This window comes from Adiantum capillus-veneris, chromosome 1, assembly GCF_014529385.1.
Source record: "Adiantum capillus-veneris isolate H3 chromosome 1, ASM1452938v2, whole genome shotgun sequence".
NCBI classification, from domain to species: domain Eukaryota; kingdom Viridiplantae; phylum Streptophyta; class Polypodiopsida; order Polypodiales; family Pteridaceae; genus Adiantum; species Adiantum capillus-veneris.
In genome coordinates this window covers 32411227-32555405 of record NC_140931.1, presented here as the reverse complement: position 1 = coordinate 32555405, position 144179 = coordinate 32411227, and the positions used below count along the sequence as shown (strand labels likewise).

The window sequence follows — 144179 nt, the reverse complement described above, 5'->3', positions numbered from 1 at the left end:
CATAATCTTAACAATGGAAGAAGTATTTCCTTATGTAATGCAGCACATGGATGTTTCTTCTAGGATTTCCAAATGGCTCACAAGGCTACAAGAGTTTGACTACACAATGCAAGTGGAGAACTCCACAAGGGCCAGTCTAGGAGGTATTCTCACTCATCGCCACTATGAAAAGAAGCTAAAGATAAAGCCAAATGATCAAGATATTACACCTGTGTTGGAAGCCCCTAAGGTAAAGGAGGCTCACTCTCTTTTCTTTGATGGAGCCTACAAGAGGAAAGTGGACAAAGCTGCAGCAGGCATTGTCATCTTCAATGAGCAAGGGGATAAGGTTTTCTCCATTGGGAATCTCTTGGATTCTCACTCTAACAATGAGGCAGAATATGCAGCCTTAACTCTTGGGTTAGAGTGGTGTGTGACACAGGGCATTCAACGGTTAAATGTATTTGGTGATGCCATGCTTTTAATAAAACAAATACAAGGAACTTGGGCTTGTAAAAATCATAGCTTGCTAGGCCATTTGCGCAAAGTCAAGGAACTTTTAGGAAAGTTTCAAGTTGTACAATTACATCATGTCCCTCAAGCAGAAAATCAAGAAGCAGATGCTCTAGCTAGAGAGAAGCTGCAAGATGTTTCAGTGGTGGGTGCTATCAAGTTGAAGCTGCCTCTCTTCCAAGGTAGCGATGCTATGCCTGACATCATGAGTTTCTTGGACACAGGAGAGTGTCCTAAGGATCTTACTAAGGACCAAAAGCAGTGGCTTGTGCGCAAGGCAACAAAATACCGCCTTATCAATGATGGCCTCTACTGCAAGGGTAAGGATCAAATTCTTAGGCGTGTACCTCTCTCTAGAGAGATCACTGAAATCATTTCAGGTTGCCATGATGGTGTTTGCGGAGGACACTTTGCACTTGACATCACTAGTAGAAAGATCCTACAAGCCTGGTTTGTATGGCCTAGTCTACATAGGGATGTGCATCATTGGTGTAAAACATGCAAGGAATGTCAAAAGGCAGGGGATAGAAGACTCACATATGAGCCACAGACTCCTATAATCTCAAATGGACCATTTGAGAAATGGGGGATTGATGCTATTGGGCCTTTGCCAAGGAGCCAATCAGGTAAATTTTATATCATCATGGGTGTGGACTACATGACCAAGTGGGCTGAAGCAGTTGCCACCACCCGGATTACAGCTAAGGAAGTGTCTAAGTTCATATTTGAAAACATTTGTTGCCGTTTTGGCACTCCTCTTGAAATAATTTCTGACATGGGACCAAGTTTTAGAGGAGACCTTATAGGAGAGCTAATGGAGAAGTTAGGTATCTCACGACGACACTCAACTCCCTACTACCCACAATGCAATGGTTTGGTGGAAAAGGTAAATGGTATGATCTGCAAGATCATCACTAAACATGTAAACAATCACAAAAGTGATTGGGACAAGCATCTTATGGCTGCACTTTGGGCTTATCGCACTTCATTCCGCACATCCCTTGGGTTCACACCATATCACTTGGTGTTTGGTAAAGAATCCATTTTACCCATTGAAGTACAATTGGCTAGTCTCAGGGTGCTAGCTAGGCAGGTGGAACGTCCTAATGCTCATCTCCACAACCACATTCTTGATCTAGAAAGGATTCAACTAGACAGAGAAGATGCTATCAACTATTATGCAGCACAGTCAGAGCAACGTCGACTTACCTTCAACAAGGGACTTAGGGAAAAAGGTCTCAAGAAAGGTATGTTGGTCCTACGGTATGATAACAGATTTGACACTAGGAAGGATAAAAAGTTTTCACCCAGATGGGAGGGGCCATTTGTCATTAGAAAGCGCTACGCCAATGGCAGTTACCGATTGATGGATGCAGATGGTAGGCTCCACAAAACACGTGTCAATGGATGGAGGTTGAAGCAATACTTTTTGAGATTTGATCAAACACCTATGATGGAAATCCCCGAGGAGGGAGACTCCTCCACCTCAATTGAAGAAGAATCAAGTACAACGCTAGAGGCATGAATATCTCTAGCCTTCGGGGGAGGGCTAATGAGGCAAGCTTTTCCATGCATGGGAAACCCCCCCCCCCCCCCCCCCATATATCTTTGCCCTTTTACCAAAATATTTCCTATTATATAAGTTACTTTTGATTTTTCTTCCTTTTTCACAAACGTTTTAGCCTTTATTAAATAAATAAGACTTATGCTAATCAATCACGATGTAGCATAAATAAGTAAGCTTTCTTTGTTGATATCTCTTTTGACCTTAAATATTAAATATATATATTCTAAATTACATTATATAGTTAGTATTTTCTAATATATTTTTCATGTATATATATTATTCCACCCTACCAAATATTTTATTCACTATTTTTCATTTTCAAACCTCAACCCTACTTTCAAATTTCAATAATACCTCCTTCTAGATGATTGCCAATCTTTTCAAAACTCTAGGTCATGTTTTCATACACTTGAAGGCAAGAGAGAAGTCCACTCAAAGGGGACCACCAAAAGACCTTTGCAGCCACAAATAATACATTATTTGGCTGAATTTTTTAAGTAGAGAAGAACCCCGAATCTGAAGGAGCGTTCAACATGAAAGATGTAGCTCGTGATCTCAACTTTTAGCTCAATTTTTTTCAGAATTTTTGGAGTTATGAACACGGAGATATGATTTTTGTAGTGGACCCCAGTTTTCTTGTGTAATGGTGACACAGGCCATCCCCAATTTTCTTCCCTCTAGAATGGCTATGGTTCTACAAGTCTTCAAGCATGATTACAAGAGACAAGGCTCTTTTAATGAGGTCTTGGCAAGTCTAGAGTGATTCTATCACCATTTTTGGAGGATCCATCCTCATCAACAACTATCCACCTTTGACAATCTCTCTTGTAAATTTCTTACCTCTCTCTTCTCTCCCTAATAAGCTTATGTCTAGCCAAAGCTAGACTATTGTAAATATCTCCTATCCTCTACATCCTACCCACTTTCTCTCATCTTCTCTCTCTATTGACTCTGGTATTTTAAATAATGAGGACACAAGATGGGAGCCACAGTCACATGCACCCCATTTTCCTAGTCACCAAAGTGGGACACTCACCTCAAATAGAAATATTGCTAAATCCTCCCCTCCTTCCCTATATAAGGAGGCCATGAGAGCAGACACAAAAACACACACACACACACACACCTATCCATACACACTCTTGTGCTACATGCTTGTAGCATGAACCCTAATCACATAATCACAACACCATCATCATCACCATCACCATGCACAAAAGATGAGCACCACACCTCCACACCACTTGTAATTAAGGGTTGAAGGCACAATTTCAAGAAGAAGAAGGGTGGACACACTCATGATATTCCTCGCCATCAACTCCCATCTCTCCATTATGCCTCCTACGATCTTGTCCCCTTCTCATTTTCCTGCCATACGCTACCTATTGTATTCATCTTTTGCAAGCAATCAACACACTCCATCTTGGTGCCATACTTTGTGTCGCTTTGGATACATCTCATTGTGAGTATGGTATATGCTTGTTCCTTGCCTTTTTTTTTCTACTTATGTAAAGGTGTGCGGATTCGCCACCATACACACACACACTCTCTCTCCCTCTCATATTCCTATCATCTTGCTACTTCCATCTTGAGGTGTGCGGATTCGTCACCTCTTGTATGATAAGTGAGCATACTCGCAAGTTTCCCCTACCTCATTATCTTCCTTACTAACATGCATGAGTAGCAAGCCCATTCTCACTCATTCACCACTCCTCTCACCTTATTCTCCGACCACCCCATTCCACATTTGGGCGTGGATCTTGAAATTGTTTTCCATGGCATGTTGCGTCCTAGCCGCATATCTTGCTAGGTGGTGCCCCTATTGTGTATCCCCCATGATGAGGCCATTGTGCATAGTCTTGGTGTAGAGGCCACCGGGTCTATTTTTAACTTCCGCCTCTCACTAGAAACAGCCAAAGCATAACAATCTGATGCATAAGATGCATGGTGAAACCTTGAACGAGTACGACTAGACAAAGGTGCATCCAATTTATTGTCACATAAAGTATGCACCAGCCATTTTGGCATAGTTCTAGCCTACTCATTATTAGCCCTTTCCACATCAAGTACATCATGTATGTTGTCATGAAGCTCCACTTCCATGATGGAAAAAAGAGCAGAAGGATGCAGATTATGCCTAATTGAAGTCTACATGATTATTGATCAGTGAGCAAGGCTTGATAACAAGCTAGCTCAATGCTAAACGTATGCCAGATGCGGCTTTAAAGGGCCAGAAACTATGTTGTTGATGCTAAAAGTGAATATGTTTGAATTGATCACAAATATATGATTATGGAATAAAATTGTAGTGCTCAAAGTGCTCTACAAGTATGTCTTTACACCTCGCCAATTAGAGCTACGGTGTATAAGTTATGGTAGTTTGAAGGTTGAGCAGATTGCAGATCCGTACCAGATTGAATAGCTGCAAATGAAGGGTCAAGACTGAAGTGAGTGCATGGACCTGAAGTGCTCATCTTGTGGAACATGTCAGTCTATTTAGATTGACAATCGGAGTTTTGGTTGCCAAGATATTGCCCGTTTAAGTTTCACCAAGGGTCAATTCCGTACCAGTTTGGTCGCCTTGGTGAGTGTGCCATTTGGGGGGTTTTGGGCTTCGACCAGGTTCTCAAATATGGTGGACTTAATAGATCATTAAGTGCTCAAGGAGCATCTTGCCTAGAATGTCATCTCTTGCAATGCATTTATAGATGGGTGTGCTCGACATTATCGAGGCCAAGATGTATGCCAAATGTGTTGTGATAGGCAATTCTTTGGTTGATGTGCCGTGCTTAACAATGCTTTGGCAGATACATATGCCAAATGTGGTGCCTTTACAAAATCATGTTAAGTTCTTGATGACTTTTGTGTCTCAAATGTGGTGCTAGGCAATGCTCTAATCGAGTATGCGTGCCATTCAAGTGCTACAGAGAGAGCTCTGGAAGGCAGTGCCTTGGACAATAATGTATACCAAATGTGGTGTATTATGGAAGGGGTAAGGCCACCCAAAGCAAAGGGGTGGCCATCCACTTAATATAAGATGATTTAGTTGTGAATGGGGGGGGGGGGGGGGGGGGGGGGGGAAGAGGAGGGGGGGTCGAGCAACAAGCAGTAGCGCAGGGAAGAAGGAGATGCGCTCGTGGCAGCCACTCCATTGCTCGAATGCCGGCGAGCATGAAGCAAAATTTCTCATCTCAGTGTGGTCCCCCTATTTGGTCCCAAGCTCGCAAAATTTGGTGCAGGTCGGTGTCAAAATGCCACATCATCAAGGGTTTGTTTCCCACGGCCCTAGCAACGACGGTGCCATCATTTCTTAGGGATGGGGCTATTTTAAGAAGGTTTTTTTTAGGGAATAAAACGGGAGGAAGAAGACGGCATGGGAGGGAGGAGAACTCTCTTGATCTCTCTCAACTAAGCTTGGTGAGGAGCAAGGGAAAGTAAACCCACGGGGTTAAGGAAGGCCCATGAGGAAGCTTGAGGCTTGGTGGGTTCTTCAAGGACATGAACGTGATGAAGGGAAAAGAACGTGAAGGAGAAGCGGGAAGCAGGGCTTGGTGGTAAGGGAAGAAGGGGGTTGAGCAAGAAGGTATCTCCCTCGCTCTCTCTCTTTCCCTGTTGACTGTCCTCTCTCTTCCTCTCGACTAAGCAAGAGGAGATGAAGCCCGTGACAATAGAGAAGAAGCTAAGCAAGAGGATTTTTCTCGCTCTCAACCTCGGCCTCAAAGGGTAGAGAAGTACAAAGGGCAATTAGAGAAAGAAAATCAAAGGAGAAGCTTGAAGCTTATTGTTGGCAATTGAGGCAGAAGAAATTAGAGACAGAGATGGAGAGAGTTCGGATTCTTCTCGACAAGGGGACACAAAGACAGAGGGAGCTTAGAGAGATTTTTGCATAGCTTTTGTCAACAATTGAAGAGGAGAAGAATGACAATCAAACGAGTTTTTTGAGAGCTCTTGATGACTATCGGAGGAGAGAGTTTTGCAGAGCCCCTTAAGGGCAATTAAAGAAAAGAGAGTAGCTACACACATAGGAGAGAGTTTTCTTGAGTGCAATTGATGCGGGAAAAACAACATGGAGGAAATCTCCATCACCATCATCATCTTAAGTTTTGATAATCATGTTGATAAGTCACGGAGCCGTTAATGGCCCGCTTAATCTTATAAAAGGAGCTTAATCTTGTAAAGTAGGAGCTTAAACTCCTACTTTTCAATGAATCCGAGTGACGGTGTCGTTAACGACCCACCTTGGTTAGCAATTAAGTTGTACTCAAAGCTTTACTCAATTTATTGATGATTACAGTGATTGTCAGAGCTATTAGTGTCTATTGTTCTCTCTCTCACACACACCTCTCACATCTAGAGGCCCCGTGTCTTCCCAGCTCGCATTTCAAACACATATCCCTCGACATCAATGATAGGCTGATCTATGGCATTGGCTGAAACACTCATAGGCTGTACATTTACCTGATTTAAATTTACATTGGGAGGAAATTGTGTATATGGAGCAGCCACAAGGTTATGCAAATATGAGGCTACATGACCTTGTATGCACGTTAAAGAAATCATTGTATGGGATGAAGCAAGCACCTAGAGCTTGGTATGAGAGGATTGTGGCATTCCTCATTTCATTGGGCGCTGAGATGCCTCATGTAGACCATTCATTTTATGTGCAGAAGAATGAGGCAGGAATTGTGGTAATATGCATCTATGTGGATGATTTGATTGTTGGAGGTGATAATGTGGCTGAAGTAGAGGACATGCAGGCTCTACATATGCAGGAGTTTGACATGAAAGACTTGGGAGACTTGCGGTATTTCTTGGACATTGAAATTATTTGCACAGAAGAAGGTGTATGGCTATCACAAAGGTAATATGCTTTGGATATGTTGAAAAAGTATGGTATGGCTGATTGTAAGCCAATTGCAATGCCCTTAGGTTAGAATTTGAACTTGGAAAATGATGTAGATCAAGTGCTTGATAATGCTACCATGTACAGGAAGATTGTGGGTAGCTTGATCTACCTGACTATCTCACGTCTAGACTTGAGCTACACAGTTGGATTGGTAAGTTAGTTTATGCAGCCTCAGGAAACCGCACTTGGATGCAGTGAGGCGCACATTGTGCTATATGAGGGCTACTTTGGATTATGCACTCTTTTATAGGGCTGATGTGGAGTTGCAGCTCTATGGCTACACATATGCGGATTGGGCTGGTAGTACATACAATCGCAGGTCTACTAGCGGATTCATGTTCTCACTTGGAAGTGCTGCTATCACATGCAACAGCAAGAAGCACCCTACAATTTCTCTCTTGAGTACAGGGGTGCTACAGTGGCAGCATGTAAGGTAGCATGGTTGGGATTGCTACTTCATGAATTTGGAGTACAGGAATAGAGGCCGGTTGTCATTTATTGTGACAGCCTCAGTAGCATACAGCTGGCACAAAACCCAGTATTCCATGCCAGGACGAAGCACATTTGGGTTCACTACCACTTCATCAAAGAGAGGGTCTTAGCAAGTGACATCAACCTTGAGTACGTGGTGACGGATGAGCAGGTTGCAGATATCTTCATGAAGTTCCTTAGAGAGGAGAAGCTACAGCGGTTTTGAGCGATGCTTGGCATACGAGAGATGGCGTTGAGCTTAAGGGGGAGTGTTGAGATGTCAAGCTCAACATGTACGACTCCTGGATGACTACCACCGACAGTCATCATCATTGGTGCGCCTTGGTGGATATGCATATCTTCGCCAGTGATAATACAGTTGTACTACACCGAGCTAGTCTACCTATCAGAGTGATGGCACACTTATCTACTCACCTCACTCACTAGTGGTTTATACTAGACTGCTGTACTAGTTCCCCTTTTATGTTGTATTTTCCCTTATGTTTTGTAGACCACTCATCTTGAGTTAGTGAAGAAGAAGAGGTACAATTTTTTGCCTCCATCTTTGTGTGTGTGTGTGTGTGTGCGTGTGCGTGTGCGTGTGCGTGTGCGTGTGCGTGTGCGTGTGCGTGTGCGTGTGCGTGTGTGTGTGCACGTGCGCTTGCAAGAGCTCAAGCTCTCTCCTTCTCTATCTCTTGACAGCTACTATCCTACCAGTAGAAAAATTAGAACCATCAACATGCACATGAAAAAATTTATTCTAGTCATGAGTTTCCAAGATTGGGATTGAAGATGGAGCATGCTTTAGCTTTTGAAAAGTCTCCTTGCATTCTTCAGTTTAGAAAAATTGTGTGATCAAGCCATACATGGGTTTGGCAATCACATCATACATGTAGATAAATCTCTAATAATATCCACAATGTTCCATGAAATCTTGAACTTCCTTGCGTTGGTAGGTCTAGGCATTTTTTGATAATGTCCACTTTCTCCATATCCATAAAAATCCACTAAATCTGACCTTTTTCTTGTATTTTACGAGTTGAGTGTCAACTTTTAGACTCTGACATAGCTTAACTCATCAACCACTTAGAACAACCCAGTCTATTGCTAAAAAGTCCTCCATAAGTACGAATATTCCCAAGTCACCTCTACACACCTGAAGATCTCCTTAACTATGCGATTTCTAAAAAATGATGTTTTTCTCCGAGTAAACCTAGAGGAATTGATGGACAATGATAGCCAAGCACTTAGGTTTTCCCTAGTTTAGGTCACTTTGTCCTCAGCAATGTCGCCAAATGTCTGGTGGGCTACCAAGCCTCACATAATCTTATTGCAGATATAGCGAGAGCCACATACATAATTGTCAATTCATGGGACATAGTTGACATGACTAGTGCATGGAGGCTACAAAAGGTTTTTAATCTCTTGGAAAACATGCTAAATCCCAGTTTACTCAAATGAAACACTCTATTGTATGTCAGATAACGAAAGGTAGTCTTTACATCGGCAAGCAAATCATCATAGTTACCAAGCTCCAAACTGCACCAAACTTATAGGATAAGTAGAGAGAGTCTAAATGCACATGCTTAGGGTCTCAAATTCACTTTTCAATAATTTGTGAAAAAATAATCATTTTCTAAAGAGGATTTGACTCAGTTAGTTTTGGTCCAAAATGCACCTAAAAGCTTAGCCTTGATGTCCCAATACTCCTCCTATGGTTAAAATGCAATTTTTATGCTTAAATCTTGAGTTATGATCTGATAAGCAAGAGGATTCGAGACAACAAATTGATAGAACCATCATGAGAGACTTATGTTGGGTTGAAAGCATGGTTTGGTGGTACAAAAATGTTGTCCTTGACACCACTTTGGTTTGGTGTTTAGAGGGTGTAAAAAAAAGAAATGGAAAAGTAATTGGGTTAAAAAGTTTAAGATAAATGGGGACTTCCGACGTTTCAAAAAATTCCAATGAAAAAATGTGGGGGGCTACGCACACAGGTCTAGTTCTCTTGCGCTTCCTCGCTTGCAGTGTGGTTCCTCACCGTCTTTCATACCCATTTGCAAATTTTAGTGGCCAATCCTCGCAAGGCAAGGCACATGCTGGAACAGCAAAGGATCTCTCTCTCTCTCTCTCTCTCTCTCTCTCTCTCTCTCTCTCTCTCTCTCTCTCTCTCTCTCTCTCTCTCTCTCTCTCTCTCTCTCTCTCTCTTTGTGTGTGTGTGTGTGTGTGTGTGTGTGTGTGTGTGTGTGTGTGTGTGTGTGTGTGTGTGTCAAATTCAAATCTTTATCAAAACCAGATTTGTACAAAAGCCAAAATGTTTACATATATTCTATGGCAACATAACCAGCATCACCACCAGGCTTTCAACATCATACTCACCATAGGTATCAAATCAGTATCAAAACCATATTGGTACAAACGTCAAAATGTTTACATACATTCTATGGCAGCATAACCAGCATTGCCACCAGGCTTTCAACACCATACTCACCATACGTAGCATGTTTATTCAAAAACACTAATTTTTCATAAGTTTTCATGATAGGCAACTATTGCATAGAGTAAATTCTCAAGTAAAGTGAGTAGGACTGAAGCCCCCAAAAAAAACCCGTTTATTTTCAAGTCAAAAAGACTAGCACAAATTCAAATGCTTCCTATATCATGTCCAAGCTTCAGACAACTTTCCTTGAAAAAGGCCTTTCTCACAAAATAGTGCCAAAGTTCAACCAATATTACGAATCCGTCTCATCAGTCTGTTTATAGCCAGTGTCGAATTTTTTGTAAGTTAGAACAGTCTCCTCCATATCACCATAATACAACACATTTAGGTAGTAATAAAACCACTTTAGTATCCATATGTATGTCAGATTTAATGCCATTTTTTAGTACAACAGCAAAAAACTAAATTAAGTATGTATGTAATCAGTACCAGCCAAGAAGAAAAAACCCTTTATTGATGTGTGAATATCATTACCTAGGTAATCAGACCATATTCTTTTGCTAAAGACAATTCTGAATGAGCAGTTCTTTCAATATTCTTAATGTCAAGAAAAGACTTGTTATAACCACCCAGCAGAGCAAGGGTTTATTTAAACATTGAGATAAAGAATATATAAGTTGTGAGCAAATGTAATCCCAAGATTTTCTCCAAAGTGCCAGGGGAGACCAAGTCTAAGTGAAGGGAAGAGCCCCTCACCTTATATAGTGGAAGAGGCAGGGAAGATCTCCAAAAGTACTCAGTTGTGGAGGTGCCGCAGCGCCCTGGCATTGATCTTTCTCAATATGAGTGTAGGAGGTTTAACAGCTAAGAATCGTTCCAAGAGAGGAAGGCAAAGAATCCGTACCAAGAAACCCATCATCAAGCCAAGTCATCAGAACGAGATCGTGACACACTATGAGTGTCGCAACAGAGTGATAAATCTTAGGTAAATTGATCAAATCCGAAGCCTCCACTCTTGCCCAGGTATGAGGCCAATAAATGGGGTCTAAGTAAACTTGGTAAGAGCTATATTAAGGCGTGATACCCATAAGGTAGCCAAAAAAGGAGGTGTATAGTAAAGCACAAGGTAATCTCCCATAAGGCAACAGCTCGAGTGCATATAGTTGGATGTCACAGTGATTCAGAGCATATTCAAAAACACCCTCAAGATGAGGTGCTAGAGCAACTACAGCCCGATGCAGTGGCAAACCAAGAGTTATTTATAGGAGCCATACTAAAATGCATTGCCAAAAGGTATGTGTGTGTGTAGTTGGATGCAACAGTTATTGTTAGATGAAGTAACTATGTGTGTGTGTGTGTGTGTGTGTGTGTGTGTGTGTGTGTGTGTGTGTGTGTGTGTGTGTGTGTGTGTGTGTGTGTGTGTGTGTGTGTGTGTGTGTGTGTGTGTGTGTGTGTGTGTGTGTGTGTGTGTGTGTGTGTGTGTGTGTGTTGAATGTTTCTTGCTTTCATATTCATTGGCTCGCTCCCCCTCCCTCTCAGAAGCACCTTGCTTGCTTTCATATGGATTCTCTCTCTCTCTCTCTCTCTCTCTCTCTCTCTCTCTCTCTCTCTCTCTCTCTCTCTGTGTGTGTGTGTGTGTGTGTGTGTGTGTGTGTGTGTGTGTGTGTGTGTGTGTGTGTGTGTGTCCTTGCCAATGGACAATACCATTGATGATTGTAGCTTTTGTGACAGCCATCTCCTCTCGCTCAATGTGTTGGAAGGTGAAGTCAACACTGGTTATACACAAACATTCCATCGCTGCTTTCATTGAGCCATGTGAACCCAATCAAACATTCATCCACAATCCTTGGGCTTTTAAGAAACACAAACAAAGAAAGAAAGAAAGGGATTCTTCTCTAGCTATGAGGTTACCAAAAGATAGGTCAACGAACAACATATGCTCAATTGTGACATGGTGTTGTTGCAAGAAAACAATAGGGCTTCTAATGAATGAAGAAAAGGAAATATTTAAGTAACTCTTGAATCATGAGACGCTCTCCAAGTTGGGAAATTTAGGTTGCAACAACATCAAAACCACAATTCTCTTGGGTGTATGCAACACATTAAGCCATTTCAAGGTCCCTCGCTTTAGGAAGCAAGCTTTTTGTGAAGAGGACCCCTTTGACAATGATTTTGAACAATGCCCCGGGTGTATCTGTCAACCAAAGCAAAATTGCCAATGTGTTGATGGGTATCCATCGAAGGAACATATATGATGCAAGCTCTCGGCGGCTGGAGAAGAAAGATGAGGATGAAGTGCTCCCATTGAGTGCTTGTGAGAGACAATTTCCTCAAAGCAACATTATCACCAATAAATCAAGATACTTGTATTTTGGACATTGAAGAGTAGAGTTCCCCCTAACAAGAAAGATAAATGCAAGAAGATAATATGAAAGAAAAGTGATATATGAAACATTTGGTGCATCTTCTCGGTGACTTTTAAGCAATCACAAGTCTTTGCAATTGCAATTTCTTTGGTACATCCTATGGGAACTATACAAATTTGGTGTTTTTATGCTTGGAGTAAACATTACAAAATTGCAACTATGATTCTATATTGTACCAAGCTAGTCCTATGTAGTATCAAACCTGGTGTATTTTAGTATGGTATAATGCAATAGCAAATATGGTATTTTGTTGCATAGCAATGATACTAAATCCATTCTTTACGGTACCAAAGCCTTTCCCCACTATCAATTCCTTTTTTTATACTCTTAAACATTCAATGTGCCATACTAAAGCCTCCCTATATAGTACCAAGCCCTTTTGCAATAGTTTCAAAGGCTTTGTATGTAGTACCAAATTTGATGATTTGTTGCATAGAAATGATAAAGCATCTAAACTATACAAAAACTAAACCATTGTGGAGTAGCAAAGCCTCACTGCACACTACCAAACACTTTTTATAGAATACCAAAACCTCTTTGTGTAGTGCCAAAGCCTTTCTGTAGAGTACCAAAGCCTTACATTATAGTACCAATCCCCTTTTGTAGAGTACTAAAACTCACGATAGAGTGCCAAAGCCTTTTTGTGAAGTACCAAAGCCTTTCTTTAGATTACTTAGTATTATGGTATAGTATGAAAGCCATTTACGTAGAGTACCACTCACATAACAATACCAAAGCTTGCATGTGCGATACCAAATCCTTATTGTACTGCACCAAAGCCTTTTTGTACAGTATAAAATGCTGACATAATAGTACCAAATCCTTTCTGTTTCATACCAAATCCTTTCTATAGAGTTCCAAAGTCTCATTGTCTAGTACCAAAGCATTTTTGGAGAGAACCAGAGCCAATATAAAGTACCAAGGCCTCTTTATAGTACTAAAGCCTTTTTCTAGAGTACCAAAGCCTCTATATAGAACCAAAGACATATTGTAACTACCAAAGTCTCTGTGTAGTACCAACTGCTTACTCTGTAGTACCAAAGCCTTTGTATTGTACCAAATCCTTATTATATGGTACCAAAGCCTCTCTAGAGTACCAAGGCCTCACCATATAGTACTAAATTTATTTATTTATTCCACTAATTTTAGTACTTAATCCTCTACATGAGTGACATCCAAACATCTTGTAGTAGAAATTGACATTTTTGTTGTTTTGATGCCATAGGTTCAACTATATTAAAGATTCAAGAGGAATCATCCTACATTGAAAGGTGTCTCGTAGATTCTTTGAAGCATTAAAGCCATACTTTGTCTAGAAGCTCAAAGAGAGGTACACATATTGTTGTGTATACCATATCCAAATGTTGTATTTCAAAGAGGCTTTTAACTAGATGCATCAAACCAAGTTTGCACACCATGGAAAAGGTCATATTTGCACTTGCTCTATTTGTTGTAGAAGTGAGGATGCAAGACAATGTTCAATGGCACACTACTAGTTTGTGGAAATCCATACTGAGCACCCAAGGCCTCCTAAGAGTGAGTGCCATGCCAAGTAGTGCCATTTCAAAATTAATCCCGATATGGGATACACAAGTTGGCATTCTATCCCAGTGAGATTGCAATGGATAGCAAGGACGTGATTGTGAAAGTTTTCTCAGAACTGAAAAGGTTGATATATGGGGAAGTGAAAAGAGGAGAAAGGACCTACTTCTGAAAAGAATGCAAAGTGTTTCCTTTCTTGACTTGTTTTCATCTCACCTCACAACTTTCATCAAGCGTAACTTCATCTTCCCCTGGCAAGCCCAATAATATAAGGAGTGCTTGCTTAATTTTCCTAGTAATTTTTTTGTTTAGTCATTGACTTTGTAAAAAGTTACTCTTTCAAAATTTAGAGCAAGATCCAGTCCATGTGTTGCTGGCTGACCCAAGTCACAATACTAGTGCACATTACTTATAAAAGAAATGCAACAAGTGATGTTGAGAAGACACTAAATTTTTTACATATCACATGACAAGCAGCATGATACATTATTTGTGCAGCATTGTTTTATGCTTCATGACAAGTGGTTAAAATCTAGCCACCATGTTGGTCATACTCATCACATAACAACAAATGAGTTGGGAAAACAATTGGGTCTGCAACAAGGATTTATTTCTCCAAGTACTCCAAAACAATAGTACAAACAACCTTTTTGGATCACAAACACAAGTACAAGTTGCAAACTATAGTATGAACAGTGAACATAGGTACAAAGATTGTAAAAGATCATTGATTTCATTAAAAAAAATGTAATGGCAGTCATTGGGGCTACATCTTGCATGTGTTTCCATGGTTTCATTTGTGCAATTTTCTTTGCACTTGAAAAAGATCTGAAATAGTAGCAGCATCATTAGTGTAGTCATCAAAAGAACTCTTGGCCCCTTTCCCATTACTAGCCTCGGTCCTAGTAGCCCCCTTTGCAGTGGTGGTACCATCTCCTTCATTGGCTTCCTTTGCCCCTTCCCAATTATTGGCCTCAGTCCCAGCCCCCTTTGCATTGCACCACCTCCTTCCATGGCTTCCTCTGCCCCTTCCCCATTATTGGTCTTAACCCTAGTCCCCGTTGCATTGGCTGCACCACATCCTTCCTTGGCTTCCTCTACCCCTTCCCATTATTAGCCTCAACCCACCCCTCTTTGTTGTGAGAGATTGGGGCGACTTGATAGATGGGCGCCTTCCTTTATTCTCAAGTTCTATTGACGACACCCTACTCCATTTCCATGAAGCAGAGATGAGCGATAGAAGAGAGGATGTCTTCTATCCATCGTGATCGTGGTTACAAGGGTCATACACCACATCTCAGGTAGATAATCAAGGGATTTCAATGGGAGCTAATTCCTATATCACAAAGATAAAATCTTATTGACATACTTAGGATCTATAAACAACGCCTTTTTCCCCACGTTTAAGAGTCATGGCCGTCATTTATAAATCATATATGTGATATGAGACATATGCTCAACCAACTAATAATCTTGTGAAAAGTACCGGACTAATTGGGTCTACCCGTCTATAGACATAGATCAATTTGGATACTAGTCTCCCACTTTCCACACCAAACTCACCCGTTCCTCTTGTTTTTTAATTACTACCACACTGTTTTACATATACAAACAGGTTTCCTTTATTAGTTCCGGTCATAGGTTCGTTCATAAAGCCCTTCAAACAATACCAAACCAATTCAAACAAGCCCTAATTAAAACAGTTCTATATTTTAACAAAAAAGAATAATGCAATTTCTCTTAGTTGCCACTACCCGAGGACTTTCTCTATCTAACCAATAAAGCCTTTGCAAAGGGTTTATTTATTCCCTAACTGTGAATTGTGCAACCGTCCCATCTCGCTAACCGCCAGGCATCTCGTTAATCGTGAGGAATAAAAAGAGAGCCAATAACCTCAACTTAATCTCCACTAACCTCGGGATCATCTCACTAACCGCGAGGCATCTTGCTAACCGCAAGGAACAAAAGAAATTCTTTCAAAATTTCCTCTCTTTAAAAGATTCTTCAAACATGATCAACCGACTCTTTATATCAAACAACTAACTTCTAATATCAAACAGTAACAATTTTATCAAGCAATAATAACTTATCAAACAATGATATTATCAAACAACTCTTTCACTACTCTACGAGAACATATGCTTGTTTCTTGTGATACAATCATGTTTTCTTAGATTTTTTAAGGGAATTCCTAAAATTGCTTTACTAGGTCGGCATGCATAACGATACAGAATTATAAATTTGTCTTATCGGATTAGTGACATGTTTGATTACCTCCCATATTGAAGGTTGGGCGGCTTCAACTTCTTTCGGAGCCAATACATCGGCTTGAGCTACGATCGGAATAGATGATACCTTCCTTTGCACCTTTCTTGGAGGTGGAACGATAGGAGCATCCTTGGAGCTTTGAGTCACTCCTTTGGGACCATCGTATCACGAAAGAGAAGAGGAAAAAACTTCGCCATGAAAGTAGATTCATGGCTTCCTTGCTTGCCGAAAAGCTTGTGTGAGAGAGAGAGAGAGAGAGAGAGAGAGAGAGAGAGAGAACTCAACAATCCGAGGGACAACACGATGGTGGTAGAGTCGATGGAGATGGGTTGAGGGAGAGAAGGTAACTCCGACGTTAAAACAAGAGAGCTTCCGCTTTTGAGAACTTCTATGTGTGTGTCTTACAAGTGAAAGAAGAGGTGTATTTATATAGGCTCTCAAGGCCAAAATCACAAGCTAAGAATAACGAAAAGCAAAGAGATAAGTTTGCTGTGTTCGCGACTTTTTTTAATATTATTATTGTTATTTTTTGTGGGCACAAATCTCGATGCACGATTTTGAGTCTCTAATTTTAGGAGAAGCTTGGCTTCCAAGAAAAGAAGCTATAAACTTGACTTACTTCTCTTGCTTCGCTAAAAATACTCCTTCTTTCCTAAAAGTACTCCTTCTTTTCTAAAAATACTCTTCCTTTTCTAAAATTACACCCTCTTTTCTTCAGGATCAACTCTTATCTTTAGATATAGTTTTGAAGCTTAAGTTTCTCATATCAACCTATTGTTTTCAAGTGAATAAGGGCCATAATTAATAGTGTCAGAGTTCAATTTTTTATCGAATTGTTTTGATAAAACTCTCTATGACTCAACAAAATGCGAACCTTGAACACTTTTGCAAAGTAAATGAAATATTTTTTTATTGAAAAATGTTGGGTAACACTTTTGCAAAGTAAATGAAATATTTTTTAATTGAAAAATATTGGGTACATTACATTTGCATTGGTTGCACCACATCCTTCTTTTGCTTCCACTACCCCTTCCCCATTATTGTCCTCAGCCTCTTCCCCTTTTTTTGCATCCTCTATCCCTTCTGCCCTTTTGAACTCTACCCGTTCAGCAATGTCAACTTCGGCATTCTCTATCCCTTCCCCATTTGTAGCCTTCACACCAAATGCATCAACTATGTTCCCCACTTCGCTACCAAATATGTTAGGGGCCTCACCAAAGGGATGGGGGTTGTTGCAACCCTTACCCACACAAGTCCTTCCCCTTATCTTTAAATCACCAAAAAAGTCATCCAAGACATCTTTTACCTTCCTAGCACTTTCTTCACGGTCAAACACACATCTTGTATCAGACTTTGAAGGGCCGGTCCCATCCTTTTTCTTGTCTGACCCTTTACCATCAGTGCTTGCATCAACATCATCCTCCTCATCTATAACTCAGCAAGCAACAAAACACATCGTACAAATAGAGTGAAAATCAACATAGAGAAATTTCCAACATGTAAAGCGCTAACATACTTACTCTTCACATCATATATTCCCTTGACCCAAGATTTTGCCACCTCTGGAATCAACATGTGACAATCGGACTTGGCACAAAACTTTTGGTTCTATAATAAAACACTAAAGCAAAGGGGGTGATATTGGTGTTGGCATTCAAGCATAAATGTCCCAAAATCATGAGTAAATTCTAGAATCTTGTCCTACACAACACAAAACCCAAACACATGGATCGTCTTGTTTCAATCTACAATTTGGGGCCTCAAGAATAACACAAAACTCTTGCTATTCTTCACCTCCTTGATCATCTGCTCCACAAAATCGGTATGGCCCTGAGCTTCCTTCCATGTTTCTTCTAGCATCTTATACTCACATTGTAAAAAAATAGACAAAGAATCATACATACAAACAAGTTATCATCTCAAAAAAGCACTACAAAAAGTAAAGTACCAAAAAAAGAGTACCAAAAAGCAAAGTGAAAAAAACATCAACAACAGCAAAAACACAGTACCAAAAGAAGGGTTTCAAAAGGAGAGTAACAACAATATCAATAGTTCCAAAGCAAGATCTACTAAGAACAACTAAACCACCAAAATACCTATCACTAGGATCTACCAACTACAAAAATCCACTAACTACCCAAAATTACCAACAAGCACCAAAATTCTTAAGCCGCCAAAGACTACTTACAACCAAGAACCACCAAACATCCAAAATGTACCAAAAGGTGCCACTTACTACCAAAAGTAGATTAGACACCACCAAAACCTACCAAAGCAAATCAAATGACAAATCTCCACCAAAGACTACCAATCACCAAGAACTACCTACCAATAGAATCAATGAACCACCAAAATTACCAACCTCCCAACATGTCCAACCACAAGAAACTCTTAGACTACAAGCCATAGGACCTATCAACCACCAATTTCACCAATCCATCAAAATCTCCTACCTACCAAGAAATAGGAGCCATAGAAAAAACACCATCATAAAACCACCAAAACCTATATGGAACCAATATCATAGCTATTCCAAAAGATGATAGAAGAGTATATCAAACAAACCACCAAAACTACAAAAGTAGCCTAGCTAACAAACATTAAAACTGCCAAAAACAGATAATACCAAAACCAACAAAACTCCAAAAGATATACCAAAATATGCTAAAATAGTAAATCCCAAAAGCTACCAAAACTTTCAAAAACAACATAACAACAAAATTAAAAGTATCAAAACCACCAAGAGCTCAAACATTGCACCAAAGCTACCAAAAACAATAAACTTACAAACCACAAAATTAGAACAAAAGCACAACCACCAAAAATAGATAATTTTAAAACCTCTAAAACCAAAAAAAAACCTAGAAAGTATACCAAAACATGTTAAAGCGGTAAAGCCAAAAAACCACCAAAACTACTAAAAAAAGAAAAACCAACAAAACAAAAAATTCAAAACTATCAAAACCACCAAAAGCTCAAACATTGTACAAAAGCTACCAAAAATAGTAAACTTACAAACCACAAAACTATCAAAAAAGCGCAACCACCAAAAATAAAAAAACAATAGAACTACCAAAACATGATACATGTTATAGCTCAACCTCCTTTTCAAGCTTATCCATGTCTTCAGCAACTCTAAGCCGATGTAATATAAATCAACTTCTCCACCTCCATGATCTCATCATCATTGCGGGGAGTTTTTTGCTTCAATTGGGCTAGTTTCTACTCGAACACTTCAATGTTATCTTTCACTCGCTTTGCTACATCATCCAAACCCTTGTATCTTAGTAGTATCCCCTATTCTTGAGCTTGAAAGAAGCTTTCAGTTCTTTCATCCTATCTAAAATACTCGAAAACATTTGAGGCATTCTCTTAGCAATACTCTCTAGATCCTCAACATAATCCGCTATTTGAACTCTTTACGGCAGAGGGTTTGCCTCTACACAGATGTTGCTGCCACTATGCGTCCAACAGGGTTGCTTAATAGACGATGGAATGCTTCCATTGGATACACCATTGGACCACTGCTAGGTTTCAATCTTGCACTCTATTTTTGGTCTCTACATGGAATTTCTCAAAGGCATAGCCACACACAAACTTTGTGGTGATTTTCCCGCAAGATGGTAGGGATTGGTACACCTTGGTGAAACAACAGCCTCCAATCTTTGACCAATTGTGGTTGCACATGGTTCAAATATATCTTGGTCTCCTTCTTGTGCAATTGTTTAATGTTAGCCAGCAGTCATTACGGAGGTCTTTGTCACTAATGTTCATTGGAACGATCCCTTCCATACTAAGGCCATACTCCTTGCGAGGCTCCTCCTAACTTGAGGGTATTCCTCCATTTTGTTCTTTCCTATAATGCAAAATGGGCAAAAGCAATTAGACATCTTACTTTATGCCTTTTTATGGCAAAAAGATATTTGGACTATCTCAAACTTAATGTGGACATTACACAACTTCTTAGTGTTAGAATTCATCATTGGACAACACCAAATTTGATGTTGCACACATCTATGTTCACAATTTAGGCTTTATATGCTACTACCTATTCATGTTTCATAGAAAATTGGGCATGAACCCATGCATAGCAGCTATTGATGCATTTAAAGTTTGCAAGTCTTTCAAGATAGAGCACAAATATTGCTTGCATGTAATGTAAAATAAAGATACAAGACATACTTTGCATGTCTGCAATGCAAATGAAATAAAACATTCCATGCAAGCACAAAGGACAAGGCATAAGCACTCCATGCTTCAATGAAGGCACAAACCTTGGCTTTTTCTTGTGTTTATCCTCAGCAAAAGACCTTTTTGAATGATCAGCAACATTGGGGCTCTTGCTTGTTCTCATCTTTGGGGAGCTTCTTTCTTCATCCGAATTACTCTCTCTTTTATTGATGCTAAAAGGAAATTTTGTCTCCATGCAAGGGGTTTTGAAGGTGTTCCCTTCGTCTTCTCATCATTTTAGAGCTAGTCTTGGTGGCAGCTTTTCTGGCAAGATTCCTCATATCAACTGACGTTACACAACAAATGCACAAGAAGAAGAGAGAGCAGCAACACAACAAATGCAACTATGGAGCAAGGAAATGGTAATCTCTCTTCTCTCATATGGTGTTGCATACAAGACCGTTTTGTAATCCACCTTGTAAGCCCATGATGCAAAGTGCAACTACATTTCTTAGTCTATTCTTCTAGTTGACTATCTTTGTAAGGACCAAGTTTAGTATCTTATTGGTATTAATATTGTCTTGGCAATTGGCTTGTGGGTGTAGAGCACTACTAGTGGTAAGAACTATACCAATAGACTGAGCCGTCTTTGTAATCTCATGTGTGAGGCTACATCATCAAATATGACCTTTCTATATTCCACCTCTTTAACAGGTTGTCTATGCATCTTGAACTCGTTGAAAATAACGTGTGATCTTCGAACAACTTTTCTAGATTTTGGGTACCCAAGATGATATCCCATCTCTCCATTTACACCTTAACCAATGAAGAGGCACTTGTGTGCTTTGGGGTCTAGCTTCTTGTGTAGATGTTTAGGAATAAGTGAGAACATCTCACACCCAAATACACATAATCTATCATAGTTTGGCCTCTTGCCAGTCCACATCTCCTAGGAATCTTAAAATTAAATGGCGTACTAGGCAACTTATTAATGATGTGTACCGCTATCATAATAGCCTCTCCCCAAAATTATGGTGGTAAATTCACCATAGACAACATGATAGTGACTCTCTCTTGAATCGTGTGATTCATATGCTCATCAATGCCATTCTGAGCAGGTGTGTACGACATAGTAAAATGTCGCCAAATGCCTCTTTTGCTACAAAAATTCTTGAATTCTGTAGAGACATACTCTCCACCGTTATCAGTGCATAAAGCCTTAAGCTTTTTACCAGATTGGTTCTCAACCATGGCTAAGAACTTGTGAAAGGCAACAAAAACTTCGTCTTTCCTCTTTAAGAGGTAGACCCACAACTCTCTAGTAGAGCAATCAACATTAGGAAATATATTGCCCCCCTAGGGATTTGTGTGACATAGGTCCACATAAATCGCTATGAATCAAGTCTAGAGGATTTTCTAACTCTTAGTTCAATGGAGAAGAAGTTAGCCTAGTGTGTTTCCCATAAATGCAATGCTCACATATATAAAATGGTTCAGCGTAGTTCAAGACAGATAAGTAGCCCAAACGTTGAGTTTTCTTTCCTTTCTGACTCATGTGTCCAAGCCGGCTATGCCACAACTCATTAGAAGGAAGCTCGACGACATAGATAGAGTTCTCCTTTACAGAAGAGACATATAAAGAATACAATGAGCAAAACTAGTGGCCCTTCAAAATGACCAAGTTTGTCTTAGGTATTGTCAAGGAACCATTGCCAAACACAATAGTGTAGCCCAAGTCATCAAGCTAATCGAGTGACACTAAACTTTTTGTCAATTTTGGAACATGTTTGACTCCATGAAGCATAAAATCAGTGCCATTACTCATGCATAACTTTACATCTCCAACATTGTATATGTCAAGCTGATAGGAATCTCCAAGGTTGTGTGAACCATGCATAGCATCATAAGTGGAGAATCATTGAGTTCCTCAATCTTTACACTGCTCTTTAAAGGCATGAAAAATGTGAGGGTTGCCCATTACTCTAAGGAAAGCCTTATCTTTGTATTAGCACATTCAAGTAATACTACTTCTTATGTTGTGTGCTCTTGAGCTTCTATTTCGTGCATTTTTTAAGCCATATTTTCAACAAATCTCTCGAGCAAGCAGAAATATCAAAAGAAGAATTGTTGAATGTTTCAATAAGTCTACATCTAAAAGATTCCAAACCAAAAATATTAACTACATGCAAAGTTGTATGTAGATTTTAAGCATTCACTTAAAGGAACAACAAGGAGTCGTCAACAATCATTGTGATGAGACAATCTGTTAAGCCACCATTTAGGAGGTCTTTGTAGACCCTACGTGAGATTACATTTACTATGGATTTTTAAAGAAGGATGAAGCATGGAGTAGAAGTCGCCAGTTTTACATGTCTACCAGTTGGCATTGGAGGTTGTGAGAGCCCACTCTCTATATTGCTATGACCGATTTTCTCTACAAGGGACTTGAAGGTGAGATACTTTTACGCAAATTTGTCCACAAGTGCCTCAAAAGGAGTTGCCCAACCTGTATGTTTGACGAATCTAAAAAAAGGGTATATTGTGGTTGTTAGAGTCCAAGCATTGTTTGATTAGGCTTATCCCTTTCTTGCGTAGAGATAATGCTTTTCTCCCCAAGAACAAGGCAGGTGGTTTCTTGAACACAAAGCTCCAACACACATTCTCCATAGCCAAAAATTTACCAGTGTAATGCATTAATGGGAAAAACCTATGATAAGGCTTACCATAGGATGATAAGCATATATAACAACCAAGGGAACATACATCTAGCATGGAAAAAGCATCCCATGGGCCATAAGTGTGTTCTAGCACATCACTACCAAATCATGGTAACACACTTTATAATACAAGATATGTGAACCTCTAGCACTAGTTCCGTAATTAGACACTCAACTGTCCTATTTTTCCAACAACTTGTCATAATCATTTGGTGAAGCTAGAAACAAGATTTATAGATCATGTTCATGCCTTAGGTCAATTATGAGGTGAAGAACATAGCCAAATTTTTTATTCTGCTTAATCCCATCTTAATATTATGGTAGTAAGTTTTAAGATGGAAAAATCATAAAAATTTAGTGTAATTTTAACAAACTTTCCATAATTTGAATATAAATTCTCATCAAAATAAGATTTTGCATAGATTACAAGGTTTACACATAGGAAAGACTTATTATAACAAGAAATTGAGCTTCATAACTTAGTTTCTAAACTACATTTTTGTTATTAAAAAAAAACCCAAATTTTGAAAACGCTAGCAAAGAGGAAATTTTGGTCTTTCAAAGCCAATTTATAGGGCAAAACTTACGGTCTATAAGAATCTATAGGACAACACATATCAACTAATCATTTTTCAAGGTTCCAAACTTAGAGGCATCTTATAATTTTAAGCTCACTTAATAAAATTTATAGTGCATAATTTCTTGCAAAACAAACATTGCTATGAAAACCAATAAAAGTGTACATATAGATTCCCCAATTCTATCCATATAAGGTATATAATACAAATAAATGAGATGAATGAACAAATACAAAAATGGAATTTGTTTTAAAGCTATTATTTGATAAATAAAAAATAAGAATTTCCATCTGCGCAATTTTTGTGATATCATATAAATCACTAAATGTGGCTTGCACAACCATCAAATAGTATCACCTTAAGTAATGTAGTGGTAGATCTAGTATATATGCAGCATAAGACAATGCAAATTTAGAGGAACTGAATGTTTTATGTGGTCATTGATTGGATTTACAAATATTGCTTAAGTTTTCTATATTTAATTCTAGTCACAAATTATTATTTTTTCATATGAGAGTTACAAAAATTTCAAGCACGTATATAATAGTTATCATGGATTATTGCATGCACCCTGCTCATTTTTTTCTTAGACTAGGGTACAAGTTTTAGTGAAACGTCAACAGGTGTTTTGCATAGGTGCTAATTACTATTGAGGTTATGTATAGGTGCTAATTACTAGTAATTGCATAGGTGCTAATTACTATTGAGGTTATGTACAAAAATGAGGGACAAAATTTTTTATGAGTACTTTAGCCAACATCGTATTAGTTTGCAAAATCATTTCTTGATATGTTTTCTAGATTTCAAGTACCACTTTATTTAAATTCGTGAAAAAAGGACACTAAATTGTCCTTTTTGGTACCAAACTAGTGCTAGGACATGAGTTCAACTTGAATATCCAATGCTTGGAATACATGACCATTCACATGATTTTGGACATGAATTCAACTTGAACATCCAATGCTTGGAATACATGACCATTCACATGCTTTTGGAGCGAAGCTTTTGCTAGTCAAATTTTGCTTATAATGTCACTTCTAGCAGCACCCTTGTCAAAGATACCATAGGTATTTCTATAGATCTCATAGCTATCTTCATTCATAATTACACCTTTTTATATGCAGCTATTTAGTACCCCCTGCCTCATGCTATACAAATCCACATGTAGAGACTTGTTTAAATATCCTTCCATATTCAAAGACACAAGCCATTCTCAGCTCCAATCATACCCTCTATCTAAGCATCTTCATATGTAGTGTCTACATCCGTTTGTGCAATCATTCATTGATTTTAATGCCTTTAACTTCGCATTTTCTATCGACAAAGCATTCAAGTTATCAAACTTATTATGTGAATTTAGCATAAAAATACTACGGTCCATCCAAATTTGGGAGATTAATTAAGAGAAAAGGTATAAAGACTACGTTGCTTGCTAAATTGCAAATTATTTAGCTTGCTAAAACCATTCAAGAGTGTTATCTTTCAGACCCTCTGGGTGAAGAGCCCATTGGATTTGATGATCTTACGGCAATTTTAAAACCAAATTGCATGTTCATGACCTCACTAAAACCATTCAAGGGTGCTATCTTTCAGATCCTCTCGGTGAAGAACACATTGGAGTTGATGAGATTAAGGCAATTTTACAACTAGAAATCATTCTCAAGCACACGGATATGCAATTATAAAATGTCAAGGCGATCCATAAGAATTTGCTCAAGTTAAAAGGTTATTATTTCAAAGATATCAAATGGATCATAGAGTCACAATTAGAAGATTCTAATGCTATAAATGAGTACCTAAAGTTTGTGGGAGCCTTTAGATGTTGGGTACCACATTAGATACGGATGCATTAAAATGCTCAAAGATAATTGTTTATGTCTTCATTATATTTCAAATTTTGGCATGCATACAACGTTATATCTTGATCTTGAGGGATCCATTTTTTGAAGGTTCCACCCCTCAAAACATAAACTAAGTTTTATTTCTATATGTATAGCGTAAAGGAGTCGACACCTTAGTTAGTTGGCATAAAACTCCAACGATAAGCAAAATAATGCAAATTATTGAAGGCAAAATAACACAACGTCATTGAATAATTTTGAGAGAGCGCATTCTCTCTTTTAAGCTGTTCCAAGAGGTCATTGCCAAAAACACCACCACCACCACACACACACACTCAACATGCCAATGGCATCAACTAAGACATGGAAATGTAGAAACTCCTAAAGAGGGGAAAAAATGCCCCGACGGTCCTAAGTGTGTTCACACACATCACTACCACATGTATATGGTAACAAATCCCCCCTGGAGTGATGGGGTGAACGAGAGCTGGTACATGAGTAAAGGGAAGTGCCATGCCCTGAGGGCATGATCAGTCCACAAAGGGGAGTAAGCCGAAAGCTTTGCGGAAAGCTTCGAACTTCTCACGAGACAATGCCTTTGTGAAAAGATCAGCAATTTGTCATGTGTTGGCACATAAGCCAAGTTGATCTCTCCTGCTGAGAGCCTCTCCCTGACATAGTGGTAATGCAGCTCAATGTGCTTTGTGCGAGAATGAAAATTGGGTTCCTTGCAACTGCCAATGCAATCTGACTGTCAGTGTAGATAGTGTTGGCAGTGTCCTCTCCAACTCCCAAAATCAGCCATAAGGCGTCTGAGCCATACACACTCAACCGTAGCTGTGAAGACTGCACTGTACTCAGCTTCACAACTAGAAGTGGACATAGTAGGTTGCTTCTTGCTCAGCCATGATATACATGAACTACCAAAAGCATGAAACAAAAATCACTTGTGGACACTCGCGTGTCAAAACAACCAGCCGAATCTAAGTCCGGAAAAGCATGTAAGTATGGCGACAATGATCCCCTCTGGGGATAAAACAAGCCAAGATGTAAAGTGCTACTCAAGTAGTGAAAAATTCTCTTGACAACCTGCCAATGCTTAGACCCTGGGCTATGCATAAATCTGCTGACCTGTGAGATTGCAAACTAAATATCTGGTCTCGTGTTGCATACATAAATGAGGCAACCAACAACAGTTTGATAAAGAGTGACATCAGTTGGATGACCAGCATCATGTAGACTCAACTTCAAACTTGTTTCCATGGGAGTGGCAATAGGTTTGCAATCCTCAAGTCCAAACTTACATAGCAGTCTCTCTATGTAACTTTTTTGACTCAAGGCAATACCACCATCAAACTGCTTAAACTGTATACCCAAGTAATGATGCAACAACCCCAAATCTTTCATCTTCAAAGTAGCATTCGAATCAGCCTTAAATTCAGCAATATGTCTCTCATTTGGTCCAGTGATCAGCAAATCATTCACGTAGAGAACCACAATGAGAAGTACATCACCTCACTCTTTACATACAATGTGGTTTCTATTGGACTATTACAAAAGCCTCGTTTGACCAAATTAGTGTCAGCTTTCTCATACCAAGCACGAGGAGATTGCTTCAACCCATACATATGTCACCATTCAAGAAGCACTAACAATGTCTAATTGACGTGCATCCCAGCCAAAATGAGCTACCAATGCACATAGAAAATGAGCAGTAGTCATACGACACGTGGGAGCAAAAGTTTCTTCATAATCTATGCCTTTTTGCTGCGCATAGCCTTTTGCAACAAGTCGAGCCTTATGGCGATCAACCTCACCATCCGGCTTGAGTTTCAACTTGTAAACCCACACTATGGGAGAATGCTATTGTTACCGCACAGCATTACCGCATAAGAGGAGAGAGAGCTTCAAGAAAGAGAGAGATTGTATGCTGCAGCCTCGCTGGCGCGTTTTCCATTTTTTCCGCGAGCATTACCGCAATTATTACCGCACATATAGCCGCCCATATTACTGGAATAGAAAAATTCTCCACACGGCCCATTCCTCTCCCACTTTTCCCTTTTTATAAATCCTATTCTATTTTGTTACTTTTCAGAAATTGGTACCCACTTTTTGCATGGAGTGTAAGAAATCCCATTCTCATTGGGATTTTTAGTACCTCTCTTCTCTTTGCTTGCCTCATCTATTGGTATGATTCTCCTACTCTACTCATTTGTACTCCATGAGATTCTATAAACAAAAATATTTTGTTTCCACCTCAAAATCTTATGTCAACTATGCATTCATATCGAAATGGCAAGCGAACGATGAGCAAAATTGTATTGTCTTGCGTTCATAAACAAATAGCCCTTTTGTACAGCATAAGTAGAGAAAGAAGACAAAATCCAAAAGATATTTATTAATTTTCATCCTCCAAGAGATCTCTACAAGTGCTTACATCCATGTCCAACCCCATGGTAGATAAATCAACAAATAAATCTATTGATTCATCCTCTACATCCTCTCCTATTGAATCATCATCATCCTCGTCCTCCTCCTCACTATGGTTGGTTATTGGGAATGGATGGTTCTCCTCGACCTCAACTGCATCATCGTCATTGGCGTCTTCTTGAGATGGTATGGTGGGATCTGCCAAAGTCTCTATGTTCGTATCTGCAAAGATAGATCTGCTCCGTGGTGTGACCGGAATAACATACCAAAGTCGTCTTCGATACATACAAGGCACATAAAACACCTGTAGGTCATAGAGCAAACAACAACATGAATGCAGTTTTATATGTATCATATAATGTTTTAGTGAGTTGCACATGGACTTTACCTACTCACAACTACTAGGTTGCACCAAGTTGTCGGTCTTCCCACGATGAAATTGCCCAGAGTCTACCATATAGATCCCATTCTCATGTCTCTTAACCTCACCCGCAAACCATCGGCAGTCAAAGAGATATTTGTGAAATGTTCTGAAATCCACTTTGATTATCCTCTCTATTGTTCCACATTCCCTCACCTCTTGTGTTGTTGTGTCAAATTTACCCATAACTCCACTATCGTGAGTGGTTCGACGCTCATCTATCTTGCGGGTTCGAAAATGACGTCCTTCGGACCACATAGAGTTGAATGTGAAGACCTACAAAAACCAATCAAGATAGATGAGAGAGAGAGATGACACACACACACACACACACACACACACACACACACACACACACAGACACTCGCACACACAGACACTCGCACACACATACTAAACACATTGAGTATATTACCCTTGGTAGACATCCTCGCGCGTACTCCTATTCTTTAGGGCTTATTTGTTCTCCTTGTGCCTTGGCCTTGGTCATAGCATTGTGTATCCACCCAAATGGAATTAGATCAGGGTATTTGGCAAGCTCTTTAGGAAAGGGAGGTGCTCGCCTACCGCCATGCGACCTCTTCCATGCTTCCCTCTCCCTTTCTCTCGTTGTACGCACCTCCACATACATATCTACCCATTTGCCCATGATGGGAGCATTGAGTAGACAATGGTTGTTGACTATGGCTTGAAATTCTCTATCCAAAATCAAGAGAGAACCTTTCCCACTTGGAATGTTTGCGTGTTTTTTTGGATCCTCTTCCTCCGTCTTTAAATGAGGCAATGATGGGTCTATTGTGAAAAGATATTGAGAGACATACACAAAAGCCTCTTGTACAATCCAACCCTCTGCCATGCTTGCCTGAACACATGAAACCATTAGTGATTAAAGTAACCAATAAAAAGCGTTGTGAATACAATCCAATCCTAATAAGGTTTAAAGCTTAAGATCGATGAATACCTCTGGTTGTGATCGTAGCCTTACAAAGTCTTTCAAGGTCTTTAGGAACCTCTCAAGAAACAACATCCACCTGGAGTGAACCACACCACAAATGGCTATCTCCTCAACAAGATGGAGCAATAGGTGAACTTGGCTAACAAGGATAGAACGTGGGAATGCATCCTCAATAGCACAAGTTGCTTCAATCGCTAGAAGTCGAGCTGTTGGAATGGCTGAAACTTTGATTTTTTTGGAACTCAAAAACCTGTAACCAAAAAACCCTTCATAATCTTCATAGTAAAGTTAGTCTTCAAAGTAAAGTTTAGGAGGGAGGATCAAATGTGCTATACCTGACAACTTCTCCCACCTTGAATATTGCAGTCTTTACCTTCGTGTCCGCAAATCCACTCATGCTAATTGGAAGCACAAACTATTGCACAAACAAAAAGACTTATTAGTATCCAGAACCCTAAACCACATACACACACACTCACATACACACACACACATTACCTGAAGAATCTTGTGCCAATCATGGGATTTGAGCCCATACAGTTGTGTGGATCCTCCTTTCTTAGTTTTAGTGAAGGCACCCTTGAGCGAACGCATATAACCTGTTGGAGTACGGATGGATGCAATGACTTGTTTCATCTGCTCTTGATCCACCCTTTATAGAATCCAAGGTGCCTTTGGAAGAACCATCTTCCCCCGAGGCCCCATGCGAGGTGTGGCCGAAGGAGGGAGCCTCCTTATGGCCCTCATGTCCTCTCTAGCCCCCAATGAATCTTTCTTGCCTACTATGTGATCCCATATAGCTTGCCCAACATTTTTGAACACATGCATTGGATCCAATAGGTGTTGGATTTTCAATGAAGCCCAATAGTGTAGTGATAAAAAAATAGAGTACCTAGACATACCCCTAGGTGGATCATTGGGAGGAGGCAATGTGTTGTGATGCTCGTTCCAATGTCTTGCCCAATCGGCCATGGTCCAATGGAGTGGCTCCATCCCATTGCACGGTGGAGCATAAGATTGATGTGTGGGCGGAAAGAAGCGATGGTTATTGGGGTAGATCACCTTACCAAGTAGAGCGGGTCTCTCTGTCACAAGTGAGGGTCCACAAGTTGGGCATGCCCTATGTCCAGATGTCGATAGTCCTACAAAAACAAAAGACATAACCGCGTATAAGTGACCAATGCAAAGACATTAAAGAGCGTCACAAAGTATAAGCTTACCAGAAATCTCTCCAAGCCCGGGGTAATCATGCATGGTCCACATGAGAATGCACTTGATCATTGTGCGCCGATCACGAAGTGGTCTTGATACATCAAAAACATGTATTCCGTTCCATAGCTCTTGAAGCTCTTCAATCAAAGGTGCTAAATATACATCCATGTTCTTCACCTTGTGTTTTCCTGGGACTAGAAGAGAGAGCAAAATGTTCCCCTTCTCGGTTGACTCCCATGGTGGAATGTTGTAGTTCACAACAACCACTGGCCAAGTACTCCATGAGGTAGACCGATGCCCAAATGGGTTTACCCCATCACTAGCCAGACCAAGGCTCAAGTGACGAGGCTCTTTTCTAAACTCCAGCCATGTCTGCTCAATGTGTTTCCATGCCGGCGAGTCAGCCGCCAGCACTCTCATAACCCCATCGGTGGAGCGATTTGTCATATGCCATGTAAGAAGCTCGCTTGTTCCTTTGGTGCTAAACATGTGCTTGATGCGGGGAATGAGGGGGAAATGACGAAGAACCTTGCGAGGGATTGTGGTTCCTTGCATTCCCTCTTTGTACCTTGATTCTCCACACTCGGGGCAAGCATCGAGCCCTGCATGTTCATTGCGGAATAGCGCGCAATCATTGACACATGCATGTATGCGATCATAGTCCATCCCAAGCCCTGTCTCACCACCTGTAGTGCCTTCCTTCGATTTTCTTGGAAGATGATTGCCTTTAGGCATCATCTTTCCTAATAGCCTATGACATAATTAAAGAACACTCGTTATTACATATAACCACGAAAAAAACTCACAACCAATACTTATTACACTTAAACGTACCTCGATAGTGCATCGACCCCTGCATTGCTCCATCCAAACATTGCTTGAATATTCAAGATCTCAAGAGATGCTCGTAATATGGAGTAGGAGCATCCCTCGTAAAGAGCGGTGTGTGCTGCCTCTAGCAATGAATCTTTGGTTTTTTGGGCGGCTTCTTCATATGCACACTCAGGCTCACACTCATTCGCCGCCTCACATGCAAGAAGATCCTCAACCATATTGTGCAAATGATCTTCCTCCACCTCCATGTGGGGCGGGGTGGTGGGGAGATCCCCATATGTGGTGGATGTAGGATGCGCATGCGCTCGTGTGGACCCACCCACATCGGACGGCGGGTGTGACCCCCCTCCCATGACTGCTTCCTGGCGCAATCGCTCTTCCGTCCTCCTCCCACCTCCGCCTCTGCCCCCGATCACACTCCAATGGGGAGCAACATCAATGGATGCCAAAACCCTCGGATTGCTAGTTTCCATTCGAGTGCTTTTTCTCGGATCGTCCCACAGTCCATAATCATCCACGTGAGCCAAGCATATACGCCGAAGCCGTACAATCGTATGCTTACATCGCGTACATGGACATGGTAATCATTCGCTCAACCATCGAGTTCGTTCCGCACCAACCGGCGGACCCACGTCATCCCAATCGACCTGCACACACGACCACACACTAAATAAGAAAAAATTAAATAAGAAAAAGAAGAATCAAGAATGTTGGTACTGACATGACTGACACTCATTAAAGATAGAGGGGAGATGGGTACAAGAGGTTATGCAGTCGGCGTAACACATGCAGTCTCATCAGAGATTTTCGCAGTAATACACACGGTAATACACGCGAGAACAGGCGCGGTAAAATCCTAACAAATCTTTTTATATAAAGGGGGCACCTGCGTGCCCCCGCGAAATTGAATGCCAAAAATTCAAAAACGAGCTCCTCTTCTGCGCGGGCCTGTTTCCCTCTCCATCTCCAAGCTCTCTCTCCTTCTCCCTCTCCATCTTCAACCTCTATTACTCTCTTCATCTCCATCCCCACCATATCCAAGCAATCGAGGTCACGATTGTAAGTACTCGAACTCTCTCTCTTTCTTCTCGTTCTTCTACACACACACACACACACAATGCATACACATTGAACACACACACACATGCACTAACATGCACACACACATTGTACACACACGCACACGCACAATTTTGTGCACAATCACACACTAATGCCTGCATTAGTGCGTGCATGCGTTACAAGCACACACTAATGCTTGCATTAAGGTGTGCTTGTGCATGAATAAGTGTGTAAACACACTAATGTATGCACAAGCACACACTAATGCAAGCATTATACACACACTATTGGTGTGTGCAAGCATTATACACACCCTAATGCAAGCATTGGTGTGTGCAAGCATTAATGTGTTTTCACACACTATTTTGTGCACAATCACACACTAATGCTTGCATTAGGGTGTGCATGCATTATACACACACTAATGCAAGCAAGTGTGTGATTGTGCACAAAATAGTGTGTTTTCACACACTATTTTGTGCACAATCACACACTAATGTCCGCATTAGTGTGTGTATGCGTTACAAGCACACACTAATGCAAGCATTAGTGTGTGCTTGTGCATGCATTAGTGTGTTACAAGCACACACTAATGCAAGCATTAGTGTGTGCATGCATTATACACACACACTAATGCTTGCATTAATGTGTGATTGTGCACAAATTAGTTTGTTTTCACACACTAATTTGTGCACAATCACACACTAATGCAAGCATTAGTGTAGTTAGTTTTTACACATTAATTTGTGCCCGTGTGCATGCATTATACACACACTTATGCTTGCATTAGTGTGTGCATGCATTATACACACACGCATTAGTTAGTTTCTACACACTAATTTGTGTCCAAGCACACACTAATGCAAGCATTAGTGTGTGATTGTGCACAAATTAGTGTGTTTTCACACACTATTTTGTGCACAATGTATGCATTAGTGTGTTTCCACACACTAATTTGTGCCCAAGCACACACTAATGCAAGCGTTAGTGTGTACATACCTCTCTAGCACACACTAATGCTTGCATTAGTGTGTGCTTGTGCACTAATTAGTGTGTCTACACACTAATTTGTGCACAAGCACACACTATTGTGAGCATTGGTGTGTGAAAAAATTGCACACCACTAATGTTTGCATTAGTGTGTGCTTGTGCACAAATTAGTGTGTGAAAACACACACTAATGCATTGGTGTGTTTTCATACACTAATTTGTGCACAAGCACACACTAATGCAAGCATTAGTGTGTGCATGCATTACAAGCACACACTAATGCTAGCATTAGTGTGTGCTTGGGCATGCATTAGTATACCAAAACATACCTCCATTAGCATTAGCATACCAAAACATATCTCCATGTGGGTGTGCGATGAAGTTGATTGAGACCCCAATGGTCACCGACAAGCCCAACGGTAGATTAAGGTCTAACACACACACACTAGATTAATTTCTTTGCCACACACTAACGCACACACACGATAGATTAATTAGAAGCACACACACACACACACTCTAAATGGATACCAAAAAAAAAAAGCACACAAACCATTTCTTAAATAGGAGATAAAAGAATCCTATGCAGGGAGGAATCCTATGCAATAAAGAATCTCACTTTGACTAGAATCCAATGTTAATTAGGGTCCCTTTTTTGTGAAATTGTAGGATATGGCATCCTCTTCCACGCCCGGCTATCGATCCATAGAGGACTTTCTCGCCGAGGGCCTCTCTTACGAGGACGCTTGTGATGCTTACTACTCGCATTCTTCCTCCCACCAGTCACAATCCACCTTTGGCTTTCGATGGTTCCGAGATGCAGTACACGACCCCAACCTCGAGAGGGCATACCGCGCCCAGGCAGAGTGGCTATCCTCGCAGCAGAGTCTTCGTGGGAGGTACACACCAGCACAGTTGGCTGCCTATGGGCTCTCACCGCTTGCGACGCCGGGCGCCGACACTCCGATCGTGCAGAGTGTGCCTCCCAGTGAGCCTCCCTCCACCTTACCCTTGACTTTCCCATCACCCGCAGCTCCCTCCACCTTGCATTTGCAGCGATCCACGCCCGCACCGTCGAGTTATCCATCGCCTACACCACCCAGCGGTTCGGGTTCGGGCCTGCGCTCTTCCCGTAGTGGTGGCTCACGCTCTCGTCGAGGTAGTGGCTCGTGCTGCTTTGGTGGTGGAGGGGGTAGTGCTACAGATTCACCTCCTCCTACACCCCGACCTCCTCGCTCACTCCTTGGAGCTCCACATGAGGATGAGGACCGCGATGCGCGCGCCCCGGACGCTCGTGGCTACTACTATTATATACATCGAGGGGGGGAGGTGGATCTAGGTTCCTCTTTGGGGAGGACATTTCGAGGGCACCTTAACCAGCTGATCCACTCGACATACCAAGATTGCTTTAAATCTTTCAAAGATCAGGACCCAGCCGACTTAACGTACATTCACACGACATTGCTCATGCGGTTCCCTAATCCGGAAGTGGAAGAGTTCTCTAGGCAGTGGCTCGAGGAGTACGTCAAGAATTTCTTGAAAAATAAGAAGTCCAGTGTGCGGAGGGCGGCAAAGCAAACATTTGAATCTGAGGGTCACAACTATCGCCCTGGAAATGTTCACGACGAGGATTGGGAGAAAGCCCAGGGCGAGCTGGAGGACGAGAGAGCGACCGGTGCTAGGACACACACTCGACAGGTGGAGGCGAGGGCGCAGTAAACGCCCACGCATTACGGCTCGGGCGGAAAAGCAGCATGGAAAGATAAATTTGAGAGTGCGTGTATTTTCATTTGAATTGATTTAATTTGTGGTAATAAGGTTAGGTTTGTGATATTTTTTAATTGATATACAAATATTACTATGACCCGCCCAAGTCGAGAGATCCAGAGATACAGAGAGAGCCACTCCGAATATCAGACATGGTGCTGGCTGTATGAAAACAACAAAATCAATCGTGAAGAATTTGAAAATGCATGTCGTACACTACAGCCTGTAAGTGTGAACTTTTTCAAAAAAATGAGTGCATGCAGAATTATGTATCCATTTGTATTAATTAAAGGTTTTGTTGTTTTTTTCTTTTCCAGAGTCAAGGAGTCCCTCGAGAGGTCCCAGGATTCGAGTAGCTCAATCCTCCAAGTGTTTTTGGGCCCGTCTTGTGTTGGCCACAGTTGTATAGCCCCCATGTATCGCCTATTTGGGCAATTTTGTAATATCCAATATAATTAAACACTTGATTTTGGACCAAAGTCTTCTTTTGGCCACAGTTGTATAGCCGCCATGCATCGCTTATTTGGGCAATTTTGTAATGAACAATTTCTCCAATATAGTTAAACATTTGATTTTGGTCCAAAGTTTTTGTGCAATGAAATTGTTGTTTTTTTATTTATTAAATGTATAGGAAAAAAAAAGGCAAATGACCATTTGGATGGGTCCTACCAAGGACCATCCAAATGGTCATTTGCTATTTTTTAAAAATACTCGCGTGCGCGGTAATGGTAGCGGTAATACTGGTGGTAAGTCACACGGAAATAAGCGCGGAAATATAGCCGGGCCGATTACTGCGTGCATTGCTGAAGGACCATTACCGCGAGTATTGACTCGAGCATTACCGCCCCCGAGATTTTTTGACTTCAACTTTTCCTTTGTTTTTGTGTGTCTATCTAAGCGGTAATGTGCTCCAAATGTCATAGTGCCACTTTGTACCAGTGGCCTTTTTGCCAGGAGGCAAATCACATAAAGTCCATGTGTCATTTTATATAAGTGCATCATATTCTGATTGCATGGCAGCCATCTAATTTTTTGAATTATGTGCTTCATCGAAAGATAAAGGTTCCTCAACATCATGTTGGCTAGACATAGCCAAAGCATAACAATCTGATGCATAAGATGCATGACGAGAACCTTAATGAGTACGACTAGACAAAGGTGCATCCAATTTACTGTCACGCAAAGTATGCACCAACCATTTTGGCATACCTCTAGCCTGCTCATTTTCAGCTCTTTCCTCATCAAGTACATCATGTACATCTGCATCAATAATAGGCTGATCTGTAACATTTTCAAAAAAACCCATAGGTTGTACATTTGCCTCATTGGAATTCACATTCATATTTCCATTACTGAAAAGAGGCAACAAAGTGTCATAACTGTCCTGTGAGCTTACATTATTGTCTCTAGTACATGACAGCAAGGGCTGAACAGAATCTTCCACGAACGTAACATCCCTGAAACCAGAATACACTTTGTTTATGAATGACACAACCTATAACCTTTGCTTTCAGCACTATAACCAACAAAAATACATTTGACAGCCTTATCATCCAATTTTTTTGCGTTGTGTTTGTGGCACCAAAGCATATGCCAAACAGCCAAAAACACGCATGTGCTCAATTGAAGGCTTTCTATCATGCCATGCTTCATATGGACTAATAGACTACTAAGATCTCGTAGGACACATGTTTAGTACATAAGCGGCACACATGATGGCCTCAAGCCAAAATGAATGCGGCAAAGCTTGACTTTTGACCATACATCGTGCCATTTCCGTAAGTGACCTGTTTTTCCTCTCAGCAACACCATTTTGCTGAGGTGTAGAAGGCATTGTACATTGGTGTTTTATCCCATGACTAGCCAGAAATACATTAAATTCATGAGACATATACTCCCCCCCTCGATCGGAACGGAGGGTGCCCATAGTACATTTCGAGAAATTTTCATCCACAACTAGAAATTGTTTGAAGCATAGAAAAACTTCAGAATTCTCTTTAAGCGGAAATACCCATGCATTCTTGGAATAATCATCAATGAAAGTCACGTAGTAAAGGTAATTTCCCAAGGATGGAGTTTGCATGGGCCCACAAACATCACTATGCACAAGCTACAACCTGCATGTGGCCCTAACTAAACCATCCTTTGGAAACTTAGAACGCTGCATCTTACCCAAAATACAGCCTTCACAGACATGTTTGACACGTGCTTCAAGAGGCGGCAAAGAAGCAACCATATCAGATTTTTGCAAACACAACAAACTAGCAAAATTCAAATGTCCAAAACGTGCATGCCACAGTTTTGCATCTGAAACAACCCTTGAATCTGCAACTGCATTTGCAAAATTTTGTCCACACTTGTCATACAAAGTGAGCTTATACAGCCCACGACACAAAAGGCCAAATGCAACAATTTCATCACCAAAACTGAGATCATGAATTGTACATCTGTCATCCACAAATTTGATTATAATTCCAAGTCTAGCAAGAGTAGATATAGACACAAGATCTTCTTGATCCCAGGTACATAAAGTGCATCAACAAGTGTAAAAGAACTGCCATTTGCAGCAGTAACCACAATCTTTACAACTCCCTAAACCGGATAAGAGGCATTGTTGGCACAAGTGGCTGAATTCCCATGAGGGACAGACTCGAGAGAGGTGAACAATTCATGATGTGAGGTAATGTGCTTTGTAGCACCACTGTTGAAATACCACACATGTGAATCTACAACAACTGACATGCATGCATCATGGACAACAGGATTGTAAGTGCACTCTACACTAAAAGCCCATTCTGCATCAACATCAACATCACAATCTCCTTTCACAGAAGACTCAACAATGGCTGCATTTGTAGTGGAACCACCCTCTTTCTTCTTAGCCTCTTTGGCCTTCAAATTAGGACACTACTTGATCAAGTGATCATTAGCTTTACAATAATGGCAAAGCATCTTCTTTTTGCCCTTATCACCAGAATTTCCAGACGAATTGCTGCCAGCAGAAGCATCAAGAACAAGTGATTTTCCACTCGTAGAAGAACCATAAGAAGTGGTTGCATTGTTGTTATTACCCTTTCTTGCAAAACAACAAAAGCATGTTCAACTACACGCTGTCTAGTCCTGTTTTTTTTGGAAAGTGACTCTTGCAACAGCAATGTGCATAATGCATCAAACTTGACAACTTCAGGATTTCCTTGGGTTATAAGTCTCCAAATACTAGCAAAAGTCTTATAAGAATCTGGTAAGGCGTCAAGTACAGTCTACATAAGGGAACTGTCTGAAATGACTTCACCTCCACATGCTTTGTCTTTGAGTGATAAACTGGATTGCGAGCCAATTGTATAGCACTTTGACTATCACAATACAACATAGGCATCTCTTCTTTGATTCCCAAATCTGTTACTAGTCGATTAAGCCAAATTGATTCTTTGCATGCCTCTGATGCTGCAACATATTCAGCCTCTGTAGTAGACTGAGTAACACAATCTTGTAATCTAGAACGCCATGATACTGCTCCACCAGCCAATGTAAAGACATACCCTGTTGTAGACCTTCGGTTTTCTAAGTCACCTACATAATCTGAGTCGATAAAACCCTTTACACTTAGCTCCAGACTCCCATAGCATATACGCATACTCTTTGTAGCTTTCGGGTATCTCAATATTCCTTTCACTGCCTCCGAATGTTTCTTGCCTGGGTTTGACATGTATCGACTTACTACTCCCACTGCAAATGCAATGTCTGGGCGAGTAGCAATCATTACATACATCAAACTACCCACTGCAGGCGCATATGGAATCTTATCCATTTCAGCCTGTTCTTCCTCAGACACAGGGCAATCTTGTTTGCTAAGTTTCACATATGGTGGCAATGGAACACTCAATGCCTTTCCCTTCTCCATATTGAAACGTTGCAAAACCTTGTCAATATACTCTGTTTGAGATAACCAAATCAACTTCTTTGATCTGTCTCTCTCAATGCGCATACCAAGTATATGACTTGCCTCACCCATGTCTTTCATGTCAAACGATTTTGCCATCTTTGACTTCAAAGCTGAAATTTCTTCCAAGCGCTTGCCAGACCACCCATACCAAAATGGGCCACACTCAACGCCGGCATGAAACACTTTAGCAATAGGCAATCAATATGTCATCCACATACAAAATAAGGATCAGCCAACTGCCATCCTTAGCCTTCTTTGTATATAGACAGTGATCGAACTCACTACGTTTGTAGCCTTGAGAAAGCATAAACTTGTGGAACTTATGGTACCATGCCCTCGGTGATTGTTTTAAGCCATAAAGACTCTTTAACAACTGGCATACCAAATCTTCCTTGTCTTTCTCAACAAACCCTTCTGGCTGCTGCATGTAAATTTCCACATCTAGATCACCATGCAAGAACGCTATCTTGACATCCATTTGGTGCAACACCAAATCTAATATGGCAACCAATGCAAGAAAGCATCTCAATGTAGTCATCTTGACCACCGGCGAGAAGACTTCATCAAAGTCAATGCCTTGTTCTTGCTTCAAGCCCTTGGCAACAAGCCTTGCTTTGTACTTTGGCTGACTATCATGAGCGGTGATCTTATACCTGTAAACCCATTTACAAGGTAGAGCCTTTTTGCCATGTGGTAATTTAACTAGCTTCCATGTCTGGTTTTTATGCAGAGCTGTCATCTCTGACTGCATGGCCAATTGCCAATTCCTGGAGTCCTTCATTTGCACTGCTTCCTTGTAACATGAAGGCTCATTGCAATCAGTCAACATGACATAGTTCATAGATGGAACAAACCTATCAAGAGGTCGCGTGATACGTCTAGATCTACGCAAAATAGGTGGCTCAGGCTCAGCCACAACATGTGGTTCCAATCTATCCTGTCATTGCTCCTCTTGAGCCCTAACATTTTGTCTTGCACGTGCAGGTCCATCTTCTTGGAAGAAAACTCTTCTAATCTCCCAACCCTCTCTGGTTTAGAATGATATTGGATTCATTAAAGTGAACATCATTGCTACGGACAACCTTTTTGGATTCGGGATCCCAAAGTCTGTACCCCATCTCACCAGAATTACCATAGCCTAGAAAGATGCACTTTCTACTCTTTGGCTCAAGTTTGTCCTAAATTCCTTTGGAACGTCAGTATATGCCTCACAGCCAAAGACTCTGAGATGCTTGTATAAGGGCATTTTGCCTGACCATACCATCTCTGGCACTGCATCCTTCTGAAAAACCTTGCTAGGAGATCTATTTATAAGATGAACAACTGTTGATACAGCTTCAGCCCAAAACCCATTTGGCAGTTGTGCATTGGACAACATACTTCTGACCTTCTCTTGTATGGTCCTATTCATCCTCTCAGCAACACCATTTTGAGGAGGATTGTAAGGAGCAGTAAGTTCACGTTTTATACCTTTTGACTCACAAAAGTCCTGAAAGGCCTTTGAAACATACTCTCCACCATTGTCAGTGCGTAAGCATTTAAGCTTCTTGCCACTCTGATTCTCCACAAGTGTCACAAACGTTTTGAAAACACTAAATGCTTCATCCTTGTGCTTGAGAAAGTAAACCCATACTTTCCTCGAGTAATCATCTATAAATGTCATAAAGTAAGAAGCTCCCCCTAGAGATAGGTTAGGCATAGGTCCACACAAATCACTATGAACAAGTGCCAACTGTGTATCTCTTCTACTGCTTCTATGCTTATGTGGCTGCTGTGTTTGCTTACCATACAGACAATGTTCACAGAATTCAAAATCATTAAATGAAAAGCCAGGCAAATAACCAGAACGAGACAAGATTTCCATTCCCTTCTTGGACATATGTCCTAACTGGCTATGCCACAAAGAAACGTTCGGCTGCTCGGTTACATTGATTACATTTTTAGAGACATTTGATACATAAATCATGTAAAGTCCTCCAGACTTTACTCCATGTGCTACTGTCATCGAACCCTTGGATATCTTCCACATGTTCTGTCCAAAAGTGGTGACGTAGCCAGCATCATCAAGTAAACCTGTGCTGATCAAGCTCTTTGTAATTGCGGGAACATGTCTCACATTCTTCAGCGTGAAAGAAGAGCCATTCTGAAACTTCAATTGAACATCTCCAACACCTAAGATCTCACATGTCTGCGCATTGCCTAGCCGAACATGATCTTTAGTGGTCACATAAGAGGTAAACCACTCCTTGTTTGGAGACACATGAAGTGATGCCCCTGAGTCTATAATCCAGTCACTCAGTGCATTTCCATCAGATGCTGTAAGAAGAGCTGAGTCCATTGTATTCTTCAAGAAGTAGATGTCTCCTGACACTAGACTGTCATCCTCTGCAACAGTGTTTGTCACATTTATTTCTTGAATCTTCACTGAGGACTTGTTCTTCTCACCATGGTCTTCAGCTTTCTCTTTGCCTTTTTCTGCTTTCCATTCTCTACAGTCTCTTTTCATGTGACCCTTCTTGCCACAATGGTAGCATTCTATGTCACTCTTGCCTTTAGCACTGCGGGACTTGCTACGAGACTTATTCCTCTTTCCACCTTTGTACTTTTCTTTGGTCCTTCCCCTGACAACTAAGGCTGCTCCTTTGCCTTTGTCCATTGTCTTTCTATTGGTTTCTTCAGTAAGCAGACTTCCATCTACACCTGCTATGTTCAAACCATCTGGAGGTGCAGAATTACTCAAAGCTGTGCGAAAAGTGTCCCAACTTTCCGGCAATGTGATCAACAGGAACATAGCTCTAAGAGGTTCATCAAACTTGACACCTTGAGCTGACAACTGACTGTAGATGGTGTTGAATTCATTTAGATGATTGGACATAGGTGTCCCTTCTTTCATCTTCAAGTCAACAAGCTTCTTAAGCCAGTATACCTGTGAAGCTGCACTCTGCTTCTCATAAAGATCACTCAGCTTTATCCATGCTTGATAAGCCGACATCTCGTCTGCTACATTGAAGTAAACGCTTTCTGCCAAAGTCAGCATAATGGTAGAAAGTGCCAATTCATCCATTTCGTTCCATTCATCTTCGTCCATATCTTCTGGTTTTATCCCCTTGAGCTTTATAGGTTTTATCTGCTTCTTTTGTACCAACACGTGCCAAATGTGCTTCTTCCACAATGGGAAATTGGTTCCATCTAGCTTCTTGATATTGTAAAGAGCAGTGTCCTGTGATCCAACCATAGCTACGCTTCACAGTGGTTTTCTTTCCTCGGAAAAATTCGGCAGAGTTTCCCCTGTAAACTGACCTCTGAACCAATATCAACCTGTCAAATGAACCAAGAAAGCTTCAGATTCTGCATAAATTTCGGCAGTCTCCTTTGTAAAATGGCTCTGGTGTACTCAAAAACAGACCAAAAAACAGCTCAAAAAACACTGTTTCTCCTACACTGTAAGCTGCGGGTAAACCTGTCCTGCACCTGTACTGTCTCTCACTGTCCTGTAAGCATAGACTGCGACAATGCCTCAACGGCAGTAAAGCAAAGATGCAATCCCAACTGTCTAACTCACAGTCAATACATCCTAGCTGCCTATCTAAGGGTGCTCGAGGGATCGCTCCAAGACCTGTATCACCGAAAGGATCTCAACATTCGAGAATCCCCCAGCTCAATAAAACCTCACTCGACCCTCAACAAAGGCTGGAGTAAATCTGACAATACATAGACTTCCCACAAAGTCATACATCCACAAATTTTCCATTGGATGCTGTAACCGCTACGGCGGTTGTTTGCTGCGTGACTCACAGCCATCAAACCCTCAACAGACATACATCATCTTTGACAATACATCCCATGTGGAAGTACCTGCAATGTCAGGATGAAATTTGGAATATCAAGCAGCAAACACAAGCTACCTGATGAACTAGTGGATGTCGCCTACAGTCTGTGTGTAGATGCGCCCGTGTCGTATGTGACACGCCTCCAAGAACTGTGAGCCGTCCTTCGATGTGTAGACAGCCACAAATCAACACTCTGGGAGTGCCGATATCCTTAGCACCTGCAGTGGTAGGCCGAAACCCCAAATTTGCAGAGTTGAATATGCACCCGCCAAGACCACGTAGGTGAAAATGGCCTGCACAGAACTTTGTCGAAGCCGAACGGTGGCCGTGTCTTCGCCTGTCGAATTTCACTCCAATATGAGCAGGTGACTCTGGCTACCTGCAAATGTTGCCCCGAGCCTCGATATGAGCTCTGATACCAGTTGAAGGAGTACGAGCGGAATTGCGACGCGAGAGAGAGTGCGAGAAGAAAAGCATGACGATATGGTGAACTCGCTCTACTGTAATGTGTAGAGCATTGTGAGTTCTTATTAGGTTTTTACAAAAGAATATGTGTACATACCTGGCGGCCCGCCCACTTACCTGGGCGACCACATTGGGCTTTATACCCCAACACCTTGTAGCTAACTAGGAGAGGGAATTCATTGTTTAGTAGAGGAAGCTTCTTGTGACATAGACGAAGGTTTCTCCGTGCTAAATATCAAGGGTTGCAACGGAATAGTCATCTAGGAGATGAATATTTTTGGATGCCTCTTGCTTTTGAGCATGTCAAAATTGCACCATCTTGAATTTGTGTAGAATCTTTGTTATAAAAAAGAACAATTGGAATCCTTTAATTGCTGTAGTAATTATTGATGCTCACCCCTCCCCATCAAAATGTTGCACATCAATGGGCACGGAACAAGGATTACATGATATACACAATTTAGAACGTGATAGCTATAGCAAACAAGATACCTTACGTCTTCCAAAGTGACACTATCCGGCTTCTTCATGCATCGCCATAGTTTAGTTGCCTTTTTCAAATTGGTTGTTAGGACTAGGGTGGATAGCATGACGAGGCATTCATGCTGAAGGAGAATTCTTGAATTTGAGTCACCTTGTGTGTACAAAGAGCCTTTTTATATGGGCATAAGAGAAAGGCTTGAGCTGACATCACTCAATGATGTATACTTGACGGTTGACCCTTTACATGCTCCCACATGGCCTATGCCACCTAGGCTTTGACTAGACTAGAGGGTGTATCCATGATGGAGCAATCTAAGCTCTCACCCCAACAACCCTCCCCTTGCAAGGCTATGATTGCCTCCCCTTGAACTTGATTTCTCATTTACTCCTCCCCTTGATATCATATCATTTATACAGAGTTTTTAGTTTACTCCAAACCATGAGTTTTAAGTTTTGCTTACAACCAAAGGTTTTAGGTTTTCCCATAACCTGGTGCTTCTAACGAGCTACCATCATAGACAAAAGTTTTTGGTTTACTCCCCAACCTTGGGTTTAGGTTTACCCAATAACCTCATAATTTATAGGTTGGTCTTACCTTTTATAGAGGAAATGTCTAAAGCCCATCTAAAGCCTTTATGATTATGATAGAAAGTAATGAATTTTTCATGTCATTGTTGATGTCGCTTTTTTTCTTCTACATGATGTTGGGGATAAAGGCCATTAGGCCAATACCATCATAGTCTAACTGCTCACAAACCCTAATCTCATTCTTTGTTATTGACTATATATAACAATAAGGAGCTCACATATTGTGTGAGAAGAACCTCCACCAAAACCTCTCTCTCTCTCTTTGGAAACCCTAATCTCTCAGCCCTTGCATCCCTTCCCCATTGCACACTCATCAACACATGATGTGCCTTGGTTGATGACGCATCTTCTTGATCTTCATTTCCTCTTCATGTCTTTGCCTCTTCATCCTCGTGGTCCTTGTAGTCTTCACGGTCTTCATCCTTTTTGGTTCCTTATTCATCTTCATGCTTGGCATTGGAGATAAAGCAGCCGCGAGAAGGCTCTCTAGAGGACTCGAGTAGAAAATCAACCAGAATTTGGCACTTTGTTGAAGTCTGCCAAAATATGCTGGTTGCTTTTGGGAATAGCCCCCAAGACCAGACTTGAAAATTAGTATACTTGAGTGCTCAACTTGAGGTCTTCCCACTCCTCCTTACTAAAACCTGGTAAAGAGATTTGAGCCACCGAACCTATAGATACCAAGGATAGCTAGTAGGCTATACCACTTGCCCACATGCCTTTTGTATGCCCTAAAGCTTTCACCATAGAGTATTGAGCTCACTCTTCCAGAGATCCGAGAGAGCTTTGAAAGCTCAAAAATCATAAAAATGAGATGCTTTGGGACTTGAATAAAAGCTCTAACTTAAGGCTCTTCACACGCACAAACAATGAAAGAGAGAATGAAAGTTAATTGATAATGAAAACTAGGGTAAAGAGGTTGAGATTATGGCTTTTATTAAAGAGGGTGATTAAGAGTAGCTTAAGACCTAGGATCTAAGAGAGTAGGAGATACTAATCTTGCAATAGCTTTGATTCCATTTGTTGGGATGAGGGTGGATAACATAATGAGGCATTCATGATGAAAGAGAATTCTTGAATTAAAGTCACCTTGTGGGTACAAAAAGCCTTCTTATATAGGCATGAGTGAGTCACCTTGTGGGTACAAAAAGCCTTCTTATATAGGCATGAGTGAGGGGCTCGAGCTGACATCATCAATGGTGTATACTTGAGGGTTGACCCTCCATGTGGGGCGTCACATGATCTTCACATGGCCCATGCCACCTAGGTGTTGACTAGACTAGAGGGTGTATCCATGGTGGAGCAATCTAGGCTCTCACCCCAACATCCATTACACTTCCAAATTTGGGAACCACCCATCGAGCTAAAGGATAATACTTGCTTGTAGATCATAGTTCCATCAATGTGTGAGGCAAGGTATACTTCTATATCATGGATGTAGTTCTCAAGGTAGATAAAAGCCCTATGAAATAAGTTTATAGGGGTCAAATTAACTCTATGATTGAGATCCCGACACTATATCGTGCATAGAGTAACCACCCTTCTGCTATCTATTGGGCATCGACACCCTTTGCATACCCCTTGAAACAGCTTTGTGTGAATCCTTCATGGAATACCGTGTCACGCATGTGAAGGTATGCATCTTTTGATTTTGTATAAGGATCTACACATTGCAATTTCTCCTTCTCCAAGGCAAAGAGTCCCCTGCTACGCTTTACTTCAACAAACTGCTCCGGTTTGGGCATCGAACATACATTGCATCATCGTTACCAATACGATCGTGACTAAGACTTTAGCTTCTTGGAAGGTCGTGCCTTCTCTTTGCCTTTCTTACCCAATGTCAAATCCCCTTCACAACCTCGCTCATCTAATATGCAAAGCTTGTGTCTTTTCTTCCTCCCTTGAGTGTCACTAACGCAAACTCAACAATTGTATAAATGTAAAGTCTCAACATACGTTTATTTTTTTCCCACCGTTCATCCCTGGCTAATTATTGAGAACGAGAGGAATCGGTTTGGTATGGGTTGCATATTATTTCCAACAAACCTTATCTCTCAATGATTGAGTATACCACCCATCTACAACAAAAAAACTATTATGGCTAAAAGTATCCATAAACACGTTGTGGGATGGTGTGTCTCTCAAGCATCACATAGACTAATTGTCGCGAAATGTGGACCCGAAGAAGAATGTCCCTCAAATCAAAAATTAAGCTTAGTCAAGAACGAACATGTTTTAGGGCGGTATACCTGACATACTGGTGGGTTCATTATTATATTTGTTGGAATCTTGTCGAGATTCCATCGGTTGCAGCATTAGCCCTTGCTAGTTGTCCAACCAAAAACTTAGCATGCTGGATTCGAACTCTCAATGCTTCACACGAACGTCTTGAAGTTAACTGAGCTAACCAAGCAAGGAGGCTGCATATGCGACGCAACTTAGCGCAGCGCATTAATAAAAAAATATAACCACCCTCCCTCCGAAAAAAAACCTGCCTGGCCACACTATTGTCAATGATTGTCTGTCGTTGACCCCAAGCTCCTGCTCGTGCTAGCGCGCTATAGTAGACGACTCCACACCCTTCCTTCTGTCAGTCCCCTCTTTTGTCTTTGCAACAGGCATCTCTTGAGATTTGCATCGTACTTTCTTTTTCAAAATGTGTCTGATATACTAAACTAATTGTCGCGAAAAGTGGATCTGAAGCAGAATGTCCCTCAAATCAAAATTTAAGCCTAGTCAAGAACGAACATGTTTTAGGGCGGTAATGACATTAAAATTCAATTTGGACAAATGTTTTCAAGCATCAAACGTAACTTGATCACACATCCAAATTCTTTATCTTGATTATCTAATATCGATTTAGTGATTTTGTGGTTAGATTGGAAGTTAGAGGCTTAGAATGTGATTCACTTTCGAGGTCAGAGAGCCTCGAAGTAAACTTTTTTCTAAAAGTTTGGAAAAAACGTACATATGGAAATTTTGAGGTAAATTGACTATTTTTCAAGGTGTGGGTTTTAGAGCATAGGTTTATTCGAGGCACCTCTTCCCGCCAGAATTTGGCATTCACACACACTCACATGTTGAGTACCCCTGTAGCTTGCAGGTTCTTGTGCAGAGCCTCAGCGATGGTGGGTAGTGCCGGGTTGTCTTGTGCAGAGAAGAGGGGGGCTCTCATAGTGCTGGAAGGACTTGATCGCAGTGGCAAGAGCTCCCAGTGTGCAAGCCTGGTAAGCTTTTTGAACAAGCAGGGCATTTCTGCAGAAGCTTGGCGCTTCCCAGATCGCTCAACTGCGATCGGGTCCATGATCTCTTCCTATCTCTCTTCCTCGGCAGACCTTGACGATTGCACCGTTCATCTGCTCTTCTCCGCTAACAGATGGGAAAAAAGGTAGCTTCCCTTGTCCCTTGTAAATCTTCTGTTTCATGTGAAACTTTTGGAATTTTGGATGTTTATAACTTAAGTTGCTTGTGAGAATATTGGAACTTTAGCCTTTCTCTTAGCACTCTGCCAATCTCTCTCTTCCATTTGTAGCATGTACGGAATGGTGAATTTTCTTTCTTTCACTCGGTGAAAAGTATGTGTCAATTGTAAAACTTGATGAAAATTGTGCTTTTAGAAGCATAATTTCTTTTTTACAATCATGTGAGAGTGTGTCACAAATTGATGACGTGGCCGGACGAACTGACGACGTGGCAAAACTGTACGGAAATCTCGCAAATTGTGTTGACATGCTGACGTGGCAGTAGTATGGAAATCCCGCGTTTTGAGCTGGCTGTGCCACGTGGGAGGCTTTTGGGCCAGTAGCTATTGAGTCTTAAGCTTTCTGATGTACTGCTTTTGGAGAGGCTATAGGCGTTTAAATACGAATCCAGGGCCACTCCCCTACTCAGTCTTTTGACGAGCAAACTGAGTAGAGAGGACCCGCGGACTTTGTACTTTGCTCAAGCATTAATATAAAAATAAATACCAAAAGGGGCGCCATGTTTTGGGGCCAATACCTCTGGACATGGAACTACGCCAGGCCGTGTCAGCTTTAATTTTTGAACAAAAGTTATTAAGTGCTTAAAATGATTCTTTCTTGTGTCGTGCTAGATTTCCGACTTTGGGTGTCCAAGTCTATAACAGTGGTATCAGAGCTTCAGGCGTGTGCTTTTCTCAAAGCATACCGGTCCTACCAAAGAGCAGACCAAGCACTTTGGCGCTTCCAAAGTTTATTGGAAATTCTATTGAAGAATCTTCGTGTCCCGACCTCAGACTTATTAGCCATTCCCACCCTTCTTCATCGCGCATCGGGCGCGCTCCCGTCTTCATCGCTTTGTCTTACAAGGCATAAGCCATAAGAAATTCAAGATCACTTGCACGAGAAAAAGGAGTTCGTTTTTGCCCAGAAATGCTTTGTGACGCTTTTCTGTGTTGCAGAGAGACTTTTAAAAATCTCTTCGACGGTTGAGAATATGGATATGCGATAGAAGGCAAAGCTGGACAAGCTCTATGCATTGACGCAAATGTAGTTTTTATCCAACAATTTTGGAAAATTAGGGTGTCTGCAGAAAATTTCAGCATGTGTGGAATTAATGTGTCACAAACTGCAGACGTGTCAAAGCCTAAAGAATGGAGCCAACTTACAGATGCCGGCCGAGGGGCCTAAACCCTAAGAAGAGCAAGTAACAGAAGAAGGTCCTACCAACTTATGGGAGCCCCGTCCGATTGGGCCCAAGTGACATAAAGATTAAAATAAAGAGGACCCGCAGTTGAAGACGTGGCAGTTTCCGAAAATTGCGTTGACATGATGACGTGGTAGGTTGTATGGATTTCCGCGTTTTACGTTGGTTGATGACATGGCAACTGTACGGATTTCCGTAAATTACGTTGGCAGCTTTTGGCATTGCTTTTTGGACCAGAAGCTTTTGAGTTTAAAGGCTTTTCATGTAAACTGCTTTTCAGGCCAAGGGCGTTTAAATACAAGGTTATGGCTCATTCTCTAGCATGCTTCCTGGAGAAGGTGCAGAGTTTGGAGTACCAGCTCGTACCGTGTTGATGCAATATAAAGAAATACCAAAAGGGGCGTCAAGGTTTGGGGCCAATACTCTCTGGGGTGGAATTCCGCCACTCCGTGGCGCGTGTCGTCTCTCTCTTTCAGTTCTAGTTGCTATTGAAGTACTAAAAGTCTGTTTAGTCTGTTCTTTTCTATTGGCACGTGGTGCCCGTCTTGTGACAGTGGTATCAGAGCTTCAGGCGTGTGCTTTTCTGAAAGCATACCGATCTTTCGAAAGAGCAGATAGAGCAGAGATCGCACTTCCAAAGCTTATTGGAAATTTTAGCTTCGTGCTCCGACGCCGGACTTATTAGCCGCTCCCACCCTTACTTCATCGCGCATCTAGCGCACTCCCGTCTTCACTGCTCATGTTTTACAGGGCTTAAGCCATTAAGATCACTTACAAGAGAAGGATCCAAGATTTGTTTTGAGCCTCTGTTTTTTCTCAGAGGTAGTGTGTCACGTGACACATCCAACCCTATGTGTCCGTGGACAAGATACAACATGATCAGGGTTAAGTTCAGTCTAGTCAGTCTAGATTAGCAAGTGATCTGGCACTTCTGTGAGTCTATTCGTAGACTGTGCATGCCCAATCACTTAGTGTAGATGCATATCCTCTGGTTGCACACAGCATGATCATAAGCGTTCCCATCAGAATCCATCAAAATCCTTCAAGGGAATTTTTCAGTGCATTTAGCCTATTTTACCTATTTTTGACATTTTTCACTTATTATTTTTAAGTGACTTTTGTTGGAAAGTAGGTAGGGCAAATTGAGTAAGTTTGTACATAAGCAAACTTAGACTAGCACTAATTGGCAGAAGAGGCAGCAGGAGCACCAACGCTCAACAAGCAACTTCTCAAGCAAGAACCCCTTGGTGGCGATTTTCCCTCCAAGCAAAAAGATCCCCAGACCTAGCGTTTTTCCTCAAGCTCCATCTCCACAGATTTGCTCTTGGCTAGCGTTTCCTCAGCAAGAAGTTATCGCCAGCAGACCCCAGTATCTAGCGTTTTTTCTAGATCTACAGCCCTAGCATTTTTGGAGAGCTAGCGTTTGCAGATTTTCAGCCGGTCATTTTCAGCAAGCTTCCATAGCCATTTCAGCCCCACAGTAGATGCAGATTTTCAGCCATAAAGACCAGCAAAACAGCGTTTTTCATAGCGTTCTCGGCAACAACAGATTTCAACCATTAGCGTTTTTGGACAGCAGATAAAGACAATCAGATTTCAGCCCTTAGATCTGTCTCGCCATCCCCGTCATCGTCATCGATCTAGCTTAGACTTGCATCAGTCACATGCATTCAGTTTGTACCAGTTTGTGCAATCATAAGTAGACCACTCTCACCGACTAGAATGGGGCCTTCGGAGGAGGGTTTTAGGTCTCTGGTGTCGTATTCTCTTCTCTCTCTATCTCTCAGTCTCATACACTTGCACGCACAGTGTCCATTCACTTTGTTTATGATCATTGCACTCTCTCCTTAAGAACGGAAGGCTCTCCCTTCCATAAGAACAAAAGGAACCTTGAGCACAGTTCGGAGCACTCATCTTGAGCAAAGTTCAAACATTCATTCCGTTGCACCTAACATTGGTATCAGAGCTTTGGCAGTGTTTTGTATCACTCAAGGAAAGAACCATAAGAATCACAAAAAAAATAAAAAAATGCTTGTTGAGGTCGCACGAATCCAAGTTCGCTTGGGCGTGTCGATTCCTAATCGTGTTTTTGAAGAGTGACAGGAATCCCACGAAAGAAGGGCTTGTCCAGCCTCCCCTTGTGCCTCTTTTCACTCATTGAGAGCAGACCGTGCACTTAGTAGCCAGCCAATCGACGTGAGGTGGGAAAAAGCAACCTTGGTGTGAGCGCAAGGCCGCCAAGGGATGCGCCCGCGGAAAAGAGCAGAACTCGGGTGAAGAGAAGATCCTTCTCGAACACAGATTGCAAGCGAAAGAAGAATCTTAAGAACCTCAAGACCCTCAAGAATCCCAAGAACCAAGACCTACAAGAACCCAAGACCACAAGAATCCACAAGAACCCACGACTTCAGAATGGTCATCACTCGAAGCGGAATGGATACTTCGCTTGGAGGTGATCAGCATGAGAGAGGCGAAGAAGAATTTTCCCCACCAGGAGGTTTTTCCGACCCTCCCCCTTCCCCATCTACGCCAAGGATTGCACTAACTCCTATGGAGGAGTTGGAGCAGATGTTTATGAAAAGGAAGTCAGAACGCGAAGCAAGAAATGCAGAAAGAATGGCAGAAATGGAACGCAGACACGCAGAAAGAAACGTAGAAAGAGAAGCAGAAAGAAAGGTAGCCAAAGCAAGACAAGAATAGAGCGACCAACATAGGAAAGAGTTCTGGCAACTCGTCTCTCAAGTTCAGACACAGATACAAGAAATTTGGGGAAAGGAGACTCTCTCAGTCTCTTCTTCTCCCAAGCATGACACACAGGATTTGCATGATTATGAGAAGCATGATGAATTGAATGATAATGATGAGCCTGATGATTTGAATGCCAATGATTTGCATGAGGATTTGGTTGACAATGACAAGCATGATGATTTCCATGATGATCACGATGTGATTTCTCACAAGCATGAGGATTTTCATGAAGATGATGTGATTGTTCACAAGGATGATGTGTTAGTTGATGCTTTTCCTAGCGAAGCTAACCTCATTGCAGATTCAATCAAACAGGAAGAACCGATCTTGGCTCTCGAGCCTAGGTCCAAAGAACTTTCACAGGAAGTACTATGTGTTTGCATGATTGATACGCACGCATTGTTCGAGTGTTTCATTCGTGATCGTTTCTTGTATTTTAGTCAGTGTCTTTATGTGATCCCTTTTCCTAGGCATGACATATTGTACGTTGAGCACGTTTCACTCATGAATGAGCACGAATGTATGTGGAATGTTCATGAAAAGCTGAAAAGTATGTATGTAAGGAAGTCACATTTCATGTCACTTCCTTGGCATGACACATTCGTAGAAAGAGCACATGAAAGTATGAGCACCAAGCATGGGCATTTCCGTTGTGAATTGCCACAGTTGATTGCTTTAGATTATAAGAGAAAGGTTCGATCTCATTGTTTGCGTGTGTGGTGAACGGTTTGGCACTCCGTCTATTGGTTCATCTACATTGCATGCATAGTCTTTGAGGAAGACAAGATTTTTTCCACTCACTTTACATGGAATAGGTATGTTCATGGTTTTGTGTTGGAAATGGTTTCATGAATTTTCAGCCATGGAGATTCTTGAAGAAGAAAGAAACTGAAGGAGTACGAGCGGAAGTGCGACGCGAGCGAGAGTGCGAGAAGAAGAGCACGACGATATGGTGAACTCGCTCTACTGTAATGTGTAGAGCATAGTGAGTTCTTATTAGGTTTTTACAAAAGAATATGTGTACATACTTGGCGGCCCGCCCACTTACCTGGGCGACCACATTGGGCTTTATACCCCAACAACCTCCCACTTAAAGTCCAATGTGGTACTTTAAGTGTGAGAGAAGCTACTATACAAGCTAATATACAAGAGATGTAGAGAAGTGATGTACTACCCTACACCTAACTGCTTGCGAAAATGCGCAAAGCTCTCTGAGGGAAGTCCTTTTGTAAGTAGATCAGGTGGATTTTCTGTGGTGTGAACTTTGACAAGCTGAAGTTGCTTATCCTCGAGCATTTCCCTGATGAAATGATACTTCACATCCACATGCTTTGTCTTTGAGTGATAAACTGGATTGCGAGCCAATTGTATAGCACTTTGACTATCACAATATAACACAGACATCTCTTCTTTGATTCCCAAATCTGTTACTAGTCGATTGAGCCAAATTGATTCTTTTCATGCCTTTGATGCTGCAACATATTCAGCCTCTGTAGTAGACTGAGTAACACAATCTTGTAATCTAGAACGCCATGATACTGCTCCACCAGCCAATGTAAAGACATACCTTGACGTAGACCTTCGGTTGTCTAAATCACCTGCATAATCTGAGTCTGTAAAACCCTTTACACTTAGCTCCTGACTCCCATAGCATATACGCATACTCTTTGTAGCTTTCAGGTACCTCAATATTCCTTTCACTGCCTCCCAATGTTTCTTGCGGGTTTGACATGTATCGACTTACTACTCCCACTGCAAATGCAATGTCTGGGCGAGTAGCAATCATTGCATACATCAAACTACCCACTGCAGACGCATATGGAATCTTATCCATTTCAGCCTGTTCTTCCTCAGACACGGGACAATCTTGTTTGCTAAGTTTCACATATGGTGGCAATGGAACACTCAATGCCTTTCCCTTCTCCATATTGAAACGTTGCAAAACCTTGTCAATATACTCTGTTTGAGATAACCAAATCAACTTCTTTGATCTGTCTCTCTCAATGCGCATACCAAGTATATGACTTGCCTCACCCATGTCTTTCATGTCAAACGATTTTGCCATCTTTGACTTCAAAGCTGAAATTTCTTCCAAGTGCTTGCCAGCAATATACATGTCATCCACATACAAAATAAGGATCAGCCAACTACCATCCTTAGCCTTCTTTGTATATAGACAGTGATCGAACTCACTACGTTTGTAGCCTTGAGAAAGCATAAACTTGTGGAATTTATGGTACCATGCCCTCGGTGATTGTTTTAAGCCATAAAGACTCTTTAACAACTGGCATACCCAATCTTCCTTGCCTTTCTCAACAAACCCTTCTGGCTGCTGCATGTAAATTTCCACATCTAAATCACCATGCAAGAACGCTGTCTTGACATCCATTTGGTGCAACACCAAATCTAATATGGCAACCAATGCAAGAAAGCATCTCAATGTAGTCATCTTGACCACCGGAGAGAAGACTTCATCAAAGTCAATGCCTTGTTCTTGCTTAAAGCCCTTGGCAACAAGCCTTGCTTTGTACTTTGGCTGACTATCATGAGCGGTGATCTTATACCTGTAAACCCATTTACAAGGTAGAGCCTTTTTGCCCTGTGGTAATTTAACTAGCTTCCATGTCTTGTTTTTATGCAGAGCTGTCATCTCTGACTGCATGGCCAATTGCCAATTCCCGGAGTCCTTCATTTGCACTGCTTCCTTGTAACATGAAGGCTCATTGCAATCAGTCAACATGACATAGTTCATAGATGGAACAAACCTATCAAGAGGTCGCGTGACACGTCCAGATCTACGCACAATAGGTGGCTCAAGCTCAGCCACAACCTGTGGTTCCACTCTATCCTATCCTTTCTCCTCTTGAGCCCTGACATTTTGTCTTGCACGTGCAGGTCCATCTTCTTGGAAGACAACTCTTCTAATCTCCTCAACCCTCTCTGGTTTAGAATGATATTTGGATTCATTAAAGTGAACATCATTGCTGCGGACAACCTTTCTGGATTCGGGATCCCAAAGTCTATACCCATCTCACCAGAATTACCATAGCCTAGAAAGATGCACTTTCTACTCTTTGGCTCAAGTTTGTTCCTAAATTCCTTTGGAACGTGAGTATATGCCTCACAGCCAAAGACTCTGAGATGCTTGTATGAGGGCATTTTGCCTGACCATACTATCTCTGGCATTGAATCCTTTTGCAAAACCTTGCTAGGAGATCTATTTACAAGATGAACAGCTGTTGATACAGCTTCAGCCCAAAACCCATTTGGCAGCTGTGCATTAGACAACATACTTTTGACCTTCTCTTGTATGGTCCTATTCATCCTCTTAGCAACACCATTTTGAGGAGGATTGTAACGAGCAGTAAGTTCACGTTTTATACCTTTTGACTCACAAAAGTCCTGAAAGGCCTTTGAAACATACTCTCCACCATTGTCAGTGCGTAAGCATTTAAGCTTCTTGCCACTCTGATTCTCCACAAGTGTCACAAACGTTTTGAAAACACTAAACGCTTCATCCTTGTGCTTGAGAAAGTAAACCCATACTTTCCTCGAGTAATCATCTATAAATGTCATAAAGTAAGAAGCTCCCCCTAGAGATAGGTTAGGCATAGGTCCACACAAATCACTATGAACAAGTGCCAACTGTGTATCTCTTCTACTGCTTCTATGCTTATGTGGCTGCTGTGTTTGCTTACCATACAGACAATGTTCACAGAATTCAAAATCATTAAATGAAAAGCCAGGCAAATAACCAGAACGAGACAAGATTTCCATTCCCTTCTTGGACATATGTCCTAACTGGCTATGCCACAAAGAAACGTTCGGCTGCTCGGTTACATTGATTACATTTTTAGAGACATTTGATACATAAATCATGTAAAGTCCTCCAGACTTTACTCCATGTGCTACTGTCATCGAACCCTTGGATATCTTCCACATGTTCTGTCCAAAAGTGGTGACGTAGCCAGCATCATCAAGTAAACCTGTGCTGATCAAGCTCTTTGTAATTGCGGGAACATGTCTCACATTCTTCAGCGTGAAAGAAGAGCCATTCTGAAACTTCAATTGAACATCTCCAACACCTAAGATCTCACATGTCTGCCCATTGCCTAGCCGAACATGATCTTTAGTGGTCACATAAGAGGTAAACCACTCCTTGTTTGGAGACACATGAAGTGATGCCCATGAGTCTATAATCCAGTCACTCAGTGCATTTCCATCAGATGCTGTAAGAAGAGCTGAGTCCATTGTATTCTTCAAGAAGTAGATGTCTCCTGACACTAGACTGTCATCCTCTGCAACAGTGTTTGTCACATTTATTTCTTGAATCTTCACTGAGGACTTGTTCTTCTCACCATGGTCTTCAGCTTTCTCTTTGCCTTTTTCTGCTTTCCATTCTCTGCAGTCTCTTTTCATGTGACCCTTCTTGCCACAATGGTAGCATTCTATGTCACTCTTGCCTTTAGCACTGCGGGACTTGCTACGAGACTTATTCCTCTTTCCACATTTGTACTTTTCTTTGGTCCTTCCCCTGACAACTAAGGCTGTTCCTTTGCCTTTGTCCATTGTCTTTCTATTGGTTTCTTCAGTAAGCAGACTTCTTTCTACACCTGCTATGTTCAAACCATCTGGAGGTGCAGAATTACTCAAAGCTGTGCGAAAAGTGTCCCAACTTTCCGGCAATGTGATCAACAGGAACATAGCTCTAACAGGTTCATCAAACTTGACACCTTGAGCTGACAATTGACTGTAGATGGTGTTGAATTCATTTGGACATAGGGGTCCCTTCTTTCATCTCCAAGTCAACAAGCTTCTTAAGCCAGTATACCTGTGAAGCTGCACTCTGCTTCTCATAAAGATCACTCAGCTTTATCCATGCTTGATAAGCCGACATCTCGTCTGCTACATTGAAGTAAACGCTTTCTGCCAAAGTCAGCATAATGGTAGAAAGTGCCAATTCATCCATTTCGTTCCATTCATCTTCGTCCATATCTTCTGGTTTTATCCCCTTGAGCTTTATAGGTTTTATCTGCTTCTTTTGTACCAACACGTGCCAAATGTGCTTCTTCCACATTGTGAAATTGGTTCCATCTAGCTTCTTGATATTGTAAAGAGTAGTGTCCTGTGATCCAACCATAGCTACGCTTCATAGTGGTTTTCTTTCCTCGGAAAAATTCGGCAGAGTTTCCCCTGTAAACTGACCTCTGAACCAATATCAACCTGTCAAATGAACCAAGAAAGCTTCAGATTCTGCATAAATTTCGGCAATCTCCTTTGTAAAATGGCTCTGGTGTACTCAAAAACAGACCAAAAAACAGCTCAAAAAACAATGTTTCTCCTATACTGTAAGCTGCGGGTAAACCTGTCCTGCACCTGTACTGTCTCTCACTGTCCTGTAAGCATAGACTGCGACAATGCCTCAACGGCAGTAAAGCAAAGATGCAATCCCAACTGTCTAACTCACAGTCAATACATCCTAGCTGCCTATCTAAGGGTGCTCGAGGGATCGCTCCAAGACCTGTATCACCGAAAGGATCTCAACATTCGAGAATCCCCCAGCTCAATAAAACCTCACTCGACCCTCAACAAAGGCTGCAGTAAATGTGACAATACATAGACTTCCCACAAAGTCATACATCCATAAATTTTCCACTGTATGCTGTAACCGCTACGGCGGTTGTTTGCTGCGTGACTCACAGCCATCAAACCCTCAACAGACATACATCATCTCTGACAATACATCCCATGTGGAAGTACCTGCAATGTCAGGATGAAATCTGGAATATCAAGCAGCAAACACAAGCTACCTGATGAACTAGTGGATGTCGCCTACAGTCTGTGTGTAGATGCGTCTGTGTCGTATGTGACTCCTCCAAGAACTGTGAGCCGTGCTTTGATGTGTAGACAACCACAAATCAGCACTCTGGGAGTGTCGATATCCTCAGCACGTGCAGTCGTAGGCCGAAAACCCTAAATTTGCATAGTTGGATCTGCACCCGTCAAGACCACGTAGTCGAAAACGGCCTGCGCAGACATTCGTCGAAGCCGAACGGTGGCCGAGATGACCTCAGAATGAAATTCTGACAACACCAAGTCCTTTGGGCTGTCCCACGAGATTTGAGGCCATGTCTTCGCCTGTCGAATTTCACTCCAATCTGAGTCGGTGACTCTAGCCTCCTGCAATGCTGCCCCGAGCCTCGATCTGAGCTCTGATACCAGTTGAAGGAGTACGAGCGGAAGTGCGACGCGAGCGAGAGTGCGAGAAGAAGAGCACGACGAGATGGTGAACTCGCTCTACTGTAATGTGTAGAGCATAGTGAGTTCTTATTAGGTTTTTACAAAAGAATATGTGTACATACCTGGCGGCCCGCCCACTTACCTGGGCGACCACATTGGGCTTTATACCCCAACAGAAACATGACTCTCGACGAAGTTGAAGCATTGAAGAAGCCACAAAAGACTGTGTCGCTTTCAACGCGGCCCAAAGAAGCAAGCGTTGCAAACCTTTATGAAGTTCAAGTACCACACGACCCACACATCAGAGTGGGCTGGCGAAGAGTCCCTTCCAGGAATCCGGATGCTATTGGCGATCTCCCTCGACGCCATACAGTTCGGTATAGTATCTCACTTTGAAAAGGAGGGAATGTCACGTGACACATCCAACCCTATGTGTCCGTGGACAAGCTACAGCATGATCAGGGTTCAGTTCAGTCAAGTAAGTCTAGATTAGCAAGTGATCTGGCACTTTTGTGAGTCTATTCGTAGACCGTGCATGCCCAGTCACTTAGTGTAGATGCATATCCTCTGGTTGCACACAGCATGATCATAAGAATTCCCATCAGAATCTATCAGAATCCTTCAGGGGAATTTTCCAGTGCATTTAGCCTATTTTACCTATTCTTGACATTTTTCACTTATTATTTTTAAGTGACTTTTGTTGGAAAGTAGGTAGGGCAAATTGAGTAAGTTTGTACATAAGAAAACCTAGACTAGCACTAATTGGCAGAAGAGGCAGCAGGAGCACCAGTGCTCAACATGCAACTTCTCAAGCAAGAACCCCTTGGTGGCGATTTTCCCTCCAAGCAAAAAGATCCCTAGATCTGGCGTTTTTCCTCAAGCTCCATCGCCACAGATTTGCTCTTGGCTAGCGTTTCCTCGGCAAGAAGTCATCGCCAACAGACCCCAGTATCTAGCGTTTTTCCAGATCTGCAGCCCTAGCGTTTTGGAGAGCTCTAGCGTTTGCAGATTTTCAGCCGGTCATTTTCAGCAAGCTTCCATAGCCATTTCAGCCCCACAGTAGATGCAGATTTCAGCCATAAAGACCAGCAAAACAGCGTTTTCCATAACGTTTTCGGCAACAACAGATTTCAGCCATTAGCGTTTTTGGACAACAGATAAAGACCATCAGATTTCAGCCCTTAGATCGGTCTCGCCATCCCCGTCATCGTCATCGATCTAGCCTAGACTTTTGCATCAGTCACATGCATTCAGTTTGTACCAGTTTGTGCAATCATAAGTAGACCACTCTCGCCGACGAGAGTTCGGCGAGAGTGAGGCCTTCGGAGGAGGGTTTTACAACGTCTCTGGTGTCGTATTCTCTTCTCTCTCTATCTCTCAGTCTCATACACTTGCACGCACAGTGCCCATTCACTTTGTTTATGATCATTGCACTCTCTCCTTAAGAACGGAAGGCTTTCCCTTCCATAAGAACAAAAGGAACCTTGAGCAGAGTTCGGAGCACTCATCTTGAGCAAAGTTCAAACATTCATTCCGCTGCACCTAACATAGTGCCATGCAGATGTTGATATCTATAGCTACCAAGCAACACACTTCCAAGGACTTGGCAAGCTTTCAAGAAAATTTTTGCGCGAAGTTATATGGTTTCTCACATCTTCCTTCGGACATCTTCCTTCGGAGTGCGACTTCTGGCACAGTGGGGTATTTTGAAATGCTTGCCATGGAAACCCTAGCAGATTATAACTTGAAATTTCTTTGCATCTCTCAGCAGATGCCTCTTGTTGATAACCTCGGAGGTCCGGTGTGACTGCTATGACTTGGGACTACCATCGCCGCCAGAGGAACACTATCTGTCCCAGAGCCGATGGACGATACTGTGGTCGGCTACGACCTTATGGAAGGAATCTAACCCTAAATTTTGGTGCAGGTTACAGGATGGAAAGACAGTCGACTTTTCAAGCTCGACCGGTGTCGAGATTGCTTGTTTAAGTTTGAATCTTATTTGAGATCTGTTTGAGAACTTGTTTGGTGATCCTGTTTGAAATTTGTTTGAAATGAATGGTATCTGTTGTGAACCTGTCTTGGTGCCGATTTGAAATGTCCGACTCTGGTTTTAATACTGGTTTCAATGATTGGTGATTTTACTCCCGGGTGGAGTAGTGAGAAATGATGATTGAAAAGTGTTGTCGTGACTCCTGGCCCGGACCTGGATGGTTATGCGGGAGGAGTATTAAGTCTGAGCAGTGGCTACTCTCAGCACCTCCAAACAACGCAGGTTGTGGTCTGGGGGGCGCTTTGTTGTAAAAGGCCTCTATATCTCTCGGTCCGGACCATTTTAGGTTATGCGGGAGGAGTGATGAGGGAGTCGTTGAATAGCTCCCGGCTCTCTCAACATTCCTATGTCCAAGAATTGCTGGATTCTTTTGACTTGACCAACTGGAAGCCTATCTCTACTCCTAAGGATCCTAACTAGAAGTTGTCCTTGTATGGCCTGTGGGGTGTAGCTGATAATATGAAGTATTGGGAACTGGTTGGCTCTCTCATGTGGGAAGACCCATTTTGACCGAGTTTTCCGGTGGGACTTCTCAGTTCCTTTATGCAAAAGCCCGCCCAGTCACACCTTCAACAAGCTCTTAGGATCTTGCAGTATTTGGAACAGTCAAAATTGTTGGGCGTTTGGTGTGCCGTTTGAGGTACAAACTCTACGATTACTTTGCGAGGATGGAGTGATAGATTGGGGTAGAGATACAAATTCATGACGATGGACTACAGGTTACACCTTTTCGTTTTGCTCAGGACTGATTTTACGGAGCAGCAAGAAGCAACTTATTGTTGCCTTGTCTTCCATAGCGGGCGAGTAGGTGTTAAAGAGTTGCACCTCCTGTTCGGTGGTTGCTTTGGTATCTCTCATGAGCAGATTAGTGAGCGAGGACTGTTTTGTGGCTATGCCTAGCCATATGTGAGGAAATGTACCTTTCTAGTTGCCCATCCCGTGTGTGAGTCTACCAGGTACATGTATACCAATAAAGTTGGCAATTTAACTGAAGCGTGACATAAATGCTTATGTGATTTTCCTGTGTGTGCTCTTAAGTTTTGCACTTTCTTTTAAACGTGAATCTGGGCTTATCCTGTGATTCATCTAGATATATATAGTAGTTAGCCTACACATGAACTGGCATGCTGACTGGAGACTGGACTGGAGATTGACCCATTTTTACAATGGGTCAATACTCATGTGAAGGACAATATTTTCATGATCTCAAAAGTTAGGCAAGAGTTGAAGGTGCTACTAATCATGACAGTAGTAAGCTTTCCACCTTTTTTATAAGTTTGAAAAAATGTTAGCCAAAACAAAGTAATGAGTTGAGTGGCAAAACCTTGGAAATGATGATGATGAAAGAAGGCAAAGAGTCAACTGACAAGATACTGTGTAGTAATATAGTAGACAAGATACTGTGTAGTAATATAGTACTATGTGGCCAATTTGGTATTATCATGTCACTTATAGAAAAAGACTGCGAATCAAAGATGCGAGGGGCCACAATAGAGTAAGAAGAAATTGAAAAGAATATTAATAGAGCAAGCATATGGCTCGAAGAGTTGTGCTATGTCCCTTTTTGGTAACTATGTGTGCTTCTTCAAGACACTGCAAAGCTTCACACACTGGGAACTTGAAGGTGTGCACTTGTAAGGTGTATTGGATGCTGAGGTTGCTTGCATTGGGAAATAAATAATACCTCGGTGCCCTTTCAATGTGCAGATCAGTAATGGAAGCCAAACTCAAAGAGGGAACTACATTGGTTGTGGATCGTTACTCATACTCCGGTGTCGCATTCTCTGCTGCAAAAGGGCTTGACCTTAATTGGTGTAAGGTTTGCATTCACCTTAACAACCAATGCTGGAAAGGTTCTATCTTTGCAGACTTTGATGACAAGCTATTGTGATATGCACACAGGCACCTGATCAGGGATTACTTGCCGCCGACTTGGTCCTCTATTTGAACATTCCTCCAGAAGTAAATATGGATTATTAGTCCGTTTAACTGTAGATTAAAATGCTCTACATTGAGATTGACCCTTGTTCAACCTTTGTAGGTAGCCGCTGCCAGAGGTGGATATGGAGGGGAGAGATATGAAAAGATGGACTTTCAATTAGAAGTAGCTAAGTATTACAAGAAATTACAAGACTCAACATGGCAGGTGGTCATCTGTAAATGTGTTTGCAACATGGTTAGTTCTGAATTGCTAATTTACTGCGTTCATTTTAATTTCTATTTTAACAGACAATTGATGCAACGAAGTCGATCGAGGAAGTGCAAGAAGACATTAAAAATGCTTCCTTGAGAATCATTGCAGAATGTAGTGAAGGCCAAGAACTTCTACGCTTATGGGGCACACAAGCCTAACAATCATAGAAGATACTATCATGTTACAACTACCCTGAGGATGTACATAGTTACAACTGTTTAAAGAAAGGCAGCAATCAGCTTTGACAAATTTAAAGGGCATCCAGATATTTTGATGCTTTAGTGGTTTCAATCTAGTTGAAGGGATGTTGGTGCTTCTTGTGTGGTTTGCGAGGCTGTTGTAACCTAGAAACTGTATTCAAGGTTTCAAGGTCACTCTATTCCAGGATGGTGCCTCAAGTCAAATTTGAACATTTTGAATTTCTTGACACTTTTCATGGTACTTTGTTGAATTGTGATTGTGTTAGGGCAGAACTGAATACAAAACCAACTGCCCAACTGGTTGTGCTTGAACTTGTTCATGTGCTTGGAGAACCAGAACTCTACGAATTAGGATGAAGGTGGATTCTTTCATTTCATGTAAAAGGACATTGCAAAGCTGCATGAACCTGACATGCAGCTACTAAGTATTTCTCATCATTAAAAGACACATTTTGTTGTTTTGTTGCAAGCAAAGAAGTTGCAGAAAAGACATAGACGAACTGAACACTAAACAGCCTGCCTCAAAGATGCAATTTTACTATAATACTATCAACCCTTACTGATTGACCACCACACTCAATATCTCTTGATTATACCAAAAACTTGCTATCTTCTGTTGTGATAATTCCCATGAAACTATTCACTCTGCAGACACTACCATTGTGAACCAACATTATTTTATGATGAAAGTAATAGCACATGGCAGAAAGTTAAGTAAAATATGTTAGTTAACATAGGGTTATTTATTAGAGCATCCGCATAAATGTTTTCAAACTCAAGGCTTTAAAGGAAATGAGAACTGCCCATGTAGCAGACCTAAGTTCTGTTTACCAAAAGTGCCTACTCGGGGAAGAGGATGCAGTTTGGGTTGGCTTATTGTGTGACTTGTTGGGAATGTCAAGGCTGGTGAAGCCTGTCTTTGCCATCATCCTAGCCAATTGAATTATACTTGCCATGCTTGGAATTGATTACTCCACCTCAACAGCTGTAAAAGTAAGTGAATTTTTTTAATGCTTTAGATAGCATATAGCACGTCTCCTTCATTTATGTTTATGACCCTCTATTTCCCCAGCAGAAAGGGAACTTGACACTTAAGTCGCTTTTCACCCTCTTCCTTCTGCCTTTATTTGTTGATTGTAGTTTTTCAATTTGATCCACAAATAAATATTTTATACCATTCATGAAATATAGGTTACAGCAAGTGCAGCTCTGCATTCCAGGGGGGAAGCCAGGACATTGCTACAAGGCTCTGCATTCCAGGGGGGAAGCCAGGACAGTGCTACAAGGCTGTTGCTTAAGGCGCTTCACAGAAAATGTAAGATACTGAACAATCTGTGTGTAGACAGCCAGCAACGCCAAAAGACTTAAAATACATTGTGCATATAATGGGATATTCTCCATTCGATTACCCGACTCAGTCAGACTAATAGTACATTCCACACTCCTTTTGAAAAATCACATACTAACGGAAGAAAAGAGGACATAAAGCTCTTACCTGCATCCAGCAATTGGAGCCCACAATATTGGATCCAAAAACTATGCTTCATACCTGACATGACGGAATAAATTAAGTTGGCCCTACGCAAATTAGCATGTGTACACAAATATTACTGGCTTTGTGGAAGATGATAAGAGGGTGTTAAGGGGACTTAATCCTCACTGCATGGAGGCCAAGAGAAGGTACAAAAAACGTAACCTATGGCTGGGGCCACGTGGCCTAGACTTCGTACAATGTACAACAAAGTTAATGAAGGGCAACACTTCTGCCAATGTTTTCATGTAGGTATGAAGTAAATTCTTTGAAGCAGCAAGACCTTCAGTCTTCAGTAGTGTTGGCGATTCGAAGTTCCAAAGCCAGATATTGTGTTTGTCATCCTCTCCATTGATATTATCAGCCCCTTACCAATCTCTATAGTAGCCTCCAACTTCTTCTCCTCAAGTGCAAACCTTTGCTCTGCCAGTTTTACTTTCCTTTCATCCAATAGCAAGCGGCGCTCCGCTAGATCTGACGGAGCATCAATTGTGGCACTTGAAGACTTGCTTCGCGAGCGTGGAGTGTCCAAAACCGTCTCTTTTGAAGGATGATAGCTTCCACGGGGTCTGCCCCTTGACCTTGGGAGCCCCTCATCCTCGTTTGCTTCCAGGGCAAGAATTACCTTCTTTGTTGCATCAGGAGTTTGCTGCTTGACGCGTGGACTTTTCCGTTTTGGTTCAGGAGATGGTGGTAGAATCTCAATAGCTTGGGATATGCCATCGTCCAGGGTTGCTGTCGCACTCTGAGACTGCTCCTTTTGTACCTTTGAAGCTGCTTCAACTCGGGAAGACTTTCGCTTTCCTGCCGACATGGGAGTAAGCTCATTCACTCCAAGACTGACATCTTGGACTAAAGAGCTTGAGCTTTGCAGAGTCCCAAGGGGGGTTGCGCCTGCAATGTTCCATAACAAGATACAATTGGATAGCTGAAGTGATTTATACAAATCATCATATACATGTACCATGCATTCCTGGTGAGATAACAAGAGAACTTCATGCATAATATCATAACTGAACCTGAAACATTGCTTTGTGCAAGCTTGTGTTCGCCTGTATGTTTGGACACAGTTCTCGCGCTAAAATCAACAAATCCATTTGCATTGAATGTCGATACATTGGATGCTACTTTAGCTACACTCTGAGGTTGAGAGCTTGCAGCAGTTTCAAAAGATTGACGAGGTGACACTGATCCATCTGTCTCATCGTGGCCCCTATAGATACTCTGAGACACCTTTTGAGACAGATTCAGATCCAGAGGTGTTTCACTTATACTTGGAGGCACCCTTATCAACTGTGGCTGTGCTGAGGATAATCCTGAGGATGGTGAATTCACTTGATGTGCCATTTGGTAGATATAAATAGAAGTCCTGTAAAAGAATGGCCTTAGCTTTTACCAAAACGTGTCTCTCTCTCTCTCTCTCTCTCTCTCTCTCTCTCTCTCTCTCTCTCTCCTGGAAATACATGGCAAGCAGTGTGCCACGCAATAGAGCAGGTACAACACGCAGGTGGTGTAGATCAGTGTGGCGTGCAGGTACAGCAGTGATCTTCACGTGCGTATAGTAGAGCTCGAGTGCAGGCTTCGTTACAACAGAGCTTATCGTTACGACCCCCTCTCTCTCTCTCTGGGAATTATCGCACTATCATGATTGGACACACATTGGTGTGGTTGTGCGCATCCATTCTTGAGCAGCAGCTGAGTAGATGGGCAGGGAGGGAGGGAATGCGTGCAGCTGGGCAGGCAGGGCTCAGGAGAGGTTTTTCTACTCTTGACCATATCTTGACACTCAGGGCCATCATCTAGGAGGGCAGATCCCATGGGAGACGGATCTATTGTAGCTTTGTGGACTTCCACAAAGCATTTGACACAGTACCCAGAGCTAGATTGATGCACAAATTACAGTACCCACAGAGCTCATTTGGGGGATCATGGCATTGTACAGATCAGTGGTAGGGCATGTACGCACCTCAGAGGGTCTATCTACACCGGTTCACTCCACTATTGGGGTGAAGCAGGGATGCCCACTCTCTCCTACTCTATTTGGTATGTATGTGGATGAGGTTTCTGACTACATTGAGAGAGATGGTGATACAGATGCACCGCTGGCAGGGACATGGATTCCGCTATTGTTATATGCTGATGATATTGTGTTGATCTCCGACTCTCTGGAGGGGATGCAACGTCACTTGGATGCTTTGCATACGTTTGCCCATGAAAGTGGTTTGTCTGTCAACCTTGGTAAAACCAAGGTCGTGGTATTTAATACCACCCCACAGTGGATCAGGAGGTCAGCTCCCGCATTCACATACGGCCAAGAGACAGTGGAGTATACAGATGCTTACACTTACCCTTGGAGTGGTTTTTAGTGGACCAGCATTTTCATTGAGGAGAGCAGCAGAGACTAGATTGACCAGAGCCCATTCGGCATTGCGTAGATTGGAGAGGATGTGTTCACAGGTTCAGTTTCAGAAGCCTCGGACGAAGCTCTAGCTCTTGACACTTTGGTGGCTTCTGCATTCCTCTATGGAGCTGAGATACGGGGGCCTTCATTGGATCATCACGGGAGGACAGGTCGCACTGATGGATGGGGGGACATGGAGAAGCCTCTGGTCTCTATGATCTCGCGGCTCATTAGAGCCAAGGCTTCAGTACCACGTGCCATTATCCGAGCAAAGCTAGCCGCCCCCCCCCACTAGTGATTAAGGCGCTCACCAGATCTGTCTCCTTCATACACCGCATGTGGGAACTTCCCATAGACAGATACGCCCGCCTTGCACTTGAGTCCTCTCAACAGTTAGCCATGCAGGAAGATACAACATGTTGGTATGGGGAGATGACATCATGGTTTCAGGCGCATGGGTTCAGCATATAGACAGATTGCCCCCCTTCCAGTACTCATTGGATGGACCCTCTCTGACTCTTACACAATCCGAGATCACCAGGCTCATCCGCCAGTACCTGACTCAGCTAGACACCAAGAGGACATGGATACAGCCAGCACAGGAGCTGGGCACAAAGATGGCTTTCTACAGAGAGCATCTTCTCCAACTTACGGCGGACGGTTTTGTGACGAGGCCCAGATACATGGACACCCACTTGTCTCATGGGATACGGTGTGCTATTGGCCAGATACGCACATCTTCACACCAGCTGCGGATCGAGACTGGGAGATACAACAGAGTACTAACAGAGGCCAGGACATGCCCCCTGTGTGACATGGAGCCTGAGACAGAGTTGCACTACACATGCCATTGCCCCGTCTACTACGAGATACGAGGCCGCTTCTACTGCTTGTTCAGAGAGGGCTTTGGACCACTCTCCAAAGTCATGAGGTACGAGGATCAGAGATGCCTGGGTTTGTTTCTGCTCGAGCTCCGCAGACATAGAGAGAACCTGATGAGAGGAGAGGCCAGCCAGTCTCAGAGACACATCACAGACTTCTTTAGAGCAGACACTGGAGGAGCTACCACCACAGCAAAGCTTGTCGCCTCACACCAGAGGCACACTGATCGACCGAGCGACTGAGCTAGGGAGATCCAGACGCCCACGACTGCGGAGGACTACACAGATCGACGGAGGCTACATCAAAGGATTCGGATCACTTTGGCCACAAGTGAGAAATCCATGCTGAACACCTATTCTGCTGAGTAGAAAGCAAACTGCAAGCCACACTACATGGGAAGCTGAGCATGACCAAAGACAGTGGGCAGGTGACTCAAGTTGTCGCAAAGGACAGCGAGTACATAACGGATCAAGACCCATAGTAGCTAGCCAAGTCCCAACTGGTAGTTACTAGTCCCGCATGAGCAATCATCCACATGAAAAAGGAAATACGACGAGCCACATGTAAATCCCAGATGGCGGACCAAAACTGCTGCAGATAGGCAAGGGAGAGGCCTGAATGTAACCAGAAACGCATACGAGTGGGCTGCTGTGGTTGCTCTCTCATCAATGCTAACCTTCCAATCCTGACAGTGTACTCAAAGAAGGATACAGGTGCACCTGTGGGGTCTGAGTGAGGCCAATGCCACTCTCCTGGGTCCCAATAAAGCTGAGATAGGGCACGACCCTCCCACACCCAAGGCCTCCAAAGTGCAGCATCAACGGAAGCAAAACGGGGGTCAACACAACGACGCTTCCCGCGTGAGCCAACTACTCGTATGGCCTCCCATCGAGCGTCGAGGGAGATAAGTAGTGGAGAAGTGGCAGCATATGTCAATCTAGCATGAATCCCCTGAGAGTTGTCAGTATCAACTGTGAACAGCATGGTGTCCAAACGAGCTAATAAGAGAGTGCTCTGATCAAAGAGGCCTTCCCAGCCACAATGAGGGGGCATCTGAACCGTGCCTCGCATGACTGCATCCCACTATGAAGGAACGGCTGAATCAATCTCAAGCAGTCTGTCATAATGTTTTGCCACAAAATTGGCATCCAGCATACGTGTCTCATGAAACAACTGCATAGAGGCAGCAGGGCCAGTGTCCCAAGCAGCCCAATCAATGTGAGTCCTCTCTCCAAGCTGACGGGGTGGATTAACCGAAGAATCAAGAACTGTAGCATTCCAAATGAGAGGCTGGCGCTCAATCTCCTCACGACATGAGGGAAGTGAGCGTACGATAGCCCATCGCATGGAAACCCAAATCTGAAGGAGCGATCGGAGAAAGGGTGAGAGGGTGGAAGTGGACAAGGGGGCATCCGTAAAGAGAAAACTATACCCTGAATGCCAAGTATGACCGTCTCTAGTGCCGAGTCGTGGAGTCACTGTGCAAAGAGCGGCCTGAAGAAGCATCTTCCAAGGTTCTTGGCCGGGAAAAAGACCCCGAACAATAAGCTTGGTAAGAAGTGCGCGGCTCTGTAACTCTGGATCAATAATGCCAAGGCCTCCCTCTGACCTAGGACGAATGATCGTGGACCAGCGAACTCGAGCACGAGTATCAATAGTCCCATCTGTGCCACTCCATAAAAAGTTCCTCACTAGTCGGCGGAGCTGAGCTATCACATCGGAATGTAACATCCAACAAGAGGCCATATACCATACTGTAGCCAGAATGACCTGGTTGGCGACCAACGCACGGCCAGCCAACGACAAATGACGTGAAGACCAATGGCATAGCTTCCTGCGAATAGACTGTAGTACCGGTGCAAACTGCTGCTGTGAGGAAACATCAAATCCAACTTGAAAGCCCAGATATCTGCATGTCTGACCCGGCTGCAGCCATGTGAAACCATCAGCTACCCCCCAAGTAGGTATGTCATCACTGCCAACCAATAACCCATAGGATTTATGCCAGTTAATGCGTGTGCCACTGGCAATGCAAAAAACCTGTAGGGCCTCCCACATTGCGTCAAGAGCGGGTAGCAAATAGCACAACATGAGCATAGTGTCATCAACAAACTCTTGATCGATAAGGTCTGGAGCTGTAGGTACTAGCATGGTCAAGCCACGAAATGCATGACGCTAAGCACGAAGAAAGTCAGACATAGTCTCTCCCACAAACAAATACAGATATGCTACTAAAGGACAGCCCTGACGGACAGATCGAGAAAGCTCAAAACTGCGATTGACACGGCCACCAATAGTAATAGCACTGCTGGCAATTCTGAAGAGAGCGGAAATGCCTGAAATCCATCTCAAAGGGAAACCCATCCTGGCTAAAGATCCTTCGAGAAAGTCCCAGTCAACACGATCGTACGCTTTCTCGAAGTCAAGGATGAAAAAAGCGAGAGGTTCAGAAGATGATCTGGCCTACTCTACTGCCTCATAAAAAGTGAAGATATTATCCAGGATGCATTGATCCATGACAAAGCCTGTCTGAGAAGTATGAATAATATCTGGTAAGAACTGCTGCAAGCGATGGCTGATCAGTAATGCTAATATCTTATAGACTGAAGGGAGTAGGGTAATAGGTCTCCACTGTCAGAGCTGAGTGGTGTCACCCCCCTTCGAAATAAGAGATATGAGACCTGAACAAAGAGCCGGATGCATATATTCTGATATAAAGATGTCCTGACAACTGCGAAGCAGTGGTATATGCAATACATCCCAATATGTCAAAAAGAAGGCTCTAGTGAGGCCATCCTCTCCTGGACAGGAGGATGGATCAAGACTCTCTATAGCAACATGGAGCTCTGTAAGTGTGAAGGGTGCCAACAAGATCTCTGCCATAGTGTCTGTACAACGATGTCGAGTGTGCTACCAGATCTGCTCACGGGCAAGTAAAACCTCAGGAGTGCATACATCAGCAGTGAACACTGTCTCAAAATAATCTGCAGACATATCAAGAATAACATAAGGATGCATATGTAGTATCCCCTGAGCATCGCACAAAGTCCGCAGAGTGGTGCCAGGAGGGCGTTCTTTATGCGCCGCGAAGAAGTCTTTATTCATTCTATTAGCTTTAGCTATCCAATGAGACACTGAAGCATGATGCGTGAACTCAGACCTAGCCTCCTGTACGCGACGAATCTCTTTTGTGAGCTCTCTCTGTCTAGCAGCGAGATAAGCATCCTAAGGCCACTCCTCAAGCAAGCGCTGAGTGGAACCAAGAGGGATGTGAAGATCAGACTCGCGTACTCTCAACTGACGATGAATAATAGCAGTCTGATCACGGCAGTAAATACTAGACTGAGAAATGCAATGAGCAAGAAACTCTCCAGGGGGTCCACAATAAGAAGCATCCGTGGACCATAAGTCACGAATCTGCTGCTGCAATACTTGAGTGGTGAGAACACTGTCAGGGATGCGACAGCCTCGCCTCTGTGCAGAGGATCTAGTGAAGGAGATAACCAATGATGTGGGAAAATGATATGAGAGGCTGGTCCCTCTCTAAATAGTAGTAAATCCGCCTAGAGCTGCTGCCCAAGGGCCAATGTAAAAACGATCAAGTCGCTCTAATAATCTCCCCTGCTGTCGCTGAAACCCCCAAGAGTAGTGAAGTGTAGCAAGGTGATGACCAAAAGAGGGTATGTGCCAGGCATCAACACCTTGAATAGCTAGAAGAAATCGATCCCAAGCTGGCTGTTCATAGGGAGAAACGGATGATAGAACGGGAGGTGTGGTGGCTCGCCAATCAGAGTCACTCTCAACGTTGTTGAAGTCACCTCCAACAACCCAAGAGTCTATAGCATAAGGTAGAGCTGTACCCGCAATGGTCCTTCTGAGTCACTGCACATCTCAGCCCGATGAGTGCCCCAGAAAAGAGGGCAAGAGCTGAGAAAACTGCGTGGAACGTAAGTATGAGCTGCTGAGAGAGGTGGAGGAGGGAGAGTAAGGGCAAGAGGAAGAGGAGGAGGAGGGAGAGGTAGTAGCGGTGAATGATCCATCTGCATGGGAACAGGGACCTCGGGAAGAGGGGAAGGAGCGGGTGGGGGAACTGCAGGTGAAGGAGGAGCAGGTAGCAGAGGTAAGTGATCCTGTGGCAAAGAAGAAGAATGGCGAGGAGATGCAGGGGGCAAGGGGGTGGTGGAAACTTGAGAGGGAGCAGAAGAGGTAACACTGGGGTTTGGCTGTGTTGTTGGTTGCTGACGAGGACGGAAGGAATGATTACGACCCACTGTCTACCATGCTGCCTCAGTGGGAGCTGAAGCAAAGGGAGGAACAGGGAGGGTCGGAGCTCGAGGAACGCTTGTAGGCTGCTGAGGTGCTTTACTAGTAGAAGGAGGAACCGGCTGTTGACGCTGACCACGTGGCTGAGCATGACTGCCACGAGCCGGCTGTCGTTGCCGCCGATGGCGTGGCAATCTCGCGCCAAGTGTCCCATCTCGTGATAGCGTAAGCACTGTCCTGGGCGGCCAGTGACTACCATTCGGAGAGAGTAGTCGCGATCGCGCACAGCCACAGTAACTGTATCTGGTAATGAAGAATCCCCAAACACCAAAACCTAAATGCGAGGTGGGCCAGATGAGAAGATGCAGGATCCTGGAACTACTGTGCCAAAATGAGCAGCAATCATTTGAAGGAGATGTTCATCAATAAAATGGAGAGGCATATCCGGGAAAGAGAGCGTCATAGGGAATCTGGGAATAAGGTGTCGACTGTCAAACTCCTCAGTGGAAAACTCGGGATACCACCTCGTCAAGTAAATCATCCTGCGATCAGAGAGTATCGGGGAGCGAGCCAGGAGAGCTGAGGCAATGGCGGGATCTGAAAGACGTACCATGAAGATGCCCCTGCCAAGGAATGTAAGCTCTGAGATCCGCCCCTGTGTAGTGCCCAATGCAGTTTGACACCAATCTCGTATAGAAGATCGAGGAGGAGACTGTCCAATCATCCGGCAAACCAAGGCATGCTGAGCCAAGTGTTGTACTTTAGAGTCAATGCGTGTCAACAGGTCGCCAGTGCAGTCCACGCGACAGGCAAGTGGTGATGGAGCGCCGTGTGTAGCACTCGAGACCGGCAAAGCCGCCATGAAGAATGGGCAAGACTGGCAAACGGTAGAAGCAAGACTCGAAGTGAAGCTGGGACTTACTCTCTCTCTCTCTCTCTCTCTCTCTCTCTCTCTCTCTCTCTCTCTCTCTCTCTCTCTCTCTCTCTCTCTCTCTCTCGCTCGATTTGTTACACCCTCATATCTGCATACATTGCGCCTCATTGGAGAGGTTTTTCTGCTTCGAAGGGGACCCAAATCTCTTCAGGTGGAGCTCGCATTTTCTCTTCTTTTTGGTGTGGCTTTAGCCGCCTTTTGAGCTTCATCAGGCGACGATCCAACCTTCTCAATTTACGTTGCTTATCTTCACGTTCACATTGGAGCTGGTTTAAAGATCAACAGTGAGACATGGAATGAGCTAGCTTGATTGCTTGTTTTCTTATCAGATCCAGCTGAACCAATCAACTGACCTCAGGGACGACAATATTTATGAAGCCCAAACTAAATCGAAAGCGACATTTAGGCAGAGGTTTTGAGAGAGCCCACTATCGCCATTGTTCTGTGAGAGCAGAGAAATTGTCTAGAGTCAAAGATGACTTAATATATGAGAAGGTACAGGTGATGATTAAGGCGGAGTTGAACCTTTTGAGGGGTGACATTGAAAAAGAGATGTATGCAAATGCGAAGACTTACAAAAAAGCTATGTATGCAAATATGAGGAAAGAGTTGGACAAAGAGATGCTTAATAAGTGTGAATACACATTATTGAAGGCCGAAATGCAGACTATAGTGAGGGCAGAAGTGAATGTAATGGAATGCGTGATGCAAAAAATATTAGAGGATGCACTTGCTGCTTTTGAGTCCTAGAAATAATAAATGGAAGAACACATGAATGAAAAGGATGCATTGATCGAAACACTTAAGGGAGAACTCGCAGCTTGTAAAAATACCCCCGCAAAGGAGGGAGAAAATCAACCCTCAATGATAAAGGAGCTCGAAAGCATTAAGGAGCATGTGAAAACTCTACGTGAAGAGGAAGAGCAGAAGGCACGAACAACCTCTTCATGGGCGGAGCACCTATTTAAAACACAAGAGAAGGTAGATAAAGCTGAAAAGTGGATCGAGGACGCAAAGATAAGATGCAAGAAGCCACACCGACATCCACTATCATCAATGTGACGAATGAGGAGGAGCAAAAGTGGAAGACTAGAGCCCTTTGTGTGCGTGTTACAGGTCTTAAAGACACTGGGAAAGTAGAAGAGGAAGTGAAAGAACTCTTGAACCGCATGGGCCTTTCTTAACCCACACACAAAGGGGCTTGGAGAGTGGGAAAGAAGGGAAGTGATGAGAAAGGAAGTTCCAAGGAAAGAGCACTCATTATACGTTCCCCTACGTTGGAAGCTAGGAAGGAATTCCTGAAGAAGAGACAACAATCGAGCAAACTGGGATATTTCTGGGTGATGGCCTCACTCTAACACAAGTAAGAGCTGATGCCAGAGATCAAGGCAGCAAGGGAGAAAGGGAAAGTTGCTTTCTACAGGAGAGGGAGAGTGGTGGTTTTAAAAAGACGCACCGCATGACGGTGCAAGACCTATGCCACCAACCTTAAAATGGAAGCATGGAATTGTAATGGATCAATGAAGCTAGATGTAGGCGCATTTGAGGATAGCTTCAAGGGAAGAGACATTATTTTTTACTCGGAGACGCTTCAAACTCCTAGTGGCACATTACCTAGAGTGACGGAATACCATCAGGAGACTACATAGATAGGATGTTAGATCAACGCAAAGAGGACGTGGGTCAGGAGGTGTGGCAATCCTATTCAAGGAGGAGCTTCAGCCCCTCATTTGTAATGTTCAGAGAGATGAGCAGGCCAGATTTATGTGGGTTAGAGTGAGAGCAGAGACAAGGAGGCCACTCCACATTGCAATATGCTATTTTGCCCCCAGCACATCTCAATATGCATCGCCCAAGGAGCAGTCAGCCTACATGATATTGGATGAGGACATACGGGAGTTCTCTAGGGATGGAGATGCCATTCTTCTGGGAGACTTTAATGCCAAGATGGGCCAATCTCAGACAGCTTTCTACGATACCTCAGGGAAAATGTTGAGAGAATTGGATGTCAATGATATAGGATTGGACAAGTGTTTGCAGGATGAGGAGCACAGTGGATATGGGGTAGACATGGGGACTACACATGGACTGGCCATCTTTGAATGGCCTCCAAAATTTCCAGCATCGAGTGGATTCACTTGTTTTCCTCATAGACATGGAGCTAGCACAGTGGATTATGTTTTGGCTCAGTCAAATTTTATACCCTCTATTCAAGACTTCACAATCAGCGGGCCGAGGCCTATCAGGGTAGCAGTAGATCATGCCCTCCTCATGTTTACCGTCTCATTCCAGTTCAGCACACAGCTCGATTGGCACAAACTTCTATGCATACCCAATACACTTTAACTCTAGAGACTGATTCTATCTACATAGATGGTATATACAGACACTTAAGTCTTATGCACACAGGATCGAGGGAGACCTCTAGAGGAGCTCACTTTCATCTTGACAGAGACTGCAGGATGCAACAGCAGAGGCATACCCCCACATTGAGCCTGGGCAACGACGACATTCTAGGAGCATACCCCAGAATAGCTGGTATGATGAGGGAAACTCCGACTCCGACTCTAGCGAGGAGGACGCGAAGCATCGGGAGTGGAGAAGGACTTGGAAGGGCAAGAAGAACAAGAAAACTAAGAAGAGTAGATCCCACAAGAAATCTCGGAAGCATCGAAAACATTCTAAGAGTTCTAACGAGGACACCTCATCCTTTGATAGTTCTGACTCAGACGAATCAATGTATGGGAAGACTGTTTGTTGTCTCTCTCTCTCTCTCTCTCTCTCTCTCTCTCTCTCTCTCTCTCTCTCTCTCTCTCTCTCTCTCTCTCTTTCACACACACACACACACACACACACACACACACACAAAAGGGCTGGATCAGCCAACGTTTTTGCATCAGCCAGGCAAGGGATGGAATCTGGAGCTTTTCTATCGTCGCGGAGAAACCCTTCTCCACTTGTGTTTTTGCTCTCCCACATGGCGATCACCTCAAGGTTCAAGGCAGCAAGCGATGGCCTCTACAGGTCCTTTCGTCGCAGAAAACCCCCTCCCTCTACCTGCGTTTTCAGCCAGACTTGCGTTTTGCACAGATCTACTGAAATCGGCCCATAGGGCGGTAGACTTTAGCTTTCACCCGATTCTTTTATGACACAGAGAAACTTCACAAATAAACCTGTGAATGGAATTCAACACTTCAAACACACACGAGAGCGGAATCATCGCGCTACATAGTGCAAGGGAGAAGGCAAGCTTTCCCTTAAAGCTTCATCACCTGCACCAACTACTCTCACACACTCTGTAGGTCACTCAATGACTCAAAATCAGCCTCTCCTCTTGAAACGGACACCCCCTCTTCATGCAAGCTGGGAAAACTGCTCGGGAGCTGCCATGTGTCCACTTTGCCTCTTTTGAGTTAATTTCCTAGTACCCACCGACTTATAAGTGTGGCGAGGGGCTAAATGACTTTGAACTGAACCTCAACATACTTTTACTACTCGGATTCCAGTGTCGGTTAGCCCGACCAACTCATGGCGACAAGGCCTTTCCATCTGTGGGTGAAACTCTCGACCATCGGCCTTTCACACTGGCCATACAATGTCCAGCCATTTGCAACTCCTAAAAGAGGGTCCCAAACATTAAATAAAAATCTTAGGAAAGAAACAACTAAGGTTCGCAGTTGCCACGTCCTTGTGACATACCCCCTTCTTGAATCGCAAACGTCCTCGATCGTATGCCATATATACATGCCATTGATGATCTTGTGTTGTTAGCACCCTTTTATCATCGCATGTACCCGCAAGAAAGGTTATAACACATAGATACAAATGACTTAATGAGATGTTCATACTTTTGTCATTTCCATCTATTATAGAAGTGAACATTTTACTTCTAACACTTGAAGAGCGATGCACACTTCTATTACATTAAATCCATATGTACACTTGATGCGCTAGCTCTATCATTACCCCTCCTTTGCACACGTTGGGTTGGGCCATACGTGGGTTGTAACCCAAAGGCCTCAAGGTAAAGCTGCAGTACATTTGGTGACTCTGATAGTTTATGCTCTTCCATCCACTTTGCATCCATAGGTGGGTAGTTCTTGAACTTCACCAAATAGCATCTTGCAACCTGTCCCTTAACTTTTCTTTCCTTATGTGCCAAAACCTGCTCAGGAACCAAAATCTCATCAAGTTCATCAACTTCTTGCTGATCCTCCTGTGGTATACCTTCTGCCACATCACCCACAAAGGGTCTTAGAAGACTCACGTCAAACGCATTATGAATCTTCTAAGTGTCAGACAATTTTAGCCTATAAGCAACATCGTTGGTCTTATCAAACACATCAAAAGGCCCATAGTAACACATATTGAGCTTAGGAAACAACCGTTCTTTGCCCTTCATCTTCTTTAACCTTGCCTTTTCAAACCTCAATAGAACCCAATCACCTAATGAAAACACAGTTCACGTTGGTGACGATCAACGCCCCTTTTTTGCTTTGCCAAAGTCTTCTCCACGGCAGCTTTGATTTTCTTATAAATTTCATCCATGTTCTCAACATATCGATCTGCCTCAAAGATCTTGTCCTTTGTATACAAAATGGGAGGAACCTTTTTGCCACTTTCAACAATCTCAAAAGGTGCCTTGCCTGTGGACGAATGCACCGTATTGTTGTATGCATACTCAACCATAGACAAATACTGTTCCCACTTGCCCTTATTATCTGACACATACATTTCACCAAATCCAAGGCAGTAGATTTAGCCTCTTTTGATTGTCCATCAGTTTGTGGATGAAACGAAGAGGAGAACTTGAGCGTAGTGCCCATGTTCTCAAACAATCCTCTCCAAAACAAACTCGCCATGCGATGATCATGATCACTGACAATTGACTGTAGCATACCATGGTACTTAAATACATTGTACATGAACGAACGTGCTATCTGATCGGATTCTATCTTCTTCCTGACAAGAATGAAATGGGCTTGTTTGCTAAACCAACAGATAATGGTCCATATATTATCATTCCCTGTCAACGTTCTTAGAAGATCAAAGATAAAATCCATAGCAATGCTTTCCCATGGCTTATCTGGAATCAGCAATGGCTGTAACAACCTTGGTGCCTTTTGCTTGTCAAATTTAACCTTGGCAAATCACGCATGATCGCACAAAGGCATCCACATCTCTTTCGAAAGTAGGCAAATAAAAGAATGTCTCTACCACTTTCACTGTCGCCTCAATTCCACGATGCCCTCCATACGACGGGACATGACTTTCTACCATGACCTTATGTCGCAATGGCCTAGTGACACAAAGTTTGCCATGCATCATCATAAAACCGTCTTTGAGGAGGTAGTGCTCATGACGTTGTCCTTCTTGCAACTGTTCAAAAATCCTTGCAAAATCTTCATCTGTAGCATATTGTTCCTTCATGTCATCAAGCTCATGATGATAAGAAATTGACACAGCTGAAATTTGTGGCTTTCTTGATAGCGCATCAACCACAACATTCTTCTTGCCTTCCACATGCATAATCTGGAAGTGGAACATAGAAAGAATGTTTACCCATCGCATATGCTTTTCGGATAGCTTTGACTGTGTCAAGAAGTATCGCAAGGTCTGATGGTCTGTTTGGACAACAAAATCAACATTTAAGAGGTACTGCTTCCAACTAGAAAGCGCATGAATCATGGCCAAAAGCTCTTTCTTGTAGGTTTGCATAGTCTTCTCTGGCCCTTGCAAAATTCTGCTTGCATAAGCTACTACCCGTCCATCTTGCAATAGCACTGCTCGATGCTCTTGCCACACGCGTCACACTGGACCACAAATGACTTCCTAAGATCTGGTAAAACAATCACGGGATCTGAAGCCAACTTTTCCTTTAAGAGACTGAATCTCTTTTTGGGTCCATTTGAAAGTGACCTCTTTCTTTTACAAAGCGTGAAGGGGTGAAGCCATCTCTGCAAAATTCCTGATAAACCTTCTATAGTATGAGCACAATCCCAAGAAGCTTCGGACATCCTGCACAGTCTTTAAGTATGGCCATGTCTTGATCGCTTCAATCTTAGCGGGATCCATTCGAACCCCATCCTTTGACGTATATTGCCAAGAAAGTGAATCTCTTCCAAGAAGAATTCACTTTTCTTAGGATTGGCAAGCAACCTATGACTGTGCAGCTCTTCCAACACAATGGTCAAGTGATGCCTATGCTCCTCTTCATTCTTCGAATAGACTAACATGTCATCAAAGAATGTGCCAACAAACTTTTGATGCGAGCGGAAAATCCGGTCCATCATCCTATTGAACGTAGCAGGAGCATTTGTAAGACCAAATGGCATCACTAAAAACTCAAGACCAAATGTCGTCCTAAATGCAGTCTTGTGCACATCCTCTAGCCTTATACGAATCTGATGGTACCCGCTCTTAAAGTCTATCCTGCTAAAAATTGCAACACCCTCTAAACAGTCAAGAATATCATTCATCCTTGGAATAGGAAACCTGTTCTTGATGGTATTCTTATTCAATGCACGGTAGTCAATACACATGCGCCAAGAGTCATCCTTCTTCTGCACTAGGAGCACTGGGAGCAAAAAGGTAAAGAACTAGGCTGAATCAACCCCTTCTCTAAAAGCTCGTGAACCTGGCCCGTAATCTCTTTCTGCTTAGTCGCACTAACCCTGTAGGGAGGTCTGTTTGGTGGGCTACACCCTAGCACCAAATCTATCACATGGTCCTCGTGCCTCTCCGATGGCAGTTGCGACGGCAATTGTGATGCTTTTATAGGCTCTCGCACCCGACAGGAACAGCCAGTGCGGAGCTGGCTGGAATAGGGCAACCAAGTAGCGCTAGTGATGGGAAGACCTTGCGGCTGAATTTGGCGAGCAGAGAGAGAGATCGCCTAGTGTTATTTTCAGCCGTATAGCTTCAGCGCTAGTGTTTTTTTTATAACTTTTGCTTTAACTTAAGTGGGCTGCCCACTTATTAAGTGAGGGGTTAACCAGTCACTTATATTAAAAAAATGTGAACCTGGACAAAACTCCATAAAACTCAGTGAGTTGAAAATTGATGCTATGCAATCACATTCCAGGCGTCCCCAAATGCAATTCTGAGGCACAGATGCAATGGAAACACAGATTCCTTGGGGGAAAGCATTCGCTCTTCTCGAAAAATACTTAAATTATTCCGCTTTTTAGAAAAAGCTTCTCAGAACCCATCTTTATTCTTGTGCTTGCGTCTTTACGCATATTCCTTTTCCCAGTTCGGGTTTCCTACCAGACCAAAGGAATTCTCCCTTTCCGATGCTCTCGTCACCCATCACGTGACGCATCAGGAATATTCGCTTCCCGGTCTCTCCTATCGAACTAAAGGTACAACCCCTTCGCGATGCTTAATGTCACCCATCATACGACACATCAGAGTTGTCCATTCTTGATGGCTTTTAATAATGCCTGTAGATCTACAGTTCCTAACCTTACGGTTCAAGTGCACACATTTTAAATATCCTAATTTCAATAAAAAGAAATTACTAAAAAAAAAAAGAAAATAGTCCATTTAGCAACAGTTGAAGTTCATATGTCTTTGATCATAAGACTCAGTGAGAGAGGTATTTGCCTTTGGTGGAGTTTGCTAACAACAACACGTTTCATTCGTCTACAAGGAAGGCGCCATTGATCGTAGGGGGTATTAGAAAGGTTCCACCAATTCTGAGCACCAAGGACAAAATTTTGAAGCAGATCACTATACACAAGATTTGGACACTTCTTTTACCAAGGTAAAGAAGGCTTTGCAGAAGTCTCAAACGCGGTATAAGAAGGCATTGGACAAGCATCGATGCGCCTTGCAATTGAAGGAAGATGATTGGGTGATACTCCGGTTTGAGAAAGCACGCCTACGGAAGCGGAAGAGTAAGGAGAGGAAAGATAAGTTGACAAGACGATATTTGGTCAAGTTCACAAGTTATTCTGCTCTTGATGCCAAGTGGATAAAGGAGGAAGACTTAGCATATACTCCTCAGATATTAGAGCTTTACCTTGAAGCTTTTGGTATCACACCGACTATTCCAAAAGTTATCAATGAATCGACAGGTTGAAGCTGGTTAAGTGTGGGTTGCACAAGAGGGGAGTCACTCCACTCCTTCGTCATAGATTACCTCGATGGGAATAAAGTCACTGATTTCTTTTCAGATTTCAAGGATACTGACGGGCTGACAGTATTCTGTTGAATGACTTTATCTAAAGATAGGGAGTCACCCCACTCCTTTGCCACGAGTTACCTCGATGGGAATAAGTCACTGATTTCTTTTGGAATTTAGGAATATTGACAGGCTGACACAATCTTGTTGAATGCTTCGCAAAGGTACAACTCCTCGAGGGTCCAACTCTTTGGGAGACTCTACATCCAGATGCCCTTTGAGCAGTGGCCCTAAGGGCCCTTATGAACGTACAAGGGATGCCCAAAAGCAGAGCCCTAATAGCACTTGATTCAAAAGCTCTTACACCCAAAAGCATGTGTAAAACTACCAATTATGTAGCAAGAGCAAAACACGGGATTCCATACAGTTTTGTCACGTCAACAACAACCTGGAATTTGCGAAACTTTCAACCAACCCTTACGCTTTGCTTTATTAGGGTTTAGGCTCCTCTGTCATAATCTCCAAGTTGACAAGGGTTAGTGTTTTTAACTCTAACCCAATGGTTCTCTCAGCCACACTTAGATCTTCTTGTCCTCTCAACCAGTTCCTTCCAATTAGGCACCTGCCACAAAATGATGACGTGCCATGTGAAAGACGAGGTTCGCAAACCCAAGTTGGGTGAGATTGAGCAACAATGTGTGAGCATGCCGGTCGAATGTAGACAAAGAGAGAGAGGGAGCGTGGGTTCTGTGCGCTAGTGCAAGGAGGAGCTCATGATTTTGTTTAAGTCAACAAAGCCGTAAAAATGATAAGGTTTTGAGACCTTTTTATTAAATTGGGCCATTTCGTCACTTAGACAATGTGAACACTTTAAAACTAGGTTAAGTGGCCAGAGGCCAATAAATGAAGTATAATGCTTGTACACACCCAAAATACTACTTCAAAAAAATGTACAGAAAAAATGTATGTGAAGCTCTTGATTAGAGCTGCACAGTGGAAACGGTCGAGAGGAGATCTCAAGCGACGTCTAGGTATTTCCCCCAACAACACAAGAGCAAAAAGAACACGAAGGGTAGTAATTTTCACAATAGGAGAAAACACCTCCATCAATGCCTGCCTTCTACGCATATCCTTTGGCAACAAGCCTAGCTTTGTACTTGGGTTTGCCATTAACAGTTTTGATTTTGTACACCCCCTTGTTAGGAATGGCTATCCTACCTTTGGGTAATTTAACAAAATCCCAAGTATTATTGGCATGCCATTAAATACAACATCTCAGCTGCGTGTAACTCTTTTAAGTTGAGGTAGCCAGACTCTATAGCCCATTTCTCCTTCATCTCTATATCCCATGAAGATTCCTTTCATGGACTTAGCATCAAGCTTACTTCTCAACTCACGCTTTACATGCACAAATGCCTCACAACCAAAAATGTGTAGGTCATATGAAGCGGGTTTGCCAGACCAAACCTCTTGAAGGATGCAAGCTTTCAACGCAATGTGGGGTGAACAATTGCAAACATGAACTACAATTTTAAGCGCCTCTCCTCAAGATCCTTAAGAGAGATTAGCGATGGACAACATGCATCGGACCCTCTCACACAGCGTCCTGTAATATCTCTCAACCACACCATCAGACGAAGGACTATAAACAACTGTTAGCTCCCTCTTGACCCTCATGACAAAACTTAACAAAATCGGCAGATGTGAACTCACCCCCATTGTCTGTACACAAGCAATTCAACTTCCTACCTATTCAGGTAGTCACAAATGCAAGAAAAATTCTTCAAAGAAGCAAACGTGTCACTTTTAATTTTGAGCAAATAAACCCATAATTTTTAGAGAAATCATCAACAAAAGAAACAAAATGTGCAGCACCACCCATAATTTTCCACACAAAATATCATCTATGCTAGCCAGTTCCTCAATTACAACATTGGAGGTTACATTGACCTTCTCCAACCATCAATACATCTGTCTTGCCATCCTTTTCCTTCTTGTCCCCCGCATTCGTTTTCCTTTCTTGCTCTTTCTTAAAGTACCTACAATCTAGCTTCTGATGGCCTTTCCGACCACATTGATAACAAGTGACATCAAATTGCTTTCCTGTGCTAACCAATTAGCCTCACCACTTGCCTTTCGTCTAACTTTCTCATTGAGAATAGAACCCCTTACTCCATCAAAGGTAAGATTTAGATTATTAGACAATGAGACCACTAGGGCCTCCCAAGAGTCGGACAAGGTCATAAACAAGAAAATGGCCTTTAACTTATCATCAAAAGGGGGCAAAGCAAAATCCTGTAGCTAGAAAAGAATACCTGTAAAAGCACCAATGTGCTCGGCTGCAAATTTTGTAATATCCAATTGTATGCCCATCAATTTACGCATCAAGTACACCCGGTTTACTGACGTCGTGTGTTCATAAGTTGCCTTGAGCTATATCCACACAACATAGACAGTGTCAAGAAAATTAAGGTCTACCAAAATTTCATCCGAAACATCCATCTTTACATACGCAATAGCCTTCTTGTTTAGATTAAGCCACGCCTCATCCGTCATAGCTATGGGCTTTGCATTTTGGAGTGCACCATCACAATCTTTTAAGAAAAGGATGCCTTGCGTTCTCTCTTCCCATAAATCAAATCCAGTGCCATCGAATCTCTTAATTTCGAAGAAATTCTTCACGTCTAAAGAGAAGGAGGTCATTGTATCACTTTTGCGCACCAAAAGCAAAAATTGAGTTTTTGTAAAAAAAATCACAAACTAATAATTGCTTAAATATCATTGATTTTTGCACTTTTTTTGTAAAACAAGTGTCACAAAGGTAATACAACACTTTTAGAAGCTCCCCTTCGAATTTTGTAAAAAATTGAAAAGAAAAACGAAATTTATTAATTTTTGAATTTTTTTGCAAAAAAAGTTAACAGCTGAATTTTTTGAATTTCTCAACCAAACTTTTTTCGATTTTCACAATTTCAAGATGCAAACCACAAATTTATACATGGGGCAACTATGTGCACCAAGATCATACCAACCAAGGAACGGGACGAGATGTTTAATACGTGGTATACAATACGCGTACTAGATGTATTTTTGAGAATCAAAAATAAAATATGTCAACCATTTTAGATATGATACTTTAATAAGGACAAATGAAGCAAGTCACGCACCTACTCAATGACTCTTAATGTTTAACCATTGCTGAAATTTGTCCAAAATTGGACCAAACACACCTATTGTTTACAAATTTCCAACAATTTCCACAATTCTCTTGCATAAAAAACATGCTTCCACCCAAGAGTGAAGCATACTCACATGTGCAATTTATGAAGTGCACTTGTGAAAAAAAGAAATTGAGTTGGAGAGGAAACTTGCTTGCCGGAGAGTCTTCCCACAATGAAAGCTTCCTAAAACGAGCGAGAAGACTTCTCAAGGGCGTGGGGCTGAAATACTTAGCTGTTCGCGACGAACTCCTCCCGAAGAATTTGAACGAGGCTCTGATACTAGTTGAAAGAGGAGGTTTGCGAACCCAGTTTGGGTGAGATTTGAGCAGTGATACGCGTGCACGTCGAATGGAGAGAGAGAGAGAGAGAGAGAGAGAGAGAGAGAGAGAGAGAGAGAGAGAGAGAGAATGGGTTCTATGCGCTATGCTGGGAGGAGCTCACGATTTTATTCAAGTCCAAAACCGTAAAAATGATGAGGCTTTGGAACCTTTTATTAAAATGGGTCATTTGGCCACTCAATAATGTGAACACTTTAAAAATAGTCCAAGTGGAAAGGCCAATAAATGAAGTAAAATGCATGTACATGCCAAAATAGTGGGCGAAAAAAATATTTAAAAAAACATGTCTATGAAGCTCTTAATCAAGTTGTACAGTGAAAACGGGGCAGTTTGGGCATTTACCCCCAACAGCATGGCCTAAAGGACAGGCTACCCGAGTGGCCCAATTTTAAGGGAACTCGATTAAAAGTTGTATCAACTTATGATACTCCAACGGAGGGGCCTAAAACCTTGAAAATAAAGCATGGGAGCCAAAAATTGCATAAACAAGTGATAACGTGGCAGGATGTACGAACTGCCAATGCGATTTGCGCTCACATTAGCTGATGTGGCATGCGTACATACGGATAGCCCTTGGAGGGCGTTAGCTTTTGGCTACCAAATGCTTTTAGACTATTGCTTTTCATGTAACTGCTTTTAACCAAGCCAAGGGCCTTTATAAGTGTGCCAGGGCCTTCTCCTCTGGCAGATTAGCTTGGGAGCACTATAATCAGCCAGTACACAATAGAGGGCGGTACTAATTCAATTACTTGTTAACTTTACACAGAGCATTGGGAAGAAAAGAGAGCACAAATGCGTTTAGCGACTAGATCGTCACTGCGCACACAAAGACCAACACCCTGTAGGCCCCAAAGACTAGCACCCCTTTCCGTATTTCTTTATTCAATTGAAAATAGACGATCCGAACACTTAGATCAAACTCTCACCAAGCTGTCCAAACCTGTCAAGGGCTGAAATCACAGATTTCCGGCCTGATTTCAGCAGCATAACGACACAAAAACCCCTGCAGGTAAAAAATACACCTCTAGGATGGAAGCTTTCCGGTGAGCTGTAGTCGAAATTCAGCATGCTGCAATTAACTGTTCGGCCACTGACAGGTGCCCAAACTCCTGTATGACCACCCCAAGGCCTCCCCGAGCCTTCCCTGATGTTAATTTGCATTTTAGGTGTCACGTGCGCACTTCACTTGCGCTACGTGGACATCTTCTGCTAGAGTCTAGCATGAGTCATTAGCTTAAGACTGAGCCTGGCACTTTGTAAGCCTCTAGCAAGACGTGCATGCCCAAGCCGGTTATAGTTGCATACCCTACAACCAGCCCGTAGGGCGGAAGACTTTGACTTTCACCCGAAACTTTACTTTAGACTTAAGGACACAAAGAAACTTTGCAAATAAAAACCTGTAACGGGAATTGACACTTCAAACACACATGGCTCGGAAGCTAGAGCGCTACCAAGCAGACGCCGACACCCAAAAGGCCCCAAAGACTGGCGCCCCTTTCGGTATGTCTTTATCGTATTCACAGAGGGAATAAGACCTATGATCTCCTACGAACTGTCCCGCATAATCCAGGCTGAAAATGACCTGTTCTGGCCCGATTTCGGCAACATAACCTTATTAGGAGGCTTCACAGACAGTATCCCCACGCAACAAGTGACTTTCCCAACGCATACGTGCACTTTGCAAAACCTGGCGAGAATCTGTAGCACGCTGAATTCTCTGTTTTCTGCCCTGAAAATGCGCCAGATGACCCGCACAGCAGTCCCCGCGCGTCCCCAGACATCCTGGGGGTATTACAGACCGTTTAGGGCCTAAACCCTAAACCTGCAAAAATACACAGCAGGCTGTATTTCCCTGTTTCGGGCTCCGTTTCGCAAGCCGGTCGCATCCATAGCAAATCCTCGAGCTCTCGCACCTATAGGGATACTTGCCCTTTGAATCGGACAAGATTTCTCGCGTGAAATCTCTCCGAATTCACCTGTACCTGCGAGGGATTAGCAACTAGCTAATCCAGTACCTGTGCAAAAGGCTCTTGCCTCAGCAACCGCGCATGAACCCACACAACTATACATACAAATGAAAAGCCCTCGAGCAAGGCATCACGTTTCTATATTCAAAAGGGGAGAGAGGCGCGTGAGAGAAGAATCATCACACAACATAGTGCAAGGGAGAAGGCAAGCTTTCTATTAAAGCTTCAACACCTGCACTAACTACTCACACACACTGTAAGTTACACACACACACACACACAGAGGCAATCCTCAAGTGGATTTTGTGCAAATTCCAAGCTGAGGTGGCAAAATTTGACTTTCTGCAAGCTCTGGTGCTGACAATTGTCCAATTTGCCTCTTTAGAGTTAATTCCTAGTACCCACCAACTTATAAGTGTAGCAAGGGGGCCTAAATGACTTTGAACTGAGCCTAGACACCCTTTTAGTGCTCGGATTCCAAGTGTCGACTTGCTCGACCATCTCGTGGCGACCCGCCCTTCTCAACTACGGGCGAAACTCTCGATCGTCGACCGTTTCACACTGGCCACACAATGTCTAGCCATTTATGACTTCAAAAAGAGGGTCCCAAAAATTAAATAAAAATCATCATAAAGAAACCAACAACTAAGATTAGCAGTTGCCACGTCCTCGTGTCAATAATTAGAAAGGCCACGTCCTTGTGACATACCCCCCTCTTGAAATCACAAACGTCCTCGATTACATGCCATTGATGATCTTGTGTTGTTAGCACGCTTTTATCATCGCATGTACCCACAAGAAAGGTCATAACACATAGATACAAATGACTTAATGAAACCTTCCTACTTTTTCATTTCCATCTATGATAGAAGTGAGCATAATACCTTTAACACTTGAAGAACGATGCACACTTCTATGGCACTGAATCCATATGTACATTTGATGTGCTATCTCCATCATTACCCCTCCTTTGCACACGTTGGGTTGTGGCATACGTAGGCTATAACCCAAAGGCCTCAAGGTAGAGCTGCAATACATTTGGTCACTCTGACAGTTCAAGCTCTTTCATCCATTTTGCATCCATAGGTGGATAATTTTTGAACTTCACCAAATAGTGTCTTGCAACTTGTCCCTTTACTATTCTTTCTTTATGTGCCAAAATCTCCTCAGGTACCAAGATCTCATCAAGTTCATCGACTTCTAACTAATCCTGGCATATCTTCTGGCGCATCAACCACAAAGGGTCTTAGAAGACTCACATGAAACGCATTATGAATCCTTCAAGAGTCAGGCAATTTCAGCCTATAAGCAACATCGCCGATCTCATCAAGCACTTGAAAAGGCCCATAGTAACACATGTTGAGCGTCCGAAACAACCTTTCCTTGCCCTTCACCTTGCCTTTTCAAACCGTAAAAGTACTCAATCACCAGTTGAAAACAGTAATTCATGACGGTGACGATCAGCAACCCTTTTCTCCTTTGCTTAAGTCTTCTCCAAGGCAACTTTGGTTTTCTTATACATTTCATCCATGTTTTCAACATATCGATCTGCCTCAAAGATCTTCTCCTTTGTGTGCAAAATGAGAGGAACCTTTTTGCCATCTTCAACAATCTCAAAAGGTACCTTGCCTGTAAACAAATGCACCGTATTGTTGTACGCATACTCAAGCATAGACAAATATTGTTTCCACTTGCCCTTATTATCTGACACAACATTTCAGCAGATCCAAGACAATAGAATTAGCCTCTTCTGACTATCCATATGTTTGTTGATGAAACGAAGACAAGAACTAGAGCGTAGTGCCCATGTTCTCAAACAATCCTCTCCAAAACATACTTGTCATGCAATAATCACGATCACTAATAATCGATTGTGGCATACCATGGTGCTTAAACACATTGTACGTGAACAACCGTGCCATCTGGTTAGATTTTATCTTCTTCCTGGCAAGAATAAAATGGGCCTACTTGCTGAACTTGCAAATAACGGTCCATATATCATCATTCCCTGTCTCGACTTTCTTGGAAGATCAAGGATAAAATCCATAGCAATGCTTTCCATGTTGGAATTAGGGTAGCAGGAAAACACACAGCTTGGAGAAGACGAAGGAAGCTCAAGGCACACAACAGAGTGTGTATTACTTAGTGTGCAAATGGAAAGATAGATAGCCCTAGAATGATGGGCATATATACAATGCACGAGGGAAAAAACCTCCTAGTGAGGGAAAAAATGCCCCGACGGTCCTAAGTGTGTTCACACATAACTACCACATGTATATGGTAACAAATCTCCCCTAGAGTGATGCGGTGAACGAGAGCTAGCACATAGAGTAAAGGGAAGTGCCATGCCCTGAAGACATGATCAGTCCACAAAGGGGAGTAAGCCCAAAGCTTTGCGGAAAGCTTCGAACTTCTCACGAGACAATGCCTTTGTGAAAAGATCTGCAAGGTTGTCCTGTGTTGGCAATGATCCCCCCTTGGGATAAAACAAGCCAAGATGTAAAGTGCCACTCAGGTAGCGAAAAATCCTCTTGACAACCTGCCAATGCTTAGACCCTACGCTATGCATAAATCTGCTACCTGTGAGACTGCAAACTGCATATCCAGCCTCGTGTTGCATACATAAATGAGGAATCCAACAGTAGTTTGGTAAAGAGTGACATCTGCAGGATCACCAGCATCATGAAGACCCAATTTCAAACCTGTTTCCATGGGAGTGGCAATAGGTTTGCAATCCTCAAGTCCAAACTTACATAGCAGTCTCTCTATGTAACTTTTCTGACACAAGGCAATAACACCATCACACTACTTAAATTGTATACCCAAGTAATGATGCAACAGCCCCAAATCGTTCATCTTGAAAGTAGCATTCAAATCAGCCTTAAATTCAGTAATATGTCTCTCATTTGGTCCAGTGATCAGCAAATCATCCACGTAAAGAACCACAATGAAGTACATCACCCTCACGCTTTACAGACAATAATTTCTGTTGGATCGTTACAAAAGCCTCGTATGACCAAATTAGAGTCAGCTTTCTCATACCAAGCACGAGGAGATTGCTTCAACCCATACAAAGCTTACATTTGCACACCTTATCCTCTTGTCCTTTCTTGACAAAACCGCGAGGCTGCGTTACATAAACTTCCTCAAATATGTCACCATTCAAGAAAGCAATAACAATGTCTGATTGATGTACATCCCAACCAAAATGAGCTGCCAATGCACATAGAAAACGCACAGTAGTCATACGACAAGTGGGAGTAAAAGTCTCTTCATAATCTATGCCTTTTTGCTGTGCATAACCCTTTGCAACAAGTCGCGCCTTATAGCGATCAATCTCACCATCCAGCTTGCGTTTCAACTTGAAAACCCAATTTGTACCAATGGCCTTTTTGCCAGGAGGCAAATCGCATAAAGTCCATATGTCATTTTCTATAAGTGCATCATATTCTGAATGTCGAGAAACCTTTGGTTATATTCGTCCATGGTTTCGGTGGCAAGCATTTTCAAGTTGCCCCACTCTGCCAAAATCCGGACTTCAAACATCGAAGTCATGTAACTACGTGCAAAAACTGTCTTGAAAGCTTGCCAGGTCCTTGGAGCATGTTGTTGTGTCGCGATTGAACTCCACCATTGCATAGCATTATCTTTAAGAAATCTCACTGCTCGAGAAATCTTGGATTCTTCTGTATAGTTCCCCAAAGCATAGATGTTGTCGAATTGCTGTAGGAACTGCAATGCTTTCTTGCAATCTTTCACCCCGGAAAAAGTAAAAAATTTGACTGTCGTGCCACCATCTTTGAAATCTTTCGGTTGGTTAGGTACATATCCTGGGTATGGATAATAAGGGTATCCATATGGGCTCCAACCATTGTAGCCTGGCGGCGATGGTGGTGGAGGTGGGGGCAATGGCAGTGGCAAAGACAGTTGCACTGGATCAGGATCAGATGGCTGCACCATATTCCTGAAGACTCCTTTGGTTGGAACATATGGCTGAGAAGGTTGTCGGTTGGAAGCTCTCGTACTTTCTGGTGCCGAGGAGGAGATACCACCTGGGGCATCAGAGGGGGTAACATGTAGTTCAAAAATTGTTGAAAACTTTGCAGCATCGGAAAATTCTGCTGAGGATGCAGCGAAAGAATGTCGTGAAGCTCATTGAGCAGAAACTGCAAATATTATGTTGAATCCATGAATTCCAAGTATTGGGTTCTTAATGGCTTATGCCCTGTAAGACACGACGATGAAGACGGGAGCGCGCCCGATGCGCGATGAAGTAAGGGTGGGAGTGGTTGATAAGTCCGGGTTGGAGGGCGAAAATAACTCAACTAAAATTCCAAAAAGCTATGTTTGCTCTTTTGTAGGACCGGTATGCTTTTAGAAAAGCACAAAGTATGCTTGTTTGCTAAAACGGTCAACTATGGTCACTGTCACAAGACGGGCACCACGTGCCAATAGAAAAGAACAAACTGGACAGACTTTTAGCACTTCAATAAAAGCAGAACTGAGCGAGAGATGACACGCGACACGGAGTGGCAGAATTCCACCCCAGAGAGTATTGGCCCCAAACCTTGGCGCCCCTTTCGCTATTTCTTTATATTGCATCAACACAGTACAAGCCGATACTCCAGACTCTGCACCTTCTCCAGGAAGCATGCCAGAGAATGAGCCCTAACCTCATATTTAAAGACCCTTGGCCTAAAAAGCAATTACAGTGAAAAGCCTTTAAAACTCAAAAGCTTTACAGTGAAAAGCCTTTAAAACTCAAAAGCTTCTAGTCCAAAAAGCAATGCCAAAAGCTGCCAGTGTAAAATCCGGAATTCCGTACAGCTGCCACGTCAACAGTCAGCGCAAAACACAGAAATCCGTACAACATGCCACGTTATCAGTCAACGTGATTTTTGAAAATATGCCACGTCGTCAGCCAGCTTCGCAGTTTCTAGTCCTGCTTTACTTTAATTCTTTATGTCACTTCAGGCCCCATCAAACGGGGTCCCAATAAGTTGGAAGGACTTCTTCTTCTTCTGCTACTTGTTCTTCTTAGGGTTTAGGCCCCTCGGCCGGCATCTGTAAGTTGGCTCCATTCTTTAGGCTTTGACACGTCCAGCAATTTGTGACAAGTATCTTGTTGTCGACATCATTGTCATCGACATAGACCCCTCAGTACCTCGTCCTCGGCATAGCCTCCATCAGTCCCTCGTCGTCGACATCATCGTCCTCGACATAGACCCATCAGTACCTCGACGTTGACATCATCATCGGCGGCATAAAACCATTAGTACCTCGTCGTCGACATCATCGTCGTCGACATAGACTCAGCAGTACCCGTCGTCGTAATCATCGTTGTCGGCATAGACCCTCTCAATACCTCACTACTCAGCATCAGTAACATCAATACCCATTAGCATTAGCATCTCAGCATTTAGCCATTGTATGAGCATTGTGCAAGAATAAAGAAAGTACTTCCTCTGGCAACAGAGCAAGGGGGCCCTTGAGGGTTTAGGACCCGACATTCGGTGTCGTCTCTCTCTCTCTCTCTCTCTCTCTCTCTCTCTCTCTCTCTCTCTCTCTCTCTCTCTCAGTTCACTTTAGTTCTTTCAAGTGAAGTAAAGTAACCTTGTGTTTGTGTGCGGAGTACTAGATCTGAGCTAAACCCTCAAAACACTTCTGTTGCACCAAACATTAGGTGTGAAACCCTAAACCTGTAGAAAAACACAGAAGGCTGTAATTCTCTATTTTGGATCGTTAAGAGCGGAGCAAACACATAATTTTTCACTTCTTAAAAAAAGCTTCTCATGACCCATCTTTATTCTTGTGCTTGCGTCTTCACGCGTATTCATTTTTCCAGTTAGGATTTTCTTGTCAGACCAATGGAATATTTTCTTTCCGATGTTCTCTCCACCTATCACATGATGCATCAGAAATATCCCCTTCCCGGACTCTCCCACCGAACTAACGGTACAACCCCTTCGCGATGCATAATGTCGCCCATCATATGACACATAAAAGTTGTTCGTTCCTGATGGTTTTTATCAATTCCAGTAGATCTATGGTTCCTAAAATTAACGCTTAAGTGCACACATTTAAAAACCTAATTTCAATAAATAGAAACTACTTAGAAAAACAAGAAAATAGTCCATTTAGAAACATACAGTGTCAACAGCAGGTCGACAACTGTGCTCGACAGATGCTACACTACTCCAAGGATCCCAAATACGCGAAATTTTTGGCAAAGCATCCACTTGACAAGGTTGCACTCGCGATGGAGTGCCGCCATCCGTTCACCTCTCAAGTTGGCTTTAAAAGAGAAACCTACAGCGGTACCAAGACAAAGGGTGTACTCAGAGGATGAATTTGATAAAGCTGTATAGCGACGAGTCAGTAGACTCGTGAAGACCAACAGGCAGTCATGGAAAAAGAGTTGAGCAACGGACTATCCAGGCTACTTGGGTCGAAAATCCATCTTTGAGGCCGCCAGTAAACCAAAGAAGCGTATTCGCTTCGCGGATGATCCCAATTTATCCTCGTCCTCTTCTAATAACACGAAGAGTTCCTCTTCCTCTGACTCGAGTGATGAGGGAGAAAAGATAAAAAGTGGAGAAAGACTCAGAAAAACAACAAAGGCAAGAAGAAGGCAAAAAAGCGAAGGTACAAAGAGCGACGTCATATCTTAAAGGGAATGCCCAGACATGGTGGTCGCCTTGCTGTTGCGCAAGGAAGCACGTTGCCTTGTTGTTACGTAGGGAAGCACCGACGACGTGCTTGCACTTTAAACAATTTTCACCTCTTTGTGGCTCACTCAGGAATACGAATAAGATGTGATCACCACTTGGAATCATCTGAGGATAACCGAGGAAGACACACTAGATGTTTACTGTCAGAGATTTTGCAATACTTTCCTAGCTATTTCTTCCTTCAAGAAAATCACCTTCAAGCAACAAGTTGAGCGGTTCTGGTGTGGACTCCCCAAAGAGATACGGAGTTATTGTTTGTAGAAGAGGTCCAAGTGCATGGGACATGCCAAACAAGGTTTTGCTATACATGCAGACACTCACCTATAGACAGACTTGTGGCAATAAGGACCGACGATAACAAGAAAAGGAAAAAGAAATTTTCAGGCCCTAGATTGTCAGCAGAGTAGCGCGCCGAGTACTACAAAGAGGGCAAATGCTATTGATGCGGGGAACAAGGACATGTGCTTGCCAAGTGCCCCAACAAAGCGTCCAATGATCAGGCAGAGAACAAGCCACAGAGTTGCAAAGAGAGAGAGAAGCGAGCAAAGAAAGGCAAGACAAAGGCAGGACTCTTACCAAGTTTTTAAGAAAGCTGAAGGTGTTTGTTTCTTTGAAGGCTTACTAAGAGAATTACCTCCTCAACGACCTAAAGATCACACAATTGATTTGATTCCCGGCAGCACACCACCGAACCAGCCACCTTAGCGAGTCAACAAAGCCCAAAATGAGAAAATTATGAGCCTAGTGAAAGAGCTTTTAAAAAAGGGTCTAGTTCAACCCAATACATCACCTTACTAGTCACTGGTGTTGTTAGTATTGAAGAAAGGTGGACCTTGGAGAATCTACATTGATTACAGAGCTCTCAACAAAATCACCATCAAGAATAGGTTTCCAATGCCCAAGATCGATAATGTACTGGACAAGTTGCAAGGTTCTACATGCTTTAGCAGAATAGACTTAAAAAGTGGTTATTATTAGATCACAATCGCTCCGGACATGTCACAAAACGGGAGCGTACACGAGCACTTAGAAAATCTGAAAATTATAATACTTTGCAAACATGAGAGAAGGGAGAAGATCGACACAGTATTGGGGACCAGATGATGGGCTGGTCCCCCCCCCGTTAAGAGTATTCTTTTATTCAGGGAGAATTCGTATACAAGCACGAGAACCCGAGGAAACCCCTCCGTTCTGTAATCTTAGACCCGAAGGTCATGCTTTCCCGTAAAGGGCTTGGGCACAAGGCCGTTCCTTCCCATAAGGGACTTAGGCGTGAAGCCGTACTTTCCCGTAAGGGACTTAGGCGTGAAGCCGTACTTTCCCGTAAGTGACTTAGGCGTGAAGCCGTACTTCCCATGAAGGGCCTTCTCGTAAGACGGGAGATTCCTACAAAACAAACCACACAAACACGCGACAACAATTCGTATGGCAAATCCACAATAGATACCTGTCGCTCTTACGCGGGAAAAAGCGACTTCCGTGCTTCGTAGTCTCACGATCTCTTGCAGCAGAGTCTTCTCTTGCTGACGTTGGTACCCCCTTTGAGTGAGGGCATGTGGTGCTTTTATAGCTCCCTGGCCACGGCACGAATAGCTGCTCGCGTAGAGATCGCGATTTTTTTTTATTTTATTTTTTTTGCGTTGTTCTACCCGAAATAGGGAGAGAGAATTCGCTGGCTGGTTTTGTTGCTTTATCTTCTAAGTGGCTGCCCACTTATTAAGTGGGCGGCCGGCATATTTTAAAATTGGTCTGAACCTGCCCAAAAACTCAATAAAACCTTATAAGTTAAAACCAATGCATTTCACAACACTTCCCAGGCGTCCCTGGATGCAACCACATGCACGAATGCAATGCAAACATAGATTCCTCGCGGGAAAGCGTCTGCCTTCCTGCGATTGTTCCTGCTTTTCGTAAAAAGCTTCATTGAATCCATCTTTATTCTTGTGCTTGCGTTCTTACGCGTATTTTCTTACTCAGTTCGGATTTCCTCCTTAGCCTACGGGATGCCCCCTTACTGATGCACCCGTCACCCATCATGTGACGCATCAGGGGCACTCGTAACCCGGCCCTTTTCCACCGAACGTACGGAAACTCCTTCGCGATGTTTACCGTCACCCATCAAATGACACATTAGAGTTGTCCGTTCCTGATGGCAGTTCCTGTAGCTACAATCTTTTAACAGTTCTTAGTGCACATAATAAAATATCCTAAAAAAGAAATTAATCATTAAAAATAAGAAAATAGTCCAATTAGCAACATCCCTCTGGCTTCTAAACAGTTGACCTCAACTGTAGTGCTTGGACATATACCCCCAGTATCTCGGGATAAGCTGCTAATTCCTCCTGCGTCATCCATTGAGCATCTAGATTCGAATAGTTCTTAAACTTAACCAAATACTTCCATGTTATCTTCCCGGATTTGAGAGACCGCTCCTAATGACTTACTATCTGCTCCGGTTGGAGTATTTCTTCTGTTTCCTCAACCTCAGGAGGTTCCTCAGCACTAGGCTGGCTTGGAGGCGGTCCCACATACGGCCGGAGTAAACTGACATGGAAAGCATTATGGATCTTCCAATTAAGCGGTAGCTCTATTCGAAAGGTGACATCATTCACTCGCTCAGTGATCTTAAACGGCCCATAGTAACGGGTAGAAAGTTTTACCACCTTCCCCTTATGAGACACTTGTTTCTTAAGTCTTGCCTTCTCAAACTTGAGTAAGACTAACTGTCCGACTGTTAAGTCTAGATTCCTTATGTGCTTGTCTGCAGCTTTCTTATGCTTTTCCTGAGAGCGTAGAATAGCTCTCCTAACTTGCCCGTAGGCGGTGTCCAAATCCCGAACAAACTCATCTACTGCAAAGATCTTATCCTTAGTTAAAAGGATGGGTGGAAGCAAAGGCTTACCATAGAGAATCTCAAAAGGTGCTTTCCCCGTCGATGAGTGTATGGTATTGTTATACGCATACTCGACAAGAGGCAGATATTTCTCCCAGTCAGATTGCCGGTCTGACACATAAGCTTTTAACATATCCAATACTGTGGAATTGGCTATCTCACTTTGCCCGTCCGTTTGAGGATGGTAGGCAGATGAAAAATTCAGCTTTGTACCAAGATTATCCATCAAGGCACGCCAAAAATTTCCTGTCATGCGAGGATCTCGATCGCTCACAATAGACTTAGGCATTCCATGATGCTTAAAGATCTGTGCTAGAAAGACCCTAGCCATATGATCAGCTTTGATCGTTTTCTTGACTGGTATAAAGTGTGCTTGCTTGCTAAACCGGTCCACAATGGTCCAGATCGCGTCATTTCCAGTCTGAGTTCTAGGGAGGTCCATGATGAAGTCCATGGCAATACTTTCCCAAGGTTCATTAGGCACAGGCAATGGTTGTAGCAACCCAGGCGTCTTATGCCGATCATACTTCACTTTTTGGCAAACCAAGCATTCCCTGACATACTTATCAATGTCTGCTTTAAGGCTAGGCCAAAAGAAATATCTTTCCATTGCTAAGGTCGTAGGAAGAATACCCCGATGACCCGCATAAGGCGAAGCGTGTGCTTCATCCATGATCTTCTTTCTTAATGGTTCCGCCACACATATGGCCTGATGGTGGTAGAGATAACCGTCCCGAATGGAATAGGGAAACTCATTCTCTCCACGATGTAGCTTTTCCCAAATGGTGGAGAAGTCTGGATCATTCGGATACAAATCCGGTAGTGCTTCTAATTCTTGGTGATACACCGAAGTGATAGCGTTCACCCTTGGCCGCCTAGACAATGCGTCTGCAACCACATTCTTACTCCCAGCCGTGTGAAGGATCTTGAAGTGAAACATAGACAAAAAGTTTGCCCATCTCATCTACTTCTCAGATAGTTTCCTTTGCGTAAGAAAATACCGCAAACTCTGGTGATCAGTCTTGATCACAAAATCCGCTCCTAGAAGATAGTGCTTCCAGTTGGATAAGGCGTGAATCACAGCCGTGAGTTCCTTTTCGTAGATTGATGCATGCAACTCTACATCCTTAAGCCGTCTGCTTTCGTAGGCCACTGCATGGCCTTCTTGGTTTAACACTGCTCCGATGCAATCGCTTGATGCATCGCAGTGAACCTCAAATGGTTTTCTTAAGTCGGGCACTATCAAAATAGGCCCATGGCTTAGCAAGTACTTGAGCCGATCAAAAGCTCCTTGTTGTCTCGATCCCCATCTAAAAGGAATCTTCTTCTTTGTCAAATCATGAAGTGGTCCTGCTACATGAGCAAATCCTCAGACAAACCTTCGATAATATGAACATAATCCCAGAAAGCTACGTACATCATGTACCGTAGTGGGAATAGGCCAATCTTCTACCACTCGGATCTTGGCAGGATCCATACTCACTTGATTGTGAGAGACTATATGGCCGAGATAGTGTATCTCTGAGAGAAAGAACTCGCTCTTCTTTGCATTCACATGCAACTCATGCTTTCGCAATTCTTGAAACACTAAGTCTAAGTGCTTCCGATGTTCCTCTTCTGACTTAGAGAAGATGAGTATGTCGTCAAAGAATACTCCCGTAAAAGCTCGATACGGGCTGAAAATGCGGTCCATCATGCGATTGAATGTCGCAGGAACATTGGTCAAGCCGAAAGGCATTACCAAAAATTCATATAGTCCAAAGGTTGTGCGGAAAGCAGTCTTATGGACATCCTCAGGGGTGATCCGTATCTGATGATACCCACTCTTTAAGTCTATGTGACTAAAGACACTTGCACCCTGCAACTTATCAAGTATATCATCAATCCGAGGGATCAGAAAGCGATTCTTGATTGTGATCTTGTTTAAAGACCGATAGTCTATGCACATTCAAAACGTGCCATCTTTCTTCTGTACCAATAGAACTGGAGAGCAGTAGGGTGAAGCACTTGGCCGTACTAACCCTTTCTCTAGAAGCTCGTTGACTTGCTTCAAAATTTCCTCTTGCTAAGCAAGAATCACCGATAAGGGGGTTGATTGGGAGGCGAGCTACCCGGTATGAGATCTGTGCGGTGATCTTCCGGGCGTACCGGAGGGAGTTCATCAGGAGTGTTTCCTTGAACATCTGGAATTGAGTTCGAGCTTGGTGGTGCGGGTTCCTTCCTTGCTTTCTCTTGCCTCGTAGAGGCTTGTTCTTGCCGTTGCTGCTTTAGCGGGCATTCCGGTTTCATATGTCCTCTCTCGCCACAGTAGAAGCATCTTCCTTCCTCTCTGAAAGTTTGAAGTTGAGTAGGAGAAAGATACTTAGTTCGCTTGCCAGTGCCCTCTGGCTTCTTAGAGTGATCATCATCCCTCGATGGAGGACGTTTTCTTCCTTGGCCCCCTTGGTCATCGTAGACCCCTCTTTGTCTTGCACGGTAAGTGCTATGCTCCATCTTTCTGGGCGTCCCAGTTGAGTGCAAATCCTCAGCAATGATTGCTGACTCCATCATTCTCTGAAGAGTATCATACGGATACACCTTCATACTCTTTCGAAGCTGCGGTTGGAGACCCGCTTCGAACTTTCTTTTCTTTTCCTCGTCGGCAATCTTCATGAAGGGAGTGACCTTCAGAAGAACCGACCAATACTTGTCCACATAAGTCGTTACTCTTTCATGTTCCTTCTGGGCAAGCCAGTCCCATTCCTTCCGTATGTCCTGCTCGAAGTCAGGTGGAAGAAATTGTTCATAAAATTCAGATTTGAAGCTCTCCCAAGTTCTGGCTTGAGAACCTTTCAGAATCTTGGCTACCCACCAATTACTTGCCGTTTCCTTGAGGTGCATCCCCACATGGCGTAATTTGGATCTTTCAGTGAAGTGCCCATTGGTAAAGGCGACTTCAAACTGTCTGATGAAGGACAGTGCTTTGGAGATGTCTCTCCGTCCATTGTAGGTTTCGAACTTGATGTCTTTGTCGCCCGATTTGAAGACTCTCATGCGATGTTGAGACTTGCGACCATGCTTCTTAAATCGAGGCTTATCTTTAGGTTGATGAAGAGTAGTAGTAGTAGCGGCTTCCTCCTTCTGACGAGATGATCGAGAAGTAGAAGTATAATCAGGAGAGTAAGATGGAGATGAGATAGAGATGTCCTTGCTCTCGTCTAGCAAAGAGAGCGCTTTTTCCTGGCCTTTCCTTGGAGTAGGCCGTTCATTACGATCCGAAGATCCTTTGTGCACCTCGGTACGTTCTTCTTCTCTTGCCTCCTGTGGTCTCAAGCCAACAGTGTTGTCTGGATGCTTGACTGCATCAGTTCCATTCGTTTTCTTCATTCCGCCATAAAGCTTTTGGACGTCTGGCAACAGTAAAATTTGTTGCAACTCCGCAAGCTGAGCTTGCACTTGTTGAAGCTCCTCTTCAACGCTTCTCCCTTGGCTCGACATGGTTCTTCCCAGAATCGTCCTTCTTTGAAGAGAGGAGTCCGAGCTCTGATACCACTGTCACAAAACGGAAGCGTACACGAGCACTTGGAAAATCTGAAAATTATAATACTTTGCAAACATGAGAGAAGGGAGAAGATCGACACGGTATTGGGGACCAAAAGATGGGCTAGTCCCCCCCCGTTAAGAGTATTCTTTTATTCAGGGAGAATTCGTATACAAGCACGAGAACCCGAGGAAACCCCTCCGTTCTGTAATCTTAGACCCGAAAGTCATGCTTTCCCGTTAAGGGCTTGGGCACAAGGCCGTTCCTTCCCGTAAGGGACTTAGGCGTGAAGCCGTACTTTCCCGTAAGTGACTTAGACGTGAAGCCGTACTTCCCGTGAAGGGCCTTCCAGTAAGACGGGAGATTCCTGCAAAACAAACCACACAAACACGTGACAACAATTCGTATGGCGAATCCACAATAGATACCTGTCGCTCTTGCGCGGGAAAAAGCGACTTCCGTGCTTCGTAGTCTCGCGATCTCTTGCGGCAGAGTCTTCTCTTGCTGACGTTGGTACCCCCTTTGAGTGAGGGCATGTGGTGCTTTTATAGCTCCCTGGCCACGGCACGAATAGCTGCTCGCGTAGAGATCGCGGGTTTTTTTTTTTTTTTTTTTTTTGCGTTGTTCTACCCGAAATAGGGAGAGAGAATTCGCTGGCTGGTTTTGTTGCTTTATCTTCTAAGTGGCTGCCCACTTATTAAGTGGGCGGCCGGCATATTTTAAAATTGGTCTGAACCTGCCCAAAAACTCAATAAAACCTTATAAGTTAAAACCAATGCATTTCACAACACTTCCCAGGCGTCCCTGGATGCAACCACATGCACGAATGCAATGCAAACATAGATTCCTCGCGGGAAAGCGTCTGCCTTCCCGCGATTGTTCCTGCTTTTCGTAAAAAGCTTCATTGAATCCATCTTTATTCTTGTGCTTGCGTTCTTACGCGTATTTTCTTACTCAGTTCGGATTTCCTCCTTAGCCTACGGGATGCCCCCTTACTGATGCACCCGTCACCCATCATGTGACGCATCAGGGGCACTCGTAACCCGGCCCTTTCCACCAAACGTACGGAAACTCCTTCGCGATGTTTACCGTCACCCATCAAATGACACATCAAAGTTGTCCGTTCCTGATGGCAGTTCCTGTAGCTACAATCTTTTAACAGTTTTTAGTGCACATAATAAAATATCCTAAAAAAGAAATTAATCATTAAAAATAAGAAAATAGTCCAATTAGCAACAAGACATGTATACAAGACCATGTTCAGGACGCCCTTTGATTGTACGAGTATTTGGTGATACCTTTTGGTTTTGCTGCAAGACCATCCTCGCCATTTTCCTCTACTTGTCCCGCATCCTCATCTTCTTTCACATTGCTTCCGCTTCCATGTTCTCGTAGTCTTCCTCGGAGTTATGTACTGTTGTGTCCATGGTCCATTGTTGTAAAGATAGGATTGGACTCTCTATATATAAAAAATTGACTTGGCTCCCTAGTACCACTATAACAAACAACTTGACAAGTCACTAGCAAGGCGGTGAAACAAACACCACCACCATAAATTGAACCAAAGCAACAAACACTTGAACTTGAAAGAAAAGCGGAGACAAGAAACAGTGGCAGAGTTTTCCACTCAGATACAATAGTCCCTAAGGACTCCTTGTGTTACTTCAATATTGATCTTCACAAATACAACTGCCAAGGAGAGCATCTTTGCATTTGCAAACTAGCACTTAATTCAAGAGGCTCCCCTAAGGCCTCATATTTAAAGGCACATGGCCTCAAAAGCAAATATTATCAAAAGCTGGAGCCAAAAGCCTTGGAAAGTCGATACTTTCAACAACTGAGTTAAAAAACTGCCCTGTAACCAACTGCCACACACCCCTTCGTAAAGGCTTCCACGTTGATAGCCCACAATTGCACCCCATTTCACGCGTGACTGGGTTCAAGACTTGGATCCTCCATTGTGGTCCAGCTCTGGCTCGGTTTCTACACCTCTTTCAGTAAGGTCACATAGTGCCACGTCATCAGTTCATGAGAAGAGAAGGGGGAGGGGGGGGGGGGAGGAGAGAGAGAGAGAGAGAGATAGCCAAGCGCAATAACTTACTAAATTTGAAGAATATACGTTCATAAGTTCAAAATAGTCGGAACTCACGAATTATAAGAGGGGATAAAACACACATAAAACTACAAAAGCAAGGGACACAAGAAAACGAGGAAAAAAAAAAAACTAAATCATTTTATTTGCTACTTAACAAAACTAGATAAAACAAACCATTATTTACTTTAAAATGTTTTTAGAAAAGGCATATGCAAAATAAGTTGAGGCAGCTTACTTGGTTAAAACTTGAAACAAGTACTCAACTTAGGCTAAAAAGGATAAGACATCTCAAAGACTTAATCTTAGAAATCAGACTCCACACACTTCTAAAGGAATGAATTCTTAAGTCCTAATGTAAGCTTAAAACTAGAAATGAATACTACTACAAACCTGCAAAGAAGAGACTGAAAATAACCAAAGAAGTACAAAGATCCAAACTTGACGATAACTTCGTTGCTTGTCCAAATAGGAAAAATAAGATTATCACCTTTATCATGCATAACTTGGACAACAGATATGACATCCCTACTCACGTCATCAGTGTCCAAGAGTAGACGCAGGTTTGTATAAAACCAATGAGCTGAGTTTCTATCACCCTCCTAAGGTGATTGGCATACTCAGCCGTAATAAAGGCTAGCATTTGTCAAGCTAGAGAAAAAATATTCGAAGCGCTAGAGATCAAAACATCAAAATAGTGACTTACTAAGTCAAACAATAAGTGGGCTTTTCAACTCCCCACTTTTATTGAATTTACTACTGATCATCTTGAACATTCCATGGGAAAAAACATTGAAAATAAACTTGCTACAATGCAAAAATGAACAAATGTTTTTCATGATTCTTTTGAATGAGTATCCTTTCTCAACCAATAAAGAAATAAGATGGCATGACTGAACAACAAAAGTAGACTTAATAGAACACAGACGAGAAAATCTAAATAGTTGAGAGCAAATGACACCATACTTAGCTAAAAAGAGAAATGTTCAAAGAAATATGAGGCAAACGGATGATATTTCGATTAGCTAAAGAAGAAATGATCGAAGAAATGTGAGGCATACGGATTATATATACTAACTCTGGAGAATACCCATACAACTGGACAATGAAAATGAGAGGTCCTTTATACCAATGGATGTCACCGTGTACCCCAGAGCACCATAAAATGGGGGCACCCCAGGGCTAACATGCGGTAATAAATCTACACCATCAAAATAATAACAAGTCGCATAAAAAGCTAATAAAAGAGCCACCTCAATGAAAAATATGATGTCAGCTGAAATGCTAGTAAAAATGGAGAAAATGGTATAAAAATGCATATGCAAGGCCATTGTGGCCATACAACCATGTGCAACTTAGAATGCCACCATCAGATGATGACATATCTCCAATATCTTCCTATGATTATCCCTTTCACATTGTATCTAAAATAGAATCTTCGGCCTTATTTTTATTTCACCAAGTATCAATAGAATTGGCCAAATATATCATTAAAACTAATTCTTGTTACCGCCAAAAAACAGCTTGATTTGATTGAGCACATATTTACAATCCTTTTGGTTAAGCAAAGAAAATCTACTTTGCAACCTACATGCTGAACGGTGTCGACCTCTCTCTCTAGATGGTCCGCTTTATGGATATAACCTTCTTTTACTAACATTCTTGTGTTTAAAAACCAATAATCTCAACTTAGAGTGAAACAAAATAAATAAAGAATATGTGTTCTAAACTCAGGTTTCTGCCCTTAGGGAAGTTGCCTTTCTATAGTCATCTTGCAACCATACCCAAGAGCAACTACCAAAGTGACAAAAGCAATCACAACTTCTTTGCCTAAAAAGGATGTTCATTATGCACCACATATATCTGAGAGAGAAAGAGAGGGGGGGAGGAGGGGGGGGGGGGGGGGGGGGGGGGGGGGGGGGGGGATATATTAGCATAACACAATTAGCATCCAATGTTTTGCATACATTTTCCTAAAATTCATTCAGTTTATCACCCTATATAGAGAAAAATGTAAGCTACTTCTTTAGTAGACAAGTAATTTATCGACGCTTGCTAATCTGTGCCTTTCCTGTGATGGTTGAGATTGACTGTTATCCTCCAAAATAGTCTTTTGACATGGGACTATCATACAAAGAATTTACAATATCATTCCAATCATCATTTCTTGCTTACGAGAGAAGTTCTGAGCTTCCAAGAAAAATTACTCATGTAAAATTTCCACCATATGTACTGCCACATGGTTGCTTGAGCTTGTATAAAAGTTACAGAGGTGATTAGGAGCTTCTAACAAACCAAGCCACTATTAACAGACAAAACACACAACAAGCCTGTCCATGTAGTTTTTTACAATCCAATTCCAACATTCAATCTCCTCTCTCTCCCTGTGGGATGTTCTTATGACGCTAATATGTTCTCTTCTTCTTCACACTCACACATAGCACACACTTACACATACATAGACGCACACACTCTTGACATAACTGCACTCAAAACACTGACACGGACTTCCGTGCACACATATAATACAGCAAAAACAACAGCAACAGCAAATTACACAATCACAACCACTAAAGAGCACCACATTATGACACACAGACACTCACAAACACTGACATGGAAATCCTCTTGTCTCATTCCAGCTTAATGTCATGTAACTGTTAAAACAGAAACAATATGGGTGTACGCGCCTACAGATCACAGAGGAAGCCGGGAGACAAAAGAGAAAATGGAAAATTGTGTGTGTGTGTGTGTGTGTGTGTGTGTGTGTGTGTGAGAGAGAGAGAGAGAGAGAGAGAGAGAGAGAGAGAGAGAGAGAAGTGCGGGCACTTACTAGCTAGTAGAGGGCGAGAGAGCGCCCATCTGTGAACTACCTCCTAGAATCCATCGCTGGAAAATTTCACATCTCAAAGTTTAACCTGGGGCATTTGGGCAAATACGAAAGTGACCTCATGAATGAGTCAAAATGACCGTATGCTCATTGCTATTCTTCCGGTTCCGGATGCGCTCCCTTGACCGTATGCTGACTGCACACATTGTTATTTGCCTCCCCTCTAACCTTTAATTGAAGGGCCAAAGGCGCTACGGAGGGCCCTCGGAATGTGGAGTGTGTGTTCCATGGCTATTAGCTACACGAGTGAGACTCCTATAGTGGCTGCCTACAGCATCAACAGAGTATCAACATATGAATATCGTTCTCATCAAAGTACACAAAGATAGACCCGACAATAGAGTTGTTGGAGGCCCACTACTTGCTAGAGGACTACTTGTTGCATGAACGTGAATAGTGCTATGAGAAGTTCGATCATCACTGGTTGGGGTAGATCTTGCAGAAGATGTTGGAGTGCTTGAACTACAATCCACATTATGAGAAGTTTGGGCAGTAAGCAGAGATCCACTTGTCCCTAAAAGCTATCGAGATGAGGCATGCACCTCATGCGTACCTCACTAGCGGTGCCCAGGGCCTGGATGGTCGATCGCTCGTGTTGGTCCACTCCTCATCTCTCACCTATTCGCTCTCCTTTGTTGTCATCAAGGGACTTCCAGTTATGCCTCATGGGCACATGGTCATAGTAGAATTACTTTGTTGGTGCAAGTTTCTAGCGTGGAGCACCACCAATATAAACATCAGGGTTGCACACAATCAAAGCCTCTCTCTCTCTCTCTCTCTCTCTCTCTCTCTCTCTCTCTCTCTCTCTCTCTCTCTCATAGACTACAAACATTCATTCAAGATTGATGATGAAGCTATGTCGAGCATGAAGAGACAACATAAATTGGAGAGGCCATGTCGCACTCACCCACTATGTGTGTGTAGATGGTGGCTTCCTCTTCAACCCATTGTGCTACAGGATTGTGGTCCTGTCAAAATCACTACCTGAAGACAAACCCTCAGGGTTGCACACAATCAAAGCCTCTCTCTCTCTCTCTCTCTCTCTCTCTCTCTCATAGACTACAAACATTCATTCAAGATTGATGATGAAGCTATGTCGAGCATGAAGAGACAACATAAATTGGAGAGGCCATGTCGCACTCACCCACTATGTGTGTGTAGATGGTGGCTTCCTCTTCAACCCATTGTGCTACAGGATTGTGGTCCTGTCAAAATCACTTCCTAATCGCCTAGTAGTGACTCCACTTTCCCAAGGTCTTTACTGTCGCTTGTAATGGCTTTAACACCAAGGTCAACACCAAGCGATAGGGGGCGTTAGGCAATCCCCAAGCTTCCTATTCACTCAGTGTTGACTCCATTGTCTAACTTGTCAGTTAACATTATCTGAGCGCAAAGCTTTCAACTTATGTTCAGACTGAGTCTCAACACTAGATAAGAACTTCTTGAAGCAAGAAAAGGTCTCATCTTTAGACTTCATGGCGTAGACCCAAACATGCCGTGTTGCATCGTCAATGAATGTAATATAATAGGACGCACCACCATGGGATTTCGAAGGCATAGGCCCACATAAATCACTGTGCACGAGCTCTAGGGTAAAGGGGCGAGTTATGGGACGGGGTCAAGCAGGTGGACAGGTGGACCCCAAATACATATAATAACATGGGACCAGTTCTGGAGCAGCAACAAGCGGCGAGAGGCTAGTTGGTTAGCCCAGTCGGGAGATGTCTGTGGCCGTCGGATGAAGGCCCGATTCACGCTGGCAGCCTTGACTTAGAAATGGGGCGCTACAGTTATGCTACTAGCACCACATTTTTTATACATGCGAGTGCAAAAAATGCCTTCGATCTTCACCTCTGAAGGATCATTCTGTTACCATATACTATGGTAGTGATGTATGTGAACACACTAGGACCGCTAGGGCATTTTTTTCCTCTTTAGGAGGTTTTTTCCCCCGTGCATTGTATATACGCCCATCACTCTAGGGCTATCTATCTTTCCATTGCACACCAAGTAACACACTCTCTATTGTGTGCCTTGAGCTTCCTTCGTCTTCTCCAAGCTGTGTTTCTCTGCAACCCTAATTCCAACAATTGGTATCAGAGCAGGTTACGTCCTCCTGGGCTTAGTCACCAGTTGCTCCAGCACATGCTTGCTCACTTTCTCCGATTACAGTGAGGTTTGGCGAGTGTTCACAATCGACAAATATTTTGGGTAAGCTCGTAGAGCTTAGTCTCCTTATATTTCTGATTCGGGCTCATTTCGGCCTCTGTTTCCACTACATGCAGGTCTGCACAGGCAATTTCGTCATTTTGTGCAGAATTTTTATCAGTGCCGTTTTCTGCATAACAGGTACCTTACAGTCTTCTACGGTTTGTGCTATATAGCACATGTTGTTCTCTCTCCGTTTCTCCTATTTTCGGACAATTTTCACATTAGGTGCAGCATTTACCATGGCTAACAACAACACAGATGTCTTCAAGATGTTTGCTACTGAGGACTGGTTGGATGGGGACAATTACCCTATGTGGCCTTATATGATGCAACATGTTCTTGTGTCAAAGGGCGTCTCGAATATTGTGGAGGGCATTGATGTACGTCCTGGTTCTGAGGATGTAGGCGATGTTGAGGATGTTGCAGGTCTTGCTGCAAGGATTGCTGCTATTAGAGTTGTTTTGCCTACGGTAGAACAAGCTCATTGGGATGTAAAGGATGCACAGGCTCATGCATTGATTGCGTTGTCTGTGAAGCACACCATTGTTCCTCACATCTGTTCAACAAAATCTGCAAAACAAACTTGGGATATTTTGGCTGGTCTTTATGCAAGTCGCAATGAGGCTAAAATCGCTTTGCTGTGTAAAGAGTTGGAGTCGAAGATTATGCATGAGGAAGATGATATGGACACGTTCCTTGCTAGTGTCAAGGATATCAATGAGCAACTTATTTCTGCAAGTGAAGTCATTTCAAACAGTTCCCTTGAGCATATTGTTCTTGATGCCTTACGAGATTCTTACCAGACTTTTGCTAGTACTTGTAGACTTATGACCCAAGGAAATCCAGAAGTTGTCAAGTTTGATGCATTATGCACATTGCTGTTGCAAGAGTCACTTTCCAGAAAAAACAAGACTACACAGCGTGCAGTTGAACAGGCTTTTATTGCTTCTCAAAGAAAGGGTGGTAACAACAATGCAGACACTTCTTATGGTTTTGCTGCGAGTGGCAAAACTTCTGTTCCCAATGCTTCTGCAGCACATCGTCTGGCAATTCTGGTGATAAGGGCAAAAAGAAGATGCGTTGCCATTATTGTAAAGCTAATGATCACTTGATCAAGCAGTTTCCTAAGTTAAAGGCCAAAGAGGCTAAGAAGAAAGAGGGTGGTTCCACTGCAAATGTTGGTTCCACTATAAATGCAGCCATTGTTGAGTCTTTTGTAAAAGGAGACTGTAATGCTGATGTTGATACAGAATGGGCTTTTAGTGCAGAGTGCACTTACAATCCTGTTGTCCATGATCCATGCATATCAATTGCTGCAGATTCACATGTGTGGTATTTCGACAGTGGTGCTACAAAGCACATTACCTCACATCGTGAATTGTTCACCCCTCTCGAGTCTGTCCCTCATGGGAATTCAGTCACTTGTGCCAACAATGCCTCTTATCCGGTTCCCCGGGGCGGTCACTTTTTAGAACGTGTATGATATCACGTGAGTTAACCGGAGAGGATTATTAAAAGACCAAAATGTATAAAAATGTATACATACAGAGGGGGGTGGGGGTTTTTTAAATAGGCTCACAGTGTAAGTATAGTATGTATATTGGGGTATTATTAATTACCTCTTGAACGCATGTGATATAGGGGTCTTTTGATAAGTGACTGCCCCGGGTCCGGTTCAGGGAGTTGGAAAGATTGTGCTTACTGCTGCTAATGGCAGTTAACACTTGTTGATGCACTTTATGTACCTGGGATCAAGAAGAATCTTTTGTCTGTATCTGCACTTGCTAGACTTGGACTTGTAGTCAAATTTGTGGATGACAGATGTACAGTTCATGATCTCGGTTTTGGTGATGAAATCGTTGCATCTGGGCTTTTGTGCCGTGGGTTGTATAAGCTCACTTTGTATGAAAAGTGAGGATAAAATTTCGCAAATGCAGTTGCAGATGCAAGGCTATTTCAGATGCAAAACTTTGGCATGCACGTTTTGGTCATCTGAATTTTGCCAATTTGCTGCGTTTGCAGAAATCTGATATGGTTGCTTCTTTGCCACCTCTTGAAGCACCTGTCAAACATGTTTGTGAAGGCTGTATTTTGGGTAAGATGCAGCGTTCTAAGTTTCCAAAGGATGGTTCAGTTCGGGCCACATGCAGGTTGCAGCTTGTGCATAGTGATGTTTGTGGGCCCATGCAAACTCCGTCCTTGGGAAATTACCTTTATTTCATGACTTTCATTGATGATTACTCTTGGCATGCATGGGTATTTCAGCTTAAAGCGAAGTCCGAAGTTTTTATGTGCTTCAAACAATTTCTGGGTATGACTGAAAATGTCTCGAAATGTACCATGGGCACCCTCCGTTCCGATCGAGGGGGGGAGTATATGTCTCATGAATTCAATGCATTTCTAGCTAGTCGTGGGATAAAACACCAATGTGCAGTGCCTTATACACCTCAGCAAAATGGTGTTGCTGAGAGGAAAAATAGGTCACTTACGAAAATGGCACGATGTATGGTCAAAAGTCAAGCTTTGCCGCATTCTTTTTGTCTTGAGGCCATCATGTGTGCCACTTATGTACTAAACAGGTGTCCTACGAAAGCTTTGCAATCTATTACTCCATATGAAGCATGGCATGATAAAAAGCCTTCTATTGAGCACATGCGTGTTTTTGGCTGTTTGGCATATGCTTTGGTGCCACAAACACAGCGCAGAAAATTGGATGATAAGGCTGTCAAATGTAAATTTGTTTTTAATAGTGCTGAAAGCAAAGGTTACAGGTTGTATCATCCGCAAACAAAATGTATTCTGGTTTCAGCCCTTGCTGTCATGTACTAGAGACAGTAATGTAAGCTCACATGACATTTATGACACTTTGTTGCCTCTTTTCAGTGGTGGAAATACGAACATAAGTTCCAATGAGGCAAATGTACAGCCTATGGGGGTTTCTGAAAATGTTAAAGATCAGCCTATTACTGATGCAGATGTACATGATGTACTTGATGAGGAAAGGGCTGAAAATGAGCAGACTAGAGGTATGCCAAAATGGCTGGTGCATACTTTGCGTGACAGTAAATTGGATGCACCTTTGTCTAGTCATACTCGTTCAGGCTCTCGCCATGCATCTTATGCATCAGATTGTTATGCTTTGGTTGTGTCTAGCTTACATGATGTTGAGGAGCCTCTGTCTTTTGATGAAGCACAGAATTCAGGAAATTGGATGGCTGCCATGCAATCAGAATATGATGCACTTATAGAAAATGACACATGGACTTCATGTGATTTGCCTCATGGCAAAAAGGCCATTGGTACGAAGTGGGTTTACAAGTTGAAATGCAAGCCAGATGGTGAGATCGATCGCCATAAGGCTCGACTTGTTGCAAAGAGTTATGCACAACAAAAAGGCATAGATTATGAAGTGACCTTTGCTCCCACTTGTCGTATGACTACTGTGTGTTTTCTATGTGCATTGGCAGCTCATTTTGGTTAGGATGTACATCAATCAGACATTGTTACTGCTTTCTTGAATGGTGACATATTTGAGGAAGTTTATGTAATGCAACCTCGTGGTTTTGTCAAGAAAGGACAAGAGAACAAAGTGTGCAAATGTAACAAGGCTTTGTATGGGTTGAAGAAATCTCCTCGTGCTTGGTATGAGAAAGCCGACACTCATTTGGTCAAACAAGGCTTTCGTAACAGTCCAACAAAAAGCACATTGTATGTAAAGCGTGAGGGTGATGTACTTCTCGTTGTGGTTCTTTATGTAGATGATTTGCTGATCACTGGACCAAATGAGAGGCATATTGCTGAATTTAAGGCTGATTTGAATGCTACTTTCAAGATGAAAGATTTGGGGTTGTTGCATCATTATTTGGGCATACAGTTTAAGCAGTGTGATGGTGGTATTGCCTTGTGTCAGAAAAGTTACATAGAGACATTGCTATGTAAGTTTGTACTTGAGGATTGCAAACCTATTGCCACTCCCATGGAAACAGGTTTGAAGTTGAGTCTACATGATGCTGGCGATCCTATTGATGTCACTCTTTACCAAACTGCTATTGGCTGCCTCATTTATGTATGCAACACAAGGCCAGATATTCAGTTTGTAGTCTCACAAGTCATCAGATTTATGCATAGCCCAGGGTCTAAGCATTGGTAGGCTGTCAAGAAGATTTTTCGCTACCTTAGTGGCACTTTACATCTTGGCTTGTTTTATCCCAAGGGGGGATTATTGCCGCCAGATTTACATGCTTTTTCGGACTCAGATTGGGCTGGTTGTTTTGACATGAGAGTGTCCACAAGTGGTTTTTGTTTCATGCTTGGCAGTTCATGTATATCATGGTTGAGCAAGAAGCAACCTAATGTGGCCCTTCGAGTTGTGAAGTTGAGTACAGGGCAGTCTTCACAGCTACGGTTGAGTGTGTATGGCTCAGAGCTCAGACGCCTTATGGTTGATTTGGGTGTTGGACAGGACACTACCAACACTATTTACATTGACAATCAGAGCGTATTGGCAGTTGCAAGGAACCCAGTTTTTCATGCTTGCACAAAGCACATTGAGGTGCATTACCACTATGTCAAGGAGAGGCTCTCAATAGGAGAGATCAGCTTGGCTTATGTGCCAACACAGGACAACCTTGCAGATCTTTTCACAAAGGCATTGTCTCATGAGAAGCTCGAAGCTTTCCGCAAAGCTTTGGGCTTACTCTCCTTTGTGGACTGATCATGTCCTCAGGGCATGGTACTTCCCTTTACTCATGTGCCAGCTCTCATTCACCGCATCACTCCAGGGGGGATTTATTACCATATACATGTGGTAGTGATGTGTGTGAACACACTAGGACCGCCATTGCATTTTTTCCCTCTTTAGGAGGTTTTTTCCCCTGTGCATTGTATATACACCCATCACTCTAGGGCTATCTATATTTCCATTGCACACCAAGTAGCACACTCTTTATTGTGTGCCTTGAGCTTCCTTTGTCTTCTCCAAGCTGTATGTGTTTCTGTGCAACCCTAATTCCAACCACTGTGACTTGTGAGGATGAGTACAGGGCATTCTTCACAGCTACGGTTGAGTGTGTATGGCTCAGACGCCTTATGACTTATTTGGGTGTTGGACAGGACACTACCAACACTATTTACACTGACAGTCAGAGCGCATTGGCAGTTGCAAGGAACCCAGTTTTTCATGCTCGCACAAAGCACATTGAGGTGCATTACCACTATGTCAGGGAGAGGCTCTCAGCAGGAGAGATCAACTTGACTTATGTGCCAACACAGGACAACCTTGTAGATCTTTTCACAAAGGCATTGTCTCGTGAGAAGGTCGAAGCTTTCTGCAAAGCTTTGGGCTTACTTCCCTTTGTGGACTGATCATGTCCTCAAGGCATAGCACTTTCCTTTACTCATGTGCCAGCTCTCGTTCATCGCATCACTCCAGGGGGGATTTGCTACCATATGCATGTGGTAGTGTTGTGTGTGAACACACTAGGACCGTCGGGTTATTTTTTCCCTCTTTAGGAGGTTTTTTCCCCCGTGCATTGTATATACACCCAGCACTCTAGGGCTATCTATCTTTCCATTGCACACCAAGTAACACACTCTCTATTGTGTGCCTTGAGCTTCCTTCGTCTTCTCCAAGCTGTGTGTGTTTCTCTGCAACCCTAATTCCAACACATTCGCGCCGAGATTTTTGTTGCGAGTTGACCTACATCACAGCTATGCATTATGCCTCTCCAAACCCAAAATGGAGCAACACTTATGAAATCCGCCCAGGCGCACCTTAAAGGTGCTTAATATGGCCCCTTTACCCTAAGGGTTTTCTTTCTTTGTCAAAAGAATGTGTATGATGTGTCCATGTTTGCTTTCCATATTGACAATGCTCACAAAAGGGAAAATCAGAAAATGACAAAGACGGTAAGTAGCCCAAACGAGAGAGTGTCTCCATTCCCTTCTTTGACATATGTCCTAAACGGCTATGCCACAAAGCAATCGTTGGCAGCTCGGTTACAGAAAGAACATTGTTTTTATCAGATACATAAAGAGGATAAAGTGAACCAACTTTAGGAGTAGTTGCAAGGTAATTCCTCTGTGTGTGTGTGTGTGTGTGTGTGTGTGTGCGCGCGCTTGTACTTGTTGACTCTTCACCTCCCAGGGCCAGCAACTATTCACGTTCACGGCCATTACCTCCTCACGACTCCCCTGGTGGACTTTCTGGACTCACCGCCTCACGCTCCCAGCTATAGCCACGTGGCATCGTCTGAAAAGGCTTCTCCATGATAAAGTAAATAGATTCTTAGAAGCCTCATTGGCTAGAGTGTCACCTTGGCACTAGATCAATCGGCTCCTTCTTCATGGTTAGGCACATTTCCATGGTAGATTTTGTTGCCAAAGCATTGGGGGTTGAACTTTTCCCATAGAATCATAAAATTTTCTCATAGAATCTTGGGTTTGCTATTGGTCTCATGATTGCCGCAAGGGAGCTCTCTCTCTCTCTCTCTCTCTCTCTCTCTCTCTCTCCACCACACCGTGCATGAATTTTTTTATTTCGCAAACATGCACAATTAATCCCTTGAAAGATATCATTAGTAGGAACTTTGACAAATTGTCCATACGTTCTCCATATTTGCTCTATTTTCACTCAACTTCTACAAAATGAACTATGTATTTCTCCATATTTATACTATTTTCGTTATGTTCCTTGAGATCCTCTGCCACATTTGTAGCCAAACCATGCATTCTCCAATATCTATTGGAGATGTGCACCATAAGGGAGAATGTTCGAATGCTTGCCAATAGTACTTAGTGGCCGACATTTAAGCACGGTCACACACATCATGCTCAACATTATTGTCCTCAACCGCCTCTACAACAATAGCAAGACTTGTTTTATGAAAATATAGCAGGCAATTGTCACCTGTCCAACACAGGATATTCACCACACTCATCGTGGTGTTGTGGAAGAATATGGCAAGCAAAAACGAAAGAAAAAGGGTAGGAGAGAGAGAGAGAGAGAGAGAGAGAGAGAGAGGAGGATAATTAGTGAGAGGGACACATGCACACACTCTCAGATCTCCCACTCCACCTCTTGCACTATTGTCCGCATACAAACACACTCACGTTCTCTCTTTCACACTCTCTTTGATAATACCATGTCAAACATAGGTGTAATTTGATATTTGTCTCATATATAGGCTTAAGTCATTTGGTCTTTACTAAAAAAAAATCCACGAATGAAGCACATTAAACAAAGTGATTGTCCTTTCAAAGGATGCCTCCTATTGCCTCCATTAGAAAAAGTCAAGATCCCCCTTAGGTGGACATCCTCATAAGTGGCACCCCCAATTCTTTGTCTTTAGCTCAAGACTCGTTGGATAGATCTTTGAGGTCTCTTGGGATTGCTCATCTCTCCTCTCTAATCTCCCCACTATGAGTTCCCTCTTGAACAGATCAAGTTCTAAACTCATCAAATAGATCTATGAGGTCTCTTGAGATTGTTCCTATAATTATTGTATCCAAGCACATTGGTCAGCTTGCCAACCTGCAATAGGCCTAGGACATAGGACTTAGTTTCTTTCTGTGAAGTCTACGTATGCGTATAATATACAACCCATACAATCAAATGGGACCCTATGTTAATAAAAGTTTGACACAATACATTGTGGAGGAGATGAACAACCTAAGGAAAACAAAAAAACAACAGAAGGCAAGCAGGTCGTCCTTCCCCCCCCCCTCTCTCTCTCTCTTCTCTCTCTCTTATATATCTATCTGTATATTTATATGCCGTATTGGCCTCAGATTATATGCTCTCGTGTCAATCATCGCTTATGCCCCTTCGATGTCACTTGCATTGCCCATAGCTATTTTATGCAAGCAGCTCTTCGTTCATTGCCATTGGCCCTTAACTCTGATGCTTCGTGGAAGCTCCAAGAACATACATAATATTGGAGTGCTTATTGGCGCAATCGCAGCTGCACACAGTGTGCTCTTCGGTCACCGGGTACCACCCTGCTTCACAAAGCCCTGATCCAGGAACGATAAGGGGCACAGCCTGGGCTAGAGTCCTCTAGCTTCGTGCATATATCCACCTACAAACTATACCCAATACCATGCAACCGAGCTGAGCCACCTCCTTGCTGTCGTCACCTCAACACACAGTATTTGCATAGCGGGGCGGAAGAGACGCTTATGCATTAGAGGTAAGTCGAGGACCCCTGGCAACTCAAGGAGGAAGTGTCCCACACTCTCCCAACCATGGGATCAAGGGCCCTTGTGTAAAGTCATATACGTTTGCGGATCTTGGTCGTCGGTGTGTAAAAACTAAACTTGGGATCTCAAGTTTAGTTTTCTGGTGGGGTCCACCAAAACTAAACTCGAGATCCTGAGTTTAGTTTTTATGTTGAGATCCTCAGTTTACCTTCAAATTGATGTAAAATCACGTCTATTACGATGCGCATGCGGGCATGTCGATCAAGGCGTGTGCTTTTTGAGTTGATAGTGAGGGTTCAAAACTCGGCTTGGGAGGCAATGGCGTCCCGAGATTAGATCCTTCACAAATCCACGTGGTTGACCTCCCGAGGTTAGTTTTGTGAAATCTAAACTCGAGATCCTAAGTTTAGATTGAACTGATCAATGGTCCAGATCCGACCGTCATCACGCCTTTCAATTGGGACCATTGATCCCATGGTTTGGGACCCTGTGGCACTTAAATGGGAGGGTGTCTCACTACACCCACAATTTAATTAAAGGAACGGTTGGTGCAATAATTAATCAAGGGAGGTAGCTGAGGTGGCAGCCGATGTAGAGAGGATGAAGAAGGAAAGGAGGAGTGAGACCGTGGATGTAAGGATTTACAGCCACTTGGATCTCATTCCTATCTTGTTACATATATATATATATATATATATATATATATATATATATATATATAATATATATATATATATATATATATATAAGATACTTGTGGAGGAAAGAAATTGCTGCTTTTTCACTTGGGACGGGAGTTAGGGGTGCCTCAACCACCTCCCTCATTAACAAAGCGCCCTTTAAATGAGCAATAAAGACGACTGGCAAAAACTGTTGCTTTTTCACTTGGGAGGTAGGGGTGCTTTAACAAACCCCCCCCCGCCCCTCCCCCACATTAACAACGCGCACTTCGACATTTTGGTTTAAGGCGTTAGAACCCATTTCAACCACCCCAAAGGTCTAGGGTTTGAAGCGTTTCGACACGGGTCCCGATAGTAGCCATTCCATCAGAGGCTACTTAGTAGGCAGAAGGATAAAAGTCACAAAAGTGATTTTCCTTTTGCCAAAACGCACTTAAACTCTTTAGATAAAGTGTTAAAACCAATTTTAACCCCCCCCCAAGGGTTTAGAGTTCGAAACGTTTAATTTGACTTTGACACAGATCTGGGTGGTAGCCATTCCATCATAGACTGCTTAGTAGACAAACGGTGTAATGGAATAAGGCTATAACATTGACTATAATGGAAATTTAAATAACAATAGTGAGCATTTTCTTTAAGAGAATTCTTAAAGAGCATAAGAAGAGTAATTGATTAAAGGTAGCAAGATGAACAGTACACCTAATTAGTTTGACATGAAAAATACTTGTAAAAGAGAGAGAGAAAGAATTAGAGAAATTGACAACAGTTGAGGACCAGATTTATGTGGAGCCGGTCCCCCCTCCAAAAGGTTTTTGTATTATAGATTCCCCCATAAAGAGAGACTTGGTACAATACAAGCTTGTTTTCCTTGAGACCTCGCTGGTGCAATGAAGATGGTAGACTTCATACACCAAAATTATGCCCTTAACTAACTTGTAAAAGCATTAACATATCCCCGGCCTCAATCCCAATAACCTCAAACACCTCCAAAGGTGGAGAGAGCTAGCAGGGAGTGAGGGAAGGGAAGAGGAAGAAGAAGTAACATACGAGAAAGAAATAGTCTCCTCACTTGTATTACTCTTGTAGCTTAGCATAGCATAGTAGCATAGAAATGGAGATGAAGAAGATGGCAAGCTTTTGCTTTGGAGCATGGCTCTTGGTTGGATTTGCATTCCATAGCCAAGAGGTGTTGGTGTAGGCTCTCGACTTCTCAACAAGCTTGGAGAAGGACATGAAGTTCTTGCTTCACACAATGAGAGAGTGTGTGTGTGTGTGTGGGGGGGGGGGGGGGGGGGGGGGGGGTGTGTGTGTGTGTATATCTTGCAAGCACACCCCCTCCTTTGCTTGGGTCGACCCCTCCTTGTAGCTCATGCTTGAAGCTCATTGGGTCATGTCAAGCCTAGCCAACCACAAGGCCAGGCAATAGAGGTAGCCTTTGGACAAGTGTCCTCCTTTCCCCTTTGAGAGAGAGGGCTTGAATAATGCTTAAACAATTAATTAAGTAACTAAATTCTCGTTGGACCTCTCTCAAGGCCATCCAATAGGCTTTAGGCACACTATGGGGGCAACTTAGCTAGGAGCTTAACATGTGTCCCATATGCCTCTTGAGGAAGGGGTGTCCCTTGGGTGAGGGAAAGACTATTCAATTACATCCCCTACTCTCTAGGCTCGCCCCCTCTTTTGAAGGCCCTTGTTTGACTTTCAAGCCCCTTGGCCCCCAAGTACCTTAAGCACCTTAATCATCAAGCATGACAAGCACCTCAAGCACCTTAGTCAGCAAGCACGACAAGCACCTCAAGCTTGGGAACGGTTCCCACCTCAAGGTCAGCCTTAGCTTGCCTAAGATCCTAGGTCTAAGGACTTTTAACACTAACCTTTGGAGATCTTTAATGAAGCTAATCCTAAGGTCTTTTAAGCTCCATTATCTAGTCATTACTCTTTGACAAACCATCTCCCTTTTGGACTTGTTGCCATCTCTCCCCTTGGTCCCGTGATGAGCTAGATCTAAAAGCACACGTCTATATTCTAACTCTCGTTCCCATTTATTTTCCCACATTAAATGATCATTTCAATATGAGAAAATCATTTGGGTTAGTTAGATATTAGATTTTATGACAAAAGGGTAAAAGTCACAAAAGTGACTGCCCTTTTAACAAAAGGTTCTTTGACTCTTTGATATAAGGCATTAGAACCGATTTTAAGCACCCCCAAAGATATGGGGTTTGAAGCGTTGAACTTGACCTCGGCACGAGTCGTAGTAGTAGCCATTCCACCATAGGTTGCCTAGTAGGTGGAACGCTAAAAGTCACAAAAGTGACTGCCCTTTCACCGAAATGAACTTTGGCTCTTTGCTCTAAGGTGTTAGGACCAATTTCAACCACCTCCAAAGTGCCCTTTAAATGAGCTACATGTAGTCTCTTGAGCATGAAGAGTGAAAAACTAGGAAAAAACTATTGTCTGCTATTAGAGCACTTAGATGAAGGCCCCTTTATTAAGTTGCCACTCTTAACATGGTGGGAAGTATTGGGAAATAGCCCATTATGCGCATTACCTACATTTTAAAGGTAAAGTAGAAGATTCTTTATTTGTTGATGGTGGGGCTCTTCTCTTGTGGAGAACGTTGCCAAAAATGGGCATCCATTGGGTGCTTCCCATGGATTTGGCGATGACACCGCTGCCAACATTAGGGAGAGAGACCTCCAAGTAAGGGGAAAAATTTGTCATGGGAGCCCTAACTGTATTCACACACATCATTCTCATATCATGGTCTGACACATGCCCCCTTAGAGTGATGTAGTGAGCAATATGAGCTAGCTATCAAATGATTGGATTTATATAGAGTATTCAAGATCGATTAAAGAGATAGACTAACATGTGCATGGAACAATTTGCAAAAACTCACATAACAATTGCTAGCTTAATCACAACCACACACACACACACACACACATCAATACACTATGTGTGTATGTGTGTGCGTGCTAGCTTAATCACAACCACACACACACACACACACACACACACACACACACACACACACACACATAGTGTATTGATGTGTGTGTGCGTGTGTGTGTTTATGATTGATTATCTAACAATGGTTTGATTTAACAAACTACTGAACCATACAATGGAACTAGAGACCAGATAAGGGGTACATAAATACATAAAGATACGTCTTTATAGTAGACAAAAATGACAGAGACAAGATTGTACAATTGACAACATTTAGACTGGATGTATTGATACCAATTGTAGCACTTATGAATATATATATTTATCAAAGAAGTGTTTACAAGGACTATCTCTAAATTGTTAAAAACAAGACCAAACACTGTAACTATTGCTGCAGTTCCCTTCATAATCCCAAGGAAGGATCCTCTTACCTGCCACCATCCAAGAAACACAAGCCTATCAAAACTGGCATTACTTAGGAAGACAAGTGTCAATGATCCCTTCCCCTTGTTATCGATGTTAGAAATTACAAAGAAACTGTCAACTATGTAGAGATCAAATAAATAAAAAATGTAACCATATGCAATAAAAACAATGGCATTACATGGAAGGATGTATGTAAAAAACATTTTTCTATTGTTACCCGTGTCAGAATTAACAAAGAAACTCCCTGCTAAGTAGAGGTCTAGTAACTTTATTAGTAATCACATAAACTTCCTTTTGGAAAAATTTGGACAGCATTTTGTTTGTATTTTGGACAAATTTTCAAAAAAATCCAATAGCGGCCATCTCAAAAGAGACCCTCACTTGAGAATTAAGGCTATATTATGATGAGAAACCTAGCTCAATGTCTTCAAAGTAAAAGAAAACTCAAAACCAATTAACCCATGCTTTTTCAATCCCAAGCCATAACCTCATGCTAAAAAATACTTTCTAATGATCAAATCACTTTATATTCTCGTAAAAAAGTATGAAGCAATGTTAAGAAACCTGAACAAGGTAACGGCGGTAAAATTCAGGAACTTTTATTTACAGAATTGTTACTACAGTTATAGATATCTTTATTAACGTATTCCAAATTAGGTCTCCCAAACCTTACTATGAGGCGGATGTAGAAGTCCATCTGTAAAGTCATCATGAAAAGCATGTCATTAGGTAAGAAATCCAACATGCTGCTCAAGATCCAACATCCATCACCATGCTGGTCAAAGTCCCAAGTGTATGTCTCTAAGATGGAAATAGACCATTAGAATCGGACAATGATCATCATTCATATCCTATCAAAGTGCATGTGTGTGTCTTATTATGTACTCGAATCCATGAATTTAGGATAGATTTCTATATTCTGCTTGTACAACTAGCATACAAAGTATGCATTTGTTTATGCATATCAAGAATAGTAGCAAAAAAAGTTTTGCCACCCTTTCGTTAGTATATTGACCATATTTTCCAAAAAAACAGTTATGGCCATCTCTCTAGAGACCCTCACATGAGGTTTTACGACGAGTGACCAAAAAGCATGAACATCTTAATTAATAAATATAATGTTGGTGAGATACAGTGTGTAGAGCTTGGCAGCATCAAACCATTATCCAGAAGAGCATGAGACTGTAGGTAAATAGCCCTCGAATATTGAATCCACATAACCAATATGAAGGGCTAGCCAACACTGCATCCATAACTTTGAATATTTTTCTTATGGATAAACCCACGGTCAATATCCAATCTTGAGAAAAAGTTGTATAGATTTGGCCAAACTACACTTAAGTCCCCACAATGTGCATCACTTAAAAGATCCAAACATCCAATGTTTGTTTATAAAAATCCTCCAAAGTAAATCAGCTACTAAAACACATAACACAAAAGCTATTATTATCTGTAACAAATATCTAGCTGTGTGTGTGTGTCTCCAAATCAGTACAATATTTCTCAACTTCTAGAGCATCACTCATTTCCTAAGCACGTGTTTGCTTAAAACCAAGTACTGAGTAGGTGTATGAATACCTACCTGAATTTGGAGATTGTTACAATAAAGGCAACATGAGGGCGAGGCCATCAAAAATAGTGGTAACCCTGATTCAAATCCTTGAAGATTTCAAGATTCGTATGGATTATTGCTCCAAACTTGCAGCTGATCTGATGTTTCCATGGCTGTATTCTTGTGATAGGGTGAGAGTGTGTGGCTATGTGTATGTGCGCGTGTAGGCGAGCACCCATTAGGGTGAAAGAGTTGTTATCTTTCTTGCAAGCTGGTGATGATTTGGAGAGAAGGTTAAATGGTTACGCGAGAAAGAAAGAGAGCCAAAACAGCGTTGAATGAGCAACAATTAGTGTTGAACGGTGCTGAATGCACATCAGTTTAGTGTTGGCTTATCATGGCACGCATTCAATTGTGTGTGTGTGTGTGTGTGTGTGTCTGTGTGTGTGTAAGTGGTGGATGCAAATATATGAGGGATGGGATATAGGCTATTCATGTTAAAAGAGTTAATATGCACCTACCTAGCAATATAGCCACTTCAAGTGAGGAGTTCTTGAGTTAAGGAAAAATCTTTTATCGGTACAAATGGATTAAATCTCTTCATATCAAATAAACATTGTTGCTTACCATTATGAAGTTCATGGACGTTGGAACCAAAGCTTGATAAGGAAGTCCTGGAGAGTTGATGATGTGGGCTCGCGGCTACATACAAGTTGTGTGTGTGTGTGTGTGTGTGTGTGTGTGTGAGAGAGAGAGAGAGAGAGAGAGAGAGAGAGAGAGAGAGAGAGAGAGAGAGAGAGAAATATAGAAGGGTGGTGAAACATCAATTTCACCAGATTGTGAAGCATGCAGAGGGGGGGGGGGAGGATGTAGCCACTTTGTATTGAATAAGCTCAGTTTAGAGACTACAAGGTTAAATCAAGGCCCTTGTAGATGTGTGTGTGTGTGTGTAAGTAATACATTCATGAGAAAGAGTACCTTTCCTAACCATACTTGACTGTGTGTGTGTGTGTGTGTGTGTGTGTGTGTGTGTGTGTGTGGCCATCCCCCAACCCTAGGAGAGGTTCCACATGGTGGGAGGTAGGTCCCACCATGTGGAATCGTACCTCAATCAAGTAGAACTAAATGCGAGTTTAGATCATTCACAAAAAATAGTATCTTGTGTTCTAAGGAAATTTACAAATATGTTTTCAAAGGGTACCCTTCGGTAAAAGTGGTTACCATAGGGCATATAGGTGTATCTAATACAAAAATGGATAGATCATGGTAACATACATAACATAAATGGTAATATGCAGACTACATATCGTCACTAATACCATTTATTAGAGCAAAGATTGGTGCCAATTATAGGGATACTGGTAAGAGGCTTCCTCTTACCCATTACTCTATCTAACTTAATCAAATCGGAGTAGTTATCATTTTGATATTGCAGACTATATATATTATTGGTCTAGGCCCATTGTACGGTGCTAGCCTGACCAAAGGCTAGCTAGAAGTAGGTATGTGTGTGTTTATGATTGATTATCTAACAATAGTTTGATTTAACAAACTATTGAACCATACAATGGGACTAGAGACTAGATAAGGGGTACATAAATACATAAAAATACGTCTTTATAGTAGACAAAAATGACAGACAAGATTGTACAATTGACAACATTTAGACTGGAAGTATTGATACCATTGTATCACTTATGAATATAAATACTTATCAAAGAAGTGTTTACAAGGACTATCTATAAATTGTTAAAAACAAAACCAAACATTGGATGATCTCCAACTATTGATGTTGTTTCCTTCATAATCCCAAGGAAGGAACCTCTTACCTGCCACCATCCAAGAAACACAAGCCCGTCAGAACTGGCATTAGTTGGGAAGGCAGATGTCAATGACCCCTTCCTCTTGTTATCGGTGTCAGAAATTACAAAGAAATTATCAAAAATATAAAGATCAAATAAATAAAAAACATAATCATATGCAATAAAAACAATGTCATTACATGGAAGGATGTATGTAAAAAACCTTTTTCTATTGTTACATGTATCAAAATTAACAAAGAAACTCCTTGCTAAGTAAAGTCAAAACCAATTAACCCATGCTTTTTCAATCCCAAGCCATAACCTCGTGCTAAAAAATACTTTCTTACAATCAAATTACTTTATATTCTCATAAAAAAGTATGAAGCAATGTTAAGAAACCTGAATAGGGTGGATCACTTAAAAGATCCAGACTTCCAATGTTTGTCTAGAAAAATCCAATAGGGTGAAAGAGTCATTATCTTTCTTGCAAGCTGGTGATGATTGGGAAAGAAGGTTAAATGGTTACGCAATAGAAGGCTAAATGGTTACGTGAGAAAGAAAGAGAGCCAGAACGACGCTAAATGAGCAACAATTAGTGTTGAATGGTTTTGAATCCACATCAGTTTAGTGCTGGTTTATCATGGCAGGCATTCAATTGTGTGTGTGTGTGTGTGTGTGTGTGTGTGTGTGTGTGTGTGTGTTGTGTAAGTAGTGGATGCAAATATAGGAGGGATGGGATATAGGCTATTCGCGTTAAAAGAGTTAATATGCACCTACCCAGTAGCAAAGCCACTTCAAGTGAAAAGTTCCTCAGTTAAGGAAAGTCCAATGAGGTTTTTTTTTTACCGGTACAGATGGATTAAATCTCCTCATATCAAATAAACATTGTTGCTTACCATTATGAAGTCATGGATGTTGGAAGAAAAACTGGATAAGGGAGTCCTGGAGAATTAGTAATGTGGGCTCGCGGCTACATACAAGCTGTGTGTGTGTGTGTGTGTGTGTGTGTCTGTGTGTGTGTGTGTGTGTGTGTGTGTGAGAGAGAGAGAGAGAGAGAGAGAGAGAGAGAGAGAGAGAGAGAGAGAGAGAGAGAGAGAGAGAGAGAGAGAGAGAGAGAGAGAGCAAAATATAGAAGGGTGGTGAAGCATCAATTCCACCAGATTGTGAAGCATGCGAAGGGGGGGGGGGGGGGGATGTAGCCACTTTGTATTGAATAAGCTCAGTTTAGAGACTACAAGGCTAAATCAAGGCCCTTGTAGATGTGTGTGTGTGTAAGTAATACATTCATGAGAAAGAGTACCTTTCCTAATTGTACTTGAGTGTGTGTGTGTGTGTGTGTGTGTGTGTGTGTGTGTGGCCCTCCCCCAACCCTAGGAGAGGTTCCACATGGTGGGAGGTAGGGCCCACCATGTGGAACCGTATCTCAACCAAGTAGAACTAAATGCGAGTTTAGATCATTCACAAAAAATATTGTCTTGTGTTCTAAGGAAATTTATAAATATGTTTTCAAAGGGTACCTTTCAAAAAAAGTGGTTACCAGAGGGCATATAGGCGTATCTAATACAAAAATGGATAGATCATGGTAACATACATAACATAAATGGTAATACGCAGACTACATATCATCACTAATACAATTTATTAGAGCAAAGGTCGGTGCCAATAATAGGGATACTGGTAGAGGCTTTCTCTTACCCATTACTCTTCTCTAATTTACTCTAGCCTAATTCTCATTGGTCCACCTCTATGGCCATCCAATAGGATTTGAATGCACCTTGGGGGCAACTGGGCTAGGGAGTTCACATGTGTCCATTATGACCTTGTGTAAAGGGAGCTTGCAAGAGTGTGTGAGTGTTTCTCTCTCATCCCCTACTAAAAGGGCTCGCCCCCTCAAGGATAGGGATGTGGGAAGACTTTTGAGTCTTCCCACAAGCATCCAATTTACCTAGAGTTTGACCATTGAACATAACCTTTGAATTTTGGAACCTTAGCATTTTGGAAGTCTTAATGGGCTGAACCTTAAGGTATTTGAAGCCCATTGTTGCACATCTTTTGCAGATGGCTCCACCTTTGGATCCCTATTTTCCCTCCTTTGCATCCCTATTGTGACCGATCTGCTAGCCTAACCAATATTCTAGCTTTTTCTCCCCTGGTACTTTCCCATATTAAATGATCAGTTTAACATGAGAAAATCATTTAGGAGAATTATATATTAGTTATTATGACATTACCTCTCTCTTGAAATCATAGTCGTCCTCAACTATGGGGTAGAGAAGATAAAGCCTAGTCATTAGTCCTTTTTTTGAGCGGGCGGGTAGAGGATCCCTGTTTTACCCTACGACATCATTCCAGAATGGATGACTAATCCATTTGGCGCTTGAGAGCCTAAGATGGCGCAAGCATGTCTACGCATTATTCCTATCAATCTTCCATAGTAGAGTGACAAGCTCTACTTGGTGTTTGGAAGATGTCGTCTCTGCAAACTTGATTCTAAGCACACATTCTTCTTAATATTTGTGCACGATAAAGAAAAAGAGAGTCTTATAAGACAAAAGCTTTGTTCATTTTAAACATTTTTACATTTGCTTACTCTAGGAAAGCACTGTAAGCATTGACAAGGTTTAGGTTATCCTTTAATTGTATGCCTTGCATCCACCTAGCATCTTCAAAAGGATAGTTCTTAAACTTAATAAGATACCATCGGATAATCTTACCGCCTCTCAATACCTTGTCTTCATGTCAGAGAACGGACTCGGGTTGCAGCACCTCTTCTTGGTCCTCGATCTCCGGTGGGTCTTCAATAGTTGGTTCTTGAGGTGGCTCTCCTTTGTAAGACTTTAGCAGGCTCACATGGAAAGCATTGTGTATGAGCCAATGACTGGGTAACTTAAGTTGATAGGCCATCTCATTGATTGGTCTAAGAATGCGGAAGGGACCATAGTATCTTTTTGCTAACTTAGCATAGTACTTTTGGTTTCCCGTAGGATTCTTGTCCGTCGTGTGCCTTAATCGACCCTTGCAAAATTTAAGCAAGACCTAATCATTTTCTTTAAAGGATTGGGCTCTTCTGTGCTTATCAGCAGTAGCCTTTTGCCTTTGTTGTGAGATAGAGATAGCATCCTTAATCTTTTGGAAAGATTCTTGTAGGTCTCGGCTATACTCATCTGCAACGAAGATCTTCCCATGTACCTTAAGTAGCAGGGGACTTTTGGATCTTCCCTCATTTACCTCAAAAGGTGCTTTTCCCGTGGAGGTATGTACAATATTATTGTAGGCATACTCCACTAAGGGTAAGTACTTCTCCCATTGGGACCTTTGATCTACTTCCGTTACGTAGGCTTTTAGTAGATCAAGAATTGTTACGTTAGCTATTTCACTTTGGCCATTCGTTTGCGGGTGATAGGCCGAAGAGAAGTTAGGCCTTGTCCCTAAATTCTTAAAGAGACCCTTCCAAAAATTACTGGTCATTCTAGGATCTCTATCCGCCACTATGGACATTGGCAAGCCATGGTACTTGAAGATTTGTGATATGAAGAGGATTGCCATTTGATGGGCTTTGATAGTCTATTTGACAGGTATAAAATGAGCTTGTTTGCTGAATCTGTCTACTATCATCCATATTCCCATATTCCCATGGATAGACTTAGGCAATCTAAAGATAAAATCCACGGATATGCTCTCCCATGGTGAACTAGGGATTGGCAAAGGTTGAAGCAATCCAGGTTGCTCCCCTCTATCAAAATTTGTCTTTTGGCATACCACACATTTAGAAACATACTCTTGTATATTTGCTTTCATGGTAGGCCAATAGAAATATGTTTCTATCCCTTTTAGGGTAGACTGAATCCCTCTATGCTCCGCATAAGGAGGAGCATGAGATTCATACATTACTTTCTCACGTAGTGAGTTAGTAACACATAGTCTATTACCATAGAGAAGATAACCATCTTGTAAGGTAAATGGCTCCTCTTTCTTCCTTAGTGCAAGGGCTAAAATCACATCTCTAAAATCGGGATCAATAGTGTACTCATCTATCATAGAAGATAGATCATTGTGAGTTGCTATGGAAACCGCATTCACTCTCGGCCGTTTTGAGAGTACATCGACTACTTGATTATGCTTGCCAGCAATGTGAGCAATATGAAAATGAAATTGCAAAAGGAAATTTGCCCACCTCATTTGTTTGTCGAAGAGCTTGGTCTGCATCATGAAGTACTTAAGGCTTTGGTGATCCGTCCATAGAATGAAAGGAGTCCCCAAGAAATAGTGCTTCCACGAGTCTAAGGCATGTAGAACTGCGAGGAGTTTCTTTTCATATATGCCTAGAGCTTGCTCAACAAGGTCGATCCTTCGACTTTCATAGGCTATGGCGTGCCCTTCTTGGAGAAAAAAAACTCCAAGACAATCACCACAAGTGTCACATTGGACCTCAAATGGCTTTGAGAGATCCGACAGTGTAAGCACAAGTTGAGAGATAAGCTTTTCGAAAGCATTATTCTCCTTGGCAGACTATGTATACCTAACGTTTTTCTTTGTTAGGTCATGTAATGGTCCTGCGATTCGTGAGAACTTTTCTATGAAGCGTCTATAGTATGCACACATACCTATAATGCTTCTTAGTTCATGTAGATTCCTTGGATTAGGCCATCCTTTTATTACCTCTAGCTTCGATGGATCCATTTGGATGCCATCTTGAGAGATAATGTGACCTAAATACTGAATCTCTTGTAAGAAAAACTCACTTTTCTTTCAATTAATATAAAGTTTATTCTCTCGTAAGACTCGAAATATTACCTGGAGATGTTGCTTGTGTTTGTCTAGTGAATTAGATATCATCAAAGAACACTCCAGTAAAGTTTCAGTGAGGCCCGAATAGCTTCTTCATCAAGAGATTAAATGTGGCTGGTGCATTGGTCAAGCCAAAAGGCATGACAATGTATTCGTAAAGACCAAATGTAGTGTGAAATGCGGTCTTTACAATGTCTTGATCAACTATCCTTATTTGATGGTAGCCACACTACAAGAGGTCGCTTAAATTCCCGTGTCAAATTATCGACGTTAATCGCGGGCGTCGGTATATATGTAGGTAAGTATGGAGGGAGATGAAATTTTGTAAAAAATTCATTTTTGAATTTTCGACGCAAATTTCGATGTATCTTTCGACGCCTATACCGATGTCTCTTTCGACGTCTATATAGATGAATTTTTTGACGCCTGAATCGATGCCTGTACCGACAGAACCTACAAAAACAAAACCGCACGTCTTTCCATGCGCATTTCTCTAGTTTTTGCACCTCTTCTCTTGCCCTCCTCCTCCTCTCACCTACTGTAGATCTATTGCCTAACAACTTGCGGGAGGTGAAAAGCTTGCTTGTGGACTACTCTCTAGCACCAAGGTGAGAAGCTTTTCAAGTTTACTTGTAGGTTTAAAGTTTAACATGGTGTGTGTGTGTGTGTGTGTGTGTGTGTGTGTGTGTGTGTGCGTTTTTGCAGGTTTAAGGACGTTTACAAGACCCTTTATTGCTCAAATAGACTGCAAGTGAGTGCTCAAAATTTTAATGCATATTAAATTAATTTGTATATTGACAAAATAAAAATTCATGCTTTAAACTTTCAATGCTTTAAGTTTTTATGCCATTTTGTTTAGAAATAATGCTTTGAAAAATATTTGTTTTGAAATTATGGTTTGTGTTGTGAAATTATGGTTTGGAGTAATTTTATTTTGAAATTATGTTATGAAATTATGCTACCATCTCGTCATGTTGTTTTGGAATTATGTTTTTCAAAATTATGCTATGAGAAAATATTGTATTGAAATTATGTTATGAATTATGTCGTTTTCAAAATTTTGCGATCGATTGATGAGATTTAGGTTATAGGTTTTGGTTAGGTTTAATTTAAGTTATAGGTTAGGTTACGATATAGCTAGGTTATAAGTTAAATTAGGTTAATTATATGTTAAGCTAGGTTAGGTCATAAGTTAGGTTAGATTAGGTTTATGTTATAGGTTAGATTAGATTATATATATGTTAGGTTATAGGAAGTTAATTAGGTTAGATTGCCATCTAAGTTAGGTTCTACGTTAGGTTTAAGGTATAGGTTAGGTTAAGTTATAGGTTATAGGCTAGGTTAGCTAGATTATAGGTTAGGTTTAGGAAACATGTTAGGTTATAGGTTAGGTTAGGTTAGGTTATCCTTTGTATATACGTAAAATGTTAGATTAGCTTATAGGTTAAGTTAACTACTATTTAGGTTATAGGTTTGGTTCGAAAAAAATATGATGCTCCTAACTGAAACATTGGCAGCTTATAACCATGATGTCAGTAGCTTACAAAATTATTGCCAAGTCAATTGCCCTAAGACTCTCTCTCACTCTGGAAAAGGGTATCACTCCTCACCAACAAGGTTTCATCAAAGGAAGATCTATTTAAGATAACTCCTTGACAACTGCAATGGTTGGATTAGAATACACACCATTCACCATGCAAGATTGTGTCAGTTATAGGTTAGTAAAAGAGCTAGCAACAAATAGTAGAAAAAAAGGCAGACGGACTTCGATTATGTTAGGTTATAGGTTAGGTTTAGGTTATAGGCTAGGTAGGTTATATGTTAGGTTGGTTATAGGTTATGCTAGATTAGGTTATAGGTTAGGTTTAGGTTATAGGTTATGTTAGGTTAGAGCTAGCGACAATTTAATAGTAGAACAAACGTAATCAAACGGACTTCGAAGATAACTCGTGTACTTCAAAAAACGCAAACCGACTTCGATTATGTTAGGTTTAGGTTTATGTTACAAGTTAGGCTAGATTATAGGTTAGGTTAGAGCTAGAGACAAATTAATAGTAGAAAAAACGCAAACAGACTTCGAAGATGACTAGTGTACTTTAAAAACCGCAAAGAGACTTTGGTTAGGTTAGGTTATAGATTATGCTAGGTTAGGTTAGGTTTAGGTTATATGTTAGGTTAGAGCTAGCGGCAAATTAATAGTAGAAAAAATGCAAACGGACTTCGAAGATGACTCGTGTCCTTCAAAAAATGCAAACGGACTTCGGTTTAGGTTACCCTATAGGTTAGGTATAGGTTTAGGGTTATGTTAAGTTAGGTTAGGTTTAGGTTATAGGTTATGTTAGATTATAGGTTAGGTTAGAGCTAGCGACAAATTAATAGTAGAAAAAATGCAAACGGACTTTGAAGATGACTCGTGTACTTCAAAAACCACAAACGGACTTTGGTTAGGTTAGCCTATAGGTTAGGTTTAGATTTAGGGTTATGTTATGTTAGGTTAGGTTAGGTTTAGGCTATAGGCTAGGTTAGATTATAGGTTAGGTTAGAGCTAGTGGCAAATTAATAATAGAAAAAATACAAACGGACTCGTATACTTCTAAACACGCAAATGGACTTGGTTAGGTTAGGTTATAGGCTATACGTTAGATTATATGTTCTAGGTTATGTTATGTTAGATTAGGTTTAGGTTATACGTTAGTTAGATTATAAGTTAGGTTAGAGCTAGTGAAAAAAAGTAAAAAAAATGCAAACGGATTTCAAGAATGACTTGTGTACTTCAAAAAAGGCAAACGGATTTCGATTAGGTTATGTTATAGGTGAGGTTATAGGTTAGGTTTAATTTGATTATAGGTTAGGTTATGGGTTATATGTTAGGTTTAGGTTATAGGTTTGAAAATTGGACTTCAAAAGCGCACACAAACTTCAAAAACACTAATATATAGTCATTGACCCTATGGTCCTAATCTTCGTGCACTTCTAGACCGAGGTGTGCGGGGATCGGGCATGGCTAGAGAATGTGAGGTTGTTAGGGCTAGTGGCAAATAGTTGGAAAAACGCAATCGGACTTCAAAAGCACCTTGTGTACTTTAAAATGCAAACGGAAATTGATAAACAAAGTAAAATAACATAATCGGATTTCAAAAGCACACACAGGCTTCAACAACCTTAATATATAGTCATTGACCAATAAAGACCAGATTATTACCATGTGGTCCTTATTTTCGTGCACCTCTAGACCGAGGTGTGCGGGGTTTGGGCCTGGCTAGAGAATGTGAGGTTGTCACATGTATTGTCATGTATTTAGTATTGTGTAGTTACAACAACTAGAGCATTTTAATTGTTTGTTGCATCATTGGTGGATAAAGTATGGACAATAGGATGGCGTGTCCTTGTGTGCATTGCAAGCATCAGATCTTTCAAAAACGAAAAATTTGCGACCAGCACATACATAATCACGGTCCTTTCCGATAGAGAAACTACAAGACATGTGTTATCCATCTCATGGTCCAGAGACAATAGATCAAACTCCGCAAGTGGATATTGCTCCAACTTCATCCCGGAGAAGACGATTTTCAAATGAACAACCATCTCTTGAGTCCTCCCAACCAATATCTGATGTGGCATTCGAAGAAGTAGAGATGGAGCAGATGTTAGACGCGTTCTTTGACATGGATCCCATTATTGAAAATATAGAAGATGACAACATTCAACACAATACTACGGACCAACCTCAACCATCCCGTCCATATCAACGGCATGATAGCAACAATAAAGAGGGTGAGATGATGCAAACTCTTGCACGCATGCTGCTTTACAATGGTGCAAAAATCTCCGTTCTCCGTACCACTTTGGTAATGCTTAATTTGCAGTCTATCTACTAGTGGTCTGACGCCTCAGTCTCACAGAGCTTTTCAGGTAAATACATTGTATCCTAAGCATGATAAAGTGCATGTGGTCAGTTCAATAATGTGAACAAGGGATTGACTTGTTCATGTAATGAGACAGGTTGCTCAACGAGCAAATCTTGCCATAAGGGAATCACATGCCCCCTACCCGTCCAACCGCTAAAAAGATTCTTACTAATTTGGGCCTGGATTATCACAAAATACATGCATTTCCTAATGATTGTATACTTTTGTGCAATGAGTATGCAAATTTGGAACAATGTCCCAATTGTGGATCAAATAGGTATAGAGAGGACACAAAAGGAAAATTTATCCCTGCAAAGGTCCTTCGACACTTTCCTATCATTCCAAGAGTAAAGAGCATGTTCAGGTGCAAGTCCATAGCTGCTTTGATGACATGGCACTCAAATATTAGATCGACAGATGATGTGATGCGGGTACCTGCTAACTCTCGTGCATGGAGCACATAGAGGAAAGTTGGCCTACATTTAAGAATGAGCCTCGATGTATCCGATTTGGTCTAGCAATGGACGGAGTAAACCCATTCAGATTACGGGGTTTGTCATGTAGCACGTGGCCTATTTGTCTGGTTAATTATAATCTTCCACCATGGCTAGCTATCAAGAAGGGTCATCTGTTATTGTCACTGATCGTCAGCAAAGAACCCGGATGTCTATCTGGCACCACTTATCGAAGAGCTCCAAATCTTGTGGACAGGAATTGATGTGGTTGATATGTCCCAACCAATTGGACGACGGAATGTACATGTGCAAGGCATTCTCATGTGGACAATGCATGATTGGCCAGGCTTTGATGAGTGCTCAGGTAAGTGCCTTTTTCTGGCTATGCCAACGCTTTTATATTTTAATTTTGTGATATTTTAGGCTTGAATTACTCGAAAAATCATGCATGTCCGAAATGTGGTCCTCGACTTGGCTTCCACCGCTCTGAGCATTTGAGCAAGACAGTTTACGTGGAGCATGGTAGAATTTTGCCTGAAGGACATGAGCTACGTGGACCAAACATATGCAAACATGACATGCATCCACTGAAAGTGAGCGATTGGAAAAACATATGGCTGGAGAGGGGAGATTTCATGCCACCTGGAATGAAAATACTTTCTATTTTCCATGAACTCTCGTACTAGAGTGACCTGCAGATTAATCATTTGCTTGACCCAATGCACATCTTCAAGAATGTGGGGGAGATCATATGGAAAACCATCACTGGAAGAAGGGAGAGCAAGGCCCAAAGAGATGACCTGCAGGTTGTGGGTCGAATGCCAGAGATGTGGCCTCAACTTAAACCCAATGCGAAGTTTGCTATACCAAAAGGACCATGGGTTTTGAGTCGTGCAGAAAAGCAATAAGTGAACAAGACTATATCTTCATTCAAGACTCCCATTGGGTGCATGCGATGTTTGAAAACAGCTTTTACAAGAGATGACAATCTCAGTGGTTTGAAGTCCCGCGATTGGCACAAATTTTTACAGTTTATCTTACCAATTGCCATAAAGGATTGTTTGACAGATAACATTAGAAGAACAATCTACAAAATCAGTGAGTTGGTACGCTAGATTAGTTCAAAAGAGATAAGAGAAGACATCATCGATGCAGCTTGCTTAAATTCTATTGAAGCAGTGTGCATGGTGGAGAAGTACTTTCCAACAAACATTCTTACCATCCAAATGCATGTACTTGTGCATGTGGTCGATGAAGTTGCAATTGCTTAGGTAGTCCATAGCAGGTGGATGTTCTTCTTGGAAAAATTTATGAAGACTTTAAAGGGGTTCGTTCGTCAAAGGGCTCGCCTTGAGGGTAGCATGGCCAAAGGATGGCTTGTACAAGAGTCTCTTGTCCTCATAAGTGAATTTTTGGTCTCAATTGATCTAGAGATGCCATGAATGTGGACTATTGAGATCAATGTAAAGGTGACAGGGGATGAGCCGTAGGGACAAGGCATCATTAGGAAGATGGACATCCCTAATGCGAGAAAAGTTTATGAGATTTTGCCTTCTCAACTCAGACATTATGCAAAAGTGGCTAGAGAGTTACGAAGGGAAAAATCAACACTGCTTGAAAGATCGCCTACAATTCAAGCACAACTGTGCCACTAGAAACCTTCCTTTTCCAGATTATCTTCAAAACTTGCATGCATTTCCAATTGGGCGGTGGCTAGATGCGACAATCTCAGAGGCAAAGAGGAATGGAGTCTTGATTACTAAAGAGGAAGAGGAGATGTCAAGGGGTTGTCATTGTCATGTATATTTTCACAACTTCCTTTTCGAGCTCCACATGATAACATTACCTTAATAACTTTAAGTCTGTTTTAATTTTGTGGCTGCAGTATCACAAATATGGAGCTTTGTGTCACATGGAAAACACTTCAGAGTGCACGGATCGATGAACAAAGGGTCACTTTCAATAGTGGTGTTAGGGCAAGCTTCGTCCAAGAAAGTAGGAGTAGTGCCAGGGATGAGAACACAGAGACTAGCCAAGTTGAATACTTTGGCTACATCCAAGACATCTTGAAGATCAGCTCTAGAAAGTTTGATATTTTTATCTTTGATGTCAAGTGGTTCAAAGTTATTACCAGCGGCCCTAATGTAACTGTGCGCAAAGACAAGAGTGGATTGATTCAAGTGAATTTTAGGCGGGTGTGGACCGATGCGCGGGATACATTCATACTTTCGGAGCATTGTGAACAAGTTGTGCTCACAATAGATCCACTGTGGAGAGAAAATGATGAAAATGATATGTCTAAACCGCGCTGGCTCTATGTTGTTCAAGTTGCTCCATGGAGAAAGCAAATGTGTGAAGGATTGGACATTGAGGTCAAAGAGGTGATTCATGAACAAAGTGCAGGGTCGAGGATGATATAAGTTTGGATTTTGAGCTGGAGGTCAGTGGTGAGCATATGTCTAAACCTAGAGATGAAGTGTCAAATATGAAGCTGATGTGAGAGCGACAAAGAAGTAGGGTTTGATGATGAAGATGCAGAAGTATAGATTGAAATAGACATCTTTGGTGCATCAGATCTCATAGAAGACGAGAGATTAACTAATGATTTTTGCTAGGAACTCTTTTATAAAACTCTTTTTATTTGTCTACAATACACTTTAGATTCATTCATTTGTGTTGGCGATTCGTTTATTTGTTATTTGTATTAATTAAGCATTTTTTCTGTAAAGTAACATATTTGTGGGTGTTATTTGTGTATCTGTAGCCATGGTTGATGACGATGAGCCATACTCTTAGTTTTAGTTTTCCTATCACTCCGGTCGGCATGTCACCCGAGCAGATGGGTCTCTTTTTGACACAGTTCACACCAGAGTAGATAGCGATGGCACAAAACCTTTGGGCAACAGGTTCCTCTAGACCTACTACGACCGACCCTACGCCTAGGACTAGTGTGATCCCTACACCGATCGGGTCCACACCTCAGTCGAGTGTGCCCCCTACACCTAGGACTAGTGTGCTCCATACACCGACAGGTGGCTCATCCTCGAGACGAGGTAGGCGTCGTTATGGAGGCGGTGGTTGCTATGGTAGCGGTTCTACCGATGCGTCCACACCATCGAGAGAGCGTTCCCGACTCTCTTCAATGGATAGTTCACCGATTGGCACACCATGTACACCTTGGGGATCACACGAGCATGATCCTAGCAAGGTGTACAAGAGCAGAGATGGGGCTATTGTGGTGGATAGGGTCGGAAAAGCCATGCGACAGAGGATTTGACAGCTTTGTACAATTCAGTTTGGTCACTCTGTGATGGAGGTTTGGGATAACCTCAATGATGAAAGAAAGAGTTACATCGTCGAAGCCATTCACAGAGAGTACATGCCGACGGAGGGTTACGATCAAGTCTTGAATGGCTGGATTTTGGGCATGGCGAAGGCCACAATGTCACACCGTCGGTCAGAGGTGAGAGATAGGTACAATGCCGACAGTCCAAAGCCTGCATGGTTGGTTGCACAGGAGTGGGCGGGGACTGCACGAGAGACACAAGACAATCCAGATAGATTTCAACAGCAAAGAGATGCAGCCAGAGCACGTTTGGAGTCTGCTGGAGCGTCACATCGTGGGAGTGGAGGCTACGACACACTTCGACATGAGTTTGTGAGTATTATTTATATGCTTTGCATTGTTGAAAATATATATAAATTTTGAAGATTTATCTCATGATTAAACCATAATTTTGTAGGAAGTTGCCGTGAAGCGCCTTCCAACACGCCAAGAGGAGAAGTATGTGTACAAGCATGTACTTGTGGCCCTTTTGACCCAGCTGTAGGAGGAGGGAGAGGACGTCGACTAGGAGGCATTACCATGACGGTCTTCTTTGTACAGTCTTACTCAGTCATCTTCATACATTCTTCTTTGTATAGTCTTTTTTGTAGATGTGGTCTTCTTGATACAGTCTTACTCAGTGATTGTTTGCATGTACAGTTTTGTAGTGCTTATGTTTATGGTTTTGCATTTCATTTGTGATTATGATTTGTTTCGCACTTATGGTATGGCACAGAGGTCATGGTTATGGTATGGCACAGAGGTTTTGGTCATGGTTTGGCAATCAAGTTATGGTTATGGTTTTGCAATGATAGTATGGCAATCATGGTACGGTTAAGGACAATCAAGTGATGATTATAGTTTTCAGTGATGGTATGACAATCATGTAATAGTTATGGTTTGGCAATTAGATTATGGTTATGGTTATGGTTATATTGTTGTGCCTATGGTTTGGGAGTCGACGTTATGGTTATGCTTTTGGAGAACTTGTCATGATTAAGCTTTTAAATTTATGTTTTTGTAATTCTTTTTATAGTTTTGATTATGTGCATACACCCGCTCTTTAGCTCAACTTGTAGGTGGAGTGTGATTGCTTGTGCACTCTTCCTTTGGGTAGAGAGGGCTATTTTCTGCTGCTGCAGTATATGCAGCATCAATTCTCAACCCTCTCTGCCCAAACTTTTTTTGTAGGTTTGGTCGTTGGAACAAAGTTTGGTATATACGTCTGTACAGGCCTCGAAAGAACCGTCTGTATTCATTCAATTTCCGACGCGTGTAACTACGCACATACAAGCGTATATATTATATTCCGACGGTTATAACTTGGCATTATTCGACGATGTTTACGGGTGTATATACCGATGCTACAATACCGGTGTTTATTACGATGCTTATTCTAGCATATTTTACTTTTAAAAGAAAGCTTGTCTCATCGATATTTGCGTCGATTTTTACGCGACGTGTTATAGTGCCACTTTTTAGGTCAATCCTACTGAAGTAGGTCGACCCTTGTAGCTTATCAAATAGGCCTTCTACCCATGGAACGGGATTTTTTTTTTTGATAGTGATCCTATTGAGTGCTCTATAGTTGACACACATACGATATGTGCCGTCTTTCTTTTGCACTAATAACATGGGTGAACAAAATGGAGATGAGATAGGCCTAGCCATGCCCTCTCAACTACCTCATGCACTTGCCGCATAATCTCCTCTTGTTGAGCTCTGAGAAACTCTATAAGGAGGTTTACTAGGTGGTGAACTTCCTGAAAGAAGTTCAATTGCATGGTCATCATTGCCTCGTTTAGGAGGTAATTCACAAGGGATGTCGTAAATTTTTTTTCTTGAAATCCCTTGAGAAAATTGGATAACTCTAATTCCTTGTAATTGTTTATATTTTGTTTTGCTAAAGCATTAGGTTCATTTTGAGAATCTTTAACAAAAATCAAGTACACGGAAATGGAGCTCTTTATTGACTTATTGAAAGCTTGCCTATGTACAATGGGTATGGTGTTACCCAACTCCTTAGCATCTATGTACATATCTTTTTCCTGAACCTAAAGTAGATTTTCCTTTTAGGGAATTTAACATTGGCATCCATGCAATCAAACCATGGTGCCCCTAGGATTACATCCTCGTGCTTGAGAGGAGAGATAAAGAAGTCCTCCAGCTTGTCCACATAGCTTTGAACATGGAGCCTCAATTTTCCAATTAAGGGAGTGACTGAAGCTTCTTGCCCCTTGAAGGCACCATTGGCGGGTAGGACATCTCCCATCTCATAGGCTTGGATTCCTAGCTTGGTGGCCAACTCTGTGGATATGAAATTGTAAGTAGAACCAGGGGCAAAGAGAATAAAAGCATCATGTTCTCTTACCTGTCCCCAAGCATGGCATAGAGGAGATCCTTTGTGGTGAGCATCCTCTTCTTGGATTTCGACCAAGGTAGCTCTAGGAGGCTCGTTCGTGTATTCTTGTGGGGGCAAGCACGATAGGCATGCCCTTGCTCCCCAACTTGAAACAGCGGTTATCTTTACGATAACGCTCAAGCTCTTCAGGAGAGAGTTTATTTTTGCCTTTATAAAATCCCTTCTCATTAGCTTTGTTGTTGTTGGCGTTGCCTTTATGAGACTTTTGGACTGTGTCCTTCCCCTTAGGCTCTTATTACGGTCCTTGTTCTTTGTGGGTTTAAGATTTCTCTTAGGCCGTTGTTGGAAATTGATTTATGAAGCCACCATGGTATGGTGTATGACCGCATATATGGTGCGTGGCCTTTGGGAGTTAAAATTCTCTGCCATATCTTCAGTTAGACCTGCACAAAATTGTAGTTTTTTCTCTCCAAAATCCATCTTTTTGAATACAGTGGCTTTGAGACGTAAGTCCCAAAACTTGTCTACCTATTTATGAATAGATTCGTAGGGAGAGAGCTTCAAGCTTCACCATTCGGTGAGTACTTTGTCTTTGGCATCGGTAGCCAAAAACTACTTCATGATGGAAGATCTTAAAGATTTCCATGTTTGTGGAGCTCACCATTTGCCCGTAGGGTAGACCACCATTGCCTGGCGTACTTTTGAAAATGCATAGCTACATGGCATAGCTTAGAGGACTCTGTGAAGCCCTCATCTCCAAATGCCGCATCGAATTGTTGAATGAAGCCCAATACTTTGTCCGTAGCACCAAAGGTGCCATCGTAGGTAAGAAAAGAGATGTTCTTACCTCCCTCTTTGAACTTTTTTAGCTTGGACAACCTCTTCCATGCAGCATAGGATTTCCTATGGCCTCTTCTTTTTGGTGGTTTGAAAGTTGCACCGTCACTTTCTTCAGAAGAGGAAGAGTTTGAGGAGGATGGAGAAGAGGGTGACCTCTTTCTCGCCTTTTTCTTGCCTTGTTCCTCCCTGTCTGCACCATCTCTTTCTTCTGAAGAGGAAGAACATGAAGAAGATGGAGAAGAGGGTGACCTCTTTCTCGCCTTTTTCTTCTCTTGTTTTCTGTCGTCCCTCTTTGAATTATGGTGTGGAGAAGTGTGCGATGGTCTTCTCCGTTTAGGGGGTGTTGGAGAGCGTTTTTCCCGCCGTCTTCGTGGAGCCATCTCTGCTGAGGTGGCCGGAGACTCACTTCTTTCTCGTTCCTTCGATGGGGGACTCTACCATTGAAACTTGAGTTCTCCTTTGAGAAGTAGATGCGTCGTCAAGTAGTAGATTTTTGAGCCCTTCGTACGGATCCTCTTCTTCTTCCCTTATCGAAGAGAGGCCTCTTTTGGAAGTCTCAAAAGGAGGCTTCCTAGGTCCTCTCTCTTGTTGGTGTGGAGTTTGGAAAATCCCATGAGCACGTAGTTTCCATTGAACTTCACTTTGGAGGGATGGATTGCCCATGGCTTGTTGAAGCCTAGTAACAAGGTAATTAACAAGCATAGGGGCATCATTAGTAGCTTGTTCATTAGCAAAATCAAAGTTATCAACATTAATTTCACTCTCTTTACTATTGTCATCGATTCTAACAACTTTTAGGTGTAAATTTTTTTAGGTGTACTTTGGCACTTCAAGCCCTAGTTGCTACTCCTTTTAACCCATTTAGAAAAGCACTCAAGCTCTTGTACCCGTGGCTCGGATATCATTAATTGCAACGAATAGAAGAGAGGGTCTTTCACCACCAAAATAGTGCCGACTCGTGTCAAGCTTCTAATAGCTCAATAGTGGTTAAGCCATAGGCAAGTCCCGTAGGACTTCACTATTAAGACCATAGCTCTCGACGGTGATGCCCCGTTATTTGCACAAAGCACGCGCACTGCAAGGTTGAAAAATCCTTGTTTTACTTACTCAATTGCAATTAATAATACCAACCATTTATAGCTAGCTTGAGGACCTCTCTTCTTGAGCAAGAAAATAGAAACCTTGTGCTCTGATACCAATGTAACATTTAATGGTCTAGTAACTTGTGTGTAGCGAAAAATAACATAGACATAGTGAGCATTTCATTAGAATAGATTCCTAATGAGCATAGCAAGAGTGCTTGGATGGAGAGAGCAACAAAAGCATGACACCTAGTTAGATAGGCATGAACAATACTTCAAAAAGAGAGAGAAATTAAGCTATCGACAACAGTTGAGGACCAGATTTACATGGATCCGGTCCCCCCTCCAAAAGGCTTTGTATTATAGGTTCCCACCATCAAGGGAGACATTTCACAATACAATACTTTGTGTTCCTTCAATAACTTGCTGGTGCAATGAAGATGGAAGCTTCAAGCACCAAGCTCACACTTATAAAACACAACATCAATTCCGTCACGGTCTCAGACCCAAGACCTCACACACCTTCAAATATGGTGAGAGCTAGCGGGGTATGAGAGTAGATCGAGACGAAGAAGGAGTATTCTTATGAGAAAGAAGTATGTCTCCTCACATAATCACTGGTAATAGCTTAGCATAGCTTAGTAATTAGCATGGTAGAGGAGATGAACATGCATTGGAGCTTGGCTCTTGGTTGGATTTGCATCACAAAGCCAAGAGTTGTTGGTGTAGGCATCCCTTCTCACAAGCTTGGAGTAGATGATGAGCTTTCCATTAAAGCTTGAGAAGGAGATAGTCTTCTTTTACTTCACACATGAGATTGTGTGAGTGTGTGTGTGATAATGACTTGCAAAAATCACCCCCCCCCCCCCCCCCCCCCCCCCCCCCCCCCCCCCCCCCTCTCTCTCTCTCGGTCAACCCCTCTTGCTAATTGCACATGCTGGCATCCTATTGCCCCCTGCAAAGCTTATCCAATGACAATTAAGAAGCATAAGTGATAGCCTTGTGACATGTGTCCCCCTTTCCCCTTTTGTGAGAGCTTTAGGTATTTAATTAATTCAATTAATCTCTCATTGGACCCCTTAGTCTTCTGGCCAATAGGAATCAGGCAAGCCATTGGTCTGCTGAATGCTCATTGGACCCTTGGGAAACTGTCCAATAGTCTTCTAGAGAGCTTAATTTCTATTGGTTCTTTTATCAAGTGTTTTTAAATGAATTAAACTAAATTTACTCTAGCCTAATTCTCATTGGTCCACCTCTATGGCCATCCAATAAGATTTGAATGCACCTTGGTGGCAACTGGGCTAGGGAGCTGACATGTGTCCACTATGCCCTTTCTACATCTTTTTCCTAGTTTCCCCATCTATTTTAAGCTTGAAATCTACTAATTTTAAGCTTAATATTTATTATATTCATTTTATCTTAAATATTGCATTTCCTCAGCTTTATATCAATGGTTTATACTTTTTGTAATTTTTCTAGAAACTTTTGACCTTCAATTCTATTTATCCTAATTAATCTTTAGATAAAAACAAGCCTTTTGATCAATTATAATTACTTAAACTGACTAATTAATTATGCTATGTTTATCACAAGTAGATAATGTTATTTTCTAACTCTAATAATTACCTTTTAATTATCCAAATTATTTATCTAATTTTCCCCTTTCATTTTCAGCTAAAACCAATTTGTTTAGGCTTAGATAAATAGCTAAATTAACTTTCTAACCTTATTTATGATGTATACTAACTCTGATAAATAGAGCATAATTATATAACTTGATTAGCATATTTCTTCCCTTTAATTTTAGCTAAAATTGACCTATTTTGACTTAAATACATAGCTAAATTAACTTTTTGACATTAAGCTAATTTTTTAAAAACTTACTTATGATGTATACTAACTTTGATAAATAAGACATAATTATATAACTTGATTAGCTAAATTCCCTTGTTTAACTTCAGCTAAAATTGATCTATCATGACTTAAATAAATAGCTAGATTACCTTTTTGACAATAAGCTAATTATCTCAGCTTGAGTATGATATATACTAACTCTAGTAAATAGAATATAATTATTTAACTTGATTAACTAATTTTCTCCCTTTAATTCTAGCAAAAATTAGTCTATTTTCACTTAGATAAATAGCTAAATTACCTTTTTGACATTACGATGATTATCATAGCTTCCTTATAATGTATATTAACTTTAAAAATATCACATAATTATCGAACTTGCTTAGCTAATTTTCCCCTTTTAATTTGAGCTAGATTAGTGTGTTACGGCTTAGAAAAATACCTAAATTGATTTTTTGACCTTAAGATAATTATCAAGGATATATACTAACTCTGATTAATAGCACAAAATTATCTAATTTAGTTTACTAATCTCCCTCTTTAATTAGTGACTATAAACAACTAATTTTATCTTAATTAAATATGTAGACTAATTTTTTGTTAATGAGATGATTACCTTGTGTTCCTAATAGTATTTCTTAACTGTAATTAACTTAGGAGTATTTGAGTTAATTAAGTAGGTCTCCCATTAGTTATTTGGTTAAAAATGGCTAACTTTTTTCTAATAAATTACAGAGACTAATCAAAAAATTATAATATAATTTTCCTAGCTTTTTAATAGTTTAATAAAGCTTTGATAATTATCTTATACTAATTTAAACTTAATTAGTATATTTTTCTCTTAATTTAAGACTAAAAAGATTAATTTTAGTCCTAATATGGCTTAATAATTAATTAGATTAATATCCCTAATCTTAATCTAAGTAATCAATAGAATATTAGGAGTTAAAGAGAGTAATATATAAGGTATAGAGGTTTAATCTTCTTAATTATATAGATTAATTAAGAAAATAGAGATAAATTATAATTTTGCTAATTAAAAAGGGATTAGTCTAATTACCATTGATAATCAGCAAGATTTTTTGCTCTCTAGTGATTTTTAAGTAGAGTTTCTCTCTATGTGAGAGAGAAATGGCCTCCGAATCTAATTGAAAATGAGAGGCCTAGGGCCCTATTTATAAATTTTCAGGCACACACAAGCTCTCTCTGGTTGCATGTAGCAGTTCTTGCTACTCAAGCAGTCCCCATCCTCAAGAAGCCTCCATTTGCTGCTAAAATAGTGCATGGCAGCTCCTGCAATCTCCTCCCACAGCCTGCCTGCTTAAAAAATCAACCCTGCTAAATGTTTTAGCTTTTTTTTGCTATTTTTATAAATATATGGGATAAATATCTGGGAGGCCTTAGTAAAAGTCTATGCTTAAATGATTACTACAACCATCCAATTTTTCTTAAATTTAATTTACATTGAATCTTTTGGAGGGACTAGCGGGGTCAATTTTTGTCCAAATTTAATTCTAAAAATTTCTAGCCCTGGTTTTGCTGTGCTTAAGATTACAAAAATACCATATTTAATTGCTTTTGAGATAGTATTTTTACCTGTTTATATGACCAATGCTTTCTCCTAAAGCTTTGAGTTCGTTCCTGGCAGCTAGAAAGGTGGAGACCTTACAATGTATCCAAACTGGGTCGTTGAATTTGATGTGCTCTTTGGATACTAACACTTGGTTGATTATCTAACACTTGGTTGATTATCTTCGTCTTCTTTTGGAGGATTTTTTGTGATGGAAACTTTGGTTGATAAACTTTTTGCTTTGGTTTCCATTACGTTGTCGACAGTGTCGCTCTTGATGTAGAGACTGCGTAGAAAGTTTGATGGAGACTTATTAAAGGTAAAGTTGACTTGCAACATTGATATGCTTCAATGTTTGCTTTGGCCTTGCCTTTCTCTGCTATGGTTGGTTGTCTCTTGTTTACACGTTCTTGAAGTGCTTTTGGGGCTTTTGGTGTTGTTGTTGTTGTTGTTAAAGCTTTTGGTTGTTCTTGAAAGAAGATGTTCTTCTAGCTTTTTGTCAAAATCAGACTCTCTTTGATTTTTTGATGAGAGTCGATTATGTGGAAAGTATCCTTGTACTCCCCAATACTCAACTTGAGTATGGATTCTACCATTCCAAAGCTAGGAATCTCTATTTTATAACTTTTGTACACTATCTTCTTTAGCTCGGTGATTGGCAGCTTTTCCAACATTATCCATATGCCATAAGACATTAGATTCTTTGTCGCATCTAGATTTATCACATCTCAACATGTGATTTTGAGTCATGTTTCTCCAGTATGTTGAATTTGATGATCGAAGGAGACAATCAATCTTCTTCCTTGTCCTTGTTCTTCTCTTGATCTTGCATTGGTTGAACATTTGCCGTTGAACTTGGAAACTTTCCTCCTTCACCTACTTTCAGTTCTGCAATTTTTGGACTCGGCTTCTTTGAAACAATGTTTGTTGATTCTTCAAGTATGTCGATGATGACATATTCTCGTGGTTGCTTTGCTTCCTTCATTTGCACTTTGGCAACATGCTCCATGACGTAGCTATCTGTCTCATTGTTTTTGCTTTCATACTCACAAACCTCATTAGCTTCCTTCATCACCTTTATCATAAGGCAGGGAGTTATGTCATAGCCATTCTCATTGCAAGACTTTGTAATCGTTATTTTGTTTACACACACATCTAGAGTAGCTAGTATTTTCTCCCATCCAAAAGGTTCAAACAAATCTTCAGGGAATGGTTCTCAAATATAAGCTTCATCCTCTACTTCTCTCTCTAGGATACAATCTTCCTTTCCCAAGCTTCCACATTTAGATGCTATGCACATCCAAACATGTGCCTCTTTTATTAACCAAGCAGACAATTGTGTCCCTAACTTTGTAGTTATACCAAGATCTTCTATCAGATTTTGGTTTACATCTCTATAACTATGGTCCTTCATGCTGACCCTGGTTACCATGACACCCTTATGCCGTAGGTAGAGGTGGTCATAGCCCCAATCTTGAACCATTTTGAGTTAATCGATGAATGGACATCCCAAAATAACCTCAAAGTTGTTGCTTTTTTCAAAGTCCACTATAGCAAAAGTGTGTTCGTACTTGATTCCACAAGAGGATACAATAATTTTTTCCACTATCCCTAAGGGTCTCTCTACATATCCATTTGCTAGTTGCAACTTCATGCATGTTTTCCTGAGAGTTGGTCTTTCCCGTTTCTCCCAGATTCCCTTTGTAGCAATGGCTATTCTAGACCCACTATCAAATATTGCTATCGTTTTCACCCCTTTGTACTCTGGTGGTACGGTGGTGTTTCCTTCTTCACCTTTGTAATAGTCACTCACCTTATTCACTGGTACAGGCTTCGCTTTTGGTTTCTTTGACTGTGTTGTATCCATGATTTTAGCTACAA

At 42.0% G+C, this 144179-nt stretch overlaps 3 protein-coding genes and 1 long non-coding RNA gene across 7 annotated transcripts; 2 read left to right on the top strand and 2 right to left on the bottom strand.

The window, feature by feature from the left end:
• Nucleotides 1–17059: 17059 nt before the first annotated feature.
• LOC147464518 (uncharacterized) lies at nt 17060–18269 on the bottom strand. The gene is made up of 2 exons (XM_086509502.1): nt 17633–18269; nt 17060–17540 (listed from the first exon to the last, which is right to left on the bottom strand). Exons 1-2 carry the CDS (start codon nt 17685–17687, stop codon nt 17071–17073), a joined length of 525 nt encoding a protein of 174 aa, XP_086365628.1. The 5' UTR covers nt 17688–18269; the 3' UTR covers nt 17060–17070.
• A 1046-nt stretch (nt 18270–19315) lies between these two features.
• LOC147464517 (uncharacterized) lies at nt 19316–24133 on the top strand. Its single transcript, XR_015187666.1, has 3 exons — nt 19316–19945; nt 20544–20704; nt 22484–24133. It is a non-coding gene; the product is annotated as an uncharacterized LOC147464517 (long non-coding RNA).
• A 23277-nt stretch (nt 24134–47410) lies between these two features.
• On the top strand, nt 47411–62727 carry ZEU1 (P-loop containing nucleoside triphosphate hydrolases superfamily protein). Its single transcript, XM_086509481.1, has 5 exons — nt 47411–47786; nt 61812–61923; nt 62007–62066; nt 62146–62250; nt 62334–62727. Exons 1-5 carry the CDS (start codon nt 47476–47478, stop codon nt 62454–62456), a joined length of 711 nt encoding a protein of 236 aa, XP_086365607.1. The 5' UTR covers nt 47411–47475; the 3' UTR covers nt 62457–62727.
• A 1294-nt stretch (nt 62728–64021) lies between these two features.
• LOC147464515 (uncharacterized) lies at nt 64022–104409 on the bottom strand. 4 transcript variants are annotated; one of them, XM_086515350.1, is made up of 5 exons: nt 104233–104407; nt 83150–83321; nt 82953–83070; nt 65049–65398; nt 64022–64923 (listed from the first exon to the last, which is right to left on the bottom strand). In XM_086515350.1, the coding sequence occupies exons 4-5, from the start codon at nt 65374–65376 to the stop codon at nt 64322–64324; spliced, it is 930 nt and encodes a 309-aa protein (XP_086371476.1). In that variant the 5' UTR covers nt 65377–65398; nt 82953–83070; nt 83150–83321; nt 104233–104407; the 3' UTR covers nt 64022–64321. The 4 variants fall into 4 exon arrangements, with proteins under 4 accessions (XP_086371476.1, XP_086371483.1, XP_086371469.1 ...); XM_086515357.1 differs by lacking the exons at nt 82953–83070; nt 83150–83321 and adding an exon at nt 100606–100802 and having other exon boundaries at nt 104233–104409; XM_086515343.1 differs by lacking the exon at nt 83150–83321.
• Between the last annotated feature and the right edge of the window lie 39770 nt (nt 104410–144179).

Bases quoted from the DNA above. Each gene is read 5' to 3' on its own strand.
- LOC147464518 (XM_086509502.1), bottom strand. From the start codon at position 17,687: ATGTTGATTCCAGAGGTGGCAAAATCTTGGGTCAAGGGAATATATGAT. The intron at 17,541-17,632 runs GTAAGTATGTTA...GCTGAGTTATAG, and splicing joins GGGAATATATGATGTGAAGA to ATGAGGAGGATGATGTTGAT.
- ZEU1 (XM_086509481.1), top strand. From the start codon at position 47,476: ATGTTGAGTACCCCTGTAGCTTGCAGGTTCTTGTGCAGAGCCTCAGCG. The intron at 47,787-61,811 runs GTAGCTTCCCTT...TTCAATGTGCAG, and splicing joins GCTAACAGATGGGAAAAAAG to ATCAGTAATGGAAGCCAAAC. The intron at 62,067-62,145 runs GTAAATATGGAT...CAACCTTTGTAG, and splicing joins ATTTGAACATTCCTCCAGAA to GTAGCCGCTGCCAGAGGTGG.
- LOC147464515 (XM_086515357.1), bottom strand. From the start codon at position 65,376: ATGGCACATCAAGTGAATTCACCATCCTCAGGATTATCCTCAGCACAG. The intron at 64,924-65,048 runs GTTCAGTTATGA...GGAACATTGCAG, and splicing joins TGCACAAAGCAATGTTTCAG to GCGCAACCCCCCTTGGGACT.